Below are 125,378 nucleotides of genomic sequence, written 5' to 3'. Positions count from 1 at the left end.
TTTTTCCCCTCCAGCTGACCAGAGGATGGCTATGTGATTGAACCAACCTAAGAACAGGTGGTGATCAACACAGAGTCTCCTCTCTGCCTCGCACACACAATCCATATCTTGTGTGCACAGACACTGCGGAAGCTGCCTCAGGAAATTGCACTTGCTGAAAACAAATCTTGTTGTGTTTAATTTGTGGATCTCATTTCAGGCTGAATTAGTTTCCAAGGCTTGGTAAGGCCAACTTACTGCTAGGCCACAACTCTTCTGGTGGGAAACAGCCTGCTGTGAGACAAGATCAGTTTGTGAATACATCCAATTCAAGTGATTATGATGCCACAGTCACATCGAAGCAGTGCTGCTGATCTGTTATACGGTGTGCTATAAACAGCTGCTGTTGCTGTTTTGCAGGATCTATCATCAAGTTAGGACGCAAGATCAACCCACAGGCAGGTTCAACCTCCCTAGAAGCACACTGCTTTATTTATCAATGAAACATGAGTCTTGGGCACTCCTCTGGGAGCAGAATGCAGTCTAGATGAGTTCTAGCTTGCTTCTGCTTGCTGTCTTTCCCAGGCATACCAGTTTCCTGCTTCTTCCCAGCCAGGCTCCATACACACAGTGAATTTGATACTTAAAGGTATCAAAATAATCAGTTTACTGCATGCATACAGAAGAAATGTCCTGTGCATGCCCATGGTCTGTTCACGTGATGGGGAAGGGCTAGAGTGGAACGACCCCTTCCTATGGCTAGAGGAAAGCTAGACAAGGAAAACTTTGATATACTAGGAAACCCAGAGCTCAGAGGGGATGAATTGGAGGCTGGTTTATGGTATTTAGTCATAGCATGCAATCCCATTTTTCTGACTATAATGATATATATACATCCACATACATGTGTGAGCACACATAATAGTCTGAGGCCTTAATTGTGTCTTACGCTAATGTAGATGAAAAGTTGAGGAGCTGCAAGGAACAATTCTTTCATTGTCCTTTACACATCTGGGTTAATGTTTCCTCCTCAAATTAGTCCTCACCAGAATGTTCCCTCTCTGCTCACCACAAGCTAGCAGTGCCAATTTCCCTCCATGGCAGCTCCAGTGACAGCTGTTTACTTGGAAGCTCATGGATTTGATATATGGGTGCTAGCCACAAATTAATGGAATACTTTCCAGATGCAAAGTCTTTAAACATTCAAACAATAAGCCAAAAGCACTAAGCTGTTTTGGCCATTTTTTCTCTTCACTCTGGATGTCACTTGGAGATGATGTAAACACAATTACTTGGGACAACGAACAGAACACTTAATTGGTTTCGGAGTAACAGCATGAGTTGCTGGATGGCAGTCAGTTGATGGTGCCATTTGTCACCTGAAGCCAAGATCTGAAATGGCCGAGAAGGACAGTGGAATAAAGAAGAAAAAAGAAGTACTGAAGCTAACTGCTAGCAGGTGGCCTTCCCAGCCCAGTCAGAGAGCTGTGCATGCTGGCCCAGCCTCCCAGGTTCAGGTAAGATACACTTGGCATAGACTCTAAAGAACAGTTCTCAAAATGTCTCTGGAGGCTCTCTGGAGCATTTCAGAACAACAACAGAAGTGTGTGGAGGATGATTATAGTGAACAGGGATCACTAAAACGCCTCAAACCTCCCCTTGTCAGGTGTCATCTAGAAGTCAGTCTGGAGCAGAGGAGCTAGCACCTAGCTCAGAAATGGAGACCCACATCAGACCCAGACATGTCTCTCTTCCACACTAGAACTTCAGCAGATGTCAGCTTGCATTACATGCACCCTAATTCTGAGGACTGGGACAAGTCCTCCTGACAGCATTTGAGGGCAAAAATCAGCATATGAAAGTGGGCTAAATTTCTTTGAGGCTGTAACTGTTCTTACCTTTGCTCAAAGATAACAACAGGTCAAATTGAAAACTTCTGTGAAGTAGAATGGCTGCACTGAAGCCGGATGGTAATGATTTATACCACCTCAGAACCTGGGCCAAGAAGTGTAACCGACTTCTTGGCCAACTTACATCACTTTTTTCTTATCCCTTTGCATTTTCTTTGTCATTTTCTTCTTTGCATTTTCTCATTTTCTTCCCCCAGGATTTAATGTGATCTGGTCATTTGAGCTACCAGGACATTGATTTTTTATCCAGACATTTCTGGGGAGGAACCTTCTTACACACTTTTATCTACTTACAAATGCCAGCAAACATGAGCTGTGTGCCCTCATATTAGACAAGGCTAAGACAGAGCTCCAAGCAGCCCTGTCTGAACTTGAAGTCAGTTCAAGCCTGAAATACTGCCTGTTTGAAGGTTTCTTCTTTATTCCTTCCAATGTTGTGATTAATTAGAGAATTAATACATATTAAAGTTATCATCATCTTTACTAGATGGAAAAATTCAAATTCATTATCTAATGGGAGGAAAATAAGCATCATTTTACAAGGGCTTTAGAGCAACAGCGGTAATAACAAACCACCCCAAACTCTAGTCCACAGGCAGCGCAGACATCTGCTAGAAAAATACGATGATTCCCCCACCCACCACCCTCAAATTTAGGGATTTGTGGGGAATACGGGCCTTGCCTGAAGTTGCTTGGCAGGAATCCTCATGTGAAGTTCTTATTTAATGAAATCATGTGGTAGTAAATCAAACACAGAACCAGGAATAAGTAAATCCACCACATCCTTTGAAAAAAGTATGGTTTGATTCCATCAATTCAAGTTGCCTGGGCAATGAATTATCTATATTTGTCAACTAAAAAGCCATCAACCAACAATCACCCATCTTTTTGGTACAATTTTCTAATCCTCAGTCTCAAAGCTGAGCTGAGAGCCAGGACAATATGGACAGGTTAGTCACACAAAGAGCTGCTAGGACTAGTGCTAAGCCATTGTATCTTTGCAAAGTCTGTGCAAATGGCTCAAAATGCAAAACTTGTGCCCTTTGCAAAGTGTTCATATCTGAATGTTAAAAGAAAGGTGGCAAATTAATGTCATGAACAACATGAGGGAAAGCAGGTAGAAAAGTGGACAGTGCACATTGACATTATGATACAAAAAATTAGAAGTTGGCTTTATGGATTTGGTAGTTAGTTATGCTGGTGGTTGGTGTTGATTATCTGAAGGGTCCTTTCCATCCACAGTGATTCTATCTAATACCTTCTGATGTCAGAAGGAGCCTTAACACAGATCTATTTTACATGGCTTTCTTTTGTGCCACGGAGGGTCAGAGCCATGGAAAGATGCTGAGTAGCTTTCTGATAAATTCATTATAATTAGGTCACAACTATTACAGCTCAAAGGATCTCTCACAGAACTTTTTTCTTCTGAGACTTTCCACAGAAACTATGCCTACTGAATCAGCAATATCTGTGTACAATGTTTGATGTTTTTTAAACTATGATTCAATTTTCTATGTTGTCTTTTTTATTTTTCCCTGAAAAATTTGATGTAAAAAAAGGAAGTAGTAAGTTCAGTGAAATTTTCTTTCTTTTTCTTTCTTTTTTAAGGAAACCTGCATTTTCTGTGGAAAACCACAACAAAAACAACCACTTCTTGTCAACATTTCCCTTAGGAGTAATAAAACATGATTTTCAAGCAGAAGAGAGAACATCAGTGTCTTTACAAACAAGATTTACAGAGAGATTTTGTAAGGAAGCAGTTGGGAGAGACACTGTATCAGATGTGTCCATTTTAACCATGACCCACCTGCTGAGACTGCTGCGCTACCTGTAGTTGCTGCTTAAAATTAATTCAATAACTTAATTACATGAGAACTCCCTTAGTTCTTCTCTCTTTAATTTAATGACAAAAAATACAAAATTTTCACCCTATCTCACTCCATAACATTATGAACATCTAATTTAATGTTATTATTTTTATAACTGAGTACTTACAGGTATTGAGATGATGGTTTTATTTTTGCTGGTCTGTCCTGTATTTATTGTTGTTTCAGCTTTGTGATTCATCACTGCGAAATCAAAATGAAATAGTCTTCAGAAATCTTGGGATTTCCTAGAATCCTCATCTGAATGTCATTTAAGAAGATTTGGCTTTATAATTAACCATTTCTGAGAGAGTTAAAAATATAAACAACTCAAATGTGGCATTTTTACAACCTTAATAAAACCAAATGCAACATTTACTAGGTACGCACTTTAACGAAAAGAAAAAGAAGAAAAAGGTTGCCATAGCAAAACAGCAAACCTGGTAGTTTTAAGTGAAACCAATGGTAATTGTAGAACAGCAAGGTGCACGTTATTGGCTTAAGAAAAATTCTGTCTTTGTCCTTGAATAGCAGAACTAGATAAAAACAAGAGATTACCATGTAGAAACAGGCTGAAGTGCTTAGCAAAAATCCAAAGTAACTTCTCTGCTGCATAGCAAAACCCATACCAAAAACGTCCCCGAACAGCCATGATCTTCAGCTCTCTTGAATGCCAGTGACTTTCCTAGAATTACTGTGGACTCAAAGAGATAAAGCTAATTCATAGATACATCCACAGTGTGTTTCCTCAAGCAAAATGGACTGCTGTAGGAATAAGCATAGGCTGTGGGAGGGAGGCAGTGGCGGCTGCTATGCCATACCCAGAGGGAGATGACCTGTGCGCTCTGTGATTCTTTATGGTCCAATTTACAGAAGTATGGAATGCACTACAGCTGGGTGATGTTATTTGAACTTCTTTTGTTTTGTTAAAAAATAAACCAAAACAATTCCAGATAAGTAAAAATTTTCTTCTGCCTATTTCATAGCCCAAGTTAAAAAAAAAAAAGTAAGCATGTATTCTGAAACTAGGAAATGTTTTTATTCTTATACTTCCTTCTCTTTCACTAAAAGAAAGCCACATTCCAGAATGGTCCATGTGGGGCTCAATTAATGTTTTTTATTGTATTTTTTTTCCTTTCTTTCATTAACAAAGAAAATAAAACACCAGAAAAATCACTGACTCCAACACTGACCTCCTACAGAAGGTGCCTTGCTGTTACAAGCAGATACTGCCTGTGTAGATATAGCCGTGTGTTACCATGCCTGGTTAGATGAAGTGCTCTGAAATTAGGATCATATCATCATATGCTCTGTTTATTCCTTTCACAGCAAAGTAGAGATGAATTTGGAATAAGCCTTCCAAGATGACTTCAATCCTCTTCCTTTCCTAGCAGATATTGGTGCAGCTATCAGAGGCTGCAAGTGAATGCCATGTAACATTACCCATGTCAAGCTTTAGACTGCTGCACACAAAGAGCATTACGTTTTATGGCTCCTGCAGAATACTAGGGGATACTAATTTTACAGGTGCATTCTAGCAAACTGCAGTCCTTAATATCAGAATGTCATTAAAAATAATGCACTCCTTATGCCTGGGCAGTTAATTTAATATTAAATCAATAAAACATTTACTAGGACTGGTGAGAGGCCTGGTTGCTGACAGGAGACTCAACTCATGGCAACAAATGTCTCCTCACCCTTTGCATACAGCTGCTGCTTTATTGTAGAAGACGTTTTTCGTCCTGACAAATCACCTCCCTAAGCCCTAATGAGTGCAGAAATTCAGAACATTTGTGGGACATTTATTACTAAGAAAATACAAGGGCCTTTTGGGAGATTTGGATTGACAACAACAATCAGCTATGAGCCAAGCTCAGTCCAGCAGAGAACACAAAATGATTCTCTTGGCCCCACTGAAAGAAATTGCAGCTCTTTCCAATTGGTTTCACTTCTGGGTATGAAGGTTGGGGTGGAGCTCTTCCCTCCACTGACTTTCCACTGGTGGAGCTATTGCAGCCTCTATCAGGTTCCTGACAAAATCCTGAAATGACAGATTTCTGGGATAGTACCCATCACAAACTGTCTGCTGCTGAGTACAGGAAATCCCCTGGCAAAGCCACCTCGTCTGCCCCAAGGTTACTTCCTGTTTTACAAGAGTCATCCCAAAAGTAATGCCTCTATTTATTTCCATGGAAACTACAACAAATAAAAGAGTGCAGAAGCAGTATTTGACAGAGAAACTTCTCAGCTACACAACACTATTTCTGAACATAGTTATCACCATTAGCTATGCATTTTCACCAGTGATGAACAAGGGTTTGCATGCTGCACTTGTAACAATCTGCACAAGCAGAGGTGGCCCATTGTCACCACTGCTGAAACGCACCACCCACCGCCTCACTGTGTGACATCCACTGTTTGGTCTCCATAAGCATTCAGCAATGTCAGTGGGCACATTTTTTTCCACATGGAGGAATTCAATTCCCTCCCTCTTCTCTATATGTGCTTTCATGTGAAATGCTATTGTGCCAGTCTGCCCCTCTGCTGCCATCTGTCACACAGCAACAAAACGTGATAGGATACTGGTGGGAAGGTTCAAACTCTCCTGCCATACCACCAACACCTGCCTCTGACATCGTGGGACAACATCATAAAATGGGATGCATTACTTTTGGAACAACTCTCATATTTGAGCACAAAATCCAGAATTCTGCCAGTCAGGCTGATGGGTGATGTGCTATAGTGACATTAAGGGGATGACTGGGGAACACTGACTTCCATGAGCAGAACCATTTTGGGTATAGTTCACTCTGAAATGCTTCCAGCAGACTCTCCTCCTCCCAGCTGCCTCCAGGAGCAAGGACATGGGTACATACAAGGCTGGTGGAAGAGCCTAGTCCTTGCCTGATGTATATGCCTGGATGATGAGGTACTTCCTCCTGTGTCTTCCCTAAGCCCTGAGTATTTGGGAACAAGTCAGGGCCTGAGCAGCAATGACTTCTCCTGACACTGCTGGTGTTATTTGTGTGATGAGCCTCTGCGTTACGCTTACAGGAACACGTTAGCTGTGTCCCACAAAGCCAAGCCCAGACACATTTAATATCGAACTCAATCCCTAGTAGCTTCCCTTAGACTCAGCATTCCAGCACATGTAATATGATGAAAACAAATTTCGTGCCATGAAAGCAAAAATATGGGTAAGGTCTGGGAGCATATTTAGGATGTGGTTTTCATAAGCACTCAGCGCTGGTTTAACTCTGCTTCTATTACAGTCAAGGGTAAGTAAACCCCATTGACTTCAGTGGGAGCGGAATTAGGCCAGCACAGGGTGGTTTTGAAAATCCCACCCTTAGCTTTTATATAATGTAGAAAATAAGAATCACATGCAAACCTTCAGAGAGTAATTGGCCCATTAAAGTGCATATCGTTATTTATCTTAGCCACCATCTTCAAGCTGAAGATCTGCAGCACTGATAGATGTGGGCTGGTGACTGCTGGAGAACACCCTCAGGCCTGGGGGAAGTCACAGGGCCAGCTGAAAGCAATGCCTTGACACTGCTATCAGTAAATAACAACAAGGATTTTCTAAAAAACAAACATGCCTATAGAGCTGTCTGCATTGAAGGAATAGAAGAGCTTTTGATTGGAAGAACTAAAATCTTTATGTTTCACCTTTATGTTCTTTTGATCATCCTGATTTATGACAAAATTATCTTTGTGATGGAAAAACAAACCAACCCCTACATTTACCACCTCTCTTTTCAATGAACTTGATAACAGTGATACAGAAAAATGTGGATGAAAGCTTTTTTCACCAGCACTTTTTGATGAGGAGGTGCTGCTGTCCTGGCTAGCTGCCGCAGTCCTGCCAGGATCAGGAGCACACGAAGGTGGATTCACACACCAACCTGGAACACATTGTTCACCTGCCCATGATTCAGGAGAAGATGAAGAGGAGGAAAAAAACCCACTGTTTAAGGGGCTGTTCCCCGAAGCACAGCATTGGAGCGTGTCACCATTCAACACAGGAAGTCTCCATAGCAGGCAGAGAGTGAGGTGGCCTTGGAGGGGTTGTGCAGGGGCAACCGCCTCTGCTTGTTCCCCAGGTGTGTGGGACCCTTGTGTGTACAGCAGTGAGTCAGGAGTGACTCACGAAGACGAAAGACTTGTTCTCAGGCACCCAAGAAGCTCAAACACAGGAGCATCAGAACATGAAGTTATCTTTGTTGTGCAAGAGCTTGTGCTAGATTTGTTCATGAGAACTAGCAGAACAAAATACAAGGGGAATTCTGCATTTCATCAGTGCTTTGACATCACCAGCAGTGACAGAAGGATACGGCCACCATGTTGTTTTCTGACCCCAAGTGCCCCAGCTCTAGCTGAACCTGGGAACTCCCCACGTGGCTTGAATGGAAAGTGCTGTCAGCTTAATCCTGATGCTGTCAGCAGAGCATTTATCAAGCCAAAGTATCAGGTAGGGATAAAAACAACACGTGTCCTTCAGAGCAATGCAGTCAGTGCTCCCATTGCGCCCAAATCACTATTCACCCCTCTCTGCCCTGCCCTGGGCCTAGGCACATTGATTACAAGTACTTTGCTGATACCTTGCCATCTGTTGGCTGATTGCTGTTCACTCCCGTTATTAGGGCACAAGTGCCCCACCAGTAAGGCCTTACACATTCTGATCATGTCAAGTCCTTGCTGCAGCAGGGCTCCGTGGCTCAGGCTCAGCTGCTGAACCAGCCACTGCTCCATGCTTCTGGTCAAGCTCTGACCGCAGCACTGGGAGTGCTCTGCAGAGACCCTGAGGTTCCCTGAGATGGGAGTAGGGCTATCCCTGCTCCCAGCACTGTGCAGCAAGAAGAAAAGCCGCTGTGCACAAGCAGTAAGAGTGCTGTGAACAGGGACTGCAGTCCTGGGGTTGGTGTTACCACTCTATCTAGGTCTAGGTTCAGGCTCCTAGTTCACCCCAGAAAGTGCCATGGATGTTTCTCAGCTGTACCTGAAACTTTACTCACACTGGGAAGACAGCGGTACCCAGCTGCGGTCCTCAGCAGCCATAACCCTCACAGGCTCTTCATCTAGCACATGAGAAGTGACCCCTGGAGACTTTGGGCTATTGAGGGAAAAGATGCTTTTATCATACATTTTTGCCATAGCAGACACCCGGGGCTCTTTGCCAAGTTCCTCCGTTCTTTCCCCTGCTTTATTTGCACAGATGGTTTTGCCAAAGCTTGTCATCAACTTGGGGAGGGGGCAGTTGAAAAAAAAAAATAAAAAATAATAAAAATGACTGAACAAGTTGAAGAAATTGCAAATAGTAAATCTGGCACTCGCTAGGCCAAGCGCAATAAGTTGCTGAGGTTGTACTTTTCAGATTTGGCTTTAGTCTCTTGTAAATTTTCAGTTATTTTTAACCCACCTCTCTGAGAGAGCCTAGGAATGAGAAAGTAATCGTTTCATCAAGTCAGGCTATATAAATCTCCTTGGGGTTTATTATTTGCTGTTTCATTTTACTGGCACAAGTGCTCCTACGAAAGTACAATAACCTCCTCGTTGATTTACAACTTGGAAGCAGGCACACACTGAAAAACCCAGCGTGCAGCACCTGAGGAAAAGTGCACCAAGTTAATTGAAAAGCTTCAGGAAACTGGAATTCCTCGCAGTGATACTGTCACATGCGTCAGTCGCCAGATGTAACTCCAATTTTCTGCTTTCATAATAAGAATTCAATTGATATCCCCAGAAATAAAAATCTGCAGCCAAAATAACAGCGCATTTATCATCGGCAGGTTTAAGCCTTAGGACAGAGCTGTGTGCAGCTCTTAGCTGAAGGGCTAGTAAGTACTGTGGTTGCTTTATTTTCTTTTTTATGCATGTGTGGTTTTGTGCATGTACCTATGCATGTGCATTCCCACAGACATATACATATATCTCCTTAGGAAGCCCAAGATTAGAAAGAGGATGTTGTCTCTGGAGTGCTCCCATAGTCTGAGTTCACATCAGTGCCCTCATTGCCTTTTTTTTTTTTTTTTTACCCATTTTGTTCTTCCGCTGAGCCCACATCCCCATCTTTCTCTCACACAGATTTTCCTGCAGGCTGCCCACACACTTGAGCTGTGCAGTCATTTGCCAGGTACAGGGGATACTCTCCAAGAAGCCTTTGATTAGAAACACAGATGCTGTCAGCTGCCTGCTCCTTTATGAACATATCTACATACATCCCAGTGGTAATACTTTTGTTGTCTTTTGGATATTTACGGATTGCGATCCTGCCCTGCAGGTGTGGCACCATAGAGTGGTAGGGAAAACTAGGCAATAGGCATATATTAACATCTCTCTGCTTTCTGGAGGTGGTAGCAAGAGATTTACTCTACAGAGGACCACAGCCAGACAGACACTGTTGAATGGCATTATTTTTATCCAAATTCAGAGGTTTCCTGGTTGGCAGATGTCCCATGCTACTGAGTGAGGCTTTTATTTTATTGGGGTTGGATTCATTGTGCATTACTTAATACAGTACAAAACCCCCACTTTCATGCTCTACGCTCACAATTTGCCTTGGAAGGCAACATATAGCACCCCTGAACATAAGGCCACTTTGATTTCTATATGTAAGAAACAGGCTCTGCATCACACTTTGGTGAGACCTTATCTCTATCTATAGGTTTACTGGTATATGAAGTCCCCAGCAGGGATTTAGCTCTCCTTGTAAAGATAGCAGGCATTTGTCTAATGTGAACATTCCCATGCAGATTTCATGTACATTAGGGTGGAAAAAAAAAAAGCCCCTTTGCTGTTTTTCCAACAGCTTTTAGGCAATATTTGGCTTCATATACTTAGATCAACAGAGTTGATTTATGAATCTTCCTGTTAAAAAGGACAGCTTCTGGATGATGCACAAGTGATCATTTCCTCCCATGTATCTGATATCTGCAATTCCCTTCCAGATTAAAAAAAAAACATTCAATGCAATGAAATCAGTGTCCTCACTGGAATTTAAATTCTTTCATATATTTTGCATTCAATACTCTTAATATGTTGTACTCACATGTGTGCACACAAGCATGTATCTATGTAGGTGAATAACATCTAAATAAAATACACTTATAACAACATTGTTTGCTATATGGAGGCAAACACAGAAGACCACCAAGACTCATGGATACTTGCCAAGAACACAGGTTACTGCAATGTTCTTTGCCTGAAGCCAGTGCTGCAAATCTCCCTCTGCATTCCCATCAGTGGGCCACAGCAGGAACCACGTGCTGAAGCCACACAGCACACAACAACGGCATAGCCCTGACTTCCACCTATTTGACAACCAGCAGACCTTTGATAGCCATCAGGATTTCTACCAGGTCCCTGGGCTTCCTGACCCTCAAAAGTCCTAACAGCGCTAGTCACAGGAGCAGCAGTAGGCTCACACCATGGCTGCGTGGGAGATCTGAATACCTTCAACCAGGTTTTGGGACCAACAGCAACATGTTTGTGACTCCGGCACCTTCCAGAACAAACCAGGTTGTTCTGCTGTTAATGCACACCTCTCAGCATTTGCTCTCAGTCTGCACAAAGCTAAGTTTAATATCAACAACAAAAAAATTTATAGCAACTTAATGATGTCAGCTAAATATTGCCTTATCACCATGTTAAACAGTTTAATCTCTGTTAGTAGCACATGTATTGCACTCAGAAGTAAAACAACTCAAGTATGAGAAGCCAAATTACTTCTCAGATTTATTAGACCTTTGATATGGGCCAATTTCCCCAGGCAAACAAAGCCCTTATGGGTAGCACAACAAGCACAAAAAAAGCCGGTCTGGAAATTGGTCCCTCCTCAGCACTGCCAGAAGATACCACAAGGCCGCAAACCTCCTCTCCATCCACAAATGCTTGGTGAGAAATACCATTCTCCTGCTGACTATCAGGAGGCTTCTCCCACCAGCTGCCATGCAAGGGCTGTGAACCTCTCCTATAGATGTAGAAGAATGACATCTAAACTTGTTATGCCATTCAGATAAGTAACATTTAGGTATTTTCCACACAGTACACCTCTCACACCTGAGATCTTCTTCCCTCTTTAATCATTTGCCCAAATCACACTGGTGCCTGATTTTCACGAGACCAGGCCGATGAAATGGTGAAGGATGCATCTCACAGGAACAACTGACCTCCAGGAACAGACTAATGAGGTAATCCTGCAGAGAGTGCCCGTATTGCTCTGCAATCTGTGAGAAGAGCTAAGTCAATGAGTCAGTCCAAAGCACTCTTCATATTAACCTGCCTCTAAAGTTTAGGTAAACTTCCTGATCGCTTAGACTTTCAATTATTTTTAGGGAACTATTTCTAGTAAGTGGTTCAAGATGGATTATAGTTTAACTGGAAGCTTGGGAATAAAAAGATGGCCACAGGAAAGCTGGGTTCAATTCTTGCCTCTGCCACAGACTTCCTGTATAAATCTCGATGCGTTGCACCAGGGGGGTATTCACCCATCTAACTCAAAACATCTAATTTCAATGCCTATATTAAGAACTCAGGCTTCCATTACAGTCCATTGAGTGAGCTAGCCTGGGCTAATTCAAAGGACTCTTAGAAGCAGTGCACTTACAAGCTACATAGGGAGTGGAAGCTTCTAATCTGAGAGCATAAGGCAAACTCCGAAATCCCCTCTGCCCTTCTGGCATCCTTGGAGCTCAGCCATCCAATATTTTGCAAGGAATTTTAAAACATGAGACTTCACATGTATCAGATTCAGCTCTGGACACTGTTGGGGTCTTTTTTTTTTGTAGGACTGTAAACTTCCCCTTCACAAAACATCCCATTTTGGATTGATGCTATATCAGAATCTGAAGATTGTGCTACTGAGCAGCTACTCAGAATCACGGGGTGATAAATTAAAACAGGAAATGGACCATTTCTATTATCAGGGTCACTGTTGTCAACTCCTAACAGGGCAATTGACTTGTCAAGCTGTCTCTGAAAGCCAGAGCTCAGATTTCATTGCCTTTCACTTTTTTTTTTTTTGGAAGAATCTCATACAAGGGTCTCTGAGCCTGTCTTTCACCCAGCTGGTAGGGAAATTCCAAGGACGAATCCTGCTCATAAATTGCAGAGCAGATGATGAGAGTCTCACTGAAGCTACTGTGTGGAAATATTAAGTACAAGTGCTAGAGATGTGCATGCAAACAGACGAGGATTTGCTTGTGTGTCATTATCACACACGGATGACATTTTAAATAGTGAGAGATCATTTGGAAAAAATCCCAAGATACTTCTAGCATCAAGAAAGAGAAAGCTCTGATGCTCCAAGGACAACAATCAAATCCACCTGTTAGAGAACCAATAGAAGAGACCAAAACTCTTCCTACCTGCGTTTTTGTATTTTTATGTAATACGCACACACACATATGTACCCATACACATATGCAGACATGCAAAGCAGTTACACCAAAGAGAGATCAGTATTGCTTAAGAGCATTTGGTCAGCAGAAGAGAGAACCCCTGCTTTAATCAGCTTCCAGGCCAGAAGATACCAAGCAAGGCAGAAAAGCAACTTGTTTGGATATCATGTAACAGAGTAATGCCAGAGAGGAGAATCCATTTCAAGAGCATCACCATATGCTTGGGTCATACTTCTACCCAAATTAGAGTTTCAGTTTTCCAAAATGGAGCAGTGCAGAAACTCAAGTGATCATAAAGGGAAATGCCACAATTACAAAAATGTGCTTGTTCCAAAACCAGAATTGCTCAGTGGTCAGCTAATAGATTTTTGCCGTTAAAGATTTCTTTTGCTGGTGCTGCTGCAGCAATTAAATCAAAAGATTTCTGTTATGACATTGACATTCTTGTTTTTATTACTGATTAAAGTTTATTTTTCCTCTCTAGACAAAGCCACATGCACTTTCCATAGAATACCTGAGCTTCAGTGCAAATAATTTCTGGAAGAAAAAGATTCTGTTGGAAAATAGCAACCAACTCTCATAATCGTGGTTCAAAACCCAAACACACCCAGATGTGCTGTGCACTCATGTTATCTTTGGAGTAGCTTGAGTCTTTGTGGTGTCCTCATGTGATGGTTCTTGGGATGGAGAAAGGTGAAATGAGAATGTGTAGAGCTTCTCTGCCTGGCACTGCAGGAATGCCTCCTCTTCCCTCCACCTCTAATAAGGCAACTTTTCCTCCTAGTTCCATGCTCCCTACCACCTCACCCCCAGTTTACCCTCTTGTCATTTCCTCTTGCCCTATTCCCGCCATATCATGTTTCCAGTTCAGAATCTGTAGATCCACAATTGTTTAAAAAGCAGCTCAAACTTCCAACTTATAAACATTGCTTCCTCTGTCTCCTGAATTTATTTTAATAGCTGATATTTGAGCCCATGGGATTGTTTTAACTAACACTGTATAGTCAGAAGGAATCACTTTCCTCCAGGCTAGCTCTAGGTCAATAGCATAAGGCAAGACCCCCTCACATTTCATTACCCAGGGATCAGATCCCCTTTCCCAATCCATCACTCTGAAGCTCGTTCCTCCTATTCCTCTCAGATTTGCCTGCATGATTCATGCGGTGCCACATCAACAGTATATTTGCTTTTTTCTCAGTTCATTGTTTTTATTTGCTTACATGTTCCCTGTCATAGTTCAACTCGTAAATCAACGCTGGTTTATTTTCTACAAACCCGTTGAAAGTTTGAGCCAGTTTCCACTGTTATGAAAGACTCCCAATACTACATGTCCTTTAACAGGTGGAAAATGTCTTAAGAGGCTGTTTGGATGAGAATGATTTTCTAAGACAAAGCAGTATTTATTTATGACTTAATCGAATTCCAAAACAAAGTAACAGTTCCCTGCACCAAATTATCTCCTTATGATGCTATCCCACTAACATATGGGTTTATTACTTAAATCAAAAATGTAATATTGAAACCATTTCTAGCTATTAAACTTGAGTAACTGATTACAGTAAAGCAACATTCCCGAGATACTTTAACAGAGAATTTTTCCTTAAGACCACCACTAAATACCTATCCAAGCTAAATTTTGAATTAGAAAGCAAGCAAAGAAACAAAAAAAAACAAAAAAAAAAATAAATCAGACCCCTAAAACTCTTTACTAAACCTTTATTTTTTTGGTTCAGAAGAGCTGTTGATTACTGGATTATCAGTGGAACAAAACCATCCCTTTTTCGGCAATCTAGATTTGGAGAAGACATTGCAAAGAGGAACCCCCAAACCTAAGTTTGGTGTGCATTACCCAGGTGAAAGCCTGGCTCAGCAGGCAAAGCCCAAACAGTTCCTGCTAGCAACCAGGTTCACTTACGCTACCTGGCTAGATATAAAGCACAACAGAGAGGAGGCCTGCCTTTGCAGCTGTATCTCACTTCCTCTCTGTATGGAACAGTGTCTCATTGAGGTGACACTGCTGTTCTAAGGGCACAGAACAGGGCCCTCATGTGTATCCCCACATCCTGATGACTGGACAGAATGGTTCTTCTCCTCTCCACATTCCACACTGCAGTGGGATGCATTTCCTGAGGCCATTTGGTGCCTCTTTCTCTCACTGGCTTCAGCTTCCAGCTGTCAGCCAAGTGGAGTGCTTTAAACCACTGCGTTTCTCAAATATTTCTTTCTCACATGAATGACATTAGCCACGGGAAAAAATCTTTCTTGGTTAGGACACTGAGGATGTTCACTAGCAGCTTGGATGACAACCACATGTCACAGGCTTAACGTCTACACAGCAGAAAGGGTTGTGGTGTGATGATGTCCACTTGCAACTGTAGCTCCTTGGCCATAGGAGAAACGATCTACACCTCATCCTACCTGGCATCAGAAACGGATTCTGAAGCACTGTCCTGGCAAGAACTACAGGCTTAAAATGGAGAGACCTACCCCACTAGGATGGGACAAAGGCTTTTTCCAGCTGCCGGACCACTCTCGAAACAGTCTACAAGTCAGAAGCTTCTGATGTTGCCAGCTTTGAAGAAACATTACACTTCTGGATTTAAACAAATAACATCACAAAAAGATTGAAACACATTAAGAATCCGACTTCACGTTTAACGCACTGAAAATACATCCCATCATGAATTCTGACAAAAACCTTGGCAATTCTGTGAAAGATTAGAAAATAATCAAGAATAACTGAAATGTTTAATTTCTGTAATGCGTCATTAGGATTTGGGCATATAACATTTTCCAATATTTTTACTACAATGAGAGTATGATTCTATACAGTATGTTGTTTTAGATGGGAAAGCTATAAGTTTTTTACTGAAAAATATTCCAAATCTTTGCTTTGACGATTTTGAGCTTTCCTACCTCGTTTTCTGTTCACACAAAAAATTGATTGAAACTGATACTTTCTTTAAGGCATTTCAGATTTGATGTATCAACATTTTCCAGCCACAGCACATTTACTTTAAAAAAAAATCTCAACCGCTTTGGACCGTTGCAATGAAAAGCATTTTACAGGTTTATAGTTAAAAAGATTATCACGGTGGAAAGAAAAAAATCAAAAATGAAATACTCACCCATGTTCTAGGCTCACAGTAAAAAGAGAGAGATCCTCCCCCTGTGGCAGTCAGCCCTTAAATGGGATCCAAGAGAGGTGCAGCCAGGCTCCACCCCTTCTGCTCACACAGCTGAATTGCCTTCACCTGTGCTCCCAGGGCTGACCAGTCCTTTCCCCAGGTGCTCAATCAGTGGCTCAGGACGTGACTTAACAGTTCCCATACACCTGCTCACAAGCTGTCATCTCACATCAACTAATCAACTATAGCGTTTTGCTTGATGGAATTACCAATATGGATCTGTTGTCCGAAATCCTTAACAAAAACACCTGAACTGATCTGCTGTAAAGTCTATAGAGTTGGTTTCTTCTTTCTAATCACTAGTATTAGTGATTAGAATGTTTTTATCCAAGTTAGCTCTGCATTCAGACCAGGTATGTGCGAAGTCACAAGTTCACCTATACCATTCAGTAAACAGAAGGACAATAGATACAACTGAAAATTAAGAAAGCACGAGAAATTAACGTGCTCCTCATGGGCTCAGTTCTCATTTACTAAGCGCCATATACTAACACTTGTCATTGAGACGAATGGGAAGCAGTGTGTAAAAGCAAGACCAGATCCTTTCAGATGAAGGCATGGGTATCTAGCAATGCGAGCAGACAGCCAACAGCCCTGGCTTCGCTGCCTTGATCCCTGAGACATGAAGCAAGATCAAGGTTAGTATCTCTGGTTAATATGCCATAGCCAAATGCACTGGTACAACATCTAATGAAACTCAGTGGGCCAGAACTGATAGTCTGTTCAAATAGACATTTCCTAACATCTTAAAGTATATTATTTACTTCTACTTTCTGTTTGCCAGAGAATAAAACTAACTCTCCCTACCAATTCTAATTAGACCAGGTAGAACAGCTGGAAAAAATAATCACATTTTCAGGCACACAGGCCTTTTCTGTGTAGGTCTGTAGCCCAAAAGCTGTTCCAGCTGTAGGAGCTGATCTAACAAACAAGACTGCCTTTACCTGTGAGCCTTGTCTGCCTTATGTCCATAGACAGTCCAAGCTACCACAGCAGCACTGCCTTAACTATGTTTTTAGACATTCCTGGCACAGCGAGACTTTAAGCTTAATTCTTACCTCTGGAAGTAACAACATACTGGAGGGCAATTAAAAACACACCAAAAAGGGCTCTTTCCTTCTATTCATCCCTTTCTGAGCCTCCCCCACTGGAACCAAAATTTCATAAATCCAATTAGGAGGGGAGCTAGAAAGGTTTGGATTTCGTACACTCACCTTAAAAGACTGGATTATTTGCTGCAGCCCGAGACACACTGCGGGATGCCGCTGGTGGACATGGACCTGGGTCTGAGAATTCCTGCTTGCTACTATGAAAACGAGAGGTTTGTTGCAATGCACACAGACCCACTATTATTAATTTCCTCCAGCTTCTGAGCAACTTTTGAATTGTTCGTCATTCTTTTTGAAAGTGATTTATGGGCTATAGGGAGAGAAAGAAGCAGGGGTTTTGTAAATAGTCCCTCCCTTTCATTCCATTTCAGCACATTAATTGCTCATTGTCTGTAATTGGAAACATAAAGGGCATTCCTACTTGGATCACATGCAGACAGCTGCCCTGATGTGACTCTTAATGTACAATAAACTTCCAGTGTGGTACCATGGACTTGCTTGTTTTAATAGAGCTAAACATATATGGACTTTGCAATACACAGGAGTATGTCCAACATGTGCTTTTGGATGAAGAAAGATTATTTAAGTTTCCACTTCAAGAACATTCTTCCTCTCTAGACATGAATGTTTTAAGTAAATAACCTGAGTTCACATAAGTATCCCCACGATCTCACCCTTCCAGTTTAAAGTCAAACTTTAGGGTAGTTTTTGGCTTTCCTTCATTGAGGCAGGTCCTAGAACTCCCTCAGAAAAGAGAGAAGGAAAGAAAAATAAAGAAACATAAATGGCTGTTACTCAAATACGGAGAGTTTTCCACTTAACCAGGCTTATCTTTGTTTCTAAGCCCCTTTAAGTGTAAAGGGGTCTAATGCAACCACATGATTTTATTGGATTGACAGCCAATTTCCCAGACTATAACTTGCGTTTAGGAAATGTGGCTAAGAAAGCGAGGAATAGGCCATTAAATTCCACATTGCTGTGAACAAACAGCAAATGGATGGTTCTCACACACAGAAGGAAAGAGGAACAATTCTGTACTCCACACCTGAGTTCAGTATTAAAGAGACTCCTATTCAGCTAAGAATCTCGCTCTTGATTTTACAGTGGGAACTATTTATAAAGACCACAGCTAAATGAAACTCTTCCAGTAGTTTCAGAGGAAGTCAAATGAAAACAAGTTATTTTGAGTCAACCTTTATTGAGAGCACTAAGTAAAGAGAAGTCTTCAGGAGGAATATTAAGGTCTTGAAACTGAATCTCTGGAAGAACTGCGGGCAAGCTTTGGAAGACTCTTTGTGCCAGAAGAGGCATCTGAGGGCTCACAAATCACTTTGTCTGCCAAACAAGGTAAGTTTGGAGATTTTACCTGAAGTAGCATAGGAAAAACACAACTCATTTCTTCTACTAGCAGATTCATGGGATTGGAAACCTCCAGTGCTGAGTGGGAACAAGCAACTGGAGTGAGAAGCCTTGTTCCAAGCAGCATAGCTATTTGCAAAATGAATGCCTGCCTGCAGTGCAGATTCCTCCTTCAGAGAGGCACAGATCTCCTTTCTGCTCCCTAGAGGCATCAGCACACCAAAACCAGCTTAAATTTTACCAGAGTCATTGACTTCAGAAGAAGGAAGAAGTGCTCCAAAGGGTGCTGTCACTTGAGTGCAGCAGAAGATAGAGAAGAAGCTGAAATCCTGACTCTGGACCAATTGTTGCCAGATAAAGCATGCCAATGATCTGAGGGAATTTGAAAGAGTTAAAACGTCCAGGGAAAAGCGTGTTTATTTCAAAGCTCACAGAAGCCTTTCAAATGAAGAAATAAAGTTCTTCATCTCTGAATGCATGAAAGAAAATGTTTTCAGAACCCTGTTATTAAAGTAGAGGCCACACAAAACAAAGAAGATATTTTCATTACCAATGCTAAATTCATGACCTATACTTCTGTCATTTGCAATACAATGCTCTTGCTAGGTGCTGTACAGATAAACAGCAGAACGCTGCCCCTCTGGTATGCTCAGTCTCTGCAAGGAATACAGAAATATATGCACTAAATGTCCACTTAGACCTCCCTCTTATTTTTCTTAGACAAAAAACGCTAGCTTATGCAAGTACCCTGTCCTGGTTATTTTCGACTTAGACTTTTATTCGTTTTCATTTGTTGAATAGTAAACAAAAACTGGCATGCTGCGAGAAAAATGATTGCCTCAATAGAAAAGTGCCCGTTTATGTCATCCCACAATTATTTCAAGCACTATAGTTGAGGTTAGTCCCTCCAAGGCATGTACAAATTGCAAATACACACAAATAATAATGCTCCTACTTTTGGAAAATGTGAAGCCCTTTGTTTTGGAAAGGTTGTTCCTATTATTTGTGGCTTGCAACTGTCATCATTATTCAAGCCTTGTCTTCTTTCATGATTGTTCTGCAGCTACTGGGTGCTTGAGAACTTCCCAAAAATTAATATACTTCAAAGAACCAGACATTTTGTATATAGCTTAATTACAGCCTATATAATTAAGTTTTAAAATGATAAAAACTCTTTTGTGCCATACGTGTACTCAGGCTTCAGCTCACAGGCAAGCTACTACATATCATCCGATGGAGCAAAGGGCCAAGAAATTCCATTTCATTAATTGTTTCCTCCAAATCTCAAATGTAATTACATATTTTCCAGGGACCTTTGACATTTTCACACTGTGGCTTGGAATCTGATCATACCCTGAAGTAAACTGTCTGGCTGGTCAGAGACTCAGGAATTAAGGTCTCTAGCGAGGTAGACTTGGTCTTTTTCAGACTCCAGAAAAAAAACGACTAGGCTGTGGAGGTCTGGGTCAGATTTTGTTATCAGAGCCTTGAAAGGAAACAGAAAGAGATGAAGAGCTGAACTCTTATCTCATGTAATTGCTCTTACAGGAATCAGAAAAGACACCAGAATAAAGAAAAGTCTTTTTCAAATCAGTCAAGGCTGCCTTGTAGGAACTGAAGGGATTTTTGAACCTCGTTCCTAATTAACCTCCTTGGATTTTGTGCTCAGGTTTCTGGATTCTGTTTTTGAGCACAAAGCCAAGCCATGGTGAACACACAAACGTGATCCAATGAGACGTAACGTTCACACACCAGACTCTTCCAAGAAACATCCCAAAAGGTTGATGCTGCTAGGAGTGGGCACAAGGGGCTTGATGCCATCACACTCATTCAGGACAGGCACACCCATGCTCTACCAGAAGCAACAGTGATTTTATTAATGAGCTGCTCTTTACTAATAAGTAAACCATGAATGAACTCACTGCTTGAGAATCCACTGATTCACAGTAGTGGGTCCAGCCCACCATTTAGGTTATTCAGGAGAGTTTGATGTGCACACATATGCAAAACCATGATATACATGTCCATCATGTACATGTTAGCAAACAGTTTATTTACTGTTTTGCAAACTGTATGCCAGGCATCAATGCAATCAATCTGGTACTTCTGCAAATGCAAAATTCACATGAAAATACAATTTTTATTGTAGTACCACATGCTGTTTTTTTTTCCACCTCAAAACACTTTTCCTGTATTGCTTTGGATGACAAAGCTCTCAGACAAAACATCTTTCTTCGAAATTTTGTTCTAGTTTCCTTTACCTCTGTGAACAGGATAGCAGCACCTTATTAGAGACAAAATTGATGAGCCTCCATGAATCATTACTTGGAGCATGGAAAGGAAAAAAGAAATTTGGCAAGCCCTTAGTCAGTAATATGCACTTCTAAAACCTATGCTTTGAAAGGGCCAAGTTATTACACTGTGAAAAGTAGTTACTCAGCACGTGCTGTAACTTTTCATAGGGATTTTTAGGCCAAATTTAAAGAGTGCTAATGATTTTGAATGCCAAACTTGAGACCCTACAGCAGGATGAGGTTTTAACAAGATTTGAACAACTGTCCTCCCTCCCCCTGGGTTATGCCTCTTTTGGAGATTTGGATTTTTGGTGCCTTAAAATTAAAGCACTTCACATCTGCACTCATGGAAAATCTTGGCCCTCACATTCTCTTCAGCGCATCGAGAGTAAAATCCCACTGAAGGGAGTGGGAAAGCTGCTGTCATTCACCACAGTATGTTGGCCTACCAGGAATGTCATTCATTATTAAAAACAGGGAAAAACCACAAGTGCAAGCGCCTCATTCTGCAATCTGAGCGCACGCAGTGATGGGGCACACCATTTCACTGCAGACAGCCTCATTCACGTACTGGCAGCAATCTGGCCACGGCAGCTCAGAGCTAATTTATTCTGCTTCCCTTTTACCTCATCTAAGTCAGCTATCACCAAGGGGAAGCCTGCTGAAAGGTTCTCTGACAACAGTTTATATTGAATGCTTTAGAAGATGGCATAACCCGAGGGTGATGTGCAGTAAAGGCCAGCACCTACTCTCTTATTCCTCTTATTCATTTATGATTTTAATAAATAACTAAAAGTACTCCTGAAGGCAGACTAGAGATAACATAATTAATAGTAGAACTTAATTCCCAGAGCTTGCCAAGTATCATAAACAGGTGCTGTTACAGGGAGAGCATGGAAGTTGAACCTGATTCCTCCATTCCCAGTACTCCAGCTTGCTGCAAGCCTGTAAAGTCCAAGAGCGAAGCAGGCAGGCCAGAAATCCAGACTTCAGGAATAGGCCGTCAGTTCCAAGGCCCTGCATTACCTCCTTGCCCCCATTGGCCATCTGGCTCCACTGCAATTTGAGCCCATCTTTAACATTTCCCAAAGAAAGGAGAGATGAAACAAAAGGATCGTTTACTTCCTCTAATTGAGAAACAAGATAGGAAGACAGATAAGCCAAGGAAAATTGGCTCAACTCCACAGACTTCAACTGATCTTAGAGACAGAGTGATGATGGGGCATAAAGAATGTGAGCATGCTACTATTACTGCTTTGTGACAGCAATACCAGTCTGTTATTTGATGCGCTCCATCTCTGGATACAGAAACAGAGATGGAGAGGGCAATATCACAGAAATGAAGTTGCATCAGCCTACCCAGAAGGAGGGACCCCAGCCTTTTTTTCCTTGTCATTCACAATACGATTTTTTTTCCTTGCTAAGACAAAAATAATACAGTGCTAGTTGTTGCCAAATAGCCACTTTTGAAACTTGGGCCCAGTCATTTTTAGCTAAGCAAACTTGGCACAAGATGAGTGTTGCGTATGGATGGAGTTTACAAAGCGGGAGGTTTGCCAGGATTCTACTGCAACTCACTTTGAGGTCTGGTGCCTCACCTTCTCACCCTACAACGAAGATTAAATGGTCTTCTAGCACAGGAAAAAAACACCAAAAAAAACCCCGATGCTATTTTTTCCTTTTCCCTCCTTTGGATTCTAGGAATTACAGTCCACAGGAGATGAACTTTGATAGTGCCATGAACAAAAACATAGCTTCATCTGAAGCCAGAAGTACTTCACCAGGCTATGATTATCTACATACGCACAAATGCACATGCACACACACATGCATCCTTTACAGGAGCCTGGGAAGAGAGCTATCCTCTCACTGGTTTGTTAAGGACACAAAGAAAAATACTGCTGTTAAACACAAAACTAAACAACAAAAGACAAATCAATACAGTGAAATAATCCACAGCCATGGGGATCACGGCTTTTAAAAGATCTGCAGAAGCCTTGGGCTTGGCAGTGGCTGCTGCATAGTGACTCAAAGGAGGGACCCTAGTGTACACCAGAGTATGTATGTCACACAAGGGGGGCCTCTCCCCTCCAAAGCTATTCCCCAGAGAACAGACATGCTGTGAACAGAGGAATCAAAGGAGCTGGAAAGGCTGAAGCCACTCCTCCATGCGCTGCATTCTCTGCTTGGGATCTTCTTACTGATAAGAGAGAGAAGTGGAAGCCATAGCACTGCCTTCCCTAGTCCCTTCTTGCCTGCAGTCAGTGCATCTACTGCTTTTCTCTCTGCACAGGGCAAACTAAAAGGCAGAAAAAACCACACCATGCCCCCAGAGAGGAGCTACCTCTCTGCTTGAGCCTGTGTGCAGCTTTTGTCTCAACAACCCTCATTAGATAACCTAGCATTTCCTAGGCGTGCTATGGGCCACAGGATCAGAGCAGGATGGGGACCAATTCTCCTCCTTCGCCTCTCTAAAAGAATTGCTAAAATGAGAGGGGAGGGTGTGGGTGGGAGGAACCATGGAAAGATTGATGTAAATTCATTTTTAAAAGCCAAACAGATGAAAATAATTTTCACAGCCCCACAGCTGTTCTATGTATTTTTTTGGATCAAATCAGAGCGAAACATGGTGCAGATAATAACCCTAAATTTGGGTAGATAAGCCCCACATAACCAAATTGTCAGCATATTCCCAACTTCTCTCCATCCTGGCAGTCTGTGAGCTCAGTGAAAGATGAGCATCTCCATCCCTTCTCAGGGCCTTTGTCTCCTTCCAGAATGATCTGTCTGGGGCAAGATGCTGTCTTCAGCATGCTGCCATTTACCCACTGCTCTTCAGGTCCCAGCTGAGCCCCAGGTGAGCTGGAAAGGATGGGCAGCGCTGTTCTGGTCTTTTCCTTGCTCTCTCCCTGCATCTTTTGACATGAAACAGAGGGGACAAAACACAGTGAACAGACAGAAGCCCTAAAGCTATGGTCTCTGAGGTGACGCTATCAAGCTCCAGACCGCAGAAACAGATGGACTTTACAGTTGTGCTTATCCTTGCTTATTTTCCTATAAACCAACCCTGCCAGCAGCCAGTCAGTGCTTTCTGCAACTTTCATAGCACTTTGTGGAGCAAGACCTTAGGTTGGCTTTGAAAAGCTACAAAATTCTTTGTTTTGGAGCCAGACGACACATGTCCAGGAACTCACTGTCGTGCTCTGGGCTGCACTGCAGTGCTTGGTAGGAGGCTGAGCCGCCTTTTCCACAGGATGGCCCTGGCACCCCATGGGCATCCTCAGGGTGGAAACAGGAGCTGCTATCAGGTGACAGTGTTGTCTTGGGTTGGTCTTGAGCGATTCTTCCACTGAAGCGAACCTACCCCTTGTTCTTACCAGGCTCTGGGACAAGCCTCCAAAAGAAATGACAGGGAACATAAAAAGCTACAATACTTTCAAGAGTCCAAGCTGGCATTTTCTCCAGCCAGAGGTTCCTAAATGACTTTGAAAACCTTGCTCTAAATGTTTTCTTTAGGACCATTTCATTAAATTGAAGGGTTTAAAATATTTTTTTATAAAAATTGCTGAGGCTCTGAAAGCAATACCTTGGGCATATGCAAGTGGAGCATTTGAAAAACAGCCACTAAAGGTGACACCAAATGGAGTCAGTTGAGTACTTCAGAGCAGGCTTAGGGCACCTGGGCTCATCAAATTCCACTCCTCATTATATTTAGCACCAAACCGCTCTCCAGGCTCTGTGGATGAGGAAGAAGAGGTCTGGGGGTGCCTGCTCCCACACAGCCCCCTTAGTACTGGGTTACTGCACTATATCTTGTTTTTTGTTTTTTGTTTTTTTAAATATGCAGCAGCACAGTATAAAATCCATTTAGAAACTGGGCTTGCTTGCTGCTATTAAAGAATCCATCAGTGAATTTCATTTTTTATTGGTTCAGTTACAAAACTCACAGCAGTGGTGTTGTGTTTGTTTTTCCAGAGCACCAATAAAAATCTTTTTGATTAAAAAAATTGAGAGAAAGAAAGAGAAAGAATGAAAAAAGAAAGAAATTAAATGCTGACCTGATATAACCCATGTGAACACTGAACCTCAGCGGTGTTATATAAAAAGAACAGAGAGGCAGCAAAGCCAATAGCTGAGAAATGCTTGACTGCGGCTGCAACCAGCAATGATCAAAACTTGTTTTATGACAGCATAAAAATAAGCATGATCAAGTTCTGCTGTATTAAACCAGGTTCAGTTATAGATTGATTACTGAAGAAATATGGCAGATGTAGAGCCCCAGGAAGTAAACAAAAGCTCTTTCTCTGCTTTTCCATGGTTCCACTCTTGCTACACACAACCAATACAGTTGGTTCCAGGTATTCTGGATGACACAATGCCATATTGCTTCCCAGCTGTCTCTTTACAGACTTTTCTTCCCCTACAAACAAACATCTCAAAATTTATTGCCTTTGTGACTTGCAGCTCCATCTGGCCTATACCCAATCTTGAAACCAAGAGGAAAACTGTGAGCAATAGATACTGTAAAGACAAATATCCCAAAGACAATAGCCACACTGCATCGGGTGCTATGCAGAAAAACTGTGAATACATTCTAAGCCAGGGTCATTGCTTTCTGCAGGAACATACACAAAGCATACACTGGCAAAGTGTTAGCCCAGTTGCATTGTGGTTGGGACCTAGGTTTCCAAAACGATGCCTATGAAGAGCAAATCTAAGAAGCTCGATTTTCATTTCTTTGGACTGATTGCAATTCTATGCAAATCAAAATATATTGTAATTATATCATTATGATACAGCTGTAACAGGAAATCAATTTTTTTTCTCTTCAGAATGAAAACAAACATTAACACATATGCTTGATACTACAAGTCTAGGGAATTAGAGTTAGGAGAGCTGCTTTTTAAAAAAAAAAAAAGATTTTTCCTGCTTTTTTTTGTAAATTATTTCTCAAAATATAATTGGGTAAATATACTTATAAAGACAAAGCAATTAAAGGAAAAAAATGTTTAAAAATACTTTCCTCCCCCCCCAGTCTCAACTAGGAATACTAACCTTCAAAATATTAGCTAGAAGATATTTTTATGGCTCAGTATGTAGATGAAAAACGCAAGTGGGGTAAAACCAAAAATTTTTAACATTTCATTTGTGTTTCTAATTTTTTTTTGGTAAGTCCTAGAAAAGTAAGAAAATAAATTCTATTTTAGTCATAGTTGTCAGATATTATCTGTTACAGTTTATGAGATGTTAATAAGCTGCTCAGCTTCAGTGATCATTAAGAGCTGTTGATTCTCGGCTGGCCCATGACAGCACAGGTGCTGGTGCAAATGCATGGCTTTTGGTATGAATTCCACAGACATTCATATAAACCAGAAACATCCTCACAAGCAAGAAAGAGGGGAACAAAGTTAGGCTGATTAAAACAGCTGTTCAAAACTGGAATTAATATTTGCAAACACTCTGTCAACTTTGGCTGTCTTTAGAAATGATCTTCAGAGGACCACAAATGCTGTGAAAAATCAGATGGCATATGTGTTGCTAAGCCTCTCGGACACTTTCAAACATCTTTGCTCTACAGCTTGTCTAACTTTGAGAAGAAATTAAGGCCAGCTGTCTTTGAATATATACTTATCAATGTCTGCATGGGCGGATACTGATAGTGCATTTACCAAGTCCAGCTTAATCCACTTGGGAAACAAGCCATTAAATAATCCCTAGGAGAGAGCTGAGCAAGAGCATCCACTCTGGACATTACTGTGCTTCGCAGTCACGCTCCAGCTTAGTCTGTATATGCAAGTGCTTGGACTTCAGATAAGGAGGTGTTAACTGAGTGGGAAGTTTGTCGCAGTCAAAAATCTCCTAACGCCTGGGAAAAGACACCATGCATAAAAGCAGGACTCCATGTTCTTTTTCTGTCTTCTTGTGGGTGGGAAACAAATAGATTGAGCAAATAGCACGCAGAAGGAAATCTTTGGGGATTAAAACTTGATATGCTGTATTTCAAACAGGGATTTAGATAGGCCTCATGGAAGAAGGAATGTCTCCCTCACAGCCTCTATGTAATCCTGGTGCTTTTCTTGCTTTCTTCTTTCACCAGGACTTTTCTCCAAATGAAAGTTCGTTTGCCACTGGGATGCATGTACAGAAAACAGCAAAATCAAACTACTATTTTTGCTGGGCCTTTTTTTTTTTCCATCCTGTCGGCAGAACAGATCTTAAATGGACACAAGAAAACTATTATGCTAAGACTGTTCCCAGAACAGGAAAAGTCCTCTCCCATCCTTATTAACATTGAAAAAGTATTTCAGGCTTGCAAGTGCTATAGGAAAGGTTTGACAGACATGACTGTTGACTCAAAATATTAGGAGGGATTGGAAAACAACTGGCTGAAGCTTTCTGAACATCAGCGTGACTGCCAAAGAAAGCATCAGCACCCATTACTTCATGAACCAACATGTGATTTGCAGAAACGCTTACATGACTTAAAAAGTCTAAATCCCATTTTCAGAGGGGGCTTAGTCATCACAAAGTGATTTGAACATCTCAGTACATTTGAGATCCTGACTACTGAAAGTGCAACTTTCAGTGGAAATGAACAGTTGATCATAAATTTCAAAGTACGAGATTCCTACTACACAGGCTGTTGGGGGAGATCAAAGCCCTGGTGAAATACATTTCCTCCAGCACTACCTCTACACCTGCACCTGAAGCCAGAAAGAGCTATAACAGCAGTATCCTACATCTGCTAAGAAAGGCTGAGGTGGTACACACGGAGATATCTATCTGGCAGCAACATCAGAGACAGTGTTACTGGGAAAGCTATGCTTTTATAGGAAGTGGGCAACTTCCCTCATGTGTATGAAGTTGCTAAAACACAAACTTCTCACCCATAAAAACACAATATACCTTCTGAGGTTTGCATGCAAAATTCTTTAAAACAACAACAACAACAACAACAACAAAAAAGAAGGACATTTACATAATGCAGAAACATTTTTGATTCAATGAGCAAATAAAGATTGAGAAGCTTCAGTGCACATTGGCCAAATAGGATTGCAGTTTTCTTTCATTTTGTTAGAACCATGCAACAAGGATGTACTGCATCAGGCCTACTCTAGGAGACTTTCTTTAACATGGAATCTGCACTTGTTTCAAACAATCTTCTCACTTTTCGCCATCATAATCACAAGAGATTAACCACCCATCTGCTGTGAATGGGTGAAGCTGCTACATCAACATTTTATCAAAGGCACAACAGGACTTGTACTCTGGCAGATATTATAATAAAAAGCTCTGCAAAAAGTAACGATCGGCAGAGAAATTTGTGTCCTTACAGCATAGGATCTGGTGTATTAGTTTGGCACACACATAAGTAAAAAAACTGACCTGGAAATTTGACCTAAGGACTCTGGAGGACAGAATAGAGGGGGAAAATCGCATCCCTTGCCTTGCTGGCCACTGTTCTTTTGATCCAGTCAGTCCAGGATACTTGTGGCTTTCTGGGCCACAAATGCACAAAGTTGGCTCATGTCCAGCTTTCCATCCACCAGCACACCCTCAAATCCTTCTTTGCTTGGCTGTTCACAATGAGTTCTTCTTCCAGCCTGTATCATATCTAGGATTACCCCAATCATACGCAACACACTGCACTTGGCCTTGTTGAAACTCATTAGGTTCTCATGGGCCCACTTTTTGAACACATCCAGGTCCATTTGGATGGCATCCCTTCCTTCTGTTGTGTCAAGTGCACCTCTCGGCTTGGTGTCATCAGCAAACTTGCAGAGGATGCACTCAATCCCAGTGTCTATGCCATTAATAAGGATATGGAAGAGCACAGATCCCAAGACAGACCCCTGAAGGATACCACTCATCACGAGCCTCCAACTGGACATAGATTAGTTGACCACAATCCTCTGACAGCAGCCATCCAGCCAATTCCTTAACCACTGAACAGTCAACCCTTTAAATCCATATCTTTCCAATTTTGTGATAAATTTAGTCATATATCAAGCTACAGGCTAAACATTTTGCCATTTAGAAGCCTTAGATCAGCAGCTGTAGTGGTATTTGTGTTTAACGGGCATAAAGTAAAGTGCTGCTTAATTAACCAGCAACAAACCTAACATGAGTGTTTCAAAATATGATTAAAGTTCAAGAATTCTCTCTATGAAAATTTCCATTTTATTAACTAAAAAAAACAAAAAAAACAAAAAAACCAACACTGAAAATTTTCCACAGAAAAACACCTTAAAGTAAAATATTTCATTTTGAATCAATTCACTGTGAATGGAACACCTCCCACAAAGGAAAGTTTATTTATGATGATATATTACCTGATATAAACTGAAGTGCCAAATACTAAAACCTCATTTTTTTTTAGTGAGTTAGGCTGTTTGCTTGGAGTACCCAAGATGAAGAACAGAAATCCTCCTACCTCAGTCCATTTGGAAGATGTCTGGAGACAAATGACTCTTGCCTTATGACGGCCTCATGTTATCACTCACATCTGCATGAGCCTCTGCAGAAACAAGAAGAAACAAAACTGAAGAGATCGTAAAGAAACCTTGAAAGAGAAATAGAAAGACTGTGTGATAACTAGAATAGCTAGAGGCTTTTTTTTTTGTAAATCTATCTTGCAATACAAATGAGACATCTGAAAATTAGCTAAGATCATACTGATGGTCTTCCTAAGGAGAGCTATGGCACAATTAGGGAAATGATACAAATGATTTGCTAAGCATCACCATCATGACTTCCAAAACCATGGAAAAGTACTATTCCAAAACGTCAAAGCATTGTTTTCATCTATAATGCCAGCTGAGCAGGCCAGTGAATTCATTCCTGCTTACCAATAAACTTTTATTTAGTTTTCCACTGTGAGATTAGATCATGCAGGAAAAGTTCAAAATAATACCGTAAAAAGAGATGAACTCACACAAGATTTTCATTGGTCATTGGAAAAAAAGTAAAAAATCTGTCAAACTACTGAAAATGAATTAACTTTGGATACTTGAATACATAAACATTTCTGCAAAAATGCTTCAGGACAAAAAAATTTATTTACCGTGCCCTCCAGGGAAATGTACCTCATCAATCCCTTGTCACTAAATCACTTGCTAACAGTTATGGTGTGAGGTAAAGTGCTGTTTAGTCCCGATGAGTTTAAAGACCTTGATGCCTAATGAATTCTCCTATTCATACTGGAGGTTACATCTGTACTAGGCTCTTTTAACAACCTGGTGCTGAAAAGATCTGATGTAATTTTATTATTTACTAAACAGGTGTCAGTAATCATATCCAGTGATGTCAGGCAGCTTGATGGGAATTTGCTTTAAGATGACTATCAGAGACAGCACTCCATAACCATAAAAAAGGCTCTCCTCTAGGTAGCCAGAGCCTCACAGCACATTCACCCGGCTGACTGAGCGAAGGCTAGTTAGTGTCGTCATGAGCAAGAGCAATTACTGAGTAGTTCATAGTGCCAGAGTTAATTCTGAAAACCTCATTAACAAAGTTAAGACTTGTTGAGCTCTTGAGTTTTGCTTCATAGAGTAGCCTTTGCTCATGCAACTGAGCACCTCAGCAAACACATAATCTGGGTCCTTCCCTCCACCAAAATACTCCCATATGCTCAGCAGAGCTGCACTCTTTCAATAGAACACATGGGCACATCTCATTCACCCTGGTTACAGAGGGGGAGTACAAAGGTTTTGGTTATTTTTTTGTTTGTTTGTTTTTATCATTAGGAGATAATGAAAGAGCTGTCAGCGCTGCGCTGCTTCGCTGCTATAAACTAGTCTGTAGGCTCCCAGATTGTTTCTGAGTTACTTCTTGAGTAACCCCATGGCCACCTTTCTGGGCAGGACAAATCCAAGCACAGGTCTGGAATAAAATTGCTTTACATTTAGTAACTTGTGCAGCATTGATGTGCAGTGGGTTTGCAAAAGATTTTGGCTTTGCATCACCATTCCCTTGGCATGAGAGAAATCTGTGGCAAAAGGCAGAAACGCCGTCTTCTGGATGACTTATGCCCAGGGCAGTTGCAAGATGAGGCTCCTCAACTTGTAGAACTTATTTTCCTCCTAACATAAATTTTATCTAGGCTATTAAATATTTCTACCAGATTTACTCTCAAGACAAAAAAAATGTCTGTTTTAGCTAATTGAAAGTTTTCACAGAAAACAAAAAATTCTACAACATAAGGAAGATTTTGGCTGAAAAACTTTCTTGTTTCAGCCTCATACTGAAAACTTTCCAGGTTAGACTAAAAATGTTTAGTCTTTAGTGACAACGTTAAATTTTCCATGGAAAAAAGAAATGTTTCCCAGAGATGTTAATAAGCTACAAGCTGTATTCCTCATTGCTGGAAATGTATTTGTTTGACTATATAATTTCAGGCATTAAATTTGCATTCATATCCCTAAAGTTTTAACAGCAGATTGCTTATTTTCATCAGAGCAGTAAAACAACATCAAAACTCTATACAGGCTTTCACTGCAGATATACAGTCATCCTAATTTGTTCAGCTTCACATGTAAATTAAAGGCATTGTAAAGTGGCATTTGAATTCATAGCAAACTTGCTACCACTTATTTGACCTGCACATAGTCAGTCTACTTTGGCTCTACTAGATGTTGGTAGTTTGCTCTAACACACTTTTCAAAACATGTTACATTAAATCACACACTTCTTCAGATTTGAAGAGTAGATCATAAGCCTGGAAGTTTATCTACTTTTTCCAGCTACATCAGTTGCATCTAATAAAACACATTACCGAATTCTTGTCTTGTTTACATCCCACAAAGGCAGTCTTAGTGTAGAAAATGAACATTGACTCAACGGAATTGAATGGGCTTTGTCAAACTAGGATCCTGACAGATTGTTGGTTTTTTTTTTGCATCCACCAATACACTATACCAGTAAATTTCAGTATTTTTGTTAGATTAAATAGAAAAGTTTCTACTCCATAAGAACTAATTTTCCAGCTCTAAGACTATGTGTTTTTAGAGTTTTTTTTCCCTTTCAATTTTGTTTCTAGGTAGTTAGTTCTTCCTTCCTTAATGGCTATTTAATAAGACCCAGCTGATGCTCAATGAAGTGACCAAACAGCACCTGAAAGAGATGGGATGTAACATTCATATAAAGTGCCTGAGTACAATCATTGTTATTAAGAGGATAACCAAATGAATTCATAACGATGGGACACTCATTTCAAAGTGTTTCCATAGCTGTTACACATCAGGAAAAATAGGGAAGTTACCTCATTTTCTCCAATCCTAAATAACCTAATAAACTCACCAAAGAAATTAATTAGCCAATATTTCTTGAAAATTCATAACAAAGTTTCCATTTTTCCGTCAGATAATTCCTTAGTGCATTCTGGTTTTTAACTTCCTTCAAGTCTGGATCATTTTGATGTGTGAACAGACATTTTGTGTTTCCATGGGTTATTTCCACAGGTTCAAATATCTTATGTAATTGACATTTTCCTGCTTAGAAAAACTGTCAAACTTAAAAGTAGCAGTTGATTGATAAAACATGGGTTTTGTCTGTAACTTAACTTCATTGTTGGGGCTTATTGCTCAAGCTCTGAACAACTTCTCTCTTCAAAGTGACACGCATTCAATTATTTATTTTTTATTTTTTTAAAGCACCTACATCTTAAAGCTTAAAAGCAGCAATTGCTTTTTCTTTTTTCCTTACAGGTAGATCTCAACAATTTGCTTCTCTTTACAATTGCTACTTTTTAGATAAGGACTGCAACTTGACTTTAAGTCCAAACTCAGTATAATACTGATTCACAAACATTTATTCTTTCCAATCCTGACAACTATAAACAAGAAAACAAAAAGAGCACTACATCTATGGCATTTACAGAGGACTACAGCTATACGGGCCATAAAGCAAACGACAAAGACCATTTTTAATAACAAGAACAAGTTATGAAAAGAGCATTTCTTCTAGCTATAACAAATGCAGTGCAGTAGTGTGATCTAGAGCCCGACTGGTATTTTTTTGTTGGCTTGCTGGGCTTTGGGCCTTGCTCTTGGTTGAGAACATGAACAAGTTGGTATAATTGAAACAGACATAGTAATAGTGCAGAGGAGTGTGTGGAGATGGCAGTTGCCTTTGTCTCTGTGCATCCTCCAATGCGATGTTTCATGATGGGCAACCATCTGTGTTTTCCACCTGAACATCATTGATTTACACTGCAAACACTCAGCAGTGTCTTAACAGCACTTCACTGTTACTGCTCTTTATGCTCAGATAACCAAGATAGGGATCACAGAACCCCTTCACTGCCCACGAACTTCTCAGTAGTACTGCACCCTGATTTCCTTCACATGGGGCAGAAAACCAGGAGACAGAAGGCAGGTAACATCTGATTCAATAAAAATGCTCTGCTTTTTCCCCCACAGGGCATCTCGCATGGTGATGGCCTCCAACAGCCTTTCCTCCTCTTTGAGCCTGCTCTGCTCAGAGATGTCTCAAAACCACCCTGCCCCACGGGTTTAATTCTGCACCACTGTAGGCAGCGCAGTCTCAGAATCAAATTCAATTGTCCTGAGCAGGGTTGGATTGAAGCAAGCACCAATCTTTTTATTTATTTATTTATTTATTTAGAGTCAAGGCCCAGATACAGTAGTTTCACATGCCTTTGGCAGAAAAATGTTATTGCTTTCTGAAGCAGTTGTTTTTTTCAATGACATGACTTCCTGCAGGGGCGTTTTAATTATTGTTGGTGTATCACCTAACTTAGTTATGTATCGCTTTGAAGTTTTTCTTTGCATCTGATAGTAACAGGATAGCAAATAAACACTGACTGTGTTTAGTCACTTCCCCTTGCCCTGCATAGGCTTGGTGCAGCTTCTTCTTTGGATTATGCAAGCACAGGGCAGATGGAAAAGGAGGTCCAAAAGCAAAATGCATGTACTGACACCTTTATGCTAGCAAGTGCTTTCTCTTAAGCTGCCCCCCTATTAACAGTCAAATGGAAGTCACACACATGAACTCCACAATGGCAGGTCAAAGCCTGAAGTCAGAAAATTGCTCAAGACTAAGAGGGTGAACAAATGTGTTAAAGGACTGTTCCCAGGTGAGAAAAAAAATGAAGTCACAGATTTTGAACTGAATAGATTGCAGCAAGAGTTGCTGCACGGTGGCACAGCAGCAAGATTTGCAAGTGTTTGCATATAACTGCATGAAATGATAGCCCAGCTACCCACAAAACAGACGCAAGGAAATCTTCCTTGTTGTACTGCCAAGGTAGGATGGAAGGGCTTGATGCTAGCCAGATGGCAGCAGAGTATGCACAACCTACAGCAAGCTGCTGAAATACATCCCAGCTCAAGTCTCCTATTACTTTGATGCTTCTAACATATTTACGTACCAAGGGCTGGGTGATGACACCTCACTGCACTCAACTTTGAGTCTTCACTTTGAACAAGTTACCTCCTCCCAATCCAGGTAACAGTTAAGTATTTTAATTTCATTTACTTTTTCCTAAGTTAAACACCAGAAAGTTGTCTTCTACTTAATAACAGCAACAAAGCAATTCAAAAAAAAGCCAGTTCCTGAAAGGCAGCTTGCCAGCAGCCAGATAAAACATTTAAAACCACTGACTGCAGAGTACATGCATACTATGAAACTGTGAGCTGGGCCACTCATTCTGGGGAAACCCTCTCTCGTCTTGTAAGAATTTGAATAATTTTTATAGTCAGATGGAAGAGATTTTCTGGGATCACTGAACTTTCTCCCTTCTTACCAAAGGCAGTAAGAGAAGGTACCATGAGAACAGCTTTTAGCAGAAGAAGTTATTATTAATGGTTTCTTCATTAACTGGGCAATTTCAGTCCCATTCTGCCTCTCCCATTGAGGATGGAAGTTCTCATCTTTCAAAAGCAATCTGAGCAAGCCGTATGAGGATTTCACCATTTGTGGCTTGAGAAAGTAGAGATGAAAGACTTCTAAAACCTTTTGCTTGTTTTCTGCTCTGTGATGATTATGACATTACTCACCACATGTGCCATCCTCCCATCCCAGGAGACAGTTCTGGGGAGACCCAGTGGACAATATAACTCATTTCTTACTTACGGGCTTGCAGTTTCCATCTGGTTTTTGCCACCGCAGCTGAAGTCCCAACAGAGGGCTGTGAAGCTCAGTAACTACAGCGCTATTTACATTGGGAATGTCTCAAAGGAAGGTCACAATCCTACTTCAGGGCTACATGGAGCCATAAAACCTTATGTTTCTATAACAAAGTGTTTTTAAAGGCTTTATTTTTTTGCACTGAATTCTGTGCCATGCTGAGGAAATGCCTTAAAGATGGAAGATGCATCCACGTAGCCACTTGTGAGAGCTCTGTGACTGCACTCACGATTCATGAGAAGCAAAAGTCCAAATAAACAGAAAGAAATCCTCCAGCTGGCTCTCCACTCCCACTTCCAACCCTGTACACTTGGTGTTTAACATTTTCAAAGAGTATAGACTTTTCTTTTCCCATAACCTGAAAAATATGGAGTATAGCAGCAAAACTGAGCAGAACATGAACCTGGAGATCCTTTGCACTTTCAGGTCTTTCTGCCTCCCTCTTTGGTAAGGCTTGTTTTCAAATCCAAAGCCTTTCTGCCAGCCCCTAGTGAATAAACCTCATTTAATAAAAGGACAGGAGTCAACACTCAGCTCATATGCCACAGCCACACAGCCTGCCCACACTTGTGACCACAGTACCAAATAATGTTCTGAAATTCTATTGCTTCAGACCCACAACAATCTTTGAACCTACACAGATGTCCAAAGATGAAAGAGGAAGCGAAGCTGCTGAGTTCCTTTCCTGCCATGACAGAAGACTACAGGCCAGTCAACTACTTCCTATAGTCAGCTCCACCCTCTGAAATTCTGAGAAAAAAGGGAAAAAAAAAAGCTCAGCTAATGAGAATTGCAGCACTGTTCACTCCACAGTAGTTAAGGTTGTATTCATTATAAATCCCCTTTTCAAGGTTTCTGTCATTCAGCCATAAAAATCATTCTGGGTTGAAATTTAGCATCCAAGCTTTCTGCCCAAGGACAATATTTTTGACAGAATTTGGAAACAATTGGTTTGGCAAAGCACATCTGAAGTTTTAAACAGCGCAAAAAAGAATGGTGGCTAGTGGTGTCAGATGCTATTACTTTATGCTCTTATAACTTAAAAACAACTAATTTAGTTTCTGTGGTTGTTATTACTCCATAATTTCCTCTGAAATATTTGGCCCATTCCTAATAACAAACTCCTGTAAATTGCTAGCACTGCTCTAAATAGAAATATAATAGCATTCCTGGGCCAAATCTTCAGCTGCTATAAATTAGCTTAGTGTCATTGCTGCCCACGTTCAGCAGCTGAGGTGTTGGCTCCAGGTGTTCAGCAAAACTCATTTTGGTGTGAGCATGTTTCTGGCTGGCTCCATTAGTTCTTTGCTGGGCAGTTCCCAGGAGTTTAGAAAGCAGATGGTTAGGTAATGTCTTCAGGATCTGACAGAAGCGGTCCTGCTCTCATCAAAGCCTGTTGCTAAACATCACTTGACTTCATGCGCTGAAGTCAACACCTCCACCTAGAACATGCAAAGTTTTCCTGGGAAGCACTGTCGCACCAGGAAGTTAGGCTGGCTGCATCCAAACCAAAATCTAAGTCAGGCTCCCTCAGTGCAATGAATCACACACACGTTTAGCTTCTCTTGTTTTATCCTTGCAGCAGCTGCTACCTGAGAAGCAGCTGTTAAATTCAACCTGGTTGTATTTCATGCAAGACTATATGTTTCAGGTACACTGCATCCTGAGGCACAATAATTGAACTGTGTTGATGGTAACAAGTTGGTTCTTTCGTGCCACGGGGAAATCCAGTGCTTGCTTCTGTTTGAATTCATGCAGCAGTTCTTTGAGTGGAATATTGAACACTGGGTGAGGATTCGGGTGTTTTCAGAAAGGCTGATCACAACAACTTCTTCCCCCTTCTTCTTGCATTCACAGAAATTATATTTTTCTTAGAAAAACTGAAGTTTGGATAAACGAGTACTTTGGAAATTTCTAGCTAATTTCTGGTTAACTTAACAGTTCTTCTCCCATTTGAACTGATCTTCAGAGTAAAACCCAAACTCATGGTACCGTATCAGTATAATGTTTCTGCCTACTGCAAGCCCTCTGCAGATCCAACCAGAAGTCACTGTGAAACAACAATGCAGCTGGAGATGGGTGGATTCTCTCTCCATGTCAGTGAGAGCTATTATGTGATCCCACATCTATTAATTGTTCAGTGGCCATAACAGCATCCTAGGTCTAAAATGCTGCGAGTTTATGAATCAGCTTTCCCTTAAAGATTGCTTATCCAGACAGAAAAAAAGAGAGACAAACAAGGAGGCTCCAACCAATGACAACAATGAAATGACATGACTTCTTTCCAATCCCTGTAACAGCAACAGGCCCGAAAAATAGCAAGGTGTGGGACAGCTCAATCTATTATTTTCAGAATAATATTTGTTGATTCCTCACTTCCCTCTGCAATACCATCACATTTAATCATGAAAGTCAGCGAAAGGTTTTATTTGGCATCTGTGTCTACTGTAGTGTAGGGAATAGAAATTTTGGGCCTCTAACAGCTATGGAGAAGGGCCTTAAATATTACATCATTTATCAGCAGTCCTTCCAAAAAAAAAAAAAGGAAACATTCCACAAAAACAATTTACTTGTCTTAATAATGTAAGCAGAAATTGAAGTGGAGAAATCCCTTCTGGCAATGTTTTTGACAGTTACCTTCATTTTCATCATTGCTGACTGCACATATCTACTTTGAAAATGAATATGCTTTCTACTTCAAAAGGAAAAGGTACACAGGAAAGGAGTGTGAGAAGGACCTTATAATGTAGAAATTCATTGACTACAATATTTTTCAGGAAGTTCACCTACTCTGAAGTTCAGATTTTCTACCTTTGCGAATATTAGGGAAATGTTACATCACATTCACTAGGAGAACATGCCAGGGTTTTGGCTCAGCCCCACAAAAACTTTTAACTAGAATCATAGAATCACAGAATCATAAAGTTGGAAATGACCTATAAGATCATCTAGTCCAACCGTCTTCTCATTACCACTGCCACCACAAGCTACTAAACCATATCTTGCAGCTCCTCAACCAGATGCCACTTGAACATCACCAGGGACAGTGACTCCACCATCTCCCTGGGCAGGCCATTCCAGTGCCTGACCAATCTCTGAGAGAAAAAGTTTTTCCTCATGTCTAAATATGCTTTTAGGCAAAAAGATATGATATGTACAGCATATATACTCATGACTTCTTCCTAGTCAGAATAATAGGAATAATTCAGGAAAGGAACCACTGAGAAGGTACGTCTCAGTTTCCATGTTACATTTACTGCTGCCATTAATGTTAGGTTCTAGGTTCTTCAGCTACAATTAGACCTCTTCTGTGCTTGGCCCTTTATAAAATCAGAAAGCTAGTGTCCTAGTTTCAAACACTCTACTGTGGGTACAACTGAATAGCACCAGGTCTAGGAAGTCCTGTCTTGCACTGGGATAACCAAAGGCCAGGGAGGCCAGCAGCTCAGGGCTAAGCAAATAGCCTTCTCAGGAACACAACCTTTGATAATACATGAAAAGCGGCACAGGAAGCCAATGACAGAAGTGGGAGTAGAGCCCAGACCTCATTTTCCTAACTACAGCAAACTGTCCCACAGGAGAGAGACACACAAGATGTTGAACAGTGCCATGATCTTCACTGAGATATGTCCAATGAATCTATGTTCTCCCCAGAGTTGCATTAACCCAGCCCTATTACAGTGCAGGAAAGCTGTGCACCTTCAGCCCAGCCAACCAAATAGGAGATAAGCAGTTTCCAAGTTCACTGTGGGGATCTCAGGCTCTTCGGAAGCAAACTGTGTATGAAAGTCACCTGACTGCTGGGTGGACAGCCTTGGTACTGCCACCAGTGGTGTCAGGTAGCAATAAGATCCTATGGGTGCATGCTGTGCATGTGACTGACTAAACTTCTGTGCAGAAATCAGCACTGAGCCAAATTTGATTCTCTTGTCTAACAAAGACTTAATTACTACAGAGAAAATACCCTAAAGGGGTTGGGATGAAACAGATTATCTGTCAAGTATAGCTACACTCAGCACAAGTTACACCTTAATTCTTGCAGAAATGACAACAAAGCAGATCCCAGTTGACACTAGCACTAATTAACGTTACATCAAGCCTGTAACTGTTGCAGAAGAGAGTGATCTTAGGACTGGATCTTTCAGCAGGATTCAAAGAAACCAGCCAGTCTCAACAATTTTCATGAATACCACAGAACCTACATGGTTTCAAATTAATAAATACATGGCCACTTCCAACATCGTTTAGAATTCAAGGATTACATGCACAATTTATACCATGTAAACTAACTCTTATATGAGTGCAATTCAAGAGGACAGAAAAATACCTGCAAGTTGTCTTCAAACTGAAATACCTCACTGTTCTTGTAGAAGGGTGGTTGGTGGTAGGAAACCGCTTACAGTCCAGTTAGATAAAAACATTGTTTGCACAATAATTACTATTAAAAAAAAGTCAAGGCAGTTTTCAGAGACCTGGGTGCTCACTCAGTCATTTGGGGTAAGCGGACGTAAACTTAACTACTGAAGTAATAATGAGGTATCTAGTTTTGCCAGAAGGATGCATTCAAAAATTATTGCTTAGACACTGAAGGATGAGATTGGCTTACCAATAGCAATTTTTTAAGACAGATTTATGTTTTGTTGGTCTGTACTCTGCTTGTTTTCAAATCTTCCTCATGCAACCATGAGGAAAAGAAAGCCAAGTATAGAAGCACCATCAGACATATTTATTTATCAGGATACTCTGATTATTTCAGATGCTGAGCTTGGCTTCCTCTGACATTACCAAGCTCAGAAACAATTTTCTGACAGCTGCTCTGAAGAGCTGAAGAGGGTAGCATGATTCTGGCCCCAGCCCAGCAAGACCATATTATCTCAAACCCACACAAACACAAATAGAATGTGAGCAGCCCAGAGGAGAGCGAAGGCAGGCAGCAGTATGACAAGGACATGGGAAACCTCACCCTGCACACAGCTATCAGACAAGCAGGAAGCTATACTTTCCTTATTTATATCCTCCCTCAAAGTGAGTTACGGAATACTGGAAGAGCAATGTAACAACTACATTCCTCAGATTCACCTCCAGCACCAGATATTAAGCCCAGAAAGCATCAGATGCACTGTAGCCTGATGAGCTGTTGGCAGAAGATGGCTACTTCAGAAGTGCAAGGCTGAGAGACCAGCTCCCTGCACAGCCACAGAGCTGCAGCAATACAAACACCTGCCCCAGTCCAACTGGCTCTCCTCGCTTGAGCAGCCTCACCAGCACCCCAGCAAGCCCCTGCACAGTCAGAAACCCCAGCACCATGTCGTTCCCCCTGCAGAGAGGCCAGAGTGAAACTCCACAGCCTCCTCCCACAAGCTTCACCTCAGGAAGGGGCATCCAGCTCCAAGTATTTAAATGCGTGTACAATACCCCACACAGAGGCCCTTTATATGAAATCAGTGAACCACTGGATGTTTTAAATCTCAAAATACAGGAGAGTTTTGATTGCGGTTTGAAAAGAAAACTGAAAGGAAACCTTTGGAAGGAGAGCAGATCTCACCTAGTGAGATCCCTGCGAGTGCTGGGGATTAACACACGCTCGCAATTCCTCTTGAATACAAACAGCTTTGTTACACTGCCTGTGGCAGGCCTAAGAAGCTTTCATGTTTCAGTTCATGGTTTCAAACTCCAGTAACTTCTCATGCTCCTGAAAATATAAAAGGCCAGTGTGAAACAACCCATCTGACCTGGCTTGAAAAATTGTCTGACACTGTACCAGAGGGAGTAATGTGAGGAAATGGCTAATTTTCCATTGGTCCTACTCTTTGGTGCTCAGCACCCTCTCCAGCCAGCCATGTGGTTTTATGCTACCTGAAGAACCTCTCTCAGCTTGCTCCCATTCCCCCTCCATCCCCTCCCAATACTCAATTTGTAGCAAATCACAGCACTCAGCCCCCTTCCTTTTCCAAAAGGCCCGGATCCAGCTGGAAGCTGGTCCAAGCTGGGCCACTGAGAAACAAAGCAAGGAAAGAATAAACTGGCAGGGTAATCCCTTGGCAGTCCGTGCTTCTCATTAATCCACAGCACCACTCAGCTTCCAACATGATTGCTGCCCTGGAGACTGCCAAAGCACCTTGCAAGGGCACATCGGTGCCCAGCCAGGGAATTCTGCAGCAGTAAAGAAGATTCTGATGGACATCAGTTAACAAAGGGATGGCTTGTTTATACGCACTGCTGTGTAAAGCCTCTTCTGATAGCTTTGCTATCTACAACACTAAATACCACAAACAAAAAAGGACTAACTGTTCCCGGAAGAGCTGAGATTTCACTCTAGGTATTTACACTGTTCTTTGCCATAGATGAAGAATTACGATAAGAATTCAAGTGATTGTGTTAAAAAAAAACAGGTTTACAAACTTAAGAGGTTCCTCAGGAAGGAGGTCGGGAAAAAGAAAAAAAGGTAGCTTTAGTGTTTTAAAAGAAGGGACAGGGACTTTGGATCCAGGTTGCTAGCATGACTGGATGGCTGCAGCTCACCTCTTTGAGAAAGAACTGAGAAAATAAAGAATGGTGGTATAATAAATAATCACAAAAGTTTCAAACCATTGAGATGAGGACATTCTACAGAATGAACTTCAAGCTGATATTTGGTACAGGTTCTGGGAAAAATCAATCACAAACAACCCACAAGAATCACTCTGGTGTTTTTTCCTACCACTAGATTGGGGGAATTGCCAGATTTTTAGATTGCCTATGTGGGAAAAATGTGAGGACTCCAAGTGCCCTCAGTCCCATACTTCCAGGGCTGCCTCACCATATACACCCTATCCTGGAGGGCATCCATTTCCTTGCTGTGATGTTCTCAGGGATCCCAGAAAGATCTGAGATCTGACAGCTACTGTAGATGGATTTAGGAGACCCTGAGGGTCTGCTCCTTCTAAAACAAAACAACAACAAAACTAAAAGCAACGAAAATCTAAGGGTTCAAGCTGCTAGCAAAAAAATTCTTGCCAGAGCACATTTTGAAAATCCTCCTCTTTTTACCTTGGACCATAATGCAAAGTTACATAAATAACTAAACGAAAACTGGGCAGCATTTCAAGTAGGTCGGAGATGCCAAACTCCATCAGCTGCAGCCAGGCCAGGGAGGAGCCCTGGAGCTTTCCCACACCTCCTGGCTGACATCCATGAGGACTGCGGGGAGCCATCTGCTCCACAGAATGGTGTGGGGCACATACTGCTCTCCTCTGCTCTGGGAAGGGAGCAGAGAAGTAACTTTGCTCCCAAGGGCTTGTCTGATCTTTAGGAGGTGCTAATTTTAATATCACATTCCTCCCTTCATACCTTCCTTCTCTTTCCAGGCCTTTGCTGTTCTTTTCACAGCGGAGATAGCATCAGCTCCACCGATCCCTTGTGGCAAGTACAGAGATAGCATGTGCTTCCAGTCCTTTCTGCCTTTTGTGATGAGACATCTGGGTGATGCCTGGAACAATGGTATCTAGCTTTTGGTTTGAGCATCTGTGAGCAGCTCTTAGAAGAATCACAATGCTTCGCAAGAAACGAGAAAGATTTTGACCAAGCATAGCTGCCCGACTACCTTGACAAACTGCTTTCCCCCTCAAGCTGCATTCTGATTTTAGGACGCTCTTGGCATTGCACAGGAACAAAACACCCAGCTTGAAATCAAACAGCTCACTTTGCAGTGAGCTTGCAGAGGGCTGAGATTTCAAGCCCAACCTTCCTGATCCAAGCGCTCTGCAGTGAACAGTAAAGAGCAAAGTCTTCTGTTTTTACTGCTTGTGCAAAGAAAGCTTTACTTTTCAGGATTTTGTGCACATCCAAGTGGAGCAGATTTCTCTCTGGCTCCGTAGAGATTCTTTCCACACTGCCATCTACCCTTTTTTTTTCTTTTAATTCCCTTCTCTCCTTTTCACTGGCATTGGCATTCCTTTGGAAGACATTTAATTGCATAATTCAATGACCTTCCCCACCAAGAGCCCTATTTGCAAGTGTCAGCCCCAACTTGGAGTTCAACCCTCAGTCAGAGGAGCAGTAAAGCTGGCAGGCTTAAGTACTACAGGAATGCTAACATTGCAGATCTGAGAGAGTTAATTTGGTCAGAATGCACTCTAGTAATGTTTATGTTTTAGATAAAGTGCCTACAATGTTGCAGCTTGCCCTTCTGACCCCATTTCCTCGTTAGTGTGCAGCTCAGAGAAAGTGATACTTAATTCCAAATCTTTGCTTTTATTAGCTCCCAGAGAGGGATAGGATTTCATCCCAGCCTTATCTCTGTTATAAACATCCTGTTACCATTCATATCACAGGGATATCTTTGGGAAAATGATTAAATATGTTCCAGCAGACACAAACGGCATCCCCCGATCAGTTTTGCACAGTATGAAGTGACTTTGTGCTTGTGCGTGTTGTCAAACAGCATGAGTCTAATCACTGCTAAAGGGGTGGAAATTTTACATACAAGTGTGAAAACACGTGGGGGCTCTTCTACTACAAACAACTATCTATGCATTTAAAAGACATGCCCAAGTGCTGTATGAAGTCCTAGCATTGCTTGTATTCAGAATTTCAGCCAGGGATTTCTGAAAGCCAGTTTAGCCGTGAAGGTAGCCAAAAGGTCTGATTCTTCATTCTTCTTCATTTATGAAAACTCATTTTTTCAGCTGCTGCATAGCAGCTCTGCTTACTTAAGGCATGCACAAGCATGACCTAAGTGGCGCTTCTGCAGCTTTGCACCAGTTTCAGCATCAAAAAGTCTTGGCACGTTCTTGGAGCAGTATTTATAACATTCAATTCATATTTCTGGAATCATTTAAGCAAGCTGTACTGCAAAGTGTGGTGTGCTCAGGTGGGCAGACTCCTGGAGAACCCCTAATGCTGCCAGGTTAGCATCTCATATCATAGCTTTGCAGCAGCAGCTTTTGAGCCAGAGTCTGCATCCATGAACTCAACTACAGGGTTCACATTGAGACTACGAAAGCAAGTCTATTTAGGCTGTTCAACAATAGTTGATGTTTCTAGAAGTACCCACGGCCTGTACATTTCAAAGGATTCACAAACCAAAACATACTCAATAACCTTGCCCTAAAGCACTTTCTTAAGGTATCTGTAAATTAACCAGCATATACAGTGAAAGAGAGGAAAAAGTACCTCATGATGTATTACAATTGGCTTATGGCAAAATCGGATATACACAGAAGCACAGGAATGGGGTTCTCTGCTGGTAAAGAATTTGCGTTTCCCAGATTCACAGGGAACCGATGGTTCCTGTAGATGCACAGGGAAAAAAAGAGCTTTGTGCAGGATAAGTACACATCCTGAGACTCACTTTGCTATGGCTGAACCAAATGCTGATGCATCAACTAACTGCAACATCTTGAGAAATTATTTTCTAGTTCTATCTTTTGCACTAAGGACATTCTTTGGTTTCTTCATTATGAATAACCTTGGCCAAGATCATAACTATCTTCATGTCCAAACTTATAAACTTTTGAATTCAGTTATTTTGGAATATAATTTCAGTGTCACAAAGGGCAGGCAGGCAACCAGTTCTCCATGACTTTCCACCAAGCTGGATGCCAAACTATGAATGCTTTTGATCTATGAAATTGGTATCTTACTTGAGTAAACCCCTGGATTTCCAAGCTTGCTCAGCATGCAGCAGGACTCCTCAATTTGGAGCTGCAGCTCAGCCCTACGTTCCTGGATATGCACCCACAAATAGTTCTGTGTAGCAGATATTGCTTGGAACTGGTCCCTATCAAAATGCATCCAAACTTTCAAAGTTTAAACCTCAATCTAAATGTATTTTATAGCTTGAACCTGTCAGATGGATTCCTGTATTAGCAGATACGTGGAATCCAAGGCAAAAAAGCAAAACTGTTTCCAGTCTAATAGCTAGAGTAACACTAGCTGAAAATCACAGTTGTTTCCCGTGGAAGTTGAAAAGTGTGTAAATACATAACCACCTACTCAACCTCTTTTGGGAATACTTTTTCAGTAAGTTGCTGATAACAGGAAAAAAAAAAGCCAAGAAAACACACAGAAAAAAACATTTTCTGACATGTTCTGTAACCAGCTTCTAAGTCCTTTCCATTTGGAGCTTTGACTTAAAGCAATAATTTTGAGAGGTAAACAAAAACAAAATTCCTAAAGTGAAAATTTTAAATGCAAACTGAATTTCATGGATAAAGTTAACTTCAGCTTTTCTTTTGTTCCTGTCCCACCAAGGATTGAAAGATTAAAAATATTTGAGATTTCCCTTCATATTTGCTGGAGGCCATTATACATCAAGTAGCTTTCCAATTTAATCTTTTGATTTTAACAGCCTTTATATCTAAATTAAATGATATATCCTCCAGGGGACAAGGAGAAAGAATGGCCCCTCTGTTCTCCAGCCATTTCAAATTTTCTTTCTCTTTGCTAAAGCAGGAATAGGATGCCGCATGTACTACGTGATGATAATGACCAGGGAAAGGTTTGACTTCATGCAGACCTGGCAACATCACCCCAGCAGTTGTCGGCTCTGGCTCAGGGGTGCTGGAGCATTGTGGGGCTGTAATAGCATCAGTTGACATAGGAACTGTCCTATGGCACAACATGACTTACTGTTTTCTGGAACACCTGGAAAGGGTCACACTCAAGCAGTCAAATAAGCCATTGGATTATTTGTCCTTGAGCAACTTTTTCAAAAGTGCATCTCCACTAGAGAAAGCAGCCCCAAATAGCAATGCAAAAACCATGCCCTTTGGGATCATCTTCCTCAGCTCAGCCTCCTTGGGAGGAGGAGGTGGCAATGTGGGTTCAGCATGGAGACGCACACTCAGGAGGGTGCAGAGAGTACATGCTTATCTCCCCAACAGCTACTCCTCCCATCCACAAATGGGGTTAAGCTCCTACAGCAAACTCTGTTCATTTCCCTGTTTGGCATGCAGCCAGAAGCTTTTGCCTTCCAGTCATGTGAACTTTTCAATTTGTGATTCCTACAAGCTGAGCTTACATGAAACTGTTTCCTGAAATAACTGTTTTCATTCTCCCTCCATCCCTCTCTCTACCTCACCATTTCTGCTAGCGTAAAACCAAGCCTGTTTATCGATCAGCCAATAAACAAATACTCTGGAAGCCCAAGGAATACTTTAAAACCTACAGTGACAGTCTCCTATCAGATTTGAATAGTTTAACTACACTTCCCTCAAACGTTACATCTCTTAATGTGTATTTAAACAAGTCTTGGCCTCTTGGGTACATTTTTAATGACCTCTGTTTTAACCCTGCATAAATGAAATGCTCTGAGTCATGAGTTTTGCTGAAGTGGGTACTGGATCACGAATTCCAATAAAAAGAACACACATCAGATCTAGAAAGGAATCTGCTGTTTTTACCATAGCTGAACATAAGGAGCTAAGGAACATTATGCCCTGGGACATAGTTTGCAGCATGCATCATTGGCATGAGCAGAAGAAAACTACAGTATGCAACTGTTTCATTCACTCAGAACCAAGACACTATTAAGCAGTAGGACATTCTAAAGGAAGATGAATGGGTACAGGATAGGAGATCTGCTGCCAATTAAAGGCAGATATAGGACACTAGGTGGATTGAAGTGACTCACACATAGTGGAGTCAAAATCAGGAGCAAGGAATCCCTGCCTACAGAGAAAGCAGCACATTTGCTCAGCAGCAAGCAGGGATGAAAAAAAAAGCCATGAGAATGTGAGGTCAGGACAGTAAGGTAACAAATTTTTAATTATTTCACAGGCAGATGGCGAAATCTCATCTGGAATAACATGTCAGCATCTGCTTGCTTTTCCTGAAGGTGAAGTAGATTAGAAAGAATTAAAAATGTTGAGAGCCACAAAGTGAGAAAGCAAAAACTAAAAGAATACATTTGAGAATAATAGATACTAAAAATGGTTGGCCTTAAATTTTTTTTCACTTAAGAAAAAAGAAAAAAGCCAAACCCCCACAAAAACTCACCATCACGAAAACCCTCAACTCCACCCAAAAAACACATACCTTCCTGGGAGATGCCTCCTCCTTGCTTTCATTTTTATATCTCTTACTTTTATTTAGAAAACTACTGTCCTACTGAGTTCTTCAGCGTGACCTTAAGCCTGACATTCTGAATCCATGTCAGGTCTTGAAAGCACATACTTAAGTTTCAATTGATTTAACAGGGATTTTAATATGCATTGAAGACTGAGGTTTTCCAGGATTTGGGCATCTCTTTGGCCCAAATTTTGCTCAGAAGAGCTGAGCAAAGCATTATGTACCAGTCACTCACGTCAAGAAACGCACAGCCAGAAGACAGGAAGCACCAATGGCTGGAATTCTGAGAGATGCACAGCACTGTTGGCTAGGTTTGGACAACCCCAAGAGACAGAGGAAAACAAACACCACTTCTCAATAAATCCATTAAGATAAAACTCTAGTGCACTCCAAGGAAAACGTAGGATGTTATGGGACAGGAGCACACCATGGTACCGAGTACACGAATGCAGCAGAAAATATTTGAGGATCTTCTGCTGTCTCCCCAGCCTCAGTGTCTGACCTGGCCAGCTGACGTACGGTTTGACTTATTCCAATTACAGAAGGATTAAAGGAGGTCACTTCACCTTAGCACAAAAGCCTAAGCCCAGCTTTCTTCACAGCAAACTACCTTCCTTTAGAGGCATGCTGATTACAATCAAGAATGCACAAGATTTCTACAGATAGAAAAAGAAAAGCTTATGCTCTGCTCTTTTCAGTGAATGCTTTTCTTGTGTGTGAATGTTTTTCCAATTTAATATTTGTTTTCTGATCTACCTCTTCCCTGTATTTTTTCAATAAGCAGTTCTGGTGTTCAACCCAAGGAACTGTCAGGCTGGGTTGGAAATGCTGAGACTTGACATTTCTAGATTAAATGTCAACCAGATGTTTGTGCACTTCCCTTACAAGCCTTTCAAGAAGCTTCTCAATTTAGTATTGGGTTTCCCCTAATAGCGAAACACAAGTTTGTACGTTACTAGTTTAGGCTGAAAGAGATTGAAAGCCTCAGGGAGGAAAAGAAATCATTGGTACCTGAGCAATAGGAAATATGATTCCAAATTGCAATCTGCAATAGCTGGTGTCCTTTTTTCTTTGCAACATAGTTGAAGTCCAACTGAAATAAATTAGCTTCAAATCCAGAAACTATTTTTATATAATACTAACATTTTCCCTTAACCACTGAAGCTAGGGAAACACAGAATGGGATGAGGCCCTTCCCTTAATCCGCTCAGCCACAGTGCCAGAGGTGGCACTGCTTCTGACAATGGAGAGTAGAATACAAGGGAAAATACTGAAGAGATTTATTAATGAAAAGAGATGAGAGTGAGTGAGAAGTATTGCAGCTGTAACAGTCTCTAGAGCACCCCGGGTTTTCCACTGCCCTCTCATCCACATGCAACCTTGGGAACAGCAAGTCTCAGTTCCTGCTCTGTAAAATGGGATTTATAGTGGGATTTCTTTTGTACATGTGCTGCATCTTGTACGGTCTTCAGGATAAAGGACTTACTACATTTCTCCCATGTACTGCAGCAGGGCCTCAGGCAGAGATGAGGAACTCTAGGTGCCAATGTATTCAATAAATAAGGACATAAATAATGTAGTTACAACATGTGGCTGAGAACTGGCTCTCATCCCAGAAATTCAGAGTGAATTTTCCTGTTTTTGTTGGTTTAATTTGATTCCAGTTTCTTGGTCAAAGTAACAATACTTTAATCTGAATTTTCAATGAGAAATCCACAAGTAGACCTGGACAATGGCACTACAAATGAGCCACCAATGAACATCAGCACAATGAGGAAAGCATCAGCTAATTACAGTTCATGGGGTAGGAAGATCAACTCCCATCCCAAGCCATATCTTTATCTTACAGCTGCATCGAAATCCCAGGATCCAAGTTCTTTTGGATTAAGCCTCTCTGTAAGAATAATAGTAATAAAAAACATAAAAGGTAGTTATATGTGCAACATACTCTGCTAAAGTTAAGGTCAAATTCTTATTCTCTGCATGTAACACGTTCCAAAAGTAGTTGTTAGAAATTAAAAAAAAAAAAACACCAAGCCTACTGGGGCAAGCATTCTGCAAGAAGCAAAACACCTCACCAGCCTGAATCCGCCCTCCCTGTGTGCAGTGGGAGCCATGCTCATCAGCCAAGAGCTGGTTCCTACCCATGAAAATGCAGGCAAGGTTTCCCACTGAATTTCATTACTGAGAAAAAGGAGCAATTCCACAAGACTGAGTAAATGGCTTCCAGACCGTGGCGTGGCGCAACCAGCTGAGAGACTGACCTCGCACACTTGTGCAGCAGGAGGCTGGGAAATGTACTGGGTGGAATCCTGGCTCTGTTGAAGTCCATGGCAAAACTCCCACAGACTTCAGGCAGGTCTGGGTTTTCACCCGTTACATTTTCGTATGTGAGGGCAGCAACCCAATACCGGATTCTGTTCCACCCTCCCAGGTCTGTTCGGAGCCACTTGTCAGAGATCAATGACCCCTCCAGAGCTGCAACATTTTTCCCCCAGTCAGTCCATGAGCCCAGGGGAGGTGAACAGGTTGAAGGACTCTATAAGCGCACTGCTCAAAACCAAGCAGAAAGAAATCTGATAATACAGAACAACTCTTGTGTTACTAGGACCTGGATTATGCTGCTTGTTGTGGGGAAGCTTTGCTGAAGACTTTTTGAAAATAAATATGGTTAATCACTACAAGGGCTGGGTGACTTATTGTCTTGTGAAAGTCTCTTTTGACAACACAATGGCATCTGAAAAGAACAGATAGAAGAGATGCTCAGAACAAAAAGATATTGAAAAGAATAGTAAAAGGAAGTGAAACCAAGGCAATTAATCTATCCACAATGTTACAGAACAATTCCATGGGACTATCTTTGCATGAATTCAGAGATTGAGAAAGTGCTAAAATGAGTTCATAAACCTCTAGGGAAAAAGAAAACCAAACAAAAACCACCAAAAACACTAACACCTCCCCCATGGGCTCTATCCATCACTTGCTATAGGGAATGAGAACTAGTTCAGTGAGGCAATCACAGCATGTAATTTTGACATATTGTTCCGCTATTTGTTTAAAAAAAAAAAAAATCACAAATACTTTCTCTCAAGCGGTTAAGTAATAACCATATCCACTGCTGAGGACATGCAGGGAAGCATTCATTCAGGACCAGTGTCAGGTGACAGCTGTTTTCTGGGAAGAGCCACTTTCTGCTCCTCCACTCTGGAGCAGCACAGATAGAAAAGAGTTCAGTTTTGTTTACAGAGGCAGGAGAAGTGGTAGCCTAGCATGTAGTTTCTTCAGGGTTTGCAGAATAAAGTTTTCTCCAGGGCAACCCAGTTCCAAATATGACTATGTCATTGTGATCTTGAGTACTTGAAATGAAAAGGCAAACAATCAGTCCTGCTTTAACATGAGTAGCATTGACAGATAATATACATAATCCAGCATCTAAATCACAAGACGTAAGCCAGTGCTTCCATCACATTTCTGTCATTGGAGAACATCCAATTCAGACAAGATAGAAGCAAACCTCAAATAAGAGGACAGCTGGTCTCTCACTGAAGAATCTAGATGTTGTTTGATTCAAGAAAATGTAATTTCTAGTTACCAAAGCCACAGCTAAATATCACCAACCGTGCAATCATAGACAGATCTTTTTTATTTAATGCATACTTGAACAGAGGTGTTGCCTGGTGTTGTTTACAAATTATTAGAAGCCCCACCTGTAAAAACTGCCCTAGTGAGTTTACATTGCTCAAATGATTTTCTCCAAACCTGACTTCTTTTGTAGTATTCAGGCCTTAAGTCAAAAAAAGTTCGGTGTGTTTATAATCAACAACTCCTAAGACCAGCTTTATATATAATCACCTTAGCCCAACACACACAGGTAAGAACATGCAGAATCAGAATTCATCTCGCAAGGCAGGAGGTAGAATGCTCACACACAGAACTAGAAAACACGTTCCTGTGCACTGAAATAGTTTCACTGTTCAGGAACATTCTCATGCTCTTTAGAACTATGCTTAATTAAAATCTGATAAGAAGAAGGTTGCTGAATTGCATTGGTAACAGTTTATCAGTCTTTGACCTATTAAAGCGATGGCAAGAAATACACCACAGTTCATTTTACACTCAGTGTGAACCAAACAGCAGTGATGCTTCTAAGCATTGCACACTACCAAACCCACCTGGCTAAGCTTTTTCTTCACATCTTGTGTTAAGAAAAAAAAAACAACTAGAAAAGTAAGTCTTAAACTATGTGCATCAATACTGTCCAAACACACAGTCTCCCTGCTATGTGTTGTTAACACAGGAAGCACAAACAGCATGACCAAACACCCAGTTTCACCTCTAGGTTGCAGCCTAAAGAGATCACAGTAAAAGCTCTGTGCAATTGCAAGTCATGCTTGGCACAGAGATGGTTCTCAGAGATGCCAAAAGCCTAATGCATTCAGCAACAAAACATACATGCTTTGGGATGACAGCTGCAAAACTTTTCACTTGTGTAACGTACTTCTATTCAGACTCAAGTTATCCACTCCTGTTAAGCCGTTTTCCAAGACTATTTTTTTCAATGGATAAAACAAAATAAAGGAAACAACAACACATCAACGTTCCTACAAGTTACATGTTTTTCCAGCCTTTCTAAAGGAAGCTAAAGAGACAGTGGTAATTCTCAGTGAATAATGAACACAGGTAGTACAGTCACCTAAACCCCCCCTTGTTTGAGTGCCTGGCATGGTGCCACAGAGCAAACACTGAGTAATAAGTGACCTTCAGACCTAAGCAGACAAGAGAAAAAAAAACACTGAGAAACACATCATAGATGTCACCTTAATAATAGAGAAATAAACCACAGAGAACAATTTGCTTGATGGCAAAGAGGGAACAGCAGGTGGAAAGCACAACAAGCCTCAGACCTCTTAATACCCATTACAGCATATTCACTGTGGAAGACAAGGCGTTACAGGATACAGGAATAACTCAAAGCTCAGCCCCATACCCCTACAAAAGCCATTTCTTACATGGGCACAGAAGGATGTATCCCTCAGACAGGCAAACCTAGTTAATATTATTGCATTGTTGTATTATGTACACATACAGCATATAATTCTATTATACCCCAGGAATGCTGTGAGAAACCCTGCGTTTAGCTGCACAAGCCTCCCCATTGCTCAATATTGCAGGAAAGCTTATTGCCAAATACTACAGGCCACTTTTAGAGCCCACACCACCTGCACCAAATCACCCATACTCCTTATAGCAGCTGAAACAAAGCTCATGGTGAGCACAACCAGACAAAAATCCCTTTACTACTACTGTTTTATTACCAAATTACCACCTGTTCTAAAACTTACATGTTACAAAGATGCCACGTTTTACTGCTGCCCCCCCTTCCCCAAGCCTCAGACAGAATATCCCTACTACAGCATAATACCTCAAATACCACCATCAACTCCACACAAGAGGATTTAGCAGCAACACGGAGCTGCGTTCTCACCTTTAAAATACAAAAGGCTCCTCTCACAGGTGGTCTAATCAGTGGCACAAACTCCCAGCATACCCACTGGCCATCAGCCTTGAGCTACGCTACCTGTAGACGAAGTTTACTCTGCCCGTGATGATTTCTTGACTACTCTGAGACCAGATGCTGGATAAACTACAAATCTGGTTAGCAGTATCTGTTCTGCTGGGATAAACCCCAGACAGTTATCCTAAAGGCAAAGCTCTACAGCCAGTTGCTATGGCTTTTGCCTAAGTGCTATTTAGCGTAGAGGTGAGTACCCTGCACCTGTGGTGCATGGGTGGCTCCTTGCACAGCAAGTGCAGCTGTTTCTAATGAGAGCAGGGAGTGAGCCAGGGTGCTATAGGGGACCTCTTGCCTGCCCTGACTGCTTTCTTAGGTATGAAGCAGGATTTGGTCTGCAGATCGTGCTTTGGACGTCTTGGAGAAACTCTCTTTGAAATGCTGGTTTCACACAAATGAATAAATGAAAACATTTTAAAGTAGCCTCCCATTAAAGTAGTACATAATATTAAAGAAACAGAATTGATAGGAAGTGCTCATTTTGAGAAAAAGATATGCCATTGTTTTACATATTTGACCCAAGTTGATATTTTCAATCAATTAAAAAGTGTCAGCTTTAGAACTATCTCCTTTAAAAATGTTGATGAATTTTCCTTAGTATTTGCAGAAATAAAGCTCCTTTTCCTTCCAAATTAGCTACAGATCAACCTAGGTGACATAATAAAATATATACATATGAAAGCATACAACAAAATTCAGCAGTCCCTTCTTAGCTCCAGTGATCCTGTAATGTGCTATTGTGCACCCACTGACATTTCAGAATGAAAGGTGCCTTCAGAATCTCTAATGCTACCTGCACAGGAGATCGCTGTATATTAGCATTTCTAGATACACTACGTCAGTCCACCCTCTGCTTGTTTGGAGTAGAGAGTAAGCAAAGTTAGACGGCTTATGCAGATACTAACATGTTCCGAACTAGGTTTAAAGTCTTTGGACAGTAAAACATGCTTTATTTATAGCATAGTGCTTCCTTCACAGTTCAGGCATAGTTCAGTCCCAGTCATATAAATAATACTCTGACTATTTTAATAGAAAAAAAAAAAAAAGAAGGCTATAGTCCTACTTATTACACCAAGCATGATAAGCCCTTTAAGGCCAAAGTAATTTATTGACCTAGCTGGAACATTTATGGGGTAATTTGCCAGAGCTACATTGATAATGGATTTTATGGACACTGAAGAAAGTATGCAGATGAGCTGCTGGCAAAACATTTGATGCCCCACAGCTTTGAAGACCATTCATCCAGTACTGGAATGATGCAGCTGCAAAGCAGGGGCATTGCTCTCCATGGCTGGGGTTTTGCAGGCAGACAAACAACACAAAGCTGTGTCTGGCCCTGTGCTTAGAGGGACATAAGGCAGATTCTACTGCTGGTCTCAGCCTCTGGTCTTTCCTGGAAAACTGAAGACAGGAAACTGTTAAGTTTATTTGGATGGCAAATAGCTGCCACTGAAGCACAAAGGCCCTAGCACAAAGAAGCAAGCTCAAGGCTGCTTGGAAGGTTCCTAATTCTCCCATATTTCAGGAGTAAACTATTATCCTTTCTGAGCTTAAAGAAACATGAAGTTAGTTCTGATTTGTTAGGTATGAAGTTAGTCAAAAGGGGTGATTGCCTTTGTCTCTTGGCAGCAATGGTTTCACGGTGACCTTTGAGAGTGAGGCAACATCTACTTCTGGAGGTACCCAAGGGGTTGCTGGTAGGACTGGAGGAGGGCAGTAGGTCTGGCCTAGGCAAGGAGAGGGGCTCAGGAGAACTGGTTGATTTTCAGGGATCACCTTCTCCAAATGCAAGAACCATCCATCCCTGCAAGCAGGAAAGTAAGCAAAGGTAGCAGGAAACTTGCATGCTCAACACAGAACTTCTGACAAATCTGAGACTTGTAAGGAAATGTACAGGAGGTGCAAGGACAATTAGATGAGCTACAAAGGAATACAGAGAGTGACTGGACACTGGAACAGGTTGCCCCCAGAGGTTGTGGAGTCTCCAACCATTCAGGAATTGAACACCCAACTGGATATGGCCCCAAGAAATCTGTTCTAGTTTTCCCTGGCCTGAGCAAAGCAGGTGGATACAATGATCTCCAGAGATCTTTCTAGCATTGGTGAGTCTGTGGCATTAGTCAACAGAAACTTCTGAGGGCAGAGATGCATGTGAATGGTCACAATGCTGGTGTGCGGAAGGTATCTGAGTCAGAGCAGCTGGGGAGCTGTTCCCATCCACTTCAGACCCTCTCAGAAGGTCAGTGTTTACACCTCATTTTCTTCTTAACATAAACAGGCACTGGTGGTGTCTTTTGCACAACAGTCAGAGGTCTCAGCTGCAAGGAGGGAGTTCTCCCATGGCTGCTTTCATATTTCATGATAAACAGTCTTGGAATAAAACAAAGCAAAACCCAAAGAAAATAATGTCAAGAGTTTGGATCAGAAGCCAGGCAGCCTACCTGCTAGCTGGGTGCTCTTTCTCTTCATACCTTGGCACTGCAAAACTGCATTCTGTGCTGCTCTGTCTCCATCAGATGGGTAAGAGTGCAAGAGGAGAGAGAAATGCTCACCTTCCCTTCCTGTCCTCCCCCTTGGGATATTTTCCTTCTGAGTCAAAATGGAGATCTTCCTCTTCATAGGCCCAGGCTTTGACCTCAAGGTCATGAAGCAGCAGGTGATGGACACAACTAGTCTACTTCTGAAAGAGAACAGCCAAGAAGGCCAGGACCTATGCTGAACCTAGTAGTATGACTGCTCTTTGAATGTCTCAGCTGAGCCAGATCCTTCAAAAGAGAACATGTTCCAACACTGTACTCAGCTCTTGGCCATAAACTGACACAAAGTAAGCTAAAGCACATGCAGAGCTGCTCCCTGGACACTGTGATCAAGGACAGGAAGGTTCAGAGCTTGAGCAGCAGTAGTTGCTCGGACTTCAGTCTTAGCTGAAACCTTCACCCCTTCACTGTGGGCCATTAATTTCTATTCTTACAGATAACTTGGTATATAGCTGTTTTTTTTTTAATCAATCATGTACAACAAGAAACAATCTAAATCTATTTCCTGTATGGGGACTGTTGAGTCATGGCCTGAACCACTGACTGAGCACCTGGAGAAAGGACCGGTCAGCCCTGGGAGCACAGGTGAAGGCAATTCAGCTGAGTGAGCAGAAGGGGTGGAGCCTGGCTGCACATCTCTTAGATCCCATTTAAGGGCTGACTGCCACTAGGGAAGGATCTCTGGTTGGAGATCCCTTCCTTGTGGAATCCTTTCTGCAAGCCTAGATTTTCAGAGGCAGATGGCCAACTTTCCCTTTGTAATGTCCTTTAAACTGTGCCAATCTTTCAGATTGTAGCACGGTCCCGTCTGTGCCAATCTTTCTAGTTATAAGGCTTTCTAATCTTGTCTATGTTCTGTTTTCCTACCTTTAAATGGGAAGTAAGTCCACTCCCATACAGTGCAAAATCTACAACTTAATGGGGTGCCTTATGCAACTGAGAATTCACTCAGGATGTCTTAATGTGAATAAATATGTCACATCTTGCATCTGCTGAGGTTATTAGAGGTGTTGGGGGAAAAAAAAACAAGGGTTTTCTTATGAATCATCCTTCCATGTGAGGTCCCCAGGACCAGACCCTGCCAGGTGAGCCATTATGTGGCTGGTAAGGATGGTGGGGCTGTTGGGAAGAGGGTGTATGAGCATCTGGAAGCAGCCACCACGACCATGGGAAGAGGAGAGGGTCTATGCATTAGTGGGATAAGTTGAAGAAACTGGACTACTAAAGGACTCAGCAATATATACATTGAATCTCCTGTTGCTTTCTTTCTCTCTTTCTATTTGCTTGCAGTGCCATATAGCACGTTTCAGAGTGAAAGCAAACAGCAGGGAGATCTCTCATCCTCTTACTGCTGTTCCTCTGCTATTATCTTGGGGTTGAAGGTCTGGCTTTGCAGCTGTACATCACGTCACACCTCAGCCTATTGATTTAGCAAGAGCCTCCTCTGAATTATGGGTGTAACTGAGATTAGAAGAGGTTCCTGTCCAAAAACTACATGATGAAATGTAGCACAGTCAGTAGAAATTAATTTAAAGTCCCTAAATGCCACCAGGAATATTTTTGTGCTTCTGAGTCAAACACATCCTCCGTGGGTTACAGGTATTTCTAAGTGCAGCTCAGCTCCCTGCTGCTCACATTGAGTGGTATTTTTAAGGGTATTTACCCAACTACAGTTGTAAACTGAAGGTAAATGTGGCTTTCAGAATCTTCTAAAACAACGCTTCCATAGTACGTAGATCATCCAAGAGCTCTGGGAGTTTCCTCTGACTGAACCAGGAGATTTGAACCCCGAAATGAACTGGGCATAGAGCTCAGACACTCAGTCCCTGAAGATCCAGACCTATGTGCTTTCCCAAAATCTCACTCTGAGACAGCCAAGATAGCTCCTTCAGGCCAGGAGCACCCAAGTATGCAGCTCCAGGACTTCGCACAGATTCTTCCCCTGTAGTGCTACACGGATGGCATGAATGTAAAATAGCAAAGAGAAAATACTTGACCTAAAATCTGTACTCGTTAGGATATAAATTTTGGGCCTGTTAATTAATTTGAATTACAACTAATTATAGATAGGAAAATCATGTGGGAACCATGCCAAATGCATATCTCTACATCTGGGTTCACTTTCCAAACTGCCTTCATGTCCGGTGAGACAAGGCTTTTTTATTAATCCCGTTTCTCTGCACCAGGAGCACCAGGGTACTTCACGCATGGTTCAGAGCATCAGTCTCTGCAGGTGTATATAATCAGGTGAGATAAACTCTCTCTCTTCTGCCATACCCTATTGAAATTAAGCAGGGTGAGATGTTCTGACGCTAAGAGTATCTCACCAGTCTCTACCATTGATTCTTACACATAGCATTGTAAGACTTGATCTTTTGTCTTTGCGTGAGTCTGCTTGGTGCTTGGCTTTCTGGGACAGCAGATGATGTAACAGCATGGACAGACAGATCTGGCTGAAATTTCTCATGAATGCACCTGTACATCAGACACAACAACCTGTAAATATATGTGTGCATAAAAACAATTCAATAAAAAATAGAAATCCAAAGACAAATGTCAACACTATCAATTTTTTAATGAAATTTTGCACTTTCTTTCAGTTTTTGAAACACTTGAATGATTTTTACATTATTATTAAGATCTTTTGTGTTCTCCCTCTTTTTTTTACCAATGGTAACTGCAGAGAGGTTTAAAATAATCTGATGGGTTTTGGTCACCTTTCACATCTCACAGTGTTTTCCAGTAAAAAATAAAAGATGGAAAACAGGAAAACCGTAAATGAAATATAGGAACCTGGAAATGCAGCTAAACCATGGCAATGCCATAATTGAAAAAGGAAGATGAAATACATTGGTTTGTAGAAACCAAAATATATAAATCTTTCATTGTAATGTTTCATTTTAAAAAAGAAAGAAAAAAAAAACAACAAAAGGTTCCACTATTTCCTCCTCAGTCTGACTGCAGATGAAAACCCCTGCTGTATTAATCCCTTCCTAGATTAGGTATGCCATCTGCGAAGGAAAAGTGTATGGAAATGTGTATAAATGGCCTAACATTAATTGCTGTAATTTCCCCATAGCTAAAAAACGGGTGTTGCATGGCCTTTTATTCCCCTAAATTCTCTTCATCCTTTTCTTTAAATAGCTGAAGTGTGAATGTCACTTGACATTTCTTATTCTTTAGGGTGCATTTATACCACCCATGACCCTTGGCTGCATCTCCCAGAAGTGACAGTCATTTTCAGTTAAGGGTAATTGGCAGCAGAATACACTTTGTTCTGTATAGTGTTAAAAATGGGCTACTTTGTTTTGCCAACCTTCCTGAACTTCCTTTCAGTTCAATGAAGGAGTGCAACATTTGTGTAAGAAAGAAATATTGTCTTCAATGGGAAATGTATTCCATGTGTGTTATAATTTATATTATGACATGTCTTTCTTAGCTTACAATATTGTTATTCACCGTCTGGAAAGAAACTTTATCAACTTCTTTCTTTCTTTTTTTAAAAATGTGTTCTGTGAGGCAACCATAATTTTTATTTGCGGAAATATGTGATAAATTTGAATAATAAATTTATATTAAAACTCCCATTTGTATTCGATATCCTTCATAAATCTGGGTAAGATGTCAGCTGAGCGGTTCATATATAAAATATTAGAACAAACATTGCCTGTCTAATTGAAAAATCTGTCTTCATCAAGGACCTGGAGCTGAGCTTAAGAATGAAAGATGAAGGCTTTATTTAATGCAGTTCTGCCCCGACTGTCATGAATGCTGTCTTTTTCTTCCCCTTCACCACCTCAACATAAATAGCAAAGCTCTATTCCCCAACTGATCTTAAAGGGAGCAATACAAAGATATGCAGAGAAAGGAATGGTCACTGCTGTCTGTAGAGTGGTTTAACATACTTACGTTGCCGAGCGTTAATCCTCCTGCACTTAGAGGATGGGAGTTGCAATCCCTACTGTATTGGCTGGCCTGGGTTCAAAATTTGCAGCTAATGTAATAATCTTCCAAGGTCACCCCAGGGGGTCACTTCTGCTATCATCAGAAAATGTAACTATAACAGTTGTGAAAGATGAAGGTGAAAGCAGGAAGGGAAATGAAAAAGGAGGCTGGGAGGCTTTTGCAGACCAAGAGAAAAAAGACAAAGGAAAGAAGGAAAGAAAAGAAAGGAAGGAAGGAAAGAAAAGGGAGGAAGGGAGGAAGGAAGAAAAGAGGGACAGACGGACAGGGGAAAAAAAGAAGAAAAAAAAAAGTGTATGTGTGTTTTCAGAAACACAGGGCTTTTCCTTGCTGATTTAAAGCTCAGAAAGTAAGTGTGAGAACCTGCCAAACCCACCAGTGTCCCCTGATCCAGCCCCTTTCCAGGCTTTCACAAGAGCAAGTACAAAGTCTCACAGTTTGAGACAGAGGTAGGAGAATAAGTGGTCCCTGGAGCAGACAAGTGCTGGAGCTGGGTGCTGGAGTGTGGGAACACACAGAGCAGCACCCAGCTGGGGCACAGGGAGGGACAGGGAACCTGATGGGAGGATGCTTGCAGGGTGCAAAACTTCAGCGTGCTGAATCGCATGGTGGGACCTTACTTTGTTGTATCAGTAAAAATGTGCCCAAGTGACTGGCCTGACACTTAATAATTTGAGGAAGTCCCTCAAAGCTATTTTGATGTTCACATGATAAATATGTGTATGAGGTTTTTCTTTGCCAAACTCAGGAAGTTCAGAGGTGAATGAATGAAAAACAACCCTGTTTTTTACAGAGCAGTCAAAACAGGAGATAAACCCCTACTTTCCTACAGCAGGATTCTCCCCAGGACCTAGCAACCACGTAAGCTCAAGGAGGATGGGGACCACAATGCTACAGAAAGAAGCAGAATTCAGATGTGGAGTAAGCTGGCAGCAGGCAGATTTGTGCAACGCTTGGAGCTGGGTCAGATCAGAGATACGGCCTTGGCATCTCCTGCAGATGTGAGCAGCTGCTAGAGTGCCAAACTACAGTTTTGGAAAACTGATGTCAGTTTTTGTTCCATCACACACTTCTTACTCTTTGTTCAAAGCACTCAGCTCCTCCAAAATATACTACTTCACTTACTTCCTCCTGTGGTGATCCTGATGCTACAACCACAAAGTTGAGGAAGTTTGCATTGACCTCAGTGCTGCTTTGTGCCCATTCCTAAGCAAAGGAGTTGGCAAGAGACATCTGGAGGAAGAGATTTTTATTTTTTGTTTTTTGGTTTTTTTTTAATAAAAAAGGAAATTGCCTTCACCTTCAATAATATGAAGGAATCCAAGCAAGAGGAAGAACAAACAACTAACACAGAGATCTATGAAGATGCAGCATAGAAGAAAGAAGAAGCAAAAACTCCATGGAAGTGGTGATCATGAGATTACTCTGATGAACACTAAAAACAGACATAATATCGTTACATTAATTGTTGTCACAGATGACAATGACACTTAGAAAAAAATCAATCTGGATTTGGGGCTCTTTCAAGAATCTCACTGACACCTTTACGAATGGAGGAGGCACACTCCATGGAATTCCCAGTAAAGCATTACAAACACAGGAACAGAGCAATACCTTGTTTCAACACCAATAACGCAAGCAGGGTAAAAGAAAACCACAAACTTAACCCATCTGTCAGAAAACTATCAGTCCATCAAAAGTGAATGTACTTCATTCTCACAGATCTCTCATAAATGAAGTCAATTTCAGCCTAAGCTTTTGAAGTACTGAAGAATATGTTTCTCTTCATGGTAGCTGGAAATTCATCCAAGGCATAAAGCAGACTCATTACTCTCCTATCATAGGTTAGTGGCCCTAATGATTTTTCATGTAGGCAGCACCGCTGCGGTGGAATTACAGCCCAGCAATGCCTTTCAGAGAAAAACTGAAAGGGAGGGAACGGTGACTTTCTGTAGAAATATTTTTTCTTCAGCCAAAAAGATAAGTTAAAAAAATAATAAATTAATCCTAGCACAAATTTTCAGCATGAACATTGGAAAACTGGAATGAACATTCTTCAACTCCTTAACAAAATTGCAAATTAAATTATCTCATTTTCTTGTTTTGATGAAAAACAGAAGCGCTCTGAGGAAAGTAGAAAATTTCTGTGATTTGCTTGCTTTGGCAGAAATGAAATAGCTTTTGATAATAATTTTTATGAAGACTATTTTTGCTGGCCTTTGCTCTCACCGTCGCTTTATTAAGAACTGGGAAGCTTCTTATTAAAATAAAATGTGTGAAGAAATAAGCAAAAAACAAATCATCCATCCCTATTTGCACAAGACATTAAAGGATAATGGAGACATTAAGGTGGTGGGTTCCAACCAAAGATTTAAGAAAACTCTCTCTGTCACCTGAGGCAAAATTCAGCAAATAGTAAAGGTTTCAGCTACACTCATCAGGAGCCTCATGGCAGAGATAGGGATTACTTCCTTGCTAAGAAAGCCTGGCTGGGGACAGGACCCACACTCTGGGTCTCTCATGTCTCTGTCCATTGCCTAGTTCATGCTCAAGGGGGAGAATTTCCTGCAAAGATAAATTCTGGGGGGATAAGCCCTGAATTGTGTTTCAAGCACACTGTTGTAGGGTGAGAGCTGAAATGGCTATCAACTGTTCTACTTCAGCCATACAGCATCCAAAATGTGAATGGTTCGGTGTGAAATGCAGCGTCACTGCATGTTTCCCAGAGCTCATCAACGGGTTGTCTCCTTCCCAGGTCTTCTAGCTAAGTGCATAAACTTTATATGTGTGAAGGGATGGAAGATGTTAACGTTGTCTCTGCAGGTTACTGACTGTGGAAGATACAGTTGCTGATGAGAACAGTGTTAGCAGTTCACCATTTCAATATGATACTGTAATTTATGTAGTGACCTGCCTATTAACCCTGCCCCACTCCCACCGCATCGGCAGCAATTCAGGTTGGGCTGAATAGCCTCCATCATTGTCCCAGCCTGCCATGAGGTTTCTCAGCTCAATGCCACACTTGAATGACACTCTGTCATTATGCTATATTTAGGTAATGAAAGGTGTAATTAGCTTTGTTCTGCTGCAAGCTGATCTGACCCTGTATGCATTATAAAAGGTAATAAAATAGTGCACAGATATAAAAACCTGAATAAGCATATTATTCAGTGTAATTTCGTGAGCCAAAAACTGATGAAAGAATTGGGGTAGGTGAGCCTCAGCTTCTTCAGTGCCCAACCTGACTTGTCATGAGAAGCCAAGCAAAAAGTGCAGCCAAGGTATGTTGAGGCATCAACTGGGGCATATTTAATCAGTTCCCAGTGGTGCAGCTTTTATATAATTGATGGCATTTTGTGATGATTGCTTTCTTATTACAGTACTGTATCTTATCTCTCCATTGTGAAGGGAGCAGTTTTATGCAATTGTCAGCAGCCCTGCAGAGCCAGCATTATCCAAGGCCCATGCCCTTTGTAAGGCTGTTGGCTTGTCATTAATTGTTCTGCCTGGCCTTTGTCTGGGACTTTGGCCATCTGCTTTATCGCACTCCATCAGCCTTCTGTAGGAATGAATGGAACTGATAATATAAAAGTTCTGGCAGAAGAGATACTGGGCTAGGAGCTTGGGATGCCAAATTAGTCAGTCCTTGGGACATCACACATTTTCTTAGCATGAGTAATACTAGCTGGGGAAAGGAGTTTTGCAGTATTTGCAAAAAAGTGATGATGTGTTTGATATGGATGTTATTTTTTCCAGCAGATCTTCTGTGATTTACAACAGCTGTAACAGCACACCCAGTTTTGGTTAGTGCCTTAGTTCTTCATGTAAGATCTTCAAAGCTTTGTTGGTCGCTAAGACAGTGAAAAATCATGCGCTGGTTCAGGCACTCTCCCACACCCAAACCTTTCTGCTGAAGATGAAATACTCTTCCATCCGTTTCCAGCTGGACCAAGGCTATGCAGTCAGATACACTAGCAAAAAAAAATCCCCTGCCTCCTCTACCAGAGGTTGGTCTGGTACTTGTGGGTGGTGGGAGCATGAGAGGCTTGAGCAAAGGACATGAAGCCAAGAAAACACATGCACCCAAGCCACTGGCTCCTGGCAGGGTGGCCAGTGCTCCCAGCTTGCACACACCTGCACAGACCTACAGGTTCCTGGGCAATCTTGGTTTTAATGTGGTGCCTCCAAGGAGAAAGGGAGAGGAGACAACCCACCCACACCACTGTCACAGTCCTACCAAGAAGAAGAGAGTTTCAAATCCAGCAAGACAAGGAGCTCCAGGATTTTGAAACATCTCACACACACTTGGGACTGTGCCATGGCTTTGGCAACTGTAGAATACATAGGTTCAACCACTTGTGCCCTCCTCAGATGGTGCTTAATGGATATGATTGCTCATGGGTGTCTCATGGCATGTTCACCTCACATGATAGAGGAGCTGGGAGTGTCTGGCCAGTTGTATACAGAAAACACATCTTGGAGGAGCTAAATGAATGGTCCTACACCCTCTTCACATAGTGGCAATGATCAAAAGGCTGTTGGAGACATGGGAAAGAAAGGTACATTTCTCCCATGGACTTCAGTGGGCTTTAAAGCACAGCTTGTGATCAGCAGCATATGAAGTCTCCTTACAGAAGTCTCCCACAATAAAGATGTTCCACCAGATGCAGATGCTTGTAAAACATTTCTCAAGCAATTATAAACAGGTAATGCTTAAATTGCGTGGGAATATATGTACATAAAGTGAAACAGTTCTACTTTTTTTCACTGATGAACAGGAATATGGGTGTTTGCTTGTGGTGGGAAGAAGGAATTTCTCAGACATATTTCCTAGGTGAGGCCAGAGCTGTTGGTGAATTTAACTTAAGTACAAAAGGCAAATATTCCAGTCATTGCTGTCTGGAATAGCTGTGACCACCAAGCAACTCTTGCAAACCCATCCTCTCCACCCTGCTACACCACCACCTGGGGTGTCTTTAACCCCTATTTTGTTTGCTGTGTACAAAGGAATAAATATATATTTTTAATAGTATGAAACTAGTTCTCTCATGAAAAAAAAAGCACTGACTCTCACAGAAGTGCACAGACAGTACTAAATGCTTGTAAGCATATTGCCCTATGGCATGGGTGTCCAAACTTCTGGCTTGCCTGGGCTGCATTGAGTGAAGAGGAACTGTCTTAGGCTGCATATAAAATACATAATGTAGTTAATATATACAAGTAACAAAACTTCTTTACTATTGGTTTATTAAATTGTTTATGAAGTAACACAAGTTCAGTTTTAATAACTAAATAAGAAAACATATGTGTCTGCTTAATAAGAAAAAACACGTGTCTTCACAGGCACACACAGATAGGTAGGCTGAACTATTATTACGGGCAATCCCTGTGCTTTGCTCACCACGCAGCACAAGCACTCCTACCGTGTAATACACACAGAGTTCAATTTGACTGTGTGCATGTTGCAGTTATCACCACACTGCTCCCCCCTTTACAGCATCTGTTGTCACCCACACAGTCCACATTTGAGCTACCCACAATCAAATCATGAAAAATATCACTAAAAATCACATTATAACTTTATAAGTTTATGATCTTGTGGGGCCTCATTACCAGTTGTCATGGGCCACATGCAGTCCACGTGCCATAGGGTGGACATGCCTGCCCTGTGGTAACATGACAAGAATGACAAGAAAAAGAGCCCTTTAAAGTTCACAGTATTTTTTTTTTCTGTGTGATATTTAACCAACTCTTCCAATTACAAATTCCCCCCATAGCACATCACCTTTATCACAGTAAATCAGGTTTTTCTACCCACATGCCCAGTTCCCACGTTCGAGGACACAGGACTGAGTTCAGGAAGGAGCCAGGAGCATGAAGGAGCAGGGGGGACACAAAACCAAAGCCACCGCTGCCATCAAACACTTAGACCAGAAATTACAGGGAATAAAGCCCCGTGTTTCTTGGAAAGCCAGAACAGATTTCCTAATGATTCTCTCAGGTCTTTTGAATTAGTTCATCTGGGGTTTAAGCTGCTACCCAACCATATCAACAGACTGGTTGCAAGAAGTTGTAGCTCCGATTTTGGTGGTTTTTTTTTTCCTTTTTTCCCCTGAAGAGCCAGACAAAGCCACAGCAAGATCCTCCACATCTACAAGCCCAAACCTGCCGTGGGCCCAGCTGGACACAGCAAATAGCTCCTCAGAGCTGCGGTGTGACATTGCTGCCGCCCACACTTCTGCTCAGGAATGCCTCTGGTCTCAGGAGATGACAGATATTTTCTTCTGATGCTACCCCGTGGAAAAACAAACACATAAACTTTCTGACAGCCCCATAACCTGCCTGCTACCGGGAGGTGGGAAGCCACACCCTGCAAGCCAAAAATTACCCCGGGTTAAGGCAGGCGCAGGGAGCACTGGGTACCCGCTCTCATGCATCGCTCTGCCACAAACTTCCTCCTTGAGCTTGGGAAAGTCACTTACTGCCACCATGTAGGTAGTAATAGCAGCAGGCATGTAAACATTTTTCCATTTGCTGTTCATAAAATAGGGTGGTGCCAGGGTCCTGCCCTGCAGAGGGGCATGAGGAAAATGCACTGAAGGTGGTGACGCAGTTGGAGTGCCGGGTTGGGGGCCACACACATTCCTGAAATAGATTTTCTTGGGGTCAGGTTTCTCTCCTGAGGTGGTGTTTCAAAAGCTAAATATAAAGCGGTAGTGAGTTACCTCTTGGAATAAATCTGGTTCTTAGCTATTCATAGCTTCGATATGTCTCGTAATGTTTTTATCAGGGCTGGCTCCTGTGCTTATTAAAAATGCTAGTAATGTCCTGTTTGACTGGGTTTCTTTGGCGTTAAGTGATATTGCTTGTGGAATACAATGAAAATGTGACACTTCAAAATAAATGTGTTCTTTCCAAGGAAATCTGGCTCGGCTGCCTGATAAATTCTACCATTCAGTCAGTTTCTGGAATTTAAAGAATCCCTCCCCATCCTTCAGCTGGTATTTTCTTAAAAGTAACTATCAGGAATTATCAAACGTGGGGAATTCCCAAAGGCACTAACATCCCAGCTGGATCAAAGCATGGCAGCGATAAGATCAGTGACTGCATACATCCCTATTCTGTGGAAGGTAGGTGGGCGGAAGAATAAATACAGTAGAGGCCATGCCAGAAGCTAATGCAACACAAACACTCAGCTACCCCAGATGCATTTTCATCAGGCTTTGTCTGTGACAGACCGTCTTCCCACCTGCGGAGAGAGAAGCAGTTCAGTTGGAGTTAATCTGGCACTGGGTCACACTCCGCATCTCCATTCCTCTGCTAACCCTTTGGCTGAGAGAAGGGCTGCTGCCCAAACTCCTTCTCCCTTCTGCTTTCTGAGCCAGACAAGTAGGGCAAGAACCATCAGAAATACTATGCATACTGATGGGCACAAGCCTGATGATGAAAAAGATGGCATGGGACTGAAGAAGGTGCACTGAATGTGGTTTTCCACAGTTCCTGCAGAGTTTCCATTCCTTTACAGATCCCACAAAGCTGAAGTTCCTTTATAGTTCTTTAAAAGATATTGTGTCTCTGATGATTTCCTGCCAAAAGGTAGCCTAGACTTCACATTTCATCCTACATCAAAATAGTTTTAATGATTTCACATTTCTGCAGCAGATGTTGGTATCTGCCATAGAAATGTGCTTTGGGAGTACAGGAATCATCTTTATAGTCAAAGGGGTTCAGGTAACCTTTGCAAACATCAAAATATGTATATTCAGATTCATGCATTTATTTAGAATGATAGAATCTTTAGAGTTGGAAGGGACCTTCAAAGGTCATCTAGTACAATTCCTCCTCTGTGGCCCATCCTTTCTTTTGCAAAAGCTAATTTTGCTGCAAAATTGTCACAATAACACTGCACATACCACATACTTGAGCATTAGCAGAGGTACTACAAGCATCCTATGCCCAGCAGCCCAGTGCACACAGGCTTTACAAACATTCTGAAGGCCATGCAATTAGTCTTGGCTGCAGCAATTCGATTTCCTGGGGTACATTAAAAAGAGAGTGGCCAGCAGGTCAAGGGAGTTAATCGTCCCCCTCCATTCCGCCCTGGTGGGGCCACATCCAGTTCCAGGCTCTCCAGTTCAGGAAATACAGGGAACAACTGGAGAGAGTCCAGAGGAGGTCTGCAAAGATGTATAGCAGGCTGAAGCATCTCCCTTCTGAGGAAGGCTGAAAGACCTTGAGCACCAGGTCTTAAGCACCTCCAGGGATGGGGCACCACAGCTGTCTGGGCAGACTGTGTCAGGACCTCACTACCCTGTGTAAAGATTTTCTGTGTAACATCTTACGTAAATCTCTTCTCTTAGTTTAAAGCCATTTCCTCTTGCTCTATCACTGTCTGTGTAAAAAGTATTCCTCCTGCTTATAAGCTCCTTTTAGATACTGGAAGGCTGCAAAGAAATTCCCTGGAGCCTTTTCTTTTCCTGACTGAACAATCTCAGCTCCCTCAGAATGTCCTCATGGGAAAGGTGCTCCAGCCCTCTTACCATCCTTGTGGCCTCTTCCAGACCCACTGCAACAGCTGCATATCCTTCTCATGCTGGAGCCCCTAGCTTGGACGCAGTACTCCAGATGGGGCCTCACAAAGGCAGAGCAGAGGGGGACAATCCCCCCCCTGCTTCAGTGCCACCCCTCTTTTGATGCAGCCCAGGATGCAGTCAGCCTTCTGGTCTGCAGGCTCACACTGCTGGATCATGTCCAGCTTCTTGCCCACCAGAAACCCCAGTATGTTAGGGCTTTGCCCACTATGACTTTTACGACTATTTTTACTGCTCATTTCATTGCCAGAGTTTGCATTTTCCACATACTGATTGCTTTGAGGTACATCAATTCATAAAACACTAGCAGAGGATGTGCTTTTAATATGTTTTTTTCAAGGACTGGGAAGAGATTGTTAGGATCATAGAATCACAGAATCATAGAATCATTTGAGTTGGAAGGGACCTTTAAAGGTAACCTAGTATAACTCCACTGCAAATGAATAGGGATACCTACATCTAGATCAGGTTGCTTAGAATCCCGTCCAGCCTGAACTTGAATGTCTCCAAAGATGGGGCATTCACCACCTCTCTGGGCAACCTATGCCAGTGCCTCACCACCCTTATTGTAAAAAACTTCTTCATCACATCCAATCCAAATGTCCACACTTTTAGTTTGAAACCATTTCCCCTTGTCCTATCACAAAAACAACAACAGCAACAACAAACAAACAAACAAACAAACAAAAACCCAGCTAATGACTCTGTCCCCTTCTTTCTTATAGCCTTCCTTTAGATACTGAAAGCTGTTATCAGGTCATCCCACAGCCTTCTCCAGGCTAAGCAGCCCCAGTTCTCTCAGCCCATCCTCAGAGGGAGGTGTTCAATCCTTGGCTCATTTTTGTGGCCCTCCTCTGACACACTCCAACAGGTTCACATCTCTCCTGTACTGAGGACTCCACACCTGGATGCAGTACTCCAAGTGAGGTCTCACAGCTTACAGCAGAGGGGCAGGGTCACCTCCCTCGCCCTGCTGGCCACACAGCAGACCGGTCAGCCACACCACACAGCTTGGTGCCATCCACAAACTTGCTGAGGGTACACTCAATCCCACTGACGATGTCACTGATGAAGATTTTCATACTCTTTAGGGTCAGTCACAGTGTTGGCTCTGTTAATCTTGCTTTTCCATTTAGCTGTTATAATTCATCGCATTAGGATGCTAATGTGATGAATTAATATTATTTAAAATGTGCCCAGTGCTTCACAAGCAAGGCACACATCATCTCATAAATGTGACAAACATCAAAGGAAAATGGCAGCATGTAATGATATTATCATGCTGAAAGTTTGGGTGAAAAGGCATGAAAAATTCCCCCTGATCAGAAAAGTGTTCTGTTATTTTTTTACATTCCAGTTTGTGCAGAAAACAAGAAAGCACTAGTGCTCACAGACAAATGTCATTTTTCCAAGATCTTGTGTCAGGCTGCAGTTTTCTGCAAAATGCTTTTCAGAGGAGGAATGTGCATGGAAACAGCAGTGATAGACAGGTAACTATTAAAGATGACAGAAACAGGATATGGTGCCAGGAAGTATTTCAAAGACACAACCAACAAAATAAGAGTCTGGCAGCTTTAAGCCAAATTTGCATGCATGCTCTAAAGGTAAGCGTATGTCTAAATAGTGGTCTGAATAAGAACAGACTTATGCACATATTCAAGTTCTTTGATGAACAGTTTCTTATTAGCGGATTTAATTTTATACAGCAGAAAGTGCCAGAGCAAGTTGCTAGGGTGTTAATAGAGAGCATAGCTGCTGACCATGCTCAGCCAATGGCTGGAAAGCCTTGTGGAATGGTGTTAAAGAGCATACCAGGGCAAAATTAGCTCTGCTGTGAATTAAATATATTTCAAAACATAGCCAAACTGTTAATAACAAGATGAGACATCAAGGAACGCATCAAGGATAACAAGTTAATCATTAAGTTATTCCTGTCTGTTTGTATTGTCAGACAAAGTAGCAGTCAAAACATTCAGAACATTGCCTCGGTGCTAGAAAATTCACAGGGAAAATACCTTTTTGGCATTTAAAATAACAATTTTCATGCTACTGAGTCATCAAAATTAGTTCTGCATTGTTAAACTTTAAAGGAATTCTACAGATAAATGAGCCAATGAAGTGACTCTGAGAGGTACAGAATATTCAATGCCAATTGTGTTATGATGGAAAATAATTTATGATGGAAAATAAAACCGCCATACTATTGCTTTTAGTACTTTCTTGACTTCCCTAACATCAAACACTACTGTTTGTGTGCTTGACTAAAGGATATTTAACAGACTAACAAAATAAGAAGGATCTACTTAACTCCTGCACTGATTCAGAAAACAGATTAGTCCTGCCTCCCTGTCTCAGCCTTTGGCGAGGACATTTTTCCTTCCCTTGTTAGGATCAATGGTATCTCAATCAGTGCCATGGGCTTGCCAGAAAAGGTCAGAAATTAGGGGGAAAATATCGCAAGCTTTCTCAAGATTCACCTTCTCATTTCTAGTAATGTGGCTGGCAAGTCAGAAACCAACTATCCTGGTGAGCCTATTGTTAGCACAGAAAAGCTGTAGATGTAGGAGAACAAAGGGAAACTACAGATGTCTGCCCTCTGGTGACTGAGCAAAACCACTGGAAAAGAAGTGCCCATAAAAAGCTGATTCCCAGTTCGGTCATAGGTGTCTTGCTGACGACTGAAGAGTTATGGAAATTGGGAAAATCTTTATGAAAAGGAAGATATGAGTCTAGAGAATTTTCTGTGTTTCCTTAGCGGAACTCTACAAATAATACCTACTGTGTTACTTCCACTTCACATGAGCATAATGTCCCTGACAAAGAGATCTAACGTGTTTCGGCAAAACACTGCAAATTATTTTTATCAGTCAATGTCCTCATTTACTCAATAAAACATTCTCCTAATGAGTTCCTTAAGATAATCCCTTGTTATTTTCTCCATGAACACTGGACGCTACCATTTCAGTTTTTACCTTATACCTGGTATAGCAGCACAGCTGGCTGTGAGACACGCACAGATGTCTAATCCTCTATGATGTCAGGGCATTTCAGAAGCGGCATGCTGCACTATCACAAGCACGTATCTGAATGCAATCACCTTTCCTGGGAAACTCTATTGTGTGTCAGAGATCCCCAGCCAAATTCCTGCAGACGTGATCATTCGTAACTACAGCTTTTCAGCCTACCAGCAAAATGTACCTCTGAATCTAACATGGTAGAAACAGCTTAGACTCCAGTCTCCAAGACGCAGAGAAGTGCACGTAGCCCTTCGTCAGCCCCTTGGGTCAACACGTGAATTTTCCCGAGAGGGTCAGTGGTGGTGTGAGCAACACAAGTGTGCCTCAGCCTTCTGCACTCCCACAGCTCCTGCACAAAGGCATTTCTTCATCTTGCAGACTCCTCATTACCTCCCTGCAGGGCCATGTTTCTGCATGCAGGGTGGTGGTTCCCCTTCACCCTCGTGCAGGGCTGCAGAATGCGGATGAGATAACTGGTCCCAGGCAGCCTCAGGCAGCCACGCAGGCATTAAGCCCTCAGCCTGCAGTTTTTCAAGCACCGAGAGCAGGTTTGTGATTATCAGCAATTACCTAACTGAGTTGGGTATTTCCACTCCTACCCCTCTCTTGTTTGGTCACAAGATGTTTAATTAGAGAGATGAAGAGAGTTTCATTATATCTTCATTGCTGCCTTTCAGGGGAGAAGAATTGCAGAAATGCAACAAGCTCAATTTCCTTGCAATCAAGATTAATTTGAAAGCTTCCAGTGAAAGTAGACTTCTTCTAAACTGTAACATACTTGCAGCTACTGGGCTACTGGAGGCTGTGAAAGTTCTGGGACGTAAAAGACAGAACAGACAAAGTTTATTTCCCTCAAGTAAGAACACTTTCAAGAAAGCTTTCAAAAAAGTTAGCTGCAGGATACAGTCATTGTCAGTACTACATGCTTCAGTAGATTCCTTGATGATTATGCTTATTTCCTGGTAGAGAAAAAAACATATATTACTTGGTATGTTCATTTACTGGTCATTTCTGAGTAATAGCTGTGACAAAGCGTTTGTTGTTTTACTGGATAAAATAAGACTTTTACACTGAAGTGCAGAGCAATGAAGTTCTTTGGTTTTTTTCAGAGCCATGTGGATCTGTATGTCACAGGTGGAAAGCAATCTGGTCATTACTACAGAACACTAACACAATTTGCAAAAGAATGAATTTGGAACAGATTTTGCAATGTTGAAAATAATGAGTTTTAAAAAATATTTCCTAATTATTTTGAGCTATTTTCTGGAGAAGATATTTTGAGCACCTCTAAGACTGTCACGGAACAGGAGTTTAAACAAGATTGAGAAGGTAATTCCTGACCTTTGAATATCATGTGCTTTTACTTCAGTCAAGAATGATTTACAGCAACTACAGTAACCTACAAACAGAATGTATAATCACATTCACAATGAATACTTCAGCAAACCCACTGGTGTGCAACATCCTATGATAACATACCACATTTCACTACATTTCACACAGCGCTATGCACATTATAGTCCAGTGAATGGTGCCTGCTTTGAAGCAACTTTAATCGCCAGAGTCCAAATCTGTGAGCTCGCTGCCATGGCAAAACACTCCAGTGGTCTGGAAAAGGATCCACACAACACGAACAAACAACTGCAGAGATTCAGAGCCCAAAGTCAATGAGATGCAACAGACATCTGATATTTGCACTGTCATCGAAATCTTTAATAATGGAGTGGGCAAGTGCCCACGTGTCCACAAGCAGCCAGGAGGAACCAGAAGGAAGGACCTGAGCTAGATGTGGTGTCAAGCACATAAATTTTATGTCCACATTCTTTTTCAGATGATATTTTTTCCTTCCCAGTCCCAGGGTAAGTGATCACAACTTTTATAGTTCATTTTATGAGGGCTGCTCTGAAAGTAATGCCTCCTGTTTTATGATGTTGGCCCACAATGTCAGAGGGTGATGCTGGTGGTATGGCAGTAGAGGCTGAACCTTCCCACGAGTATCCCATGACATTTTGTTGCTGTGTGACAGATGGCAGCAGAGAGGCTGTCTGACAAAATGGTGTCTGATGTGGAAGCATGTATGAAGCAAAGGTGTGGAACTGAATTCCTCCATGTGGAAAAAATTACATCCACTGACATTTGTTGACACTTGCTGAATGTTTATGGATGGATGCTAGCACAAGGAGGGAGTGGTGGCAGTGACATGAAAGACAAGCTATGTTCTGGACAGCTACACATAGCTGTCCCACCACAAAATGAAGAGTGTATCAATCAGCTCATCTGCTTCAATCAGCAGATTATGACCAGGGTACTGTGTGTGGAGCTGAATACCAACTTCAGTGCTTTGGAAACAATGGTAAGAACACTGGAATTTGCTATGTTTGTGCCAGGTTGGCCCCACAAATGCTCATACAGGAACAGAAAAAACACTATGTGTCAGGAGCTACTGAACCAATATGAGGCTGAAAGTGACAGTTTGCTGGATCTCATCATTACTGTGACTAGACATAGTGTCGCCACTATGAGCTGAAGTCAGAATGACACTCTACAGAGCAGCAGATATGTCAATTCCTCATTGACGAATAAGTTTGAGACAAAGCCTTTAGTGAGTAAAGTGGTGTGCACTGTCATGTTAGGAAAGGGGTGATCCTTCTGGATTTCCTGGAATCCAGACAAACCATCAACTCTGACCACTACACAGCGATGCTGATTAAGCTGAAAGTTTGAGCTTCCAGAGTAAGGCCAGAGAAGAAGACAATCTTTCTCCTGCAACACTATAATACCAGACCCTGTATCAGTTTGAAGACTATGGAACACATTGCCAATCTTGGCTGGACTGTCCTACAGCACCACCATATAGCATGGATTTGGTGCCTTCTTAGTTCCATCTGTTTGTGTCAATGAAAAACGTATTTCATGGGCAACGTTCTCCTAGCAATGACATTGTCATAGCAGATGTGAAAGAATGGGTCACCACTGCTGGTACAGATTTTTGTAAGCATGGCATGCTCTTGCTTGTTGCTGGTGAAAATGCACAGTGATGACTATGTTGAAGAACAATGTTTTGTAGCTGAGAATTTGTTCTATCAAATAGTGTTATTGTGCTCCTTGTATCTGCTGTAGTTTCCATAGAATAAATAGGAAGCAATACTTTTAGAGGATATGTGCTCCTACATATAGGAGAAACTGTAAGATACTGGATTCCTAGGCCGGTACAAACAAGCAGACAGATGTTCCTTTCAAAAACATACAGGTAAACCAAATGCTCTTATAGTCCTACAGGATTACTAAGAGAGCATTTCCTCACTCTCCTTAGTGCAGTTAGTGTTTCTCAGCACTGACTTCTCTCACTATGCAGGAAGTACTTGTGGGTGATTGAATCCCAGTCTTTTGCAGCAGAACACATTGCCTTTATCACTCAATCCATGGGATTTCATGTTTCAAGGGTTGCAGGAACCAATGGCACCTTGAGTGGGAACGAAATCCTTGGTTTTGCTATTCTTTGCTTTTGATGAGATAAGACCTGACAAAGCTGATCCCTGATTTCCGGCTCTGCTGACTGCCTCCCCAGCCCACCACGGGGATGGGGACAGTGCCCTGCTCACCTTCCTTCCCACACCACTCTACACAAATTCAGACACATGAGAATTATACATTACGAGTGGAAACACCTTGCAAGCTGGTTTCCCGCAGAGGTTATTTACTCACTTGAAATGTCAACTGGGCTATTTCGCTCCCCCTCCTTTCCCCTCCTCCTCCCTGATCCTCATCTAACAAAGCAGATGAAATGCCAGGAAGAAATGTCACTCCAGAAAGCAAGTTCGCTTTGGGGCATAAGTTGCACTTTGATAATGGTATTTGTTCTGTGGGTGGTCAAATTCCCCTCCAACTCCTCTGTTTGGTCCCAACCATTATCTCATGCAAAGATAAGGTTCATTAGTAGCTCCTCTAAGCTGTGGACACTGAGGAGCTCATGAAGAAGCATGTTCATTGGCAATAGTGCTTATTAATGATTGCTGCTTTTGTGCACCTTTTAGATTTATTTTGCTGCATTTTCTGTATGGAAAGTTAAAACTTTCAAAAATGGGTACACCTCTGAAGAGTGTGTATGTGTGCTACACATGCATACACATAAGCATACATATGTTTATTATTACAGTTAAAACTAATGAAGCACTGTGTATCCGAGTACAAACAAAGGTTTACTAAAAACATCAATTTCTAAAACCTAACTTAAACTCAAGTACATTTATACCATTTATATTTTCCCAAGTTAGGCTTTAAATTCATATATCTCACTTCATTGCAGCCTAATCAATTGCATTGTACTATAGATCTGGTAGCAGAAATAGATCTTCCTGTTTCGGTTGGTTAGAAGGAGTCTTTTCAATTCTGTAGCTAATGAAAATAACATCAAGAAAATGTAAAGTGATTTGCTATAATTTCTCTTAAAACTGATTCACACTTTAGAGTTTCAGTCCTCAAAATATTTACTGGCTTTATACTGACATAACTTATTCCATATGGAGGAAAAAAGGAGATCCTGGAATGCATCCTTCTTCTACTCTAGGAGTAAAGTGTAACTTTTAAAATACCAGCCCTGTCCTGAAATTTTCTAGGTAGGGCTTATATGAAAAATAGAAGATGAAAAGGAAGATTTAATATAAGCACATAAAATAAGGAGCAGTACAGAGAAAGTAGGCTGGAACACCTATTTATCCTTTTTTTTCTAGAGCACGAACAACAAACTTTCAAGATGAAAGGAATACTTTTCCACATAAAACAAATCTAGATAGCGCTACTCTTCACCACAAGATTACATTGCCATCATTAATGCAGAGAAAATAAATTTTAAAAATGGTGTCTATAGAAAAATAAACAATAATAGGTACAAAGGGTAATATTATAGAAATATAATAGTTACAAATGTTAAGTATTTAACAAGTAAACAAGAGTTTTTAAAAGCATAAAACCTTCAGATTTTCCATTTTGAAATGGAATCAAATTTTGTTCTCAAATTTATTTCATTTACCTTGCTAGAGGAGTTGCAAGGACAGACATGAACAGCATTTGTTCTGTATGACAAGTTTAACTTACTAGCCAGAGTCTGGAAATTTGTGTTATCTCTTATTTTTACTCTGATCAAGAAGAAAATACATATTTAGTGTCTTTTCTGATGCCCAAATTATGAGGCCAGATAGCACTTGGATCCAAGCATCTTCTCCTCTGATCCTCTTATCTGTTTACACAATGAAGTCTTTTGGATGGAGAGCAGGTTCCAATTTGCCTGCAAGTTGAATCTTTCAAAAGCAATCTATCTGGTGGTAAAAGTTCAATATATAGCAAAGTCTCTGAGAATCAATAAATGAATTATGCATATATGAACACGCAAATGTAAACATATGCATGTTTACCATGGGCTTATCTATTCAGGCTTTACACAGTGATGTTGGAAATAGGGGAATCAAGTAAAAAGTGACAGCTGGCAAAATTTTAACTTACCCTTTGCCTATATGTATGTGTAAAGCTTTTTGGCTTTAAGTGACCTCCCCTCTCCTCTTCTTTTGACAACCAGCAGCAATGTTGCCCTATCTTATGGAAACAATCCATCCTTTAAAAAGTGAATCTGAGATAATCAGCAATAAAGCTGACTTATCTCCAGGAGGTGACAAATACCAGCTTCTCCAAAGGTTCATGTGGAGCATAAGCTTTCTAGAGTATGGTCACAGAAGACAAATAGTGGAGGTCCTTCCAAGCCAACCAGGCACCTCCCTTCCTGGCAATCATTGTGAGATGGGTGTCTAAATACTCCGATAACCTATGTCACAGAGTCAACACAGAAATCCAGTTTTTTGGGTGCTAGGAAAACAGAGATCTGACTGAGAAAGGGTCATGACTGATTCATGCCATGCATATATACATACACATACATATATATATCCCTTTTCCATATAGGACTGAAGAAAGGTAGAGGAGAGCGCAATACATCCAGAGCTGTCACTGCCACCCAGATTGCAGATACACATACTTCTGTGCTGTAAAAGTGCTCTAATGCAAATGCTATGGATTTGGCTGTGGAAAGGCTCCGTGAGGCAAGTCCTCATGGAAAAAAAAAGATTAAATAAGAGGAAGATAACTATGCAAAACATGAGTGCAAGCAGTTTTGAGTCCACAGTGCCTATGTTTTCAGTGTGCAAACAGGTATGGTTAATTCCTTTGCTTCTGACAGAGTCAGCATCAATGTTATGGCAATTTTTGGAAAAAATAATTAATAAGTTGAGGTTTTTTCTCTAGATTTGTTTGCTACAGTGATCACTCAACTGCCTGGGGTGCAAGTAGCCTGGCTCAGCAGCCTCCAATGCAACAACACAGCAAGCCCAGCAGCACCTTGCTCTGTGCAGAGAGGCAGCAACCATCCAGGCTGTGCTGCCCCAGACGCAGTGCAGACAGCAGTGATGGCCTGACAGCCAAGCTGTGGCTTGTTGGCCCTGAGGGTGGTGGCAGGGTGGTTTCACTGTGTGGGGCTACAGAGTATAGCCTTCTTTGTATAGCTGTGTATATATATACGTGTGTGTATATATATATACGTGTGTGTGTATATATATATACGTGTGTGTGTATATATATATATATATATATCTTCTATTCTATTCTAGATGTGACCTTGGTCATTGTTATTATTTTTACCATGTACATCTGCATGGGTTGGCAAAAGAGGGAAGAAGAGAATGGGAAACCCAACTGAACAAAACATTAGAGTTTCTTTAGTCCTTCCCACACCATGCCCCATAGTCCCTTATCAGGAAATCCCATCTAAACTTGAAAGCAATAGATATACAAATGGTCATTTTGACAGAGATTCAAAATGATTGTTCATATGGTTCGGGAGCAATCACTTATCATGTTTTATTCTTCGCAAGTATTGCATGCACTGAGAGTTTGAAAAAGAAGTTTGCAGTCATATCACCATCCAAGTTCTCACGAATTTTCACTGTTGTCTGCTCCACCAGCAATACAAGACTGAAAGCTTTACAGAAGCATTCCTTTTCCTGCATCCCTTTGGAGAAATTTCTATGAGATAGTTCAGTCCACCAGATATGGACACCAAATATGAATAGACTCATGCAGGTCTCTCAAGTGTTGCACACATGTCCCAGCCAACAGTCTTTCAACTTGGAACCAGAAAGTGTCCCTTGGGATGCAATAGAGATAAAAAGGTGAAAAATTCTGTTTGGCTGACCATAAAATGTTGCACTGCTCATGGACAATGCTTTCGAACATTTTTACAGGCTTTGGGGTTAGTTATGAGCTCACCAGTTCATGAACTCTCTGTTGGCCAGGACCCAGAGCTGACACCAGCTGGGCACTTTTCAGTCTTTATAAAGTAAATTATATTTCAGGAGGCTGTCACTTTTTGCACAAATAAGGAAAACCTGAGATCACGCCATACCACAAAATAATGTGCCAAAGCAGAGTCATTGAGGCAAACCCTGCTGCACTCATCTCCCAGCTTTGGGAGGCAGATGCCTGGGTGCTGCTCATGGACACAGGCAACACACACAGTGATGAAACAATTTGAAAGTGCAGGGCTTGCTGGTGTTACTGGCGTTGCTGTGTCTGTTAGCAAGCAGTGCTTGATCTGCAGGCTCCAATTTGAGGACAGCCCCTGGTCTACACTGTAAAGCAATTTGAGATTGAAGCTGATGGCTATATAGGGGGTATAAGATGAATGTAACTCTTATTTCCAAAGAACTGCAGGTGACAAATTCTTCTGGACATTTGAGATCAGCTTTCAGCAGCTCTTGTCACAAAAAGATGAGTACTCTTATGATGGACACAGAGGTCAGTACTTGGGAGATCTGGTCTCAGTCCTATTACAAAAAGGTATGTGACCTGCAGCATGAGTCTTGACATTCCAGGGCTCAGTTCCCCCAGCTCTCATAAAATAAAAATAAAATACACCTGGACCCTTTCATTTTAATACTCTGATAAGTCGCTGTTGCACTGTGTAACTCTATAGAGTAACTTTAAGAGGCAAATGAAAATTTTGTTCTTGATTGCTATTTTATGAAAAGGGATATTCATTATCTCCTGATTAGCCAATGAAAAAGAGAAAGTGAGTTCAGTGCAATAAATAGAGAGAAGAACTGAATTTGAGAAGCAATCTCTCAGTACTTTGTGGGCTGTCTGACCTTCAGCTGAAACCATTACATTTTTCATCGTCCAACCAACACTTCTGTAAGAAAAAAAGCAATGTAAGGTACCACAATTGGATTTGCCATGCAAAAATGAAGTAACTGAGGACATCAGGAGGTCTGTTGCCACTTCTGTTGGTAGTTATAAACTTGCATTTAGCAAGCATTGTAGTATTCAGAAGTTCGGATCAGACACTATAACTTATCCTCTGTGCTGCAATGCTACCACACAGCTCCATATGGGTTACTTTTGTTCTATTTAAGGCTCTTTCATGTAGACATATTAATAGTCTTTCTTTTAGTATAAAACAGAGAATGATGTCTCTCTGATGGCCAGCACTCATAGCAACCCCATGAAACACAAGAGAGGTAGGAATGGGCTAAGAAGCTAGGCAGGGCTTTGCAAAATTCCAAAGAGTGAGTATGGTGAAGCTGAGCTGGACATCTCGCACCTCTCAAGGCTTCACTCTTGCTCCTTTGGACTATATCACCAAAAAGCTTTTCTGTGATATCTGAGCAGAGACAAGGTCCCATTACACAGCCCATTAGGCAGTAGAGCCCTGGGCTTAGCTGCAGTCCTAGTACTATAAAGGACTCTTGCTCAGAAACACTTTCCAATCCAGCTTGTATATTTTCACACAGATGTACTTTCTTCAGAAATGGGTCAACACCAGGATGACAAAATTTGCAGATGGAGCTAGTGACTTTATATCATTAATACCAATGAAGGCTGTAGGGAAACTAAGAACAATCTGGGGCAAGCAGATGAATGGGAAAATCACTAATGGCAAGTGTAGGTAATGCCTACTACAAAGTACAATGGAAAATTACTCATACTTGCATTTGGTGTATACATTACCTGTCATTGCCGGTGGCCAGGGAGAACTTAGCTTAAATAGGTGAAAGAAAAATCTCCATAGCTGGTACGGGGAGCCAAATAAGTAAAAAGAGTATTAACAAGTATGAAGGATGTGACAGAAAACCAGAATGAACATATTCTAGTAATGGAGTTTTTTTAATGTGAAAGGAACTAATAGCTGCTTTCAACTGAGTCACTGGTCTACAGCAAATATCAGCTCTACAAAAACCTAATGGGTGTTCCATATCTCCTTTTTGTGAGTGAAAGAAGAAAGTCACTTATAAGGTAGCTGGAAACAATGGGAGACACTGTCCATGCCAAGGTCCAATCCGGAGGCAAATGTTTGGGCAGAGGTGACTGCAATTGAATGGGTGTGAACACTGCTTGGCAATGTGTGTGTGTGTGTTGTGGCAGAGCAAGGAGAAAACCCAAGAGATGACAGGCTGAAGAGCCACAGAGCTCCCTGCGGCTTAGAAATGATTGGCAGAACAGACACAGAGGTTGCAAACAACAGGACTTTCCACTGTATGCTCCCGTTGTGTTCGTGGCTTGAAGAGTCATGAACATTCTTTGCAAATAAACAGGTTATGTCAATGCACGTATCTGGCTTATGTCATCCATTTCTCCTCCTAAAAGAAAAAAACCCTACAAGGCCTTAAATAATGATTTACCTCTCAGACCAAAGGCGAAAGTGTTTACTGTACTTGCTAACACACTATTAAATGTGATTGAAGAAGAAGAGTAAGTAATAGATACAGAAGAGGATATGTAGTTCAGGAAGGAGAAATGGAATGATATGCAGTTGAAGTTTTTGTTCAAAGTCTGGAAAGTGTAGGGATATTTCCTTTGCAAGTAAGGCAAATAAGCAGAGGTGGAACAGGAACAATCCCTCTAAACAGTGGAAGGGGATGGGGGAACACTTCCTATGTACTTTGTATTCCTTAACACAAAGACAAAAGAACATTCAGTGAAACAAACAAACAAAAAGAAAATTAATAATCTGTGCCTACATATGTAACTAATCTGGAAGAAAAGCATGGTGACTAAATGCTGAGAGACCACTGAAATGGGATTAAACTGCTCTAAGAATAAGGACATGGAGATGACCAGTTTGTTTTTAGGGGGATAGAAGATCCTATATTTCCATACATAAACAAAACATCAGCTGTTAGAAAACTACCCATAATTTTGTACAAGCTGGATATTTTTTTGGTACTATCCTGAAAACATCTAGAACTGCTCAGTACTCAATAGATTAAAGAAGATACTGGTCAGAAGTACTGGACAAGAATATATTTTGGGGCATGCAAGCTAGCCTATGGTTTTCATTAGAATAGCAGAACATCTATAAATGTAGGCAACTTAATGTTCAGGGATAGAACTAAGTTATAGGGAGAGGTATCTGAACCAGTACCTCTAGTCCTATTGCACAACTTACTCTCCCGTTTTGTAACATGGTTAAAGTTATGAACCAATCCTGGAGGCTTCCTGACTTTCTGTGGTGCATTCACCAGGTCCCAGTACAAGAGATGTCTCTTTGGAGAACAATACTTAGCATGAGCAAAAGTGGCAGAACCAGATTCAAAGAACAAAGAGAAAAAAAAAGAAGCAAGGGGTTTCTACTTCATGTACATTCAACTGCCTGGTACATCTCTTAAAGATCTGCTTGACTTTGGTTTATTCTTCCAGACTCATACACCAGGGCTCTGGAAACAAGAAAGCTGCAAACGGCAGCTGAAATATAGCAGCTGATGTAAAAGTAGCAGCTAAGCTTAACATGCCTTGATTCTGTCTGAAAGGAAAAGCTCCACAGGAAATCTACTGGGCTATGGGGTGAAGTCCCACTGGCTATGAAGGTCTACATTCTACTGGCTATTTTGGCTAGGAAGTCCTTTGGGTACTCTCCTCTGTTCAGAGAGCACAAGAGCACAGAGAACTTGACAGCAACATGTACAATGAGCTGCAGAAGAACATTCCACTGAATCACAGAATCACAGAATCATCAAGGTTGGAAAAGACCTACAAGATCATCTAGTCCAACCATTTACTTATCACCAATAGTTCTCACTAAACATGTCCCTCAACACAATGTATAAATGTTTCTTGAACACCTCCATGGTCAATGACTTCACCACCTCCTTGGGCAGCCCATCCCAGTGCCTGACCACTCTTTCTGAGAAGTAGTATTTCCTGACAACCAGCCCTGAACCTCCCTTGGCACAATTTAAGGCCATTCCTTCTAGTCCTATCATTAGTCACACGAGAAAAGAGGCCAACCCCCAGCTCACTACAACCTTCCTAAAGGTAGTTATAAAGAGCAATAAGGTCTCCCCTAGCCTCCTCTTCTCCAGTCTGAATCATCTCAGCTCCCTCAGCTGCTCCCCACCAGACTTGTGCTCCAGACCCATGACAGCTTCACTGCCCTTCACAAGCTCCAGGGCCTCAATGTCTTTCTTGCAGTGAGGGCCCAAATCTGAACACAGTTCTCGAGATGCATACTCACCAGAGCTGAGTACAGAGGTACAATTACTTCCCCAGTCCTGCTAGCAACACTATTTCTGATACAAGCCAAGATGCCATTGGCCTTCTTGGTCATCGCAAGAAAGCATCTTTCCTTGTCCAAAGCAGAGTCCACCACAAGGAGTTCTTTATGGCAAGGGTGAATTGCCTTCAGGTGATGAACAACCTTGGGCAAAATGCTCTCACCCCTCACAGCAACTGTGACTCAGACAGTGCCAATCACTCCCCACAACCCCAAAAATACACATGAAGAAGTCTTGTCCTGTTCTTGGAGAGCAGCATAGCTCCTGGTGTGACAGAGTGGAAGTGGGTTTGTCCCTGTCAGGACTGGCTCCCCACTAAGACTTGCTCTGAAAGTAGGGCTGACCTGCAGAGCAAACTGCCAACTAAGTCTCATCCAGCAGAGAACTAATTTAGTCTCTTGTACAGTTGATGAATGAAGAATTTCCTCTTGGGACTAAATTACAGGCCTCGTCAGGGTTGCTCTTTCATGATCTGTTATTTAGATGTAATTTTCCAACGGGGCTGGAACATATAGCCATGAGCGAGAATAGTATTTGCTGTGAACAGCTGCCACACACCGTCCTTTGAATCCCACACCCTTTCCACCCTCCTTGGTATCCCCCCATCTTCCCTCCCTCTCCTCCATACACACATGCAGGAACCACTAGGCACAACTCACACTGCGTTTGTTAGATCCTCACTGAGGTCCCTTAATTAGACCACAAGAATGGCATTTGCCCACCTTCCCTGCACCCCTGTTGTACAAAGAGTCATGTCTTGTTTGAACATGCTTAAAAACAGATGAGAAGGCTTTTTTCAGACACCGATGATTACAACCCTGTGTCAATCTTTTTCCCTTTTGGCTTGAAGATAGACTTGTGATCCTGCTTTGGCTTTTTGAACTGTTGGAAGCTGTGTAAACACACAGCATGTTAGTAAAGCTCTGTTGACCTAATGGCTTCAGAGCACAAAGTGATTATCTTAAAATTCCCATATCTCACAAAGCTGCAGTCTCACCTGTTTTGAGGTCATTAACAATGAGGTCTGAAACTGAAGGGAGGAACATTCTAGCTAGTCATTACCTAACGAAGAAATGGCTGGGTAGGACTATTCAAAGGAGTTTTATAACAGTCCAATAATTGTTTCAGGCTTTAATCCCAGGATGCTATCTCCAATTAAGAGGGTGACTATTTTAATGCAGAGCAGTAAATCTGAATGCTGAGGGAACACATTACATTGCAGTCCATAGACGCATTTGGCAATCACTCTGCTAGACATGCATCATAAATCCACAGGGCATGGAAGTAATCCAAGATGCAAGGCTCTATTCTATCCACTTGCACACAGTCACGCCTTTCCTCTACACAAACTGGGACATGTGCTTAGATGAAAGCTGTATAGCCTGCCTAATTGAAAGTTCTGTGGGTGAAGAGCTGGGATCTACGTTGTATAAGTGACAATGACCAAATAGCCATAAGTAATTTTCAAATGCAATGGTAGTGTGAAAGCTATACAAATCAAGGAGCTGCTGACAGAAAATTATACAGTTTTAGAATAGCATAAAGTAGCTCAAAGAAGAAACTGCTGAAGAATGATTTCTGAGCCCATCTGCACACATGAGTTGAGAAAGGGCCTTATTTTATAGTTTTGCTGATGACACTTAGTGCTTTGACACTATCTGAATGTAAGCCCTTTGATGGCTTTGATAACAGTAGGATGGGTGTGTGCAGGGCCATGAGCCTGGCTGAGTACACATCCTTGTCATGGCAAGGACAGGGCCTTAAGTGCAAGTGCAAGGCAGATGATGACCCCCTGCGGGACCAGGCTTCCTGCTATCCAGTGGCCTTTTTCTGCTGAAATCATAGTAGTCCTACACAGTGTGGCTGGATGAGCACAGAGCAGGGTTGGCACCTTTCTCTTGCCAGCACGAAGCATTAATTCCCCTGCTTTAGCCCCAAGGCCATGCTGTGCACCAGATGGAAACCATGGAGCTCTCATTTGACAGCAACAGAGGCAAGATCAGACTGCAGAAGAAGAGTGGGGATGACAGATCAGGCATATGGATGCTCTCCCAAGAGAGGCGCATAACCATAGGCACTGCTCTCTGGGCAAGGGGATTTCTATTTGTACTTGGCCTCTAGGCTTCCTGACTCCAGCTGCCCTCACCACAGGTGCTTGAAATGCTGCTTCCTGGAGAAGTTCCGCCCTCCTAATACTCAGCTTTATAGGGAGCTCTAGAAAAGCAATGTGGCCATCTTTTTGAACTGGCAATAGAAATAGTGCCATCTACTGACAAGTAGGAATATGTAGCTGGAGAGAGTCAGTGAGGTTATTGTGACTGTGACATGTAAAATGCCATCACAACCCACACTTCATATTCTGGGATGAGAGGGTGGGAGCATAAATGTTACGGTGCATTTACACCCACTCTTGACTCTTAACAGCATGTGTTAGTGTGGCAAAATCCCTGAAAGGGAGCACCAGGATCTCACCTGCAAACCTATTCCTGTTCTTTCTCCATGCATAAAACTTCCACCACTGTCATTTTATTAGATGTGTTTGTGATTTGAAAATACCTTCACAGTCTTTATTAATTGGTTCACTGGAACATATACCAATCCCCAGCACAAACTGGTGTCCCACTTTCTTAAACGGCTGTATGAGCAACACAATAAAACAGACAGATCCAGATCCTGAAGTCCACCAGTATGAACAGACTTTTTAACAGTGTGCAGGCAGTTATATCTCAGTTGTCACAAAATTCATTTGAATGCTTTTCTTCCAGTTTCCACAACTCCCTGTGAGACAGCTCTACTTTTTCTATTTACTAAAAAGCATCCTCTGCCCACAAAAAACCAAGAAGGAGACTTTCTTTTCTATCTCTTGAGCTCTCATGGCTTTTTGTGTTGCCTGATACACTCTGATCTGTTTAGTAGGACACCAACAGCAGCTCCTGAATACACCCAGGAGAGGATCAAAATACAGGCTGGCAGCTTTGCACAGAGTGCTTGCTTACACAAAGCCTGGGTCATGCAGCCACTTACAGTGCCTCAGTTAGGAACAAAACTTGTCTTAGCACTGCCTCCTCCAGAATTTCCTTTCTCCCAGCCCCTGGAAGTGTACCTGCTCACCAGCAGGAACGGCTGTTGGCTTTCCTTGAAAATAAATGCTCTGCGTGATGAAGGGTCTTCATCGACCACTGATTTCCAAGTGTTGGTTACAGTTGGGCTTTTTGTACACAGGTACCAAAACAGTTGGTGAATGGCTGCTTGAACCCAGATAGGAGAAGGAATACCTACAAATACTGACAGTTGCACTCTGTATGTAAATGAAAAGAGGACCATACCCCTTTTTCATGTAGTTTCATTACCAACAACACCCTCCCATCTTACATTCCTGCATCTCCAAACTTGGAGGAAATGAGGCTCCCCCAGGGCACGATACGAAAGGATGGTAGAGAGGTGAGGGAAAAGCATTTTGCAAGTGCTGCTGGGTCCTCACTGCTTCTCTGCTTCATACACACAGTGCAGGTAGACAGCTCCTTGCACCCTAGACAAAGTTGTCTTAGAACTCCTCAGCAAAGTTTCCAACAGCAGCTTCTGGTGGCCACAGCCTACACCCCGAAGCCGATAGGAGGCACAATGCTTGTCATGGTGGCAAAAGCAAAGTCAGGATTGAACCATCCTGCAAAGCAACCCCCTAAGTCAGCTGACATATCATGAGAGACCGCTGCATCAGTAAGATGGGGAAAAAAACTTGGAATGTTTTATATCCTCCTGGCACACAACTCAATCTCTTTCCCAAATAACAGAGCTTTTGACCAAGATGAGAATGTTCTCTGCACCTCTTCCCTGCCTGCACCCTGCTTGTGCTGAACTGCTCTGTACTGCCTCCTTTGACACCATCAAAGGTGAGAGGAACAGCACACATCCCTGCTGTGCAGAGGCACCGTGGGATGTCAACCCTGTGAGCAGCACCAAGGAACTGCAAAAGCCTTTGCTTCTTTGAGTTGAAAGAAAGGTAGGCCATGTTTCTCCTCAGCAGTGTCCCCAGCTCTCATACTAGGTAATGCGAGGAATTTCACAGAGGGGTTGGTGTTTTCCTGAGAAACGAAAGGAGTACGTCCTTCAGAATGCTGCTGCTTTTTCTCATACTCACTGTTTTTCCACCTGAAGTCTTCAGGTGATTTGTAGGTAGTTCAACATAAACTCAGTGAAAAACACCCTCAGATATACGGGTTTTTTTGTTCAATCCCACCACTTTTAAGGCAGTCTCAGAGCCAACCAACGCCTGTTAAAGCATTGGCAATCCTGCTTGGAGCATTCTAGAGCAGCTTTGATTCTTTCCATTAACGGCCTCTTAAGAGCTATACCCTGTAGCTGCCACATTTTTTGCAGGCATAAACCCTGACATTTAGCATTTAGCACTGCTTGTTTAAGAGGGGCTTGTTCTTGCTCTTCCCCATCAGCCTCAGTTAATAATTCTGTGGTGATTTTATCTCCTTTTTTTATCTGCTGCAAACCTCTGGGTGCTCGTGCATTTCCCCAGCTAGCAGCAGCACTATCAGGACATTACTTAACCAAAATTCCTTGAAGCCTCGGTAGTCTGTATGTGAAGGGTTTACCTGTACTGCATCGGGGTTAACAATCCTGATGGCCTCTGTCTAAGCCTATTGGTGATAGCCAGCTGCTGCTGGTGGCCATGTGAGGACAGTGTTTGCACGGTCCCTCCTAGAGCAGCTCCACCTTCCAGCTCCTGGCTGGGAATCATTGCTGCTGGGACTGGCTGCCTTGCTCTAGATTTCTCTGGATTTTCCTGAAAGTGTGATCTGTGTTGCATTTTTTCATGCTTCTCAGTTAGTCTCTAGTAGGAGAAGGGGTGGGGTCAGGTCTGTTTTTAGCATATTTTTCCTTTGGTTTTAAAGTTTATTTAAACTGACTCACATTTAATTGTCTTAAGGTAAACAGATGAATCACCCAGGGGGGAATACACCTCCAAAGGTCAGGGTTCAGAGTAAATTTTTTTTTCTTTCTTTCTTTTCCTTGGGTTTAAATAAGGAAAACTGGGTTGGTTGGAAAATAAAACTATTTTATTTGGTACTTTAGCAGACAGTGACTCAGATTTTTTAGTTTCCTGAACTTTTTACTTTTATATAAGTAAGTCTCTTGATAAACAGGTATTGGGCCCACACCTGCCATGGAAAGAGCAGCAGGAGTTCAGTGCAGCGTGTTAACAGAAGCTCTCTTGTTCTGCAACTGAAATTAGCTGCTTGGCTACAGGGAGGTTCTTGATAACTCCTAATTCAAGCCCTTCTGACCAAGCACGCTGCTGGGCCCCTTTTTTCCCATTTTGGAAAGATCGTAATCAATCAATGAGAAAACACTATTAAAAAAATAAAGCAAGTAAAAAGACACAAGTTAATCTTGCTACTAGAAAGTTAGCTGTGATCCCCTGAAATCCCTTGATAATCTGCTGCTCTAATTTTTTTCTACCATTAAAAGCCTTTTACAGTAACAGGTTGCTATTTCTAACCTTGCTTGTCTGTGCAGGACATGTCTCCACATCCCACATGTATTGATAGTGTCAGCAAGAGAGGTCTAGCTGGTGTGGTGTGAGGTTGCCAGAAAACAGGCTGTATATTTGTATTTCCCAGCATTTTAACTTTGATCTGGTTTGGGGGCTCAGAGCTTGCTGGAGTCTATCTCAGGTCATGCTAACAGCACCTGCATTCCTGCAAGAAACACCTTGCTCATTTGGTTTTTGTAGCTGCTCCCTTTCCTCCTCTTAGTAACAGAAAAAGACACCTATTTCTAAAAACATATGGCTGTAGAAATCATGCTAAAGTAGGAGAGATAAAGAAAGATATTTGCAGCAGTGGTTGCAGCCAGATTTCAGTCCTTCTGGCTCATCATATCTTTTCCCCACTGAGCTGACTAGGGTTAGGACCATCATATAATCTATCAGATTTGTAAATGAAAGGATAAACTCATTTTTTGGAGCCCTTGCCCCATCTAGCTCTAGGACAACTGACAAGAGTCTTTGGATGTGCTGTCTAGACCATGGTCTGGGAATCTGGGGCACATCTACCTCCCTCTTGTGCTTCATCAACAGAGAGGTCCCCAAAGTGCCTCTCCTTTCAGCAAATGAGGCGTATCACTCTGCCAGCGTGACAGTCAGTTGGATATGGCAGGCTTCTCCCACAAGTTCCTGATTTGCATGGCTGTGAGTACGCACTCATCTCTGTAAAATCAGGAGGAGTAAAAACACTTCCACTGAGATCCTTCTGAGACACTCAGCTACCATGGCCGTAGTTTGATGAGATACATTTCTCTGTGCAAAAATAAGGGGCATTCCACTGCATTTCTCTTCATGTTTCTGAGGGTTCAAAACATTGGATATAAGAGGAAAAGAGTCCATGTTTCTAAATAATTCAAAGTGTTCGCAGAAATGAAATACTCTCACCATATATTTGCATAACCAAAAATGCATTTCATAAATTTATTTTGCTTTTTTAATTACCACATTATTTTTCTCCGGATTGCTAGGAATATTTAAATGTGAACTAGTAGCTGAGTTACTTGGTGAGAAATAAACCATTTGTGACAGTAGTGACTCTAGGGGCAAATGCTGCTACATTTTGCTAACACTTAGGAATGAAAGATTAAGGATTTCACTGCACAATTACTTGGGGAGAGCTCATTTCTGCTTCTAGATCTCATTTTGATTGTAGCATAAATCCACGTACAGTATTTCAGTGTTTACAGGTGTGTAACTGAAAATTTTCCTCAACTTAACTTAGATTTGATGTAATTAGCTTTCAGTTGTTTAATTTTCAGTAAATTCTTGAGTAAATTAGCAGAAATGATCGGGAAGTACCTACAAAGAATGTATCTGTATTTTTCACAAAGTCTTTGATCTGCTATGGGAGCCTGGTAGCGTTGAGCTTGCCTTAACTGGGAGCTAAAATTCATTCCTGGTGTGTTTTTTTCCTAGCAGGCAGTATTGTCCACTCCTGAAATTGTATGGGGCTCTGTATGGCTGTGCAATGCCACTGGGCTTTGCAAGTGCCTTAATACTCATGCCCATACTGTCACTGAGGAATTTTCAGTGTTCACAGCTTTTCCAATCTCAGCACACAGAGAAGGAGTCATGGTTTAAATTTACATTTCTCAATTTTGATAGTAAGTGGGAAGTTGGAGTACAGAAAAAAATCAGCTGGAGATAAAGCTCAGTGCTTTGGAGCATTTACATAATCTATATTCAGCATAATCTCTATATATGCAGTGAACCTTGCAGACCAAACCTGGAATGTTGTTCTCAGCCTCTCATTAAGATGGATACGTTGATAAATCAGAATGATTTGATGGAGAGCCATCAGGGGCTTCAGCACTCAGCCTGTGGGGGGAGGCTGTGGGAGCAGGGGTTGTTCAGGCTAAGGAGGGGGAACTCCTCCAGAGGTTCCCCCAGAACCCACGGGGAGGTTAATGAGCAGACAGAGCCAGGCCAAAATAAGAATACATTGAGGATCTGATTGGACATAAAGACAGAATGTTCCACAGTGAAGACACTGAAGCACTGAAGCAGAGTGCTCAGCAAAGGGACCTTCATTCTTGGAGAGTTTCAAAACTAACCTCATCAAACCCTATGATACCTTCCCTTCACTCAGTGTGACCTGTCTGGAATATGAGGCTGGACTGGAGACTTCCCATGGGATGTGCCAGCCATGGCAACTCAATGATGCTATGTACAAAGACAAAATAGAAGGACATCAACTTATGAAGCAAGATTGACTGTGTGATTAGTGAAATGGGTTCTAATTTAGAAGGTCTGAGACAAACTCTTGGATTTCTTGCTTGATCTTGGATGAGTATTTTGTAGCCAGACTCATCTATCCCATATGTTCTTAGGGATTCAGCTCAGAGACATCCAGGTTGCTCTTGGCACCCTTTGAAGGTTCCCAGCTCCTTGGAGCATGCAGGATTGCATAGTCCATCTGTGGCTAAAATCACTCCAGAAGTAAAAACCCAAGAAAAAGATCAGGTACAGTATTTCAATGTGCAGTTTTAGATGGGATGTATGGGGCTGGTTTGAGTACTTGGGCCTGAACCATCACTGTACACTGACGAAAATTCCTTGTTTCTTTCCCTTGTTTCACTTCTCTCTTTGACTACCAACTCTGCATGCAAGGTGCAACAGATCTCAGGCTAAGTATTCTGAACTCAGCTGGCCAAAAGTAGATATCACCAGCTTTACAAAAGTAAATTCATGGTGAAGATGTACGGAGATCCTTAGGGAGTTTCCAGCCGTTCAAATCACATCAGGATCTGGACAATTCCTCAGCTGGAATCAGCTAAAGGGCTTTAAGACTGCCTAAACAATATATGCTTGCCAGGTCTCTGAACATCCACAAATAGTCCCTTTTGGAAACAGAAGACAGGTCCTCTGCTGTATGACCCAGTATGACCATTTCCATGCTTGCTTGTCCCTCTGTGCTCACACTAAATGCCTAAGAGACAGAGCACTTTCAACAGTCAACCTAGAATGGAAGATTTTAAAATTAATTTTGTAAATGTAGAAGTTAGGAATCCAGTTTAAGGGTAGAAACTTGGAAACATAGTCCCCAAATCCTCAGGAATTTGTCTGCCTACTGTCTTTGGCTTTGAGCAGCCCCAGGTGCCTACAGGTACTGAAAGAAGTGGAAAGTCACAGCCACAGTTGTTTTAATATGTTCTGCAATGGTAAGCATTATTTATTACGGAGTTCAAAGACCTCCTTCTGACTATACATGAAGCCCAGCTAGTGTTTCCATGTGAAAAAAAACCTAACAACTTACCTATTTCATCCCCTAACCCTGCTAGGTTCCTCAAAGCAATCCCAGAAACCACTGTATCTTGCACCTGAAAAGAACCATTTGATTCCAGACCTACTGAACATCCTTCATATAATGTGTTTATATTTGTTTTGCACTTGTTTGCTGTTTCAAATAATCTTAACCAAAACCTTGGGAGGACCCCGTGGTTTTCCCTTCCTTATGCAGAAAGCCTTGGTCTTTGCAGAAACACCTTAGTCCTTTTGCAGTGCCTTTTCTCCCAGAGAAAGCAAAAGCCAAAAGCCAAGATGTTTCAACATTTTGGAAATCTAAGGGAACACATAGCAACATGGGGTCTGTTTGTATTTATGCTGTAGTTACCAGAGCCTCCTCAGGCGTTTTCCCTACGCTCTCTACTTCTTGTTCTTGCTCTTTTCTTTCAAACAGTGAACGTGTATTTGGTAAGACTGGAACTGTTTTGTATATTTCTTTAGTTCTGCCTCTATTAGTAACTTCCGTCCGCTCTTCCAGCCCCAAGACCTGGCAGTGAAGAGATCAAACAAACACAGCTGCTCCTGTGTCCCTCCAGCTGCCAGCCGGCTCGCCGCTTGCCCAATCCTTGAGCCCACGGCAGCCAGGGTGCAGGTGGAAGCGGATGGCTTTGAGGTTGAGGTGTAAATACCCATAATTAGACATGAATTATACTTAATGCCCATGACGGGGTCTGGTGGGAAACAGGTGGGGCAGAAAGCTGAAAGATGCACACTGGAAAAAATTCTCCTTACTCAACTTGATCTCAAGCCTGTGGAAGCACATGGAAAGAATCCCCCGGAGTTATGATGGGCTTCGGACCAGGGTTTTGTGCAAAAGCAAGGGGAATGCAGAAGGAAAAGCTGTATATACAATATGGATTGGCAATTCTAGCGTCCTTCTCCTTGGCAGGGAGAGTTAAAGGAAAAGGGGGTTGAGGGGAAGACATTAAAAACAAAAAGAACAAAGGAAAAAAAAAAACGAAGACTGGAGGGCAGGGGGGATAGCAGAGGGATGGCAATGTACATCTTCATTTCAAAGCTGCTCACATGCTCTATGTTGACACACATTGCAGAAAGTAACAAAACAGCCTGGGTTGCCAGAAATAAATAAATGTTACGGCTCTCATGTTCCGAGTTCATCTCATTTTTCCACAGAGCTATTTCAGATATTTCTTACAATTTGACCGTTGAGCTGCTTGGAAGATTTACTGAGTGCCTCAAATGCAGTCATTTCTGCAAAACTGATGTGTTAGCTATAGGAGAGTATTCCAGTGACGTGCAAATAGGCTAAGGAAAAAAAAAAAGTGAACCAATAAGGTAACCAAACAGGAATGTAAACTGAATGGAGCCTTTTATGCAAAGGTGAAAGGTTCAATTTTTTCCAGAATTATAAAATATTGAAAAGCTTGTGTCAGAGCTCCCATGTGCAAAACCTTTTGATAAGTAGAGATGTTTTTAAAGCTACCCAGGCTTTAGTGAGTTTGTCCTTACAGCTCTGAAAATGTTGCTCTTGGAAACTCATCTGTAAGTATAAATGCTTGGTTGGAAAACAAAACTTTATTGTAGCGGAAAATCTACAGTAAATCTTGAGTAATGTTTGCGTGGCATAGTTTCAGGATTGACAGTGTTATCTGTTATCACTTCTACCTGGTCTTTTTTTTCTTTCAGCAGAAAGCAAGTAATCTGCCTCATGCTATCCTATCCTTAATCCCCTGCACTTCCATCTAAGTTTACCCACACTCTTCCTTCCAGTACCTGTGGAGGCAAATCTCTAGCTGATGTTAACTGACACAGTGGTTTTGATACTTTTTGAAAATCTAACTTAATCTCTACCCGAGTAACATCCATGAAGACCCCATGCTCTTAGGTTTGCCTTAGCAATAATTGAGACTCAGTTTAAGATTTTTCTTTCCAAGAAGACTCATGCTTGTGAATTTATTCCTCCTTTTTCATGACCAGAATGCCATTTTTTTTCACCTGACCAGTCAGGCAAATCCTTCCTGAAAGTTTGTGTTCATATTTTAAATCCCTTTGATTTCTTCCATGCTCACACTTGAAGTTTTAGAAATTCAGTCAAGAAACACAGGTGACACTCAATGACCCAAACAACTGAAAACACCACCAACACCGGAGTCAAAAGAAACAAAAAGGGATGGATACATGGAGTAAGTCACTACTTTTTTTCCTCATTTTAAACGATCTGATAATTTCAAATTAATGCCAAATATTGAAAAGTGAAAGTCTATTCAGAAATATTTCTGAAACCATAACTGGCTTCATAAAGTCTTTCCAAACAGTGGATTCTCTGCCGTATTGTATTTTGTTTCTCCTTATGGAAAAACACCAAAGGGAAAACAAGGTAAAGACACATCATGCCCACCTACAATGCCCTCTTCTTTTCAGTGGATACCTGTCTCTCCAGTCCCAAGTAAAAACCCTTTTGTGCTCCACTAAGTGCCACTGAAAACATGCAATTGCTATTAGGAAAAAGCCAGATTTTGTCATCAAATTTAACAAACCTAACTGTGCTTATGATACATTCCTTTTTTCCTACTGAACATTGACTTTTTTTTTAAAAGGCAGTGCCAGAGATGCCAAAGTCTTTACAGGTTCTTTAAAATATTTCTACCTATTTATGGTGGACCCTGTGGTGCCTACATCTAACATGTAGTTTGCAAGAAGCCAACAGCTGCTTAAATAAATACATAGTTAACCTGAACCTGCCCTGTGAGACTCTGCAGCAGGTAGGCATTGCTAGAGGCTGACAGGCACACTGTATCTAGAGATGGTCTCTCTTGAGATGGCTGTAGGCTGATGCCCGCTGGAGAAGTAGCACTGGGTTTCTGCACCACTGAGATGCTTGTCTTAAGGGAAACTTGCCTGGTAACTGGTATAAGCGAAAGTAAAAAGTCACTGAAAGACTCTGTTGGTGTTTCATTAACACCAAAGAGTCAAAAATTTTCATGACTGGCCTTCTCATGGCTTTTAGTCATACTTTAAACCAGAGAATAGAAATGCATGTGATAATTAAAGAAAAAAGATTTTTTGAACATTAAAAGATTTGAGTTTGACTGAATTTGAATTTTAGACAAAAGTTCACATGGGTTTTTATTTCATCCAAGCCAGTTTATCCGCCCTTCCTTTTCAGACAGGCTTAGATTTTAATTCTCAATACCCATGAAGTTATTTATGCTAGCCTGTTTGTTTGTTTGTTTCCAACTAACTTTTAATTCATTTTGGGGTCTGAGCAGGATATTTATTTTTTAAATGTTGGGTGGAGTCATTTATATAAACAAATCTGCCTAATTTATTTTTTTCCATTGCCTTTTGATGTTGAATCTGTTGATTTCCATTTCGTTTAGCACCATGTGTGATGAAGGACTCTTCTACATGATATCCCCCTGATATCCCCACTCTTAAATACCCATCAATCACCTGATCTATTAAAAAAACTGTTAATTGATCAGAGCGCATGAAAACAGAAGTGATGAATGATAGCCAGGACATTTAGTGTTAGAAGCAGCTAGAAATTGAGCCATGTTTAGTTTAAAAACATCTTTTTAAGCGGTTGAATACATCTGCAGAACATGACTGGTTTCGTCAATCTGTCTGTTTAATTTAAATCTGAAAACAAAATTCACAATTTCAGCCCAAATGGACAATTCAATCTAGCTTTCTAGATGAGGGTATGAGAGTATTTTTCATCTCACTATGAATCTCAACCAGCCTTTACTGTAGCAAATTTAGGAACAGACTGTGGCCCCCCATAGGGCCCCCAGAAAAAGCTGTATGTGTAACACCCCTGTCTACAAGGATAAAGAGCAGGAAAATGCACCCGGTCCTATAGCAGCCTCAAATGTCTCTGTTCGCTACCTCCATCCCCTGCCTAAATGACACAATTGAGATCCATTTATTTAGAGGATAAAATTGTATACAAGTGGTACAAATTGATTTGAGATTTATGCACACATGCAAGCCAGTGGAGATGAACTATCCCTTGGGTCTGCAATGCACTTTACAAATACAAGGCACCACATGCACTAATTATCATTATTTCTCTCTGTTTGCCTACTAGCAGGCTTTTACATATCAGCTGATAGCCAAACTATTGTAAAGAAACTAATAAAGTTTATATACTGGGAATACAGACATATTTTCAGCTGTCCAGGGACCTCTTTTCTATCAAAATCTGTCTCAAGCTGGAGCAGTGCTGAATTGTTAATTCAGGTTCTGCCTTTTCTTCAGCTGAAGGATGACTCATTCCATCTGCCAGCAAATATTTGGTATCTAAAGGCAAAAGGTAGCCATCAGCCACTACAGCTGATTTATCCAGTGCTGCTGTGATACAGATGAAGGAGCTCAGACACTAGGAAATGAAGCTTCAAGGTAGCCTAGCCAGAAGTGACACTGAGTCACTGAAAACTTTCTGCCTCTGAATGCTGGAGTGGTATATGCACATCATTCCTCAAAGGACACTGAGACAGGGTAGGAAGAAGACTCCATATAGATGTTGCAATGGAATAGCTCACTTTAGGTTTTTTTAATTTTTTAGACGCTCAAAACCAGGCTTAGTCCTCCTAAGAAAAAAAATAGCAGCAAGGCTGAGTAGAGCATGTACAAAACTCTCAGTTCCCCTTGAGAATTGTTGAGATCCTTCAAATTCATGAACAAAAGTAACAACTTTTTTGTGATACTTCATGGTTCCTTGCAGATACAGGACTCAGCTGTGTCCTTGCTGAATGGGTTTGAAAGGACACTGTGTCACAGGCATGAAGGGATTGGCTTATTTGCTATGACAGGATGTGTATTAATACCTAATGCCTTGATTACACACACTAATTCCTTTTCCTTTTCTTCTGGCAGTCAAAAGGGGACAACAAATTGATACCAGTGCAATTTATGACTACTCCGCAGCTCCGGGAAGGGGAATGAGATCCACAGATTTGAAAGTCCTCAAATCCTTAAGCTTTAAAAGGTGAATAGTTCTGGCTTGTGGTGCTTAAGGTTTTCAAGAGTTGTGGTGAAGAAGGTAGGCATGTAATAGGTCTGTTTGTTTGTTCTTTGGCTACTTGAATGGTTTTGCCATTTTCCCAAGAGTTGAAAGGCCGATACTATCATAAAGATGACAATGAAGGCATACGAATTTCATATGTGCTGGTGAATGAAAAATTGACTTCGAAACATTGGGTGTGTTCCTAAACTCTCCACACCTCCCAGCTGCGGTCAGGAAACCTCATAAGAGCTGACTACACTGTAAATGGTCTGAATCCAGTTGAGCCACAAACATCATGAGAAGAAAGTTTCTCATGCCACGATAAACAATTTTTCCCATGTAGACAAGGCCTTAATTAATCTTTAAAGTGTTCTAGTTTTAATTTTAGGTCACAGTTGGGGCTGGTTCTTACCGTGGCTCTCATCCAGCAAAACTCTTAAGCACATACCTAATTCTAGGCATTTAAAGTAGTCTTGTTGACTCTTACAGGGTTGCTCACATGCTCAAAACTATGCAGATGTTTAAACTTCTGCTGGGTAAGGGCCTGCCTCTGAACTTGACTGTCATCCTCCAGTCACAACAACAAGGCAATGGAAGAGAAACTGCTCCTAAGCCAACCTTCAAAGTTTTGTCTGAAGGCATACTGGAAGGGCCAGACAGCTGGAAGGCTTTGCATTAGTTTTTTTCACCACAGTATAAATTACCTCTGATTTGCTTAATGACTGTTTGGAATCAGGATGTCTCAGCCCCAATAATACAATGCCCCATGGGCAATAATCCTCTTTTTAGAAGAGTCATAGTCAAAGTATATTTTCAGCAGAATAAATCACTTCACACAACTCCAGGCGAACTATGTGCTGTGTAAGTATCCTGGCCCCGGTGAAGAGTGCAACAGCAAATTGATGTGTGCTCGCTTTATGTGCTTGTTTTTAAGGAGTGTGGCTTATATCTTGCTAAAAATAACATTTCTTAATGAGAATATATTGGCCAAAACATTGATTAAATGTGGATTTTAACAGCTTACTCAAGAAGGTATGAATTTAATAAGCTCTCATCAAAGTAAAAAGAATTAGGATGAAGTTGTTTTATAACTCAGTTCTCCTGGCTGGGGGACAAAATGAATCATTTTTTGAAGAGAATGATTGGAAAAGTGATTAAGTGATTCTGTCATGTTTGCTTATGTTCCAAATAAAAAAATTGTTTTCTAAAAACAAACATAGAAAAAGCAGTTGTTGAAATGCTGAAGGCCTCAATTTGTCATGTTGTGGATGCTGTAAGCCCTGATTCTCCCACTTGCACTACATTAAAAGGCATCACGAAGCAACACAACCAGTTAATGTGAATGCAAAGTTCAAACAGAAGGTATCCTATTTGTTTAGAGGTCTGCCAAATGATGTTCAAGAGATGCAAACTAGCTGACTTCAAAAAAACACTTTTTCTCACCTAGACAAACTATCCTTTCATATTGCTATAGCACATCCAACAAAATAACCCGTATTACACGCTGTGAAACATTAACACCAGTAAAAATCAAATCAAAACCTGAAATCTAAATGAGACTTATTTTTTGTCATTAGTACTGCTCCTTGAAAAAGTCTTGGAATTTTTAATCATTTTGGCATCATACTTCTAAAGATGTATTGAAGGTGATGAATGTCCTCATGGAAGCTGACAGAAATTACTGTCCCTCCTGTCTTACTGAACGGTCCCTAATAGTTGTTTTCATTACCAGCTAAGGCTCTATATTGAGGTAGGAGCTGACCCACCTCCTATCCGGGCCCCTCTGAATGCCCCTTCAGAAGAATCTTCTGCCAAAAGTGAAGCCAGGTGATGCTCCCTGCATGCTACTAGGACTGCATGGCACCAGCAGACCTTTCTCTGATGACTCGCAACTTGCCCAAACAGTGTACATAAAGAGATCCAAGTGCACATACCTTGGAACTTCAAATCTAACCTGTGATGTTTTTGCTAGTTGGGACCAACTTGGTTCTTCATGTCAGCCTCTTTAGCCTTGGATTAATGTCACTAATTTAAAAAATAAATAAATCACAATGACAGAAGAGCTGCTGAGGAGGGGCTATAAACAAAAAGAACCTACTTAAAGCAGGCTTCAGAAAGCCTATAGCAAAAAGCGGGAAGGAAAAATCAAGAGGAGTAGAGACACTAAAATGCTGAAGTTAAAAAGTGTACGGATCTGGAGTCTAAGGTTGCAGAGAAGGGGGAATACTTGAAGTATTTCTGGCAAAAAGGCTGCCAGAACCAAAGTGCTTCCTTTCAGCAGCCCCCAGGGCTGGTGGAACATGCTAACACAGTGCTGAGCAAAACCTGGAGCTTTTTAGGACAACTGTGGCTTTTTTGGTTGATGTATAAGATAGGCTGAACTCTGCAGAAGTAATTGAAAGCAGTAGCATACCAAAAGGCAGATCCCATTTTCAAATGATTTATTGTTATGATTCAAGATATACACCTAATTGAGAAAGGTATGTGATCTTAGATGAAGGAAGGCTTCTAGCCCTGGAGATCTTACCATGGCAAAAATCCACCACTGTGATTTATTTAATCTTTCTTATCCACAATGAAATATAAATATGGTGACTTCCAAGAACACAGGCAATCCAGCTTGGAAGAACAAAAAATGTAAACAGTCTGATGGTTTATCAGGATTCACCAGATGGCTCTGATGTGGAATTGGCCCCTTCCAACTTCTCCAGCCCCAGGCACAGGACAGGGAAGCTGTAACTGAAAACTGCATACTCTCCTCCCAGAAACCCAAAGAAATGCAAAAAGGCCTTGGTGAGCAAACGCCCAGCTGCTCATGTAGAGTCCACATTGTGAAATGGGAGGCTGTGAAGCATCAGTGTGAAAACAGAGGCAATGAAAGTACACAGTGTAGGTCTGACTCAAAAATCTGCACCATTGTACCAGTGCTAGTTATTCCTAATTAGGGTAGGCATCAAGTCAAAGTGTTGCACTTTTGGAAGGAAGGGAATAGTTCTGTGCATGTCCACATGCTGCCAGGTAAATCTTACTTCTACAGCCATTTATAGCAAAAAACTCAATATATACAAACCCTGTAAAAAGAGTCAGCCAATGTCCTCTTGCTGATTTCAGGTGCAAGTAAGCTAGAAGAACTCTTTTACAGGTGGTTACGTCTTTGATTAGTTACATAATGGCACACTGTCTTTACTAAATGATCAACATAAAAAAAGGAGGATGCATATCAAAAACTTGTGTCGACATATGTGAACTAAAAACCCACAATTCTACCTCTAGTCTGAGGACTCTTACAGTCTATAAAGTCACCAGAAACCCTAGGAATCACAGCCTTATAATTCAACACTTACCTCGTTTTACTCTGTGAATGTAATCAATATTTTTATATTAAATATAGATCAACATTTTGGAATTATGCCTTGCATTCCCTGCAGCTGCTTCAAGCTATGACTACACCAACTATTGCCTTCATGATGGCTGCTACCTCACCCTGTTCTTCTGGGAGCAATGGAAATGTCTCACCTGCGTAACACCTACTCCCTGCACCGGTCTCTTTCCAGCCTGCTCATGTGCTGTTTCTCACTCTTGTTCCCCTGCTGGGTACAGTACTCCTGTTTACCTCAGACCAAGAGATGTCAGAGCAGTGAACTGCTGTCCTGGATACATTTGCACAGTTTATCTCTTTTCAGATGCAAATATTCATGAGGTAATTCCCAGCCTCATGGAAGCTGCTGATAAATATCCCTTTGCCTCACTGCAAGAACTGAACAGATGGTTCAGTTCTTCAGATGGCCCAAGTATTCGAAGGCTAATCTGTCCCCATAGGGTCATGAACACAAGGCAACACCCACAGCCAAGTAAGAACATTCCGTAAGATCTGCAGGATTGGTTGTTATTGGAATGGAGAGCTGAAGAAATGATTTATAACACGAAATACCACACTTACCAGTTGCTTTTATGTATATGTATGTATATTTACATATATATGTTTACAGATATATATATTTACATACACAGACTTATATATGGCAAACAAAATCATATTAGTTAGCTGAATCCACTTGTCTCTTTACTGCAATATTAAAGTGTCAACAATAATGTATTAAAACTTGTAGCCAGTTGAGCAATTCCCTTCACTATTTTTTTACAGGATACCTCAGGTTTTCTCCTTCCAAAATAATCATCCATTGCCTTAAAGACTCTGATCTCTGTGTGTTTTCATCTGTGTTTTTGACAGCTGAAAACTGGTCCACTGTAGCTGAATTTTAAATTTTAATCTGGATTCCCAGTAGTAAAAAGACATGGTTTGGATTTTGTAACAGAAAAATTTCTAGAATCATAAGGCTGAAAAGCTTTTGTTTTCTTTATAAATAAGCCATATTCTTCTACTAAAAATAGAAATTTCACATGAATAAATAATGTGACCGATGTCTTTTAGCTAATGTATTGTAACAGTAAGGCTGATTTCGAGGGGAAAATGCTCCACACTCCAAATGAATAAGACATGGTTCAAACACTGGCCCTTCAAACCAAAAAGGAGTTTCAAAAGTACAAACCTTGTTAACCATGTCAGCACAGCTCTTTGGTAAATATGCTCTGTACTGTGTGTGTCTTTTCTGACCATGCATGTCTAGCAACCTATGTTCCTCAGATCTGCTGCTCACCCAAGCACAAATACCACATTATCTGAGCAATCAACTACTGGTGATTGGTCTGGACTCAGGACGTGGGCAGTACAGGTGAACTGCATAACAAGCTTGCTTTCCGAAATATACTATGATCTTGACTTACTGACAATGGGGAGTTGCATTGTTCAGTGACTAAGTAGCCACAGAGAATAAGCTGGAGGTCACTGTTGCTGGGAAGGTTCAGAGGCAAAAACAGAAAAAAGTCCTGCAGTGACATAAGGAAGAGAAGAGGATTCACAAGAATGAGAGATGCAGAGAGGGAAGAGGGAATTTTTAGTCTAATAAAGATGTAGTTTTGTACCAATGAACAGAAAGCAAACAATACTGATAGAAATCAACAGTGCTGGTCATTACGAAGCAAATGCACAATCACAGCCCTGGTGCTCCTCCATGCATGGTCACGAGGACCCCACACAAAGGATGACATTACATGGGCAACTTTTCTATGCAGGAGCAAAAATGGATCTTAAGGGGAATATGAGCTGGACCAGCAGCCAACCATGAACCACCTGGTGAGTATTTTGTGACTTCAAATTCTGTACAGTGGACATCTGATAAATCTCAAGCATCAGCATTGTGGACTAACACCTTTTACAACCAATTTCTGTTTCCCAACACCCACTGCCTTTCCTTGCTTACTTTATTTCAATTGGGGACCTCATAATGCACTAATAATTCTAAAAATATAATTGCAGTTAAATGGTATATTTAAAAAAAAAGCAACAGGTGACTGAGTGTAAGCCATCAGGTTCCTGATCCAGGAGAGTTGTCCACTCAGGTACAGGGGCAGTTTCTTGCAGCAGGCATAATACCATTTACTTGTTTTTTCTCCGCCTGAATTTACAAAGCAGCAATCAGCAAACTGATTAAATGAATGAGTGTTTAAGCTCACTATTTGTCTTTGAAAAACAACCCTTAATGAATCTCAATAATAATGTTAATATATGCACTTACAAATGAATTTTCTGGACAGCAGATCAACATAAAAAATAAATGCTATGCTATCTGCTGTTACTATCTAGCTTAGTACCTATCTCAAATTGTTCTAATATCTGGCCTATATTAATGTAATATCCACACACCATTGCTTGTTTATGCATACGCGTTCCTCAGTTCGCACAAACCTCTAGTACAGACTTTCATATTAATCCCTTCTACTATACTGAGTAAGGATCTATAAAAATGAAGTAAAAGACTCATTTTTCTCCCCTTAAGAAGATTCCTTCTTCCTATCATTTTGCCATCAAGGTTATAATTAGAGACACTGGCTGCTGTGGCCTGTATACATAATTGCAATATATGATCAAGGATCACGAGCACTAGGATAAATGCATTATCACACTAAGTATTGTGTTATCTGACCAACGGGAGGCTGTTTTATCTCTACCTAGAGATGAAGGACATATCTGACAGACACCAGGACTTTGCTTTGATGTCAAATTTGTGTACAAAAGAATAAAAGACTCAAACCCTTTCCAAAATGGTTCCAATGTGGTTTAATCCGGCCAGATGATTCCCTGCCTCCCTGCCAGAGCCTCTCTCCTTTGAAGTGGTGCTGCACAGCGCGTGCTGCTGGTGCATATTCCCAAAAGCTGAAGCGCTGGGTGTAGCCGAGCAGCAGGCCATGCCCTCCATCTCACACTGCTACTCCCTCATTTTCATGATCACAGAGCAGAGAGGGGATGTGATGCAGATGGCAGGCAGGGATGGCTGAAGGGGCACTGGTTAAAGTGCCATCCATAGGATGCTCCTGGGGCATATGGCCAGCCACTTTCTGCTTTTGGCCTTGCTTCCTACAGGAGCACAACCACCCTGGGCTCATCACGCCACCACTGCCAGCACACCAGTGCGAGTATGTCTGATATTGCCTCCACCACAGGGACCTCCGTGTTCCTAATGATAGGTCGCACTGTCTGTTCTGCCAATCCTCTCCTCTATCAAGCGCTTTGCTACTTGCTGCTGCTTATCTCCTCAGTGACCTGCAGCCACTGCACTTCAGGTTGTCAAGTAGCTCAAGCCCAGGCAATGGCACAAAGGTTAATTTCGTCATCCTGTGCACATGCATTGTGATATAATTCCTAACTACATGATCCCTTTAAGTGGGTTTATCCTGGGTTGTCTTGATGCGTTTTCAGCCCACGACACTAAAAACAAACGTGCATCCCCACACATCAACAAAGCCCCCAAGATTCCTATGTCAACAAATCATTTCAGAAATGTTTTTTATTATTTGACCAACTGCATAATTATGATGAGATAATGAACCAGATTTGTACAATTTTCAATTTTTTCTTGCAAAATAGAAACCATGCCAGGAAGCTGGAAATAGTTTCTAACCATTTCTACAGTATAGGAATGAACAAATAGTTTTGTTGTCAGGGGTTTTGTTTCTTAATTCTGTGAGTTTCATCCTCCTTAGCACATTCTTTACACACCCTTTGGCCACGTATCAATCTGTAGAGGTGGATGAATCCTGTGGAGTCCAGAAACATCTTAAGTCTGAAGCACCTAACTTGGCAATGAAATATTTTTCCCACATGAGTTTTTTGTCTTTCAGGGTTTCAAGTGCAAAATGAACTAACTTTCTTGACCCATCCCAAAAATCTCACAATTTCTCTGTGAATGTTCAATTTCCTACCCTCCTTGGTAAAATCCAGACCAAAAAAACAAAAAAAAGAAAAAAAACCCACAAAAAACCAACAACAACAAAAACAAACATTTCCAGGAGCAGGAAGGAACAGTTTCAGCACTGGGGCATCTCTCCAGGTACAGGAGATGACTTCTATCCCATCACCTCTGTACCCTTTCTGCCTTTCCTAGAGGGTAGATATGAACATTTCTTTTGGGGGGTTTTAGTTGTTTGGGTTTTTGTTCCTCAATACAATATCTAAACATTTATTGAACACGTCCACAGACGGTGACTCCACCACCTCCCTGGGCAGCCCATTCCAGCACCTGATCACACTCTCGGAGAAGTAATATCTCCTAATGTCCAAGCTGGTGCAACTTGAGGCCATTCCCACTATTCCTATCACTAGTTACTAGGGAGAATAGGCCGACTCCCATCTCACCACAGGATTCCTTCAGGAAGTTATAGAGAGTGATAAAGTTACCCCTGAGCTCCTCTTCTCCAGACTGAACAGTTCCAGCTCCCTCAGTTGCTCCTCATATTTCTGTCTTCAGGGTTATGTGTGAAGGGCTCCCCTGGTTTTTATGCTGCCATAATTTATTTCTGGTCTCTGCTTTCAGTCCTTAACAACTGAGACCCAGAAGTGTTCCAGGTGTGTAACTTTGACCACCGGGAGCAAAGCATCCCAGCACCTTTAGGGATCAGAGCCAGTGTGTGTGATACACTAGCGGAAAAAAAAAAAAGACATGGAAGAGGTGAAGCCACAGCAACAAGAAACAAACGAAAGACCTCTGGATCTTCCTACTTAAAAACTATTTCTCCCCAAGTCTCTGTGCTTCAGATACAGCCACAAGGCTTCTTTCCTTGCAGGTGCAGGTGTAGGGAGCTCATATCACTCTGACTTTCTCTCCAGCAACAACAAAAAACTTTTACCATTTCTCAATGTGCCCTAAGAAAGACAACAGCTCCCACTGGGCTTCTACCACTCAGTGAGTGTTACCATGCAATCTACAAATAAGCCTTCTAGTGCCAAGTGCCAAAAATCCTTTTCAGCCATAAGCAACATCCTGCCACAAGCTCCTATAAACATATCTGGGAATATATATATGACAGCAAATGCCTGCTTGTATGCATAAAAATCGAAGCAGGAAGAAAGAGCAAATCAAACTTTGTGTCTTACAATCATTACAGGTAACCTCAAACTCTCTAGGGAGCCACTGACACCAATATGGAAGAGGTTGGCTCAATCTCTCAAATCTGTTTTCTCCTATGGCACAGGGAGGACATCTCCCCCAGCCAAGAATATTTTAATCACATTATTCACAATTAAACACTTGAGAGACTCTGGGAATATTTACATGCAAACATTGTAAGACTAACTCATTTGAAATAGTTTGAAGATCTTCATAGATGGTCTCAGCTCCATGTATTTATTTATTTATTTATTTTTCTCTCTATTACCTGTTAAAAACCAGCCAACTTTGAAATTTTTATGACATCATAGTGCAGTTTCCCTTACTTATAAGTTGTACTCGTAGAACCTGTTGGTCATAAGAAACTGAGGTATGGCTGCATTTTTTTGTCCCCTGCATTTCTAGTAATAGAAGTTTGAATTCTCCATACAGGACCTTGTCTTTCAAAACAAAGTGGAAGTAAAAGGGGCAACAATCAATACATTTTATTTATTTATATATGTAAATTTAAATGTATACATACGCACTAGCATACATGAAGAGGTTAATTATGTTATAAATTTACATTGCCTTTATTGCTATTTGATCTGCCAATGTGTTTGCTTTACACTGCCAGACATTCATTACCACCTACTTATTTTTAACAGCTTTGTTTGTTAAGCGATAGGAATCTTCTTTTCTCCCCTTGAACACATAGAAGAGATCTGTTTGAATGAACATTTTGATTTCTGAAAAAAGCAAGCAAAAAATGTTCAGTTTTTAAGAAAAAAAAGTGAAGAGCCATTGAAATCTAAGACATTATTTACTTCTTGGAGAGGGTACACTTTTACTCAGTTTTGAAACAGCCATTTATTCATTTTAATTGAGGGACAGAAAATGTATTAGGTCAAATGTTTGTACCTATTGCTAAACAAGTACAAACAAGACAGTGTTGTCTAAATAAATCAACTATCACTTCATGCTAAGCGTTCCCAATGTGTTCAATCAGCATCAAAACCACAGAAATCTTTATATATCTTGACTGAGGTTAATTTTTACTCTATTTTAATCAATACTTTAAATTCATTTTCTGTGTGAGCTACAAAGGCTATGCACTGCTGAAGAAGTGCCTTGTCTGCCTTTACTCTTTATCTGATTAGCAGTGCAGAAAAGGAGTTACAAATATTTAGGTAACCAAGTAGGGTTACCACAGGATTTCTTTGCCAGAGGTATCCTAACTATTTAAATGCCTTAAGTAAGACAAGGGTTCATGAGTGACATCTAGAGGTAATTCCTTAAGATTACTGGGGCAACTGCCTACTGAGATTCAGGATTATGCCCTAAGAGCTGATATCTTGCCAGCACAGGTAGTGCTGGTACATACTAGGAGAGCTGAATTGAATACAGCAACACAGACTTTAATGAGAAGTTCAGGCCAGAAAATTTTCTGATGAATTATTATCTGTAGAACCTCCCAACCGGTGTTGCAAAAGAAAAATGAAGTAGCTTAAATGAAATCTTTCCACTTGAGTCAAGTATGAGATCACTCTTCCTTGCAGAGCAATTGAAGTTCAGGAGTCTCCTTCCTTGCTCCCTTCTGCAGGTCTGATATTTCTGGCCAGACCTCATCTCCTGAACTATCAAGTCTGCCTCTCTTTGCCATAGAATATAGAAGAAAAGCCAGATAAATGAAGAATACGAAGGAAGAGTGAAACACCTTTGCTACAACTCACAAAGGTCATGAGAAGTCTTAGAGGAATAATATAAAAGGACCTAAATCAAATGCCATCTTTTATGTCTCTGTTAGTGAAAAATGCTGCTAAAAACATGCTATCCCACTTTCAGTTTGAAATTGTCAGGACCTTCTCACTTCTGTGGCTTTTAGCATCCCAGCAGTGCAGGCAGGATTTCAAGGCAGCTCCCCTGCCCATGCTGCCCACCCAGGGGGAAACTGAACCTTCTGCTACAAGAGTGAGGGCTTGTCCAGGTGCCATTGCTGGGTCATCGCAAAGTGACACTCGGACCACGCCATTCAAAAATGGAGCATCTACCTCTCCTGGCTTACCTGTGCTGCTTGGAGATTCCCCCTGCTGAGTTCACCATCCCTCAGCTGCCTTCATCTCTATACAGCACAGCATTTGGAGGTCTTATCCATGCACAGATTTTGGTATCAACAGAAAGGCCAGCCTGACTTCTTGTCATCATTGAGGATGAGAAAAAACATTGATATATCTGAACTTCTTGCAAGACAGATATTTTCAGTCCTCTATAGTGAAAGGCAAGCTACATGCATTGAGCCAAAGATAACTGGATAAACTGATATCAGAAAAAATAACAGGGCAAATAATTGTGCTTGAGCTTTGGCTATTTTGAACATTTCCAACAAGAAGATGGTGTGAAAAGGCTTGATACAAAAGAAATGAATGCAAAAGTGAGGAATATCAATGAAAAATGAACATCTTGTGCAATGCCATATATGTAAGCTGCTCTGCACAGGAAAGAAGGGCCAAACAGATAATGGAGTCCCTGCCTGAAGTCTCATGGATATGCTGCTGAGTGTTACAGTATCAGCCTGGGTGTGCCTGATAACTGAAATGCTCTGGAGAGCAGGTGGCTCTTCAGCAGTTAATCTTTCTTTTTCATCATCTGCATTTGCTTGGCATGTTTGGACACATGCATCTCATTTTTGTGCCATCAGGGAGCTCAACTGTGGTTCACCTATATCACATACCAGGAAAATGGTGGGTCTCTTTTCATTTGCTCAGTATGGAAATATTTGAGGTACCTACAGAAAGCCTTTAATCTGTCAGTTAAAATCTCATTGTGATTTAATTCTTAAGGAATAATGTTATTTTCATAGTGTGCCAAGAGCACTATTGGCAGCAGTGAGGCAATTATTTATGTGGGTTATCAGTTCACAGAACTGATTAAGCAACCTGAAATGTGATGATAATGGCTTCCAGTAATGGCTCCATATCAAAAGGATAATAAATATTATTTGCTGCTCTTTCTTATGAGAAATGGGATATATTTCAGTCCTGTTGAAATAAAAGCAAAACTCCTATTGTTCCTTGGAAAAGTCTCCCAATAGCTCTAATTTTACATGATGTCTACTTCAATATGCTTATTTTTCTGTGTAAAATTACGAATGATATATTGAATATTACAGATACATCTGGGTAACTGATGTTAATTCCCAACCCACTTTCAGAGAACCAGAACGACCCTTCCATGGTACTCAGTTTTTATTCCACTGTAAGGTACAGAGAACCAGCTGTATCCCTTTTGCTCAGCCTTATCCACATAGCATCACACCCTGACTCTTAGATACATTTTAGAAATACTCAAAAATTATTTCCTGCTGTGTTTTACCAAAGAAAACTAGATCTACATTTTCTTACGATGGGGCTTGGTAAACTGGAGTTATTTAAATAAAATAGCCTTGCCACAACATTTCTTAAGACAATTTGTGGTTCTCTCCATTGTGAAGTTGCTCAGACCTATCTTAAACCCACAGAGTGTCCAGTTATAAAAGCCTTGTGAGGGACGTTCATCAGCAGAGGTTTTTCTCACTCATTTAATTATGGAATGAATAATGCATAGCCTATTCACAATTGCCTCTGATGTGCAGATTTGGATCACTTGCAAATGGCTTTGTTTCAGTATTAGAACATAACAAGGAAGAAATACAAATCTGGATTAATGTGGAGCTACAGGTATAAGGCAATATATTTATTTTAGAACTTATTTTAGAATGGTTTACAAAGTTTGGAAAACTTTCTCAAAAATATCCTATCAAGGAAAATGAACACGTAAGAAAGTACTTTGGAGGGAGGGATGTTGCAATCACTGCGGAGCTCTTCTGCTCTGAGAGTTACTAAATGGGTGTTAGGTGGTTTGAATGAGTGCCCACAGGCTTTTATTAACCTTTCAGCTTATATATATACACACATATATAACATACTTATGTAATAACTACAGATTAAAATACAGTTTTTTAAAAAATAAGCTACTGTAACTGCTGCAGAAAGTGTTTGATTTTCAGTAATACAAAAGAGCAGGATTTTCACGAAGTCACGGTATTGGAAACTAGGTTATTTGGTTACAATAAAAATATCCTTTGCAGAGACAAAAGAGTACCATATTGCCAGAAACTGTAGGCAACAGTATTTTTTTACTTAACCTAAAAACCTGTTCTGTAAATTTTAATTCAAAAGAATATTGTACCTATAATTCTCAATGGTAAAATCCTCGTTACTAATTTTTCACACATCTCCCAGCAGCTTGGATTCCAGTCCTTGTGTCTTAGTGCTTTACTTGGAAGAGCTTGTCCTGAATGAGAGGCCAGTATCTGATGATGTTTAATGGAGAACACTGATTGGAATATCATATGGATACAAAGAACACAAAGATAAAGACAGTGACAGTTGAAAACATCAGACTAACTTTTATCTCATATTAAAGAGCAAAAACAGGATAGGGAAAATGAGAATATGTCTGACAGCTATTGGCTCTGGGTTTGTACTCTATCAGTGAAAACATGTGAGATATTACCTACTTGTGGTAGGAAGGCCTATCAGCACAGGGTTGGACACAATGAAGTTGTTAGCCATTTTTCTGAGATAGCCTGAATCAAGGTAATCACTCCATATTTTATACTTCTGTTCAATGCCTGTGTTGCTGTCGGTAGCTGCATTGAAAGCAAAACAATTCCTGCACATCCCCATGAACAGGGAATACAGACACTTGAACTAAAGCCTGAACTAAGCAAAGGTGAGCAGAGATGAGCTTGGAGGCATAATTGCAGGCATCCGACTAGATCCATGCCCAGTTCTATCCTTCTTTATTCTAATCCATTGTCTGTGGTAGTATTAGCTGTTTTATCACAGACAGGATTGTCGTCAGAGTGTCAGTGTGGCTGGATTAATGAAGTGTGTCACAACCAGCTATTTGATAATACAGTACAACTGCAAAATTGGTTTAAAACATCCTATCTTGTGAATCCTATGCTGTGAAGCTACAATACAGGTTGCCTTTCATTGAAAATCTCTGCATGATCTGCCAGGAAAGCCAAGACTACATGAAATTTGTGGAGAAAAAATATAGGGTATCTCTTCTATGTTATTTAGCTATGCTTAAGAATAAGCTCTGATAAACCTTTGTGAATACTACCAATATTTATGGTGAGAATTGAATTTCATTCAGGTGGTTTAAACTATGAACATCAGAAGCCATAGGTGACTGACAAAGAAGGCTTCACTTTAGAGACCAGGGAACTAGGAATGGAATAGATGGGTGGCCTTTTCCAACCTCCAAGCACTTCTTATCAATGAAACTCCACTGATAACCATCTGCTAAGCTACTCTCAATTGATGCTTGCCCAAACAATTTCTTAATTGGGGTCCTGATCTTTATCCTCCAGTTACCACCATTTGCATTTAGCTTAAAACAAAAACACCAAGGCATGTTCTTTGGGTTCACTGATCACCTCAACTTCTCCCATCTCTTGTCTTCATTAGCATGTATCCACACTGCTCCCATCTCACTTCCATGCCTGTAGTTCAGTGATTCATCTGTGGCCTCTGGGAAGGGCACCTGACTTCATTGCTTAACTGCTGTTACAAGTTGCTGCACAAATCACCTGGCAATGCAGGATCAGGCTGCCAACAACTTTCTAATATAGCTATAGAGAGCCAGTTTGCAATGCCAACATCCTTAAGAAAATCTCCTTTCATTTTATTAAGGGGTTATTCCAAGAGTATGGCAGTGTTGTCCAAAATGCCACCTTTGATACTGCTGCACCACCAGCAACTTTCTATTTCTGAGTATGCACAAATGAATCTGAGTAGCTAGTAGAAAGCACAGGAAACTTATTTCCTCTGCCCTCTTACAGAAAAAAAAAAAATAGCTTTCTATCCATATTATTTTTCAGCTTAATTTCCAGTTATTTAAAACTAGGTTTTAATTAGGAATCTCTTTTTTAAAATATTGAGTCAAGTTAATGCCAGTGCAGCAGTCCTTTGGAATAAGTCCACATAGCATATCCAGGTATTGGGCACAAGCTGGCAGATGGCAAATCAAGCCAGTTTTAGGAAAAGCATCCCCACAAAGATTCGTCTCATACAGTCCTTGGTTTCTTTGCTAAGACTGTTAGCTGATGTGATGATTTTTGAGCCCAAAACATTCATATAATCTCCCATGTCAGCTTTTACTCACTGCCATCACTGTACAACTTCTGCTGCCTTCTTCCCTCCCATGTCACTCAATATTTTACTTTCAGAGAAGGGATAGAGAAGTCAAGTGGCCAATTCATATGACATATGAATTCCTTTTTTCCTCTCCTTATTCTGACGTCACTGCAAAGAAGCAAAAGTCCGCCCTGTGCTGGATGCTGCCAGAGAGTGATTGCCCAGGGGAAGGTGGGAAAAGAAGGTCCAGCTCTCCCATAGCCCATTCTACCTCAAATTAAACATACTGGACCTGAAATAGGCATCCCAAATCCTGACTGTTTCAGGCACAGAAAATGCAGAAGTTACAGGATTATAAAGGAAAGAAAATACATCTTTGAAAAATTAATTAACCTATGACAAATACCAGTGCAAAATGAATAATACCAAAGTGTAACCCATTGTTTCAGTTCAGACCCAAAGATGGAATGAACAGCTCTGCCAGCTGAGATATGATTGATTGCTAGAAAAATAGGAGGCAGACTCAGATGTCTTCTTTCACAATGAACAGATCCATGCTGGGCTGTGGCACCCTATGTTTTATAAGAGCAAGAGTCTTGTCCTGATATAAATCACACCGATGCAAAGCTAGCCTGCTGCAATTGTCCAGAAATAGCTGTACACTGAAGGACGCTTGTTTCAGAGACAATCCTTATCTCATTTACTACAGGATCCCACTTTGTTTTAATCATTCTGACAGGGTTGTCTTGTAAAGCCATTCTCTTGTTTATCTGTATGTAAGTAAAATACATGTGAACATCCACCCCCAAGGACCTAAAGCTGCAAATGCACATAAATAACTTCAGCTGAATGATTGTTCTCATTGAGTAAACACCAGGGAGGAAGAAGAAGTACTTAAAAATATTGACACAAGAACAAACTGGTAGAAACCATCCATGACTAACCTGAGGCTGAAAATGAAGCAAGAGTTTTTAACTAGCAACTGAACAAGGTAATGGAAAAGCTTTCCAGTAGAAGGGATGGCAGGCGAAAACTCAGGAAGCTTTAGAATGAAGCTTGGCCATTTTATGAGAAGCACTATATGACTTGCTGTCATACCACAGGACTGGAATTAGTGACCCATAAGACCTCTTTCGTCCCAGCGTTTGTACGTGACTGAAGTTACTCAGAAGCGTAAATGTTTATAGGATGAGCCTGGAGCTTGCGTCAGTATAGCTGGCAAGCTCTCATGGGTGTTTCATTCAACCCACTGAAATCACAGAAACACTGAAGGACATATTCCTTGTAAAAATGCACATACATACACACTACATACATATATGTATACGCATTTTTGCATGACAGTTTGAAAATGCAAACAAGTTACTAGCTACATGTCTTTTAATGTATACTGCAAACATTAATCTATATTTCTGGTGCAAATTATATACACATTTATTCACACATGCTAACAAGCAAGCCAAATAACTTTCGCTGAACTCTAACATGGATTATATTAACATTCTTGTTAAAAGAAACTGAAGAATTGCACAGAACAGATAATTTCTCCAAATACCCGCAGGGTATTTAGGAACATTTAAAGGTACTGTCTGAGCATAATCTGGGCACTGTGCCCCACAATTTACAACAGGGATTAAGCACCAGAGCATTAAGGATACAGACTGTTACAGTTTAAGTCACATAGAAGTGCAATAGGAATTAGCCCTATGGCAGCTACTACTCCATAGGTCCCACGTGATTCAGGACCCTTGACAGTGTTACTGGTAGCATATACTGAATCAACAGTTGAAAAGAATATCTGAATGCATGAAACTAAATAACCAGAAATGAGAATATTGGAAAATTAAGTCTGAGCTGATAATCTGAACATTATATTCATACACAGAACTTCATCCTGAGATTTCAACAGTCTTCAGAACACTGTACTAACTTCTAAGTCTGCACTTTAGCACTTGAGAAAATAACTTCTCTTTCTCCAAAGACTATTTCAAGCAAAACATTCTCTTAGTTTTATAAGAAAACATGTTTGGGGGAGATAATAATGAAAATCTAAGACATCTAAGACAAGGGTTGATTTCCAACAGGACAGAAAAGTTTTCCTGGAAACCAGATAAGTTGAAATACTTAAGAAAATACAACTAATTTTACCATACATAAGACCTGCACATAGAGTAAAAGAAGCTGAGTTGTATGGAAAAATTATATATGCTAACAATTTTTAGGAGAATGAGATCGTTATTCCCACAAAGTAGAAAAAGATAGGGTTGATAATTATGAATGGAGGGGGATTTCCCCAACCACCATTATTTCTAAATGCAAAGATTTATTCACTTGTTTACTTTTATTCACCTTTGCGTCTGTTTTTTTGATCAGTGGAAATGCTAGCAATGCAGCCAGGAGAGTCTGTAAGAAAACCATTTACCAAATCTCTTTCTTATCTTAGAGATTCCTTGAATGACAAGTGAGTTGCTCCCAGAGAACTAGTGTGGATGGAGGCCTTTTGGCCTGGCTGGTTCTGTAGAAGAGGATTTCTGACTCCTGTTGTAGGTGGAACTCCTCCTCGTCCTGTCCCAAGGGTAACAGATACTGCCAGGGAACTACAGAAATAAAACTCCAAGTCCCTCTCAAGCTCCAACCACCCCAATGAGTTATTATTCCCCTAAGACTCAAGAGACCTCAAGGAGATTAAAAAGTACTGCTTTTCCTACAACTGTAGGAAAAACAACTATAACAGCAAGGATCCGGCAGAAGAGCATCCTTTATCAAAGCCAGGGTTGGAAACAGTGGGAGCCTGGTGAGGCCACAGGGTGGGCAGCTCAGAAGGCTCCTCTGCCCCATCTGGAGGCTAGTGGTCCCCACTGCAGTGCTTGTCCATCAAGGCATAGGCTTTACAATCAGGTCAGATGCAGGCGAATTAAAAAACAAACAAACAAACAACAACAAAGCATGGAAACAATCTCTGAGCTGTTGAAACACCTCTGCACCACATTCTTCTTGGTGCTCTGATGACAGCAATGCCTTAAGTATAGTAACAGTCATTTTTACTTTACCTTTTTGTTTTCTCCACCATTTATAGTTTTCATGTAGGTGCTTCATGCAATAACCCTTATTTGAAGACAAAAACTATGTTAATTTGAAGCTGACCCTTTGCCTTGACTGCATAGCAGCAGTAAGACCATGCTCATGAATAACAGCAACACTAGACTGAGCAGTCAAATCTTTCTGCAGGAGCTTACACAGATGGACACACACTGACCTCAGAAAAGCTCTGCCTCCCCGTTGCCTTTCAGTCTCAGTGAGAGCAGGATTTTTTCCACTCTCCTGAGAATTCATAAACTTTACAAACTTGCCTTCAAATAAACAGAAACACATACAACTACTGAAGGAAAACCTGAGCAAAACTTTCTGTAACCACTTAAGATTCAAATATGCCAGAGGTTCCTAAGTCATCTGATACTAATTTCTGAAGCATTCAAACAGGACTTGCACTATTTTATATGCCAGAAACCGTAAATACAGTGCTTTCTCTTATCTTCTCTTGCTTAAGGTAGCTTGATAACATTAGCTCAACACCTGCAGTATTCCTCCTTCCTTCCTACAACAGGGTTCAAGGAATCTGTGGGACTTTTCTGCTGACTTTTATTCAAAGCTCAAGGTGAAACTGCTGTACTAGAAATTGCTCCGGTTGGGAACTAGAAGCCAGGCCACACAGATTTTAAGGGAAGAAATCACAGAAGAAGGGAAAGACAAGAGAAAACTTTGAACAGGGATAAATTAGTAAATGGCAGAGTTCACCAGAAGGTAAAGCTTGAGTGCTGGTCTTTGTGTTTACACACTTGCTTGTATGGATGCACATCTACTCTGATGTGCTCTTGGTAGCTGGGACTCTCAGTCCACACTGTCAGAACTAGTCTGAAGACAGGAATTTCAGGTAGTGAAGCAAATAGAGAGAATTTAGAGTCATAAAACTGTCCAAATATGCTGATGGGTGAAATAGATGACACCTAGAGCTGAATTTTAGCTTTGGAAAAGAGTGCACAGTTCAGTACTGTAAGTTTCTGAAATGCATTAAAGATTTTCATTTAAAGCTAAAACCTAGAAGTACGCTGACATTAATTTATAGAGCTAGAACCAAAAGGCATTTAAATACTTCTCTTTGTACCAGACTAGAATCTATAGAGCAGTTTGCCTCCCATGAGGCTACACAGGGATGTTTAGTCTGAAATGAGGTACCAGGAGAATCAGCTGAGTGTAGGTACACAGGGGAAAGACCAGCCAGTGAACGAGACTCGTAGGAAAGACTGAGTCAGTCAGACTCACCAACTGCCTTAAAACATTTCACGCCCCTCAATTCCTATGGCTAATTACAGCTGAGTGATCACAGGATTGAAAATGAATCACTTTGCAGTCATATCAAAAAGCAAATCCAGTATATTTAATTCAAAGAATATATTTGATCTCTATTCCAAGAGCAGACTTTCAGCTAAAGAAATTCACAGAATTCCAGTTTCACTGAATGCTGAACTACTAAATTTTAATTTGTGATAGGGATGTGAAATAGAAGTTTTTAATTTTTTCTCAGCAAGGAAAGGGTTTCTTTATAGAATCTGAAGAATTCAGCATAAACAAGTGGTTGTATTATCCATTACAATAAAGGAAAATAAGATATAATGAAGCTTTCTACTATAAAGTTATATAAGAATCTGAAGCAAATTTTTGTATATGTGGGAAAATACTGCTGTGCTATCCCTGGGTAAAGCAGATTTTGGGGGTTCCATTGTTAAACTAAAATGCAGTATGCTTTCCTCTCAGAAAATACTAAAATAAATTCATGTTCATTCATGGCCTCAATTGCACTGTTTAGTTTCCTTTCACGTTACTTAACTCTTCTAAAAATCTCTTAAAATTTAGGCTGTTTTTCAGATAAGAATTTCATAAAAAATGATTACATATTATCTTTTTATAACACTGAAGTAAAACATTGTGTATTTACCTAAAGGATAAACTGGTATCTACAAAAATGAACTGCTTCCATATTTGTAAACGTGTCCTAAATTCTAGGTAAAACTTTTAAAAAACTGACCTCCAATGGCTCTAAAATATCATTGTTTAGGAATTCTGTTGTTCAATATAAGTATATTGCAATAAATACAGTGAAGTTTTATTCAGTATTGTAGTCACTCTCCAGCAGATGCTAGATGCATAAATAAGAAGAACCAAACAACTGTCATACCATCAGGAAGATATTTTCACTCTTTCAGGAATTGAAGTGGCTGAAAAAACTCCCAATAGAAGGATCTATTTCACAAGACTTCCAGCCCAAATCAAAAACAAATTTTTTGAATCAGTTTCAGTTAAATATCTGAACCAAAGAGGTCAAGATTCATTAGATCCACTAATCTGCTTTCTTACTGAAACTTATCCCTCTTATCTTTCTAAAGCCATTGGCATACTCTCTAGACGCTGGTATACTTAAGGAGCGAGTATAGCTGGGATACCTGAGAACACCTCAGTGGCACTTTAATGAGCACTGTTTCATAAGTTATTCTGGCAGTGAATATCCTCAGCAAAGTTATTTTTTTGTTTGTTTGCTTTTTTTGCTTAGTTAAAGGCAAAACTCGAGAATGGACCTTTACGAGAAGAAAAAAAAAACCCAAAACATTCAGTTTCAAATGAATTAGACATTTCTTTGTTGTAAAAAATATCTACCAAAATCATATTTGCCATAGTGAGTGTATTTGCCAGAAATGTTTGGGTCACTGCAATGCAGGCAAGCACACGTTAGGGCAGAACAGAAGTATAGTGGCAACAAGAGCTTCCACCTCCAAATATGTCTCAAGAAGTCCAACATGGTAGTAAGCAGCCCTGTTGCAGTATTCTGCATCCCCATCTGGTGTCATTTAATGGTTTTAATGAAAGCTCTTACACATGGTTCTTAAAACAACCCATCTGTTTGCTGGGGTGAATTAAAAGATGTAAATGCAGTGTAATATGCCAAAGAATATAACAGTCTCAACACAAGATCTTACTGTGTCAACCAGCAACAGGTTCCAGCTGGGGCAGCCTCATAGAACAAAGACAGCCCTGGGCTTAATATGAGTATATGCTTCTGAAGTCCCAAACCAGACAAAAGAGAAATAAAGCTCAAGACCTTGACCAGATGTGCAATACCCAGCCAACTGTGTAGTAAGCATGCTTCCACGGCAACCTCACTAACAACATGGACAGTCCCGATACAAGTAAACATCTGTTTCAGATGGCTAGTACAGGGAATGTAGTATACAACCACAGATAATGCTTCAGCAGAACTGATACTTTGAACAGCCTTTTCCCTCTCTGCTGGTGCTGGCCATAACTTGAATTAGCTCATGTTCTATTTTAGACGAACAGGGACAGAGGCACAGCAATTAAGCTCTGAACTCTGCAGTTTAGGAAGGACCATATTCCCTAACGTGCTCCAGTGTGACACCAATATGGCCAAGGTTGCAAAGCTCATAGAACACCAGTGGTATTTACCTTTCTGAAATCTTTCCAATCTCTTCCCACAAAATTAAAGAAACAGATGAAAACGAATTAAATCTACAGATTAATAGTTATCATACTAGGGTCTGCAATGAGAATATATCACATTACAGCATTTAATACACACTGTCAAGAGCATAATTAAGACAGATTCTTTATAATCATCACCTCTTGACCTAATGGCCATTATATATTACTCAAACCACCTAGATACACAAGGACTTGTACATTCTCCAAGTCTCTTAATTCTCAGAAAAAAACTAGGATTATCTCAATTTTCAGAGCTTCCAGTTCCTTGCAAAGATTGGGTCAACTGCACATCTCAGGAATTTATGTAATCATGCAATACAACAAACATGTACAAAACAACTTAGATAAGACACCACCCTTTTGGAATGGCCTGTTTGTTTGTTTGTTTTAGAAAAAGACTTGCTTTTTGTTTTCATTTCTTATTTATCACAGCAAATTCCTGACCTGTGGCTAGAGCTTGCAAGGTGTTAATATCACAAAATTATATAACATTCTCTAGATATGGATTAAATCAGACATACCAGAGGCTCTCTTGCGATGATTTTCTCTTGAAGGTTGATTGAGGTGACAGAAATCTTGGAGGTGACTACTCCTATCTTCCTATTCAAGCCTCAATGCTCTGATAAAGATTATAAAACCGCAACCATTAAACCTCTGGTCCCCGAATTCCCCTTGAGTATTTTTCTTTGAGATCACCTAAAAGAGATAAAGAAAGATATGAAGAGCATGTGATGGAACTGTTCCAGCATCAATACTGATAATTATACTTGGCTTTGCACTTATGCTAAGATCAATTAAGCAGGTTTAATTAATAATTGATATAATTACTTGCAAAGTAATCCATAATATAAGCTTTCACTTTGCACTTAAGACAAAATGTAGTTTTGCACCATATGTTCTGTATCAGCAGGCTAGGAGATGCAGCCTTTGAGAGACTTTTATCAGACAAATTAAAGTAGAAATGGAGGAAAATATTTTATGTTCACTCATACATCTATACTGCTAAACACTGGTCAGAAATTTCATGGAGCTTAAGTCGTATATCTTGAACAGTAACCAACTCTAAATCTGCATGGGGTAACTACAGAAGTGTTTCTACCCCTTAACTTCAACGAAACAGCACTCAGACTAAATTCAACAGCTACTGCTAACTTTCGTCTTACTTTTGTTTAGCTGTAGAATTGCCATTTTACTGTAATTCCTTCAATTGTTTTTTTCTGTCTGAAACTGCTGGGCCAGCATCCTTACAATACTATTGAAATAAAGTTGCTTCCTTTCTGCTGATAAAATCAACCCTTGCTAGCAAATAGCATCTACTTCTACTGTACTACATGCATGCTTTTTACCTTCCACTGGACATCTCAATTTACCTTCCCTTCTCCTAAATTTATCAAGGAACTACTCTGATCTAATGTGGTCCACATGACAAACAGAATAGAGCAATAGAGATAACAGAGAACCAGCGATAAGTTAACCCTGCCAGAAGTTTTCTTTTGTAGAGTGGTTATCATTTACTGAATACTGAAATTGAGTAATCATACGACTGATGGTTGCGTTCACCTCAGCAATAGAAAAATAATATGATACAGTGTATTTAAAACTTCAGTAGCTCCCATAAGCCTTCTGTGAGCACCTCAGAAGTTTTGGCCCACAGTGATGTTGAAATCCTCATCTAATATGGAGCCCCTGAGAAGATGAATGACTTCTCCATAATATGCTAGAAAATTTGGAGCAGAATAGGGACCTGAAAGACATATTAGAATCATAGAATCATTTGAGTTGGAAAGGCCCTTTAAAGGCCATCTAGTCCAATCCCCCTGCAACAAACAGGGACACCTACAGCTCCACCAGGTTACTCAGAGCCCTGCCCAGCCTGACTTGAAGGGCTTCCACATCTCTGCACAACCTATGCCAGAGCCTCACACCATTATTGTAAAACACTTTTTCCTTACATCCAGCCTAAATCTCACCTCTTTTAGTTTGAAATCATTTCCCCTTGTCCTACCACCCTAACCAGCTGAATACGAAAAAATCCAAACTATTCCAAGACTTTAGATTACAGCCCTGCTGGATATTCATGTTCTCTTGCTTACCCCAAAAGCATACTAAGACACACCAGCCTGGTATAACTAAAAACTCTGAGCTTTTACTGCCCTGCTCCTCAGAGATGTTTTGCTAGCTAAAATTTATCTCAGCTATAACATTTTCACACAGTACTTTTCAGGCATAGCTTTATTTTATCATGTATTTTCTCTATTTTGAGCATAAAGTACATAGCAAGCACTGAGACCTGTTATCCTCCCTAATGCTGTAGGTTCACTTGAAATCAGCCTTCCTGAGCTCACCTTGATTGTGTCCTCGTGACTCTGCACTAACTTCAAAGAACACTGTGAAGACCACACAGCTCTTGCTGCAAACAAGCTAGCAGGATAAGTATAACCCTACAAATATTGTCAAAGACTGTGCTAGACCACACAGAAGATTCCTGCAGTGCCCTTTGGGCTTAAACTTGGAGGGGGTCTGAACAACCTGTTGCTTAGACCAATTCACAGCAGCTCCAAGAATCCCCTGTGTAAGGCATGCGGGGAGTTTCATGCCTATATGATGAGTGTAGAGCTATAGATCTTTCTGTTGATCAGATAGCCACATTAATTTTGCCCCAGCTTGCAACATACCCTCCTCAAAGTTTAATGTAGCAGAGAGAGAGGTTCACACCTGAGTACCTGACAGTTTGCCAGCTAAGGCACTCTCTCAGCTACTGTGGAAGTCTCAGGTCCTGGTGCAGGACCTGCAAGATTGGAAATTTCAGCCCTATTCATTCCCCATGGCAAGAAACTGCAACACCACTTTCTTACTTGAATATAGTAAGACACACAAAGCATAATGACATCCGTCTTCAGAAGTCTCTTAAGAGAGGGAGGGAGGGAGGAAGGGAAGGACGTGAAAATGTCTGCTTTAGAAGCTCTACTGTTTTCAGGACACCAAGCAGTGTAGTACAGTACAGTCAAGATGTAGGGAATTGGGAAATGATGAACTATGGAATTTGTGGACTAATGGAAAAAATACTGATGCAAATGACAAGCATCCAAAATGGTCTGACAGTGGTATATAAATGTCAATTTTTTTGCTTTTGGCTTTTCAGTTCAGCAAGTTGCTGCTGCTGCAAAGGCTCCAGATTTGATTTGTGAAGGCAGAAGACTGTGATGTACTATTTGGTTTGGGCCAAATGAATGAAAATGCCATTCATCCTTCTTCACTTTACAAATTGTCAACAGGTGTCTCGCAGTTGTCTTAAAATGAGTAGTCACTAATTAAGTTGTTGTGATTGGTAATAACTATAAGTAGTGATTGTCTGAGCCATTCACCACAGCCATATGCTTTGTTCACCTCTATACACCCCATGAAGCAAGGTTTTTTTTTTGCTATATACTTATTTCCTCTTCACATCTCTCAGAGCACAGATGTTGATACTTCTGTTCTTTGTCTTAATTTGATATACACTAATTAAACAAAACACTGAAATTTTGCAATGTTAAAAATACCTTTTCCCCACTCATTTCCAGTGGTGTGTTGGAGCTTGCATTGTCCCTGAATGCGACACAAATTTTACTTAACCTGCTCAATTACTTACTGGTAAGGAATCCAAAATAAATCACAACTGTTGCTAAAACAGATTTGTCTGAAAACATTTTTTTTTTCAGTGCAGTATTTATGGAAAATGTTGACATACGCATTTACCTCTAGATTAGAGCCAGCTATCCTCAGACAGACAAGGAGCCATAGTCATTTCTTCCTGCTATTATGAACAAGCCTTCAGCTTTCTGAGATGGTAGTACACTGAAAATTAAACAAACAAACAAAAAAGAGACGAAGAAGAAAGAAAGAAATTTCTGCTCAAACAGAAGTTGCATTTTGTGTTCCAAGTCCTTTGCTACAGAATTTTCTCCTTGGCACATAAGCCAAATGGCAGATCATGAACGAGATCCCTGCCAAAACTCTGATTAAAGACTCACTCTCTGCACCTGCCTGTTATTTCACTGCTACACACCTGCAGACAGGTTTCAAGAGCCTCATTATTGCTCACTTGTCTCCAGCCTAGCCTCATTCTGACAAATTTCACAGACAAAATACCATACTTCCCTTCTAATGACCATCACAATAGTTCCCTCTCTAAAAAGACTAATAATTTCTCTTTCTTTTTTTCCTGCTCTCTGCTCACCAAATGTGTAATAATGAACAGAGATATGGTAAGCCGTAATTAGAGTTAATGCAGTTCCTAGAAAGAAAAAAAAGCCATTAAAAATCATAAAAATTCATGACAATAGGTAAACAAACAACAACAGAAAAAAACCAACAAGGGTATAAATGAACATAGTTGACCTTTTCACAATCCCAGAGTTTCTGTCTAGAAACTCCTGAATGTTTCTGCACCTGGAGAGACCTCCTCTGAAACCTCCAGCTTTACATAACCCTTACATTGTGTTTCAGCCCCAAATTTCTGTTCAGGGTTAGAGAGAAATGTGAAGGAATATAGTATTGGCTGTATTCATTGCTGCTTCTCCAGTAGACTGGAACCCTTGCCGGAATCAGGCAGGGAACAAACTGCTGAAACTCACAGATTTCTTTCAGCTCTGGCCCTCCGTGTAAGCTCTCCCTGCCCTTAGAGGGAGAATAACAAATAAATAAAATACATTTCTTTTCTACTTGGACCTGCGGTATCTTGGGCAGAAGACAGCCCCTGTGTGCATACACAAGTGGCCAGCGCTCTCCAGAGGGCTTTGATTCATACTCCAGTTTGTTCTTCACCCAAGGAAATATAAATATGAATAGCTCTGTGTGCCAAGAACTTAATGGCATAATTGAAAGGCAACAAATGGCCACAGCAAAAATCTCTGCCTCAATCCACTGTGCCCAAAGAAGCGCTTTTGCACCTTGAATATAGAACTTGAATATTTTCTTTATTATCTTCTGCCCAAGATACCGCAGGTCCAAGTAGAAAAGAAATGTATTTTATTTATTTGTTATTCTCCCTCTAAGGGCAGGGAGAGCTTACACAGAGGGCCAGAGCTGAAAGAAATCTGTGAGTTTCACTTATGCCTGTAAAAATGCTCCTTCCAGTATCAGCTTCATGGTGTTGCTGAAGCATGGGTGGGCAGGAATGTGAAACCAGCTGGTGTTTCAAACAGAAATCAGTATGAAACTGTAACAAGGAAATAAAATACTGATGCCTTTGTTTTGTTCTATTTTGTTAGAAAGTTGTTCTTTAATCCTCCAGACAGAGGGCACTCGAAGATACTGTTCAACGTGCACTACAACGTGCAGAGGAAATACGACCGAGTTCTCATTGGTTATTTAGCCTAAGGGTAGCAAACCTTCTCCAGAAGAAAGATTTGTGTGCAGCTGTGGCATACACAAGTGACAGTTCAGTTAGAGGTGTTGGACCAGACTGAAGCGAAGTGTTCAGATTCAGCTATCAAAAGCTCTGGAGCCATTAGTACAAGTTTCTGTGCTATAAACCAGGACCAAAATGGGAGAGGAAAAATGCAGACCTTGGATCATCAAAGAGAGAATCGAGTTTACCCTGTGAGTCACCAGTCACAAACCAGTGTGTATTAATCTTTGCCCTGACACATTTCTTCCACTGATCAGATCTGGCATTGTGCTAGTCAAACAGCAAGGATACATCGTCATTCATGACACGTGATGATTCCCAGATGTTCAGAGAGCTGTGTTGCCCAGTGGAACAAATGGGTGTTTACAGTAAAGTAAGTATCAAATTCAGCAAAATTGAAGACCAAGTTACAAGTTAATTGTTGCAAGAGAACAACAACAAAAAAGGTATATATAGGAGTTCATAGTTCTTGAATAGGTCCAGAAAGGGACTCAGGTGCTTGTAAATGCAGTCACATGGAATAACTACCAAGACTGATTCAGAGATGTTGGAGCAAGAGCCGCAGTAGGCAAAGAAACTAACTGAAATTCACATCAGAAGGACAAAGTCCACTCTAATGTAAGGAGCGGTGGATGATAAACTCTCAAACCAGACTAACTCCTGCTAAACCTCAGTGAGATTGAAAGTGAGTAACTCCCGGTCCTAAAGCTGTCCGCCTAGAATTTTTTAATGTTCTCAAGAGTCATTATGACTCTCCGGGTCTTCTCTTAATGCATTCTTATTCACACAGACATTTAAGCCAGTACTGAATGGAACTATGCAGACAGTAAGCTCATAAACCCACCCTATTCTATAGAACTCCATGCCAAAACCAGGAAGCTTGAACAGCCTGTAGAGGAGACTGCGCAGCCCCACACTGGGGATCCTGATGACCCAGAACTGCTTGCTGCAGCCAGAGTTCACACAACTGCAGAGGGCTGGACACCAGCGCTGGATCTGGATATTCTCATTATTCTGTGCTAGAGCAACAAATTCCTTTTCCATGAAGCACAAACTAGGCCAATTTTTAATCTAGACTGCAGTGCTGAAAACAACCTGCAAAAAACAGGTGGCAGTCTCTGACACACAAGCCAAAAAAGAGATAAAAATAGACTTGAATTGCCATTGAAAGTATGGCAAAATAATCCTTTTCCATCTGCTAAAGCAAACCTTGGGAGTAAGTGAATTAACAGATCTGCACGATCAAACCTAGTGAGCTAGGCATTGTTGGTCATTAATTAATATTAACATGACAGCAATGGATTGCCTGCATCTCTTGCACACATTAATCAAGCCAGAAGCTTGATTGCACCTTGTGTATCACTCACAAACTCTGCTGGCATATTGCCCATTTCCTTCCTAAATGTTTACAGCAGAGTCTGCTTGCTGAAGATCCTCTGCATTGTGAACACACTGTATCAAAGTCCTTTCCTCTCCTGCCATCTCAACAACTGCATGTATTTGCCATTCAGACTGTGCCCAGCACATCGTATCATTAAATGCATAGTGCCATCTCTTCTTTGAAGTCAGCCACAAATGACAAATTCAAGATGTAAAAGCCAGGTCATTTACAGAATGGGTTTTTAGAAAGAAAACAAAAAACAAAAAACAAACAAAAACAAACAAACAAACAAAAACAAAAAGGGATATCCTTCCAGAAAGATTAGATCTGAAGACCATAATTAATAGCGCGTCTCTGCTGCTGCTATGACAGCATAGCAATGATCACCCGTGCTGGCTTTCAGCTAGCCAGCAGGAGTCTGAAGGAAGGGTCCTCAGCACTATCTAATTACCCCAGCCTTCAGCCTATTGCTCAAGACAGTTGCTTTTGTGGGTAGACTGTTATAAATACCCCAAGTACTCAGTCATGGAAATGCAGACTGTCCCTCAATCCAAATACAACCAGTTTAATCAAGTCTGGATGTGACCTGTCCCATCCAAAGGAAGAGAGAGTAGTTCTGTTTAAAAAGGGGAAAAACAAATATAGGCCAAATCCTTGTCTCATTTCTGCTAATGTAAATCTCAAATAACTGAATGAGCATAACTGGAATGAAAGCTTTTATAAAAAGATACAAATTAGATCAGAAACAGCTCAAACTTATGCAGAGGACTATTTGGCATGTTTTAATCGACAATTACTGGTTAGATGTGTTGTCAGCTCAAACCCAATGTTTACAATATCAATTATTTATGTGACTATTCGCCAAACAGAGCAGTCACCAAGCCAGACACGTCTAACTTGCATTCACACAATACTAAGTAGATGGGTGGGCTGAAACCTGGCAGAAATTTGAGCATGTCTATCTGTGGGACAGCGGTGCAATAAAACACC

The 125,378-nt window shown here is 41.1% G+C and overlaps 1 long non-coding RNA gene across 1 annotated transcript; it reads right to left on the bottom strand.

Annotated features, from left to right (window-relative positions):
• Window positions 1-3,816: 3,816 nt before the first annotated feature.
• On the bottom strand, window positions 3,817-121,947 carry LOC109365845. The gene is made up of 4 exons (XR_002111621.1): window positions 121,354-121,947; window positions 118,137-118,311; window positions 29,540-29,623; window positions 3,817-3,958 (listed from the first exon to the last, which is right to left on the bottom strand). It is a non-coding gene; the product is annotated as an uncharacterized LOC109365845 (long non-coding RNA).
• Window positions 121,948-125,378: the final 3,431 nt, after the last annotated feature.

The sequence above is a fragment of the Meleagris gallopavo genome, chromosome 2, assembly GCF_000146605.3.
Source record: "Meleagris gallopavo isolate NT-WF06-2002-E0010 breed Aviagen turkey brand Nicholas breeding stock chromosome 2, Turkey_5.1, whole genome shotgun sequence".
NCBI lineage: Eukaryota > Metazoa > Chordata > Aves > Galliformes > Phasianidae > Meleagris > Meleagris gallopavo.
The sequence above is the reverse complement of the archived record's forward strand: the minus strand, read 5'-3'. Positions and strand labels throughout refer to the sequence as shown.